The sequence below is a fragment of the Tachypleus tridentatus genome, chromosome 10 (assembly GCF_004210375.1).
Source record: "Tachypleus tridentatus isolate NWPU-2018 chromosome 10, ASM421037v1, whole genome shotgun sequence".
Classification (NCBI taxonomy): Eukaryota; Metazoa; Arthropoda; class Merostomata; order Xiphosura; family Limulidae; genus Tachypleus; species Tachypleus tridentatus.
In genome coordinates this window covers 91,582,054-91,718,555 of record NC_134834.1, presented here as the reverse complement: position 1 = coordinate 91,718,555, position 136,502 = coordinate 91,582,054, and the positions used below count along the sequence as shown (strand labels likewise).

Below are 136,502 nucleotides of genomic sequence, written 5' to 3'. Positions count from 1 at the left end.
AAAGCGGTATTGTGTGTCAAGTGATAATGCCCCAGTGGTATAAAGAACGAGCATGTCTAGTAACGTGATTTGCACCCATATATTTAAAGTCAAACACTCTAATTATCAAGCCATTCCAAGCCCAAGATTAAAGTCAATGGATTGTTAAGTGTAACATTTTAGAATCCGTAATTAGTCAATAAAAGCTTTCATAAGTAAACAGGAAAAAAATTTCAAAATTACTACAACACAGATGGATCTAATACAGACCATCACATGTTGTCTTAAGTAATTTATTTCAACTTGTTGTTTTAATATCCCTCAATACTAAGAATTGTTTGTGAAAATGTTCACACACACACATATATGTTGTTTTGTCAAGTTCATATTTCTTAGCTTTTATAAGTTTGCTGAAACTCGAAAAATTTCTTAAAGTAACGGCATCGTTTGTTTTAACAATCACAGGCAAAAATTGTACCATTCTCTTACTTTGCAATGACGTTTTAACTAACAATTACAAACCTGAACATATGTTACTACCAAGGATTTGACGAGCACACATGTGGAATAAAAAACGATAACTTGAATATCTTTATGTGCTTTTTGTGCAGTACGTGATTAGCTAATAAACACAAAGCTTTTCCCAGTAATTTTTTTACGTGGGGAACGTTTGGAAACTTGCCAAAGAAACAGATAAGTGAAATCTTGAAACTGAAGAGGCTGATATATAGTCATTTTCGTCTATGCCCAAGTAGTAAAATAAATCAGGAAAGCCAATCATGTGATTTATCTTGAATTGTCAGGTTAAAGGTTCTTATGATAGTTCGTCCTCGTTGATAAGAGTAAAAGGCGTCGTATGAAGAACATTGAAATTGAAGTTCTCTGTAAAGTTAAAGGTACGGTAAGGCGTAATATATTTTTAGTTAAGTTATTGAAATACAATTTGAAACTCGACTCTAAAATAATTATATATAAAAAAGATAGCCCGTAAAGTTTCCAAAACAATAGTCTAGATAGATAAATTTCAAACTTTTACTCTTTTTTTGCAACTAATTGTTGTAATCACGTTAGATGTTGTTATTTGTAATGAAACAGAAAAATACAAAATGGGTTATCTGTGCTTTGACAACCACGGGTGTTGAAACCTGGATTCTAACGTTATAAGTCCGCAGATTTACCGTCGTGACACTGGGAAGTCCAGCAATAGGAATCGATTATTTCTTTGCGATCAGACTTTATTACTGACATTTGTTTGTTTTCAATTTATCGTAAAGCTAAACGAGGGCTATCTGCACTAGCCGTTCCCAATTTAGCAGTGTAAGACTAGAGGGAAGGCAACTAGTCATCAACACCCACCGCCAATTATTCGGCTACTCCTTTACCAACGAATAGTGGGATTGACCGTTACTTATACACACCCACGTCTGGGAGGGCGAGCATGTTTAGCCATCCCTAATTTAACAGCAAAAGACTTGAGGGAGGACAGTTAATCATCATCCTCCATCACCTTCTCTTGGGATACTCTTTTACCAACGAATAGTGGGATCGATCGTAACTTTAAAACGCCCCACGGCTGAAATGGCAAGCATGTTTGTTGTGAAGAGAATTCGAACCTGCGACACTTAAATTGCAATTAGAGTTTCCTTACCAGTTGGCCTGAAACTTCCACACTAAACTATGCAATTTAAATAAAAGAGAAAGCGTTTCAAACATTTGCGTCAGCTATATAATAATGTATTAAGGAAACTAAATAATGTGCGTGTATGTGTTATCTGAAATCAAAACCACATCGTGCTATCTGCTGAGCCCACTAAGGGGAATCAAACCCCCTAATTTTACCCCTAATTAATAATAATTAATAATCCATAGATTTACCGCTGTACTAGCGAGGGCACTAATTTGAGTAAGGCAAGTTATATTTTTAAAAACTGGTCATTTTCTTAAAAAGTGTTCAAGAAAAATGGACAAATTCTATAACCTTATTAAAAATACGTATAGTAAATGGTTTTGATTATAAAACGGCTGTTTTTTTCTATTGAAAATCAATTTGAATAAGTTGGACAGAATATTCTTATCTTTACGCTAATCTATTATATTAAAGCTATAGGTGCTGGAATTAGGGATGCTTGTTTGTTTTCGAATGTCGCACAAAGCTGCACAATGAAAGTGAATTATGAAAATTGTGATCAAATCCTACTGTCCGATTACAGTTACGTACAAATCGGCGGTAAGTAGCGTACAGTAGCTGTCTTCCCTCTAGTCTTACACTTTTATATTAGGTTCGTACAGGTCAGTTATCCCCTGAATAGCTCAAAAAGAAATTCAAACAAAACAAACCTTAGTTTTAACTTAATATACACTGGTTATCTGGCCCACAACTAAATTAAGGCCAGGGAGATAGCGACAGATTTCCAGACTTTACGATGTTGGGGGTCAATTTTCCGCAGTGGGCAAAGTGCAGATAACACATTGTGCAGCTTAGCACTAAAAGACACCGATAACAATAACCTATTTAAAAGAAGAATCTAACTAGAAAATTATTACAAATAATAGTTAGTACTTGATATCTAATTGATATCAAATCCTGTAATCTTTTTACATCTTAATTTTAATATAAATTATACAAAATCTGGGGTAAAGTGAAAACTAATAAACTGGAAACTTTTAAATGACTAATTGTAGTTCTTTACTACTGATTATTGTACATTTTATTATATATTGACAGGTCCATGAAATACATTAATGGTTAAAGTAAGGAGTATTTCGTCTGACATCAATTCAATTTTGTATTCTTTGTGTCTCTGATTCCTCCTCGAGTATTACAGTATAATAGGGGATTGACAGATGCCGTGTTGTGAAGATGAATCATATTTGTCTCAAGTTTAACTAAGTAATCAATGAAAGACAATATACAAATATTTGAGCATACTGAAACACTTTATTTAAAGATACGATGAAAATTAATCTGAATATTACTTAGTGAACATGTAATACTTAATTTACCTGAAATAAAATGTTGACAACTGATCATTCTCATAAAAACATAAGAAAGTTTAAAACTTTGAGGTATTAGTTTACCTGTTATTTGAGGAAACTGTTCTGTAGGTTCTAAAACAAATTACAGCCATATCTCTCACGAGCAGATCTAATGCCACTGCATTAAAAGAACACAGAATAAAAGTAAGTAGAATTAAATCAACAGGTTTTCTTACTCACTTACCAGATTACTATCTAGGTTCACTTAATACAGTAATAAATTATAAGATATAAAATGCATGTTATGCTTACATACCACAATACCAACACTACGAAAGCAACTTGGTCCATCAAATGATGGGTTACAGTGGTAACATGTTGACAAGCTCATACTGAATAACCTTATTCGTTCTGGTTAGATCAAGAGTAAAATGTTGAGACCTGATAAGTCAGAGGATAGTGGAAAAACTGTTTTGTCTCTTCTAAAATTATATGATGACGAGAAAGAGAGAGATGCATCTCTTTAGCTATCTCCTGAAGGGAAGGTGTAAGCTAGTTGCCAAGATCCTGATAATAGCACTGTGATCAATGTAATTGTGATTCAATAACTAAGCAAGCATTTATGACAATCATTTGTTTTAAGATTAAATGACTGAAAGCATAAGACATTCCTAGCTCTCTGAACTATAAAGTGGTATTTCATGGTAAAATGTTTGGTTATTACAAAATGATGGTGACTTGTTATTTGCAACATTAATGGATTTAAAAGGCACTATGAATCTTACTCTCCAAGCTGTTAAAATCAGTTTCACTGAGAAACCACATAAAGAAGATTCGATAACAGTACTCGATCACTACACAGTTAAGATGGCTAGTATTAGTTAATGTAAAGTCTTGAATATCAACTGTTAGATTAAATGAGGATGAGTTCTAGTAATTCGATAAATAGGCTGAAAGGACATTGTGACCATAAGTGTCTGAGCTATTGAATGTCTTTCTGGATCATTCACGTACAACATCAAGTGAGCTATCTCTTGGAAAAGATCACTGAAAAGTACAGTATACTATGTAAATGTGGACAATAATCCTTTCCTCTGGCAAGTCAGGTGAGACCTTGAGATTACATCATCCATTGCTTTTTTATTGGATTATCCTATTGTGGCAATGACCTAGGTATCACATGAGTCACAAAAATTGTTTGTTTATTTGTAATTAAGCACAAGGCTATCCAATGGGCTATCTGTACTCTTCTCACCACAGGTTTCAAAACCTGGTTTCTAGTGTTGCAAGTCCAAGAGGATGTCCAGCCAGAATCTGAGAAGTAGTAACTGTCAGCTACAACATAAACAGTTCTGTTCTTTTATTTCAAATACTCTTTGTTTTTATAAGAAATGCAGTATTCTAATGATGAATATATTTGCTCACCATGATCAGTTGTAAAATGAACTGAAGAGTGAATTACTTTTGGTACTGTACTTTTACACAGTTTAATAATATGGTATGTACACAAAGATTTTGATAGCCAACATCTATGTATGCAATAGTAATAATATACAATTACACTGCAACCATGAGCAGGAATATCAACTTTTGGAGTCTGCTAGAACATTGTCCTTAGATTGTCACTTCCTTTGTTCATTAATGAAAATATTGCAGAAATGTTAATATTCATTTGTAGAACCATAATATCTTTTGAAAAAGGTGTTATTTTTAGCAACAGCCTATGGATATGTTATTATCTTCCTTCTTAAAGTTTTTACTCTCAGTGTTGAACAGTAATAATATCAATTAAATAATGATACTGGCATGACAGGTGATGAAGCCATGAGTACTTTCAAGAAAGTCTTGAGAAAACCTACAGATATACATTAAACTGCCTTGTTCATAACTAGACTGAAATATAAAAGTGGATAGGCAGCAAAACAAGTTTGAAGTGGAAGGGGGAAAGTGACAACTGAGGCAACTGTTTTGAGTTGTTAACCAAGACAGTTCAACTGAAAGTTGAAACAGCAGCTTTTCCTTATAAGTATATACAATTTTCTATTTCTTACTGAAAGATATGCATGCATATAGCTCTTTCCCTCTGTTGCCCACATGAGGTGTTCATTATATTATCAGTTCAACATGCATGTGTGTATGCTATAAGCTTCATACAGGAGTGCCATTCTCACTTGCTTTTTCATAACAAATATTATTTTAATGCTGAAAGCCAGTGAAGCAGTAAAACTGACGTGCTCAACAGTGCTGATAAAATCTCCAGAACTTAGGAGTTTTTTTTCTCATTCTACAAAATTACTCTATTATCAATTACAAATCAGGGGTATTTGTAAAATATCATTCATAACTTGTCATAGCCAGTGAAGTTGTTTGGTTCAATATTAGAACTCGTCAGCTAAGCCGAATTTGCAAGCATACAAAAGTGTGAAAAATGTTACATGCAGTGCAAAACATTTAATGTTACAGTTTTAGACATCAACACCTAGCAAAGAAATTAAAACAGTATGTCAAATAATAGTGATAAAGTTACACAGTTTATTTCACTGTTGTTAGACTTATTAGTTTTAGCCTATTAACCTTTTCCAATTAACAGTTCAGTAAACAAAACAAAATTAATAGGAGTCATGTCATGATTAGTTTTCACACATGACACCTTACTTTTTTAAGCCAATCAAAAACTTACCTATGATTCCTTATTGGAAGATTGTTCTCAAAATCCATATTTTATACAGCTTATTAAAGATAATATCAAAAAAATTCTTTCTGTGTTGAAAAGTGATTTCTATAATGTTATGAATAAAATACGTATGATTTTTTATCTATATGTAGTGCTGTCAAATTGTTTTGTTTAGTTGCAGATATCCATAAGTCTGACAAATAAATTTTGTTTCACCACTACCACTATTCAGGTCTCAGTATATTGTTGAAAATGCCATCAGTATCAAAAGCATCCATAGCGTTGCTAAGTATAATTAATAATCATAGGATTAATATATGTGACTGCCCACAGGACCAAAAACATTCCATTGCAATGTTAAAACAATTATTGTTGTTAACCTGAAAGACCTGGTTGTAACAATATTGAGGGAGTTATCATAAAAAAAGTTAAATTGAGTTCAGTTAAATGGCAAGAATAAATGTTTGTGTTGATTTGGATAATATCACTTGCATGACTTGTGTAAAAGCACTCTCCAGTGACTATAGATTTATTAAAGAATATTTCATTAATATTTGTTAAGAATGTTGTAATGCAGATAAGACTAGAACAAAGCTGAAGTGTTAAATAAAAGGCACATTTACAACTTTACTGTAATAATTAAACTGTTTATTTTGAAAAATTGTTGAACAATCTTGATGAAGGTTTGGCATATAAGATAAATATCTCAAAGGAAAAATCAAATAAAACTGAAAAAAATTCCACTAGTGTTCCATGTAATTACACTTCAAAATCAGGAATGGCTCATGCAGATGGCCCTCATATAGCTTTACACAATGAAAAACACCAGCTGGATGATATAATGCACAGAATGTAAAAACTGCTTTATCAGTTCACAAGTTTTTAATTGTTATTACATGGGGCAAGTTTCATGATAGAAAAGTTAAAAAAAAAAACATAAATGTGTAAACAATAAGTTAGTGGACATATTAATACAATTAGCACTCAATAACTCCCTAAAGAACAATGTCATATTCTGATATGCAGATTTCCAACATAAAAGTATTAAGTAAGTATAATACATAAATTATAGAAGTCTTAGGCAAAAAATAAATTCAATGTGGGCAACAAACAAAAAGAAGCTAACACAATAGCCTAAACATGACTTGGGATTTTTAAAATGCTGTAACTGGTTTCTAATTTCTAACTTTCTTCTTATGACTTCTAGCTGTTGCAGCTGGAAAAAATCGTAACTACAGAAAATTAAATTAAAAGCAAAAATTGTGATAATATCACTATCATTCAGAAGAACTGATCCAATTAGTTCTATGAATTGTTTAAACATACTAATTTAACTATTGTCATCATATTTCCTTACTTCTTAACACTATTGTTCTAAGGAATTTTGCATCCTCATTTGTGTCAAATAGCATGTGATGTTAGCTCAAACAATAAATAAAACTGAGTGACCCCATAAATAGTGAAGTAAGTTCAAATTTAGTGACAATTAATAAAGGAAGAGAGATTTATCATGAAAGATTATAATAATATATATTTTTAAATCTGAAAGTTTGAATACGATCAGATTATCCAGTTTTATGTATGGCAACATTGTATATGGATACTTTCTATCCCTACTTCAATTTATTAAGTTTGTTTATAGCATACTTTTGTAACTTTGTTCTTTCATGGCAGGTTCTTTAACATTCTCTGGTGAAAGTAAATCATCGTAACAACAAATTATTTTATTTCTTCCTTAATGATTTTACACTGTCAAATACTTGTAACTTGTATGCTAAGTGTACAAACGACACCAATATAAAATACATTTAATACGTTCAAAGTAACTGAATGTGTAATAATTCACACAGATCCAAATACCTCACTAAATGGCAGGTTCATTTGACCAGCTAGAAACAATTCTCTATCTATCTGATGTTTTCCGAATCCTCTATTTTAATCTCTCCTTGCTTTGCCAGATCTTAAGTCAAAATTTATAGACATTTCTTGACTCATATAATTTAACTATTCCATCTTGCCATCATCGTTATGGCCCACAGCTCCCTATAGCTAACAAATTAAAATATTTAGAAAGTAGCTCATAACATTGTTGAATATTTTTTACAAAAAGTGAATTTATCTTCTAAAATTATCAGTCAGTTTCCCGTAGTTTTCTCCAACTTTTAGTGGCCTCTCAGTGTATATCAGAAAATGTCTACATCAAACATCACTTACCATATTATAAATTTAGTAACTTTTTCTTTATTTGCAAGACACCTTTCTATCCCTTTCTACTCTGCTGAAGGTGGCTTATAATGTTTAGAGTAGTGGCGGGTTTTGAAACAGTTCAGTGTTAAAGAGCTGCATAATAAATATTTATACCTAATTTTCGAGAACGTCATAAAACAATTCTGGCCAAATATTAGGGATATGTGTTCCCTTTTCTTTTCATCAAATTTTGCCTTCAAACGTTTTGACTGATCTTTAGAGAAATGATCCTTCCAGTCACCAACAACTCCTTTTTGAATAAAAGTGTTCTCTTTCGGCTGTGGTGCCTTCACAACTTTAACATATTCCTGAAGTAACTTTATTGCTTTATGAACACGTATATTTTGATGTTTCAGTTTTTCTTCTTTGTTTTCTTTGTGACAAAACCCATTGAACTGTTCGTTGATGTGTTTTCTCATATATTCTACACTTGTTTGATATACTATTTTCTTCAACAAATTAGCGTCATTTTCAAGCATATCAAAATATTCCTGCCCTAGAAATTTGGCAATTGTTTCACTGTAACTTGATTGTCTGCTTTCATTTCTTCGTAAACAAGGAATAAAACGTTTAGAAGTTTTCGATGTTCATAAAGCGAAATTATATGATCGAAGTAGTCTCCCCAGTTATTTTCTCCATTCAGAAAAATTTCAAAATATTCATCAAATGTTCCTTCTGAGAACTGATAGTGTGGAAACGTTTTGGTATGATGATAAAATGAAAAGCAACAATTTTTTGGATTTCGAATAATTAAGATGTACTTTGCTTTAGCAGAATAAGGTTTTACGTGAAATGGGAGATGAGTTTTCACAGCCCCAGGTCGAGGCATGAGTTCAATACCTTCCTTTTCAAAAAAATCTATTATAGGACAAGAAAGGTTGTATTCTTCCAGACTTGTCAGTGGTTTTCCTTTGGGCAAGATATTGTGCGCTATATTGTATCCAAGTTGTTACAGATTTTGGAAATGTCAGTATAATAATGTCGTCATTGGATGGCTTCTTGTAAATATTTGGGAGAAAAGACTCCGACAATTCTGACATTTTTAACATTTTGATAAGCTGGCATTTTTCTAATTGTGTACATGTTGATTGAACCTTTCTTAATACAGGGTAAGAAAATAATAAGTGAAAACATTATACTGAATCAATATGGAATTTCCGCTACAAACCGACAGGTTTAAGTCATTCACAAGAACAGAAAATTTATTCACAAAATATTTACACTCAAATCATAAAAAAATGTGATCGATAAGAAATTTAGACAGTGAAAATTATTGTACTAAATGGAATTGGAACACAGAAAGAGTTCTGCAACAGATTTTACACCCACGATTTTAAGAAAAGTTAGTGCTATGTAAGAAATTATTATACACGAACTTTAGTGTAACCACCATAAAATGTATGTGGATGCATACATGCGAAGCCCAGGTGAAGTCTGTTTTGTATATCGTTATAACCAGTAATATATTAAAATAAAATTTGAGTGAACGAAATAGAAGACGTTACATTTATTGTCCTTTATATTAATAAACATATGTAGCTTTAAGAAATGTTGAATGTGGATGTCTGAGCATACATATGATAATTAGGAACTAATGGAAAAAATGTTATATTGGATCGTTTCTTGTAAGTAGCTCAAAATTAATAAAGAGAGCTGTAGCCGAACCTTCAAGAAACTAACTTGTTATTTTTGTCTACATACTGTATTTATTATACATATTTATGTCATAGAGATTGAGGACTACGCTTCCAATGTGTTTGTGTAAACCACATACAAAAACTTACTTAATCGTGTGCCAATGAATTTATATCTACAATTGGGAAAATGCTAAAAATGATAGCAACAGCTAGTTCAAGTGAAAACTCCCTTCATTGACAGGATAAACTTTCATGTAAATATACAAAGTTACATTACAAGTTCTGGCTTCGTAGAAAAAAGAAGTTGAACAGAAATGAAATCATGCATTCTACAAGAAGCTTTTCAGCCATTTGGCAATGTGCCAAGAGAATGACACAGAAAAAATACAGTAAGTGTAAGAGAAGGCATGTTGTATTATGAAGTACTACAGTTACGAAGCAAATTTCGTAAATGGTATCCTTGAGTTTTCTTGTGTTTTCTTCTTTTAGCAAAGCCATATCGGGCTATCTACTTGTAGTTAAAATCTTACATCCTAAGCTGCTTAGCGTGTAGAATGAGATTCTCCTTGTTAAACAATATTCAAATTAAACAAAGATGTACGAATCTAAACTAAAGGGATAAAAGTATATAATGATTTATTGTAAATTGTTCAATTAAGAGGGTGTGTCGATACATGAAGAAAGTAAAGTGCAGATCCAAAGAGGGTGTCACTAATAAAGAATATTGTGTGTCTTAAAAATTCATAGATAAACTGAAGTCCTCAAGTTGCTCATAACAGCCGTGGAAAAAAGGCCTTCAATCTGATGGTACCGCAAGTGCAGTTATTAAGATAAAGCGTGGTGGATTCTCAGTGATGGATCTTAACATTTCCACCTGGCTAGGAGGGTTGGGTAACGTGTAGCTCGGGAAAACGAATTAGAATTAATATTTGACAAAATGGAAAATAGTGTACTTCTGAGGAGGATATTTGCACAGGGAGGAAAAATTTATTCTGAATATCCCCCTGAATTAAACACTGTTGGTCATTAGCGTGTAAATCGATAAGCCTCGCTACTCATTGTTTTCCTCATATTTTATGTGTAGAAATAAGTGTAATATCTTTGTTATCCCAACGAGTAAAGGTCATGATTGTAATCTAAATATATATTCCTGTTTGAACTTTGTCAAGTCATAATTATTACGTGAGCAGTTAATGCCTTGACGTATTGGACCATCATTGATTATTCAACATTAGCTGTACAAATGAACTTCTGTAAGGAAAACAATAGTTCTTTCAGCATTATAACACACCACATCATACCAGCCATTATATCTCATCAGTGTTCACAGACATATAATATTTGGATTTGCCTTGATTATCTCAGATCTGAATCTGACTGACCTTTACTGGTTAGTTTTGGAATACTTCCAAAGAGTTAAAAAAAACAAAATATCTGATTACATTTGGAGATGTTATGCAAGAGAAGTGACTGTCTGTTACACCAGGAAAGCACCAAAGGTTAATAATCAAGTATCCGTTACAAAGTGTTGTCTGTAATAGATACTAGAGGTCTACTTACGCCACATGTAACGATGTACTTGTAGCAAAGCACAAAATTCTCATAATTTTGCTTTATCATAAAACATTTGAAAATACCGTGATGTCAAACTCGCGTCCCATGTTAATAAAATTCTGTTTAATAGAATAATAATTCAAGATAAAATTTGTATTTAAGTTCAAAGTTAAACTTGGTTCAGTACAATAAAAAGAACTGGTTGCTTTACTGTTATTTTACAGACTGCAGAGACCTTTGCGAGAATGTTTGTTTGTTTTCGAAATTCGCGCAATGCTATACGAGGACCAGCAGCGCTAGCTCTCCCTAACGTAGGAGTGTTGACGGAAGAAATAGAGGGAATGTGGCTAGTTATCACAATACACCTCTTGGACTACTCTTTTACCAACGAATAGTGGGGTTTCTCCCTCACATTATAACACCTCCACAACCGAAAGGGCTAGCATGTTTGGTGTGACTAGGATTTAAACTCTCGAACCTCAGATTACGTGTCGATCTACCTAACCATCTGGCCATGCCGGATATGTTTGGTAAGGAACGAAAGCGTCTCAAGCATCTTAAACGAACTTCAGCAAATAGTGAACGTATGATGTTTTTGAAGAATGTGTAAACACCAGTTTGTACGATTGGTCTCTGCAGTACACATACGATACTGTTGACTACTATTCTGTGATGTGAGCTTCCACATCTTGGATGTTACCACACATCTATTTCAAACACCATCACAGATGGTTAATAATTAAGTTTGTAAGTGCTATATCTGTAATGTCTCTTGCCACAACTAAAGGCACACGATCCTCTTTCACAGAGAACTTTCCAGTTGATGACTGGTCCACATATGAAAGAATGCTTAATACTCCCGCTTGCCCACAGTGAAAACTAGCTACATTTTTTCATTTCGGTAGAATTTGTTTTTTACGCATCTTGATATTTCCATTCTTTATTTTGTACCTTTTATATTGTATTGCTTGATACGTGAATTGAAAATCTTACTGTCTCGTCACCCTTCGTACAGATGGCAATGAGCCTTCTCTTCTGTGTGCCCTATGATATCAGCATCTTACTGAATGCACACTGCTATAGATAGTGAAAACAATTAGCTTCCCTGCTGCTTTATTGTACAAAATTACCCCGATAAACGTATTATTACTTAGGAGTTGTTGTAATTCTGTATAATACCACTCATTGCATTGGTGTTTCAATGACAGATTATCTATGATTATACTTTCAAACATATTAATATTACACATTAAGTTTTGGTGATGTTTTGGTGGTGTAAACTAAACACGATGATTTCAGTGTTGGTGTCCATACCACTTTGGAACATAGCATACAATTTCAATGACATAAATTGGAAAGCACACTTTAATATTGTAGTTAGAAATGGAACAAGATTTTCATAACACCAGGTTTAGGTTACGATGGTTGTGAGTTTGAAAATTATTCATGTTTGTATCTAGAGAAATACGATTTGAATTATGATTATCACTTATTAAATGATGTTTAGCCAATATTTTCAAAATTATATTTATTTATCAGCATCAACAATATAGATATATATTCGATTATTACATGCACTATACTTATTAGCTGTTAACACTTTGACAACGAAATTTGCCACACCAAAAATCTGTAAACTTTGTCTTTTTTTCAATTATGGCTGTTTTTTTAGAAGTGAACACTTTTATTTTCTAAGGTTTTGAACAGACTGATTGACATAAACTGTCATTTCATTTTCTTTGACTAAAATAATCAATTCTTTCGACAATATTTCAACATTAGCCAACTGATCACACTTTCAATGATATATTATAAACACTTGAAGATAATTCGCAGTTTTATGCTCTTACCCCGAATTTATTTAACATATATTACTTTTATTTGATTATAATACCTGAGACGCACATATATTAACACCTGGAACCAGTTAACAATTTAAAACCATATACATATATATATATTAATACCTGGAACCGGACCATACTTTAAAATTTTAACAGAAATCTCCAACTGTGAATAATATTGAGATCTCTTTATTTGCAAATGATCATTTACTTATACTTATGCTACCTCTATAAAGTACAACCTCAATAGTACACTTTATCAGGCTCACATCGGTGCCGTGAGATATTCGTGCGAAAGGTTGATACGAACCGAACTAAAGCGAGAGTCCGTCAAAGTATATTGTTATCAACTCCGTTAAGGTTAGAGGGATGTAAAATAACTCTCAAGACAGGGAGCAAAGTCTTCTATATCATTTATTTTTTATTGAGATTTCTTAAAATAATGTAATCTTTTGTGCTTATTAGAAAAATAAATACAGTGCGTCCTTTACCTAATTGATCACAAGATCACTGACGAGAGCAGGTGAAGACGGAGTTATATTTTTACAACTAAAAGGTAATGAGCTCTTTATGTTATGATACAGTTTCTCTGTTTGTAGATCACAAAACTTAAATTATCACTAACTTAGTAATGGATTAATTTCTTCGGAAAACTTAATTTAATATTAAAGTAAAACGTGTGTCTAATAATACCATTTATTCATTAAACGTTTCACAATATTCAAATTCTCGTCTTTAGTTTTCTAGGGTGTCAGAAATCTATGTGATGAGTTATAAATTTAACGACAAGACAGAAGCGGTACGCGCTAAATGTGGGGCTCGTATATGAGGGTTTTCGTCACACATCATTGGTCTCAATACATACATCTCCATGTGTTCCGTTTATGAGCCTCAAAATAGAGAGTCAGTATTCGATTTTCATCCATTTGTTGGCCAGCTACACTGACGCTTGACATTGTGTCGATGATCCGATAACATAGTCCCCAGATTGGCTCCCTTTGTCCTATGGACAATGTCCCTCACACAACCACACAAGGAAACGTTCACAGAAGTAGCAAAACTGGCAACAGAGAAGGCTATTTACGAAATATGGCTGACAGAGCTGAAATCGTCTATTTTGGTACAGAGACACAATCTTGGAGTGTATGGAAAAGATCCGTCAGTTTTGCTAATTACATTTTTGGAGACTGTGTTTATGTTATATGTGATTTCTCTTACTATAACGAAACAGCAGCGTTCGTTTTAATTGCTACTGTATCTGTACTTGTCGTAGTTTAGGTTTGTGATGGGTCAAATAAATTTTCGAACAGTAACAAACGAACAATAATTACATACCGTTATATACAAAACACACAGGAAAACTAACACGTGTAATGTTTAGAGTGTATTAATATATCACTAGGTGCTCTCGTTCTTAACCAATTTTCGACCATTATCGTCATAATACCTCAAGAAATTTAGTCAACTTTGAAAAAATATGTATTAGTTCTAAATGTGTATACTAAGTCAACAATGTAAAATATTATTGACAGAGAATTATATTAACAATAATGTAAAATATATTTTGTATTACACCAGTTATAATGTTTTTCATTGTTTATTTTGAAGTGCAAAGTTACAAAATTGTTTAAATGCGCTCTGGTAATGACAAGTGTCGAATACAACAACTTTTTGCGCTGTAAACAATAAAACTAGATTTCCATGGTTAGCGGTAATAAATTATATTAATCAAAAGAAATTCGAAAGAAAAATGAGACATTTCATTTTTTATAAGTTTGAACAAATAAGTTTCCAGCAGCAATCTACATAGCTCTCCCAATTTTAATCACAAGTTATTGTCTATTGATAAACCTTTATTACTTCCTTTATTGTATCTTAATATTTAGTTAAATTACATTTAACATTTAGTTGAGTTAATTGTGTTGGGTAAAGTTGTATCTTGTCAAAAATTTTATCGCGAAATATATTTTAGAAAGAAGACAAACCTACGAAGAAGGACCTGGTTCAGTATAAAAGACATTGTTTTGAAGATATCCGAATCTGCTCCAAATACTAAAACAGAGTGAATACTAAATTAAGACGGTTTCTAAGGCTCTTTAAGTCGCAAGGTCCGGTCATATTATATTTTATGGCTATGTGTTTTGACAATAGTCTTGAAGCGTAGTTTTGGTATCCAATAATCAGAATACCCGTTTTATTCATCAGCTGTTTGAGGTATGCGTTGAACTTTCAAGTTGTGACTCACGCCTATTTTTCCACACATTAGTCCTTTCATAGTTATATTGCATTCTCTTATATAGGGAACGTACTAGTACCCTTTTTGTCCATAAGTGGCCTAATTATCATATGTGTGCTCAAACATCCACATTGTGTCAACTTCTTTTTAAAGCTTTATTAATATAAAGTATAAAAATTTTACGTCTTCTAGTTCGTTCACTCAAATTTTATTTTAATATATCACTGGTTATAACGATTTACCCAACAGATCTCACCTGGTCTTCGCATGTATGCATCCAAATACATTTTATAGTGGTTACAATTCCATTTAGTACAATAATTATCACTGTCGAAATTTCTTATCTAAAAACGTGTAAACAATGTAAAAATGAAGTCTAAATATAAGTTATTGTACAGGAACTTTATATCGGCTGATTTACATGTTCTTATTATTTCCTTACTCTGTTTATAGAAAGGTTCAATCAACATGTACACAATTAGAAAAATGCCAGCTTATCAAGATGTTAACAATGTCAGACTTGGCGGAGGCTTTACCCCCAAATTTTTAGAAGAAGCCATCCAATACGAGCCAAGAGATGACGACATCATTATTCTGACATTTCCAAAATCTGGAACAACTTGGACACAATATATTGTGCACAATATCTTGACCAAAGGAAAACCATTGACAAGTCTGAAAGAATACAACCTTCGATGTCCTATAATAGATTTTTTTGGAAAGGAAGGTATTGAACTCATGCTTCGACCTGGGACTATCAAAACGCATCTTCCATTTCACGTAAAACCTTATTCTGCGAAAGCAAAATACATCTTAGTTATTCGAAATCCAAAAGATTGTTGCGTTTCATTTTACCATCACACTAAAACGTTTCCAAACTATCAGTTCTCAGAGGGAACCTTTGATGAATATTTTGAAATTTTTCTGAATGGAGAAAATGACTGGGGGAGACTACTTCGATCATCTTCTTTCACTTTATGAACATCGAAACCTTCCAAACGTTTTATTCCTTGTTTACGAAGAAATGAAAGCAAATCATGAAGCTGCAGTGCTAAATATTGCCAAGTTTCTAGGGCAGGAATATTTAGATATGCTTGAAAATGACGCTAACTTGTTGAAGAAAATACTATATCAGACAAGTGTAGAATACATGAGAAATCACGTCAACAAACATTTTAATGGGTTTTGTCACAAACAAAATAAAGAAGAAACACAAAAAGATCAAAATTTTCCTGTTCATGAAGCAATAAAGTTACTTCAGGAATATGTTGAACGTGTGAAGGCACCACAGCCGAAAGAATTCCCTTTTTATTCGAAAAGGAGTTGTGGGTGACTGGAAGAATCATTTCTCTAAAGATCAGTCAAAACGTTTGAAGGCAAAATTTGATGAAAAGACAAAGGGAACAGATATCCCTAATATTTGGCCAGAATTGTTTTATGACGTTCTGGAAAATTAAGTATAAAATATTCATTATGTAGCAGGTTACCGTAATATTATGGTATGCTATAATATTGAGTCTTCATTTTACAATTATCATATGATTACAAGATCTCATGAAATTTTAGTATGTCTCTGTTTTGAAAATGCTATTATTATCGAATGTTAGATTGTGCCAATGAAATGTAACTAGGTTTGAAAGGATCCTTAATTACATATAATGCCAATTTCATATTGCTTTTTGCTAAACTGCAGCGTAGATTTTAAATTGTGAATCAAGCATACAAAAATACATATTTTTTATAAAAATAAAAAGGAGTAATTATGTTAGTATATTTTTCTTGTCTGTTGTGTGTTTTATGTTTTTATATTTTGGTATCAATATATAAGATATATAACCTATTTAAAAGAAATCCATTGTACGTTTGTGAGGTTCTGATTGAAAAATGATGAACTCACATTCAATTAAAATTCGCTAACAATAATATGACTAAGAATTTACGTAAAAAAAGGGGACCGGCATGGCAAAGTGTGTTAAAGCGTTCAATACGTAATCCGAGGATCGCGGGTTCTAGTCCCGATCGCACCAAACTTGGTCGCTTTCCCAGCCGTGGAGGCGTTATAAAGTGACGTTGGTAAAAAAGTGAACCAAGAGTTAGCAGTTAGGTGGTGATGACTAGCTGATTTCCCACCAGCTTCTTCAAACTGATAAATTATGGGCGGCTAGCGAAAATAGCCTTCGTGTAGCTTCGCGCGAAAATCAAATTATTCTCCATTTCTTAACGTCTCTGAAGATTTTTTAACTCAAGTAACTTTTTACTGTATTGATTATTTGTTCAATTTCACGAAATTCTTTCTATAAGTTAAAATGGATGATGCTCGCTGTGAGAGATCAAAGGGTTTATTACAGTTTCAGAATTTTAAAATAGCCCTCGAGTAGTTTTGCGCTAAGTCCAAAAATAAACATCTAGAAAAAGTGATGGGAGAGGAAACGATGCACAATGTACAATACTAAAATATTTAATAACGTCTTTATTGCAGGATTTACAACAATAAACGAAGAGTAAATTAATAAACTGAATCGAATAAACACGGCTTTAATTTAGAAAAAACAATAACTTCAGAAGCAAACTTGCTTATCGGTTTGGCGAAAGAGAAACAGTAAACAACTCTTCTGATAAATTTAAGACAGAGGATAAGAAATGAAAATTTTGTTGTATATCAAATATGCTCAGTAGCCCTGATAGCAAACTGTCTCAAAACTCACAGTTAAGATAAACACCACAAAACACTTTGATAAATTTGATGATGTTTGAAACTCCTAAAACTGACACCTGTCACAAGGACTAAAAAAGCTACAGTCGTACTTTACAGGGTTACGGATAAATTCGTGATTGTAGCAATAAACGTTGGAGTAAAGTTATGACATGTTACATGTTTTTAACCTGTGATAATATTTGTAGAAATATAGTTGAAATAGAAATTTCCCATGTGCACCTCTTTATATATTTTCTTAAATATAACGTTCCATGCGTGAGTAATTCACTTGAGACCTTTTAGTAACCTTTTACTTTTCATTGCAAACCTTAGTTATTGTTGAAAAAGTAATTTAAATGGGCGGTATAATTAGTTCTTGTATTGTATTCGATAACATACAAATTTTCCTCACCAGGAGCTCGAAGCAGAATAGTTTAATCAATGACACAAAGTGATGCTGACATTTTATTACTGCCCATAATTCAGCAGTGTAAGACCAACGAATAGTGGAATTAATCGTCACTATATAACGTCCCTACGGCTGAAAGGATGAGCATGTTTGGTGCGATGGGGATATGAATCCGCTACCATCAAATTACGAGTCAAGTGCCTCAACCATCTGGCCATTCCGAACCATCTACAGTGTGTAAAGCTGTTAATTTATACAGACCAAATGACCACAAACTAGCTCATTCGAAATTATAAAAACAATAAGAACTGAAGATACTAAGGAATTAATATTGGCCTGAAATTCATGATTTCATAAATTATAATCAATATGAACCATTTCCTTTTTATTTTTTCGAAAGGGCACACAAGCATTAAATACCTAATTTTTTCCTAACACTTTAAAATGGTTTCAAAATTTCTGTTGTAAATATTTGGATTAATTAAGTAACGGCTTTATTTACTTCGATAAAAGAAGTTATTCAAGTTATAAAATTAAGCGATTTGTGTATTTTCAACATTCTCGTCTTATTTCAAGGACCTTGAGGCTTCCCATATATTAAGGCGTGCGAATCGTATTCTGAGGGTCGCAGGTTCGAATACAGGTCGCAACAAATATGCTCGCCCTTTCAGCCGTGAAAGCGTTATAATTTTATGGTCAGTCGCGCTATTCGTTGGTAAAAGAGTAGTCCAAGAGTTGGTGGTTGGTGGTGATGACTAGCTGCCTTCCCTCTAGTCTTACACTGCTAAATTAGGGACTACTAGCACAGACAGCTCTCGAGTAGCTTTGTGCGAAATTCAAAACACAAACAAACAAACTTTTCCAAAGAAAAGTGGTATTGTGTGTCAAGTGATAATGCCCCAGTGGTATAAAGAACGAGCATGTCTAGTAACGTGATTGGCACCCATATATTTAAAGTCAAACACTCTAATTATCAAGCCATTCCAAGCCCAATATTAAAGTCAATGAATTGTTAAGTGTACCATTTTAGAATCCGTAATTAGTCAATAAAAGCTTTCATAAGTAAACAGGAAAAAAAATTCAAACTACTGTAACACAGATGGATTTAATACAGACCATCACATGTTGTCTTAAGTAATTTCTTTAACTTGTGGTTTTAATATCCCTCAATACTGAGAGTTGTTTGTGAAAATGTTCACACACACACATAAATGTTGTTTTGTCAAGTTCATATATCTTAGCTTTTATAAGTTTGCTGAAACTCGAAGAATTTCTTAAAGAAACGGCATCGTTTGTTTTAACAATCACAGGCAAAAATTGTACCATTCTCTTACTTTGCAATGACGTTTTAACTAACAATTACAAACCTGAACATCAGTTGCTACCAAGGATTTGACGAGCACACATGTAGAATAAAAAACGATAACTGGAATATCTTTATGTGTTTTTTGTGCAGTACCTGATTAGCTAATAAACACAAAGCTTTTCCAAGTAAATTTTTTACGTGGGTAACGTTTGGAAACTTGCCAAAGAAACAGATAAGTGAAATCTTGAAACTGAAGAGGCTGATATATAGTCATTTTCGTCTATGCCCAAGTGGTAAAATAAATCAGGAAAGACAATCACGTGATTTATCTTGAATAAACATGCTTACAGGTTCTTATGATAGTTCGACCTCGTTGATAAGAGTAAAAGGCGTCGTATGAAGAACACTGAAATTGAAGTTCTCTGTAAAGTTAAAGGTAAGGTAAGGCCTAATATATTTTTAGTTAAGTTATTGAAATACAATTTGAAACTCGACTCTAAAATAATTATCTATAAAAAAAGATTTTGTTTGGGAATTTCGCACAAAGCTACTCGAGGGCTATCTATGCTAGCTGTCCCTAATTTAGCAGTGTAAGACTAGAGGGAAGGCAGCTAGTTATCACCACCCACCGCCAACTCTTGGGCTACTCTTTTACCAACGAATAGTGGGATTGACCGTCACTTATACACCCCCACGTCTGGGAGGGCAAGCATGTTTAGCGCGACGCGGGCGCGAACCCGCGGATTATGAGTCGCACGCTTTACGCGCTAGGCCATGCCGGGCCTATAAAAAACATAGCCCGTAAAGTTTCCAAAACACTAGTCTAGAAAAATAAATTTCAAACTTTTACTGTTTTTGTAACTAATTGTTGTAATCACGTTAGATGTTGTTATTTGTAATGAAACAGAAAAATACAAAATGGGTTATCTGTGCTTTGCCAACCACGGGTGTTGAAACCTGGATTCTAACGTTATAAGTCCGCAGATATACCGTCGTGACACTGGGAAGTCCAGCAATAGGAATCGATTATCACTTTGCGATCAGAGTTTATTATTGAAATTTGTTTGTTTTCAATTTCTCGTTAAGCTAAACGAGGGCTATCTGCACTAGCCGTTCCTAATTTAACAGTGTAAGACTAGAGGGAAGGCAGCTAGTCATCAACACCCACCGCCAATTATTTGGCTACTCTTTTACCAACAAATAGTTGGATTGACCATCACATTACATTGCCCCTACGGCTGAAAGGCCAAGCATTTTTGGTGTAATAGGAATTCGAACCCGCCACTCTCAAATTACGAATCGAGTCCCGACAGTTTGGGACTGCATGAAGCCCAAATAACGGGCATTATATAAACTGCTATGGTGCATCGTATACATGTTATCAAAAGAAGAGATGTCGACATTATTATCTGCGGCGCAAATCTCCATCAAGAGTACTCGAGGAAATATCGGGAATGGCCAGGTGATCAAGGGTTCGAGTCTTTGTCACATCAAACATGCTCACCCATTCAACCGTGAGGGTGTTATAATGTGACAGTTCGTGTAAAAGAGTAGCCAAAGTGCTAAAATAAGGACGGCTAGCGCAGATAGCCCTCGTGTCGCTTTGTGCAAATTAAAAAACAAACAAGTTCCACAGAATAATAAGTGGTTCTATCGAAAATGCATTTTGAGTTCGAAAAGTTAAAGGGCCTGCATGGTCTAGCGCGTTAAGGCGTGCGCTTCGTGATCTGAGTGTCGCGGGTTTGCGCCCGAATCGCGCCAAACATGCTCTCCCTCCCAGCCGTGAGGGCGTTATAAAGTGGCGGTCAATCCCACTATTCGTTGGTAAAAGAGTAGCCCAAGAGTTGGCGGTGGGTGGTGATAACTAGCTGCCTTCCCTCTAGTCTTACACTGCTAAATTAGGGACGGCTATAACAGATAGTCCTCGAGTAGCTTTGTGCGAAATTCCAAAAAACAAACAATCGAAAAGTTAAAGAAATAGAAACTGGACACAATATGAATCAAAATGAAGCAGCCTTTAGTCCTCTCACAAAAACAATAATAAATATCTTACTTGATTTGACCGGCGCATCTAGAAGGAAGAACTTTCCTCACTAACCTGAAGACGAACTGAACAAATGTATCATTATGTACCTAAAAATATAATGTTACTCTTGTGAAAATATCTTCGCGACCCACATTACTGAATTTCAGAAAACTTGTTTATTGTCGGATACACTGTTGTTCTTGTTTGAAATTAAGCACAAAGCTACACAATTGGCGATGTGTTCTGCACTATCACAGGTGTCGAAACTTGGAATCTAATGGTATAAGTCCGCTGGCACACCGCTGTGCCACAGGGAACTGCACATACGAAGCATAACATTTATGAACATCCCTTTATCCTCTGACTATCGGACAGTAATCCAATTATAAGTTTTACCTACCAGAATGCTTCCTTCAATTGTTTATGATCAACATCATATTGTATGGGTTTTATTTTAAAATTTGGTGTGATTACCAGTTTGCATTAAAACCGATATAACGCGCTATGAGAATTACAGTGGCAATTTTCAAATTTCGTTATTTTATAGCACAATGTTTCCATAGTAATTTTAACGCCACCTACTTACAAATTATTTATTTACCTTTTCACGTCTTTTCAAAATATCTTATGGAATCTTAATAGCATCTTTTAAGGATTAAACGGTTTTAACTCCAGTTTAACTTTGTATATGTGTTTGAATCTGTTTTTTTTCGCGCGTAAGTGTATGAGGAAGGAGGGAAGTTTGAGATTTATAATGAAACTAAATCTAAAGTAAACTTTAAACGTGATCAGTAGTCGGTATTATTATTTTAAGGTAAGTAATCTCTCGCTAACGTTAGTCCTGGAATCGAATAATTTATTATCAGCAAAGAACAACGTTGATTTCTATTATTCGAATGGTTATCAATACTAAATAACGTGGAACAAATTAATGCTTTGAGAACGAACGGTAAACGACGTCTTTGACGAGTTTATGGACTGGCAGTACTTTTTCATTGAAATTAGGGTTAAACACAAGCTTAGTGTTTACACTTAAGCCACCGTTCTCTCATAAATGAGCGTATTTTAATTATCTTTCAATTTTTCTTCTTATTTTATTATATAGCTTGGATCTGTTAAGATTTTAAATTTATCTTACTTTCTTACGATGTACGTTTTTTTTTAGTTTTTTTTAATAATACGATTGTTGTACGAGTTTACGACGTTAAAATTCTTCAGATAGATTCGTTCCGACACGGCCATGTTGTTGAGGCACTCGACTAGAAAACTGGAGGTCGCGAACAAATATGTTCGCTCTATCAGCTGTGGAGTCGTTGTAAAGTAACAATCAATACCACTATTCGTCGATGAAAAAGTAGCACAAGAGCTGGCGGTGGGTAGTGATGACTACCTACCTTCCCTGTAGTCTTGCAATTCCACACCAGTGTCGGCTTGTGGAGATAGTCCGAGTGAAGCTAGCTTCACGAGAAGTTCAAAACAAAACAGTCAAATACATGTTATTATGATATTTTTTCATTTACTCCATTTTACGGTTGTTTTTGAAATTAGAGCAAAGTTACTCGAGGGCTATCTGCGCTCATGTTTAAGTTTAACGATGAAAAAACACAATTACTTCAATTAAATATCTTCAGCTGCAAAATAATATTTGTCTTGATATTATTGTCATGTAACTGGGTCGAGAATAGAATATCTAAGGAACTGAAATAATTAAAATGCTAATATTTATATATCTTCCCCCACCGCCAGTATCACAGCGGAAAGTCATGAACTTACAACGCTAGACACCAGATTTCGATACTTCCGGCGGACAGAGCACAAATAGCCCATTGTGTTGTTTTGTTCTTAATTTCAGACAATTATGTTTCTTCATTAAGACGAAGAACAATTTTATAATCATAGAATACATACCGATTTCAAAAAAAAATGTTTTATTATATTTTTATTACAAATAATTCTGGTGGTTTTGCCTTTATTAATAAAAATACAATATGCATTCCTCAGGTTCGTTCGAAATAAAAGACAATGCCTAAGGGTCCCGACTACCAAGAAGTCGAAGGACTGATAATTCCCAAAGCGTTTTCACCAAAATGCCTTCGAGATTCTCTCCGTTATAAACCAAAGGATAATGATGTGTTTATTGTGACTTTTCCTAAATGTGGAACAACTTGGGTACAACATATTGTAATCAACATTTTAAAAAAGAGGGCTACCACCAGAGAGTTTTGAAGAGTTTCAAAGGCTAAGTCCTTTTATGGAACTTACAGGAACTGGTATTGTAGAAACAATGCCTCGACCTGGAGCTATCAAAACTCACCTTCCGTTTAATATGCAGCCTTATTCTCTTCAAGCCAAATACATCTACGTAACAAGGAATCCCTTCGACTGCTGCGTTTCTCTTTTTCACCACAGCAGAACATTGCCAATATATCAATACTCTGATGGAACATTTGAAGACTTTTTTGAGATTTTCATCAACGGCGAAACTGAATTTGGGGACTACTTCGACCATCTTCTGTCCTGGTATGAACATAGAAATGATTCTAATGTGCTCTTTCTTGTCTATGAGAAAATAAAAGCTGACACCAGAGCTGCTGTTTTAAAAATCGCTAAGTTTCTGGGTCAAGAGTACGAAGACATGTTAGTGAAGGATGAACAAATGATGGAGAACATAATTCGTCAGACTTCTGTTGAGTACATGAAGAAATCTACCAACAAACACTTTGGGAGCTTTTTTGGATCAGTACATAGTGATGAAGAGATAGATAACGAAAACATTCCAGAAGGACTAAAGCACGTTCTTAGGTACATGAAAAGCATTAACTTTAAACCACAGTCGGAATTTACCTTTGTTAGAAAAGGTATTGTCGGTGATTGGAAAAATCACTTTACCCAAAAACAAAGAGAACGACTGAAAAGAAAATGTATTGAGAAATTTAAAGGAACTGAAATTCCTGAATTCTGGCCAGACATTTTAAAATAAAAAATCGTGCGTATAATGTATTAATTTTCACAATAATAAAATTGCGTATTTTTCATATACTATACTTGATATTTAGAAATATTAATAATGATTTTGTTTTTTCTAATTTTCATTTTAAGAGCTAACGGCTTTGAAATATTTTTGTGAGCAACTATTAAAAATATATGAAAGAAATGCAAGTCTTCAGTATAATTTGCATAAGAAATTCTAAGTTAGTGTATAAAAAAGTAAAATATAGATACTGCCTCTAATAAAAGCATCTTCTCTTATTGTATTTTGAGTTTTCAGAAGATGTGTAAAATTACAGGGACTGTGCATTGAAATAATAAATTTTTATTTCTAGTTGGTATAATTTTGTTTGAATTTATTAAGACGCTTACATTTTCTGTAATTCTTATTCTGAGGGAAATATTCGACAATATTATTATTTTTACAACTTTTATCCTGTTTGTGTGGGTGCGTTGTTCGCGGTTCGTCATGGCCAAGTGAGTTAAGGCGTTCGACTCGTAATTTGAGGGTCGCGGGTTCGAATCCCGGTAGCACCAAATATGCTGGCCCTCCCAGCCATTAGGGCGTATAATATGATGGTCCATCCTACTATTCGTTGGTAAAAGAGTAATCCAAGAGTTGGCGGTGGGTGGTGATAAGTAGCTGCCTTCCCTCTAGTCTTACACTGCTAAATTAGGGACACTAGCGTAGACAGCTCTCGTGTAGCTTTGTGCGAAATTCACAATAAAAGCGTTGTTCGCTAGACAGGAAGAGATGTATAGACATCATAATCTATATATTTAAATAACTGTAACGTTTCTTAATTATTGTTACTGTATTAGAAATAGGAAATCAAAACTACAAAACAGCAACAACAACATGCGATTTCACACGGTAACCTGAAGACGAAGTAGTGGCATTGTTTGAGTCAAGAGTCGAAGAAGGTATAAAGTGAAAACCACACCTGGAATCTCAATTTATAATATCGAAATATTGAGAGAACAAGACGACAGTGTTTAATTAAAGAGGCGTATTTCTTATTGTTTAAACTAGACGTTTTATTAATTCTTGTTCAGTTTTTATCAGTAACATAAGGTTTTGTTGTTGGTTTTTTCTCGAATCCAAACTTACCCATAAAGATTATTGTTATTGAGTTACAAGTGACAAGTTTTGTTGAGCTTATTTTGAATTTCGCCAAATTCAAAGGTGATAAAGTATAGGAAAGTCAGATTTTCAACACCGATCATTGCCAACTCTTGGATCACTATTTTACCAATGAATAGTGAAATTGATGGTCACATAAACGCTCCCATAGTTACAAGGATGAATTGGTTCGTTGAAAGATTTTCGAACCAGCGACACGCAAAATTGCGTATTAAGGATCCTAAATACCAGTGACAAACTAAAGTGTTAGTGTACAAAATATTGAGGCCCGGTATGGTCAGGTGGTTAAGGCATTCGACTCCTAATTCGAGGGTCGCGAGTTCGTCTCCCAAAACGTGCGTCCTTTCAGCCATGGAGGCGTTATAATGAGAGGGTCATTCCAACTATTTGTTGGTAAAAGAGTAGTTGGTGGTGATGACTAGCTACCTTCCCTCCAGTTTTAAACTGCTAAATTATTGACGACTAGCGCAGATATTCTTCGTGTATCCTGGCGTGTATCTTTGAAGTTTTGGCTCATGTTTGAATGGTTATTTTACGCGTAAACGTTACGTAGTCTAGTACTGGCTGGATAATTAAGTAAAAATAGTTTTCAGCATGTAAAGTAGATTTCAGATGCTTCACAACAATATCATGTCAATATTATTTGTTTCCTCTTTTGATGAGTATGTAAATTTACATTTTAAAAGTTCACAAACTTCTTCAATCTGCAAACCAATTGGGAAAAGTACAATAAATTAAATTACAAATAACGTTTCAATAACTGTTTCATCAATCTAGGTTTTATTTAAAGGATTAAATAATTTTTAAACACGTCTTCTCATTCTTGGCTTTACCAGTTACTTTGAATATCATTTTGATTGGGATCACATTTAATTCAAATAGCCCTCGTGTAGTTTTGCGCGAAATTTAAAATAATTTTTAATACCTTTTAATAATTATCAGTGAACGACAACTTTGATTTTTCGGATAATTGTGAAAATTTCAAGTTTCATGGAGATGTTTATTGCCCAGTCTTGAAACTGATTTTGCTGAATTGTTCTTGACTGAAAACGGTTATCTTCGACGTGGTGAAGAAATAACATATTCACTGAAAAGGTTTGCAGTTTCAGTGGTTTGTGGTTTCTTAATTGAAAATGGTTACATTAGACGTTTTTAAAAAATAACGTATTTCATGAAAAGGTTTAAACTTTCAATGGTTTATGGTTGCTGTTATATTTTAGATGGTGTGGTTCATTTTCTGGGTTGAATCGTTATAAGTAAACTTAAATTCGAGCTAAAAGAAAATCTTGTTTGTCCATTGTTATCTAATGACGGACAGAACTGTAACAGAAGTAATAAAATGTTTCTAGTGTTACTATTTATGTTAAGTGAAAGGGATCATAATCCCTTCTTTATTTCTTTTCTTGGACTTGGTGAATATATGTACGAGATATTAATCTTTGAGAAGCGAGTTGAAGTTTAGGATTCCTTTTCAACTGTTAGTATGAGTAATATTGTTTATTTTAGAAGATATTTACACTTTCTTGATGGACAAATTTTTTACTTTTCGTCCAACACAGGGACGATGAGTTGATAGTTTGGAATACAGTGCCGGAGCTAAAATAAAGGAGAATAGTCATGACAGCTCTTTAAATAATTCTGAAATTTACAACCGTCAGATGAATGAGTGTGAGAAAAACCAAACAGTGAACACTTCAGAATAATAGACTGAAGGAAAGGTGAATGGATACTGAAAAAGGAAGCACTCCTAATTCGTAATCTACAACCTATGTTGAATATGAACTAGCTACGTCACTGCATCTCAAACTATGATCAATTTATCGTGTCTAAGATAAGCAAATAGGGAAAATTTCATCCAATAAACAGTCTACATATTGGATGTCTGTTCATTAGCTTTTTCCTAGATGTACCAGGAATTTGTTAACGAACTAGGTAAATAATATTTCAGATAACTGATGGAATTTTCTACGAAACACTCTGTTCTTCAGTTCAATGCTGAATTGTATGAACCGTCTATTAGAGTTTAGCTTCATGTCCTTTCATGAGAGTAGTTGATTAAGGGATTGTTTTACGTTCTTCACACCACATATTTATCCTGGCTATGTTGATGACATATTTATAATGTTTAAAAATGAAAATCAAGTAGTGAAATTTGTAAGATATTCGAACAACAGATATGTTAAAATTATGTTCACCTGTGGACGCCAACAGAAGCATGTTCAAACTTCTTTTGACATAAACAACAACCTCATAGTGTAGGTCGTTATTATAAGCTGAACTTCACAAAAGTGTACATCCACTTTAACAGTTTCTTCCACTTCACTTCAATGAAAACTTTGTGAAATGTATCCTGTCTTGTGCACATCGTATCGTGAGTTCCTGTGAATTCAGAATAAAATCTGTTTAAAACTTAACTCATTATCAAGAAACATTACTAAGGTGGTGATGTCATAAATTTTGAATAAAATACTAAACACCATAATCAGAGTTTGTTCCACAAGTTCACTACCATTGTGTATTCAGACCTTTCTTGAGAATTCAGAACTTCTCAACAGTCACGTGCTATCTACGAATCCTACTGACCAACACGTGAGAGCACTTTTGTCAGATTGACTGTTAGAAAAATGGAAGAACGCTTAAATTAAAGGAACATTCTATTCTTAAGTTCAAGGACATGGAAGCAGTTTTAATCTTCAGTGTATTCAAAGTAATCGATAAAGTCGAAAACGAGATTATTCTACGCGTGAATATCCTTCAAATGAAATGTACCATCCCCCCAGAGACTTAGAACGCTAGAAACCGAGTTTTGATATCAGTGGTTGACAGAGCACAGATAGCCAAATGTGTAGTTTTTGCTTAACTTGAAACAAACAAATTCAAATGAAATCTGAATTACATAATAGGCAAATAGGTACTGAATGAACGCTCACAATTTAGTTAGGCTTGTTTCGAAATTCGCGCAAAGCTACGTGATAGCTGTCTGTGCCAGCCATCCCTAATTGAACAGTAAAAGACTTGAGGGAGGGCAGTTAGTCATCATCATCCATCGCCAAATCTTGGGCTACTCTTTTACCAACGAATAGTGGGATCGATCGTAACTTTAAAACGCCCCACGGCTGAAAGGGCAAGCATGTTTGTTGTGAAGAGAATTCGAACCTGCGACACTTAAATTGCGAGTAGAGCTTCCTAACCAGTTGGCCTGAAACTTCCACACTAAACTATGTAATTTAAATAAAAAAGAAAGCGTTTCAAACATTTGCGTCAGCTATATAATAATGTATTAAAGAAACTAAATAATGTGCGTGTGTGTGTTTTCTGAAAGCAAAGCCACATCGGGCTATCTGCTGAGCCCACCAAGGAGAATCGAACCCCTTGATTTTAGCGTTGTAAATCCATAGATTTACCGCTGTTCTAGCGAGGGCAGTAATTTGAGTAAGGCATGTTATATTTTTAAAAACTGGTCATTTACTTAACAAGTGTTCAAGAAAAATGGACAGATTCCATATCCTTATTCAAAATACGTTTAGTAAATGGTTTTGATTATAAAACGGCTGTTTTTTTTCTGTTGAAAATCAATTTGAATAAGTTGGACAAAATATTCTTATCTTTACGCTAATCTATTATCTTAAAGCTTTAGGTGCTGCAATTAGGTATGCTTGTTCGTTTTCAAATGTCGCACAAAGCTGCACAATGAAATCATAATGTTTAAATTACTACAAATAGTGTCTTGTATAAACACTCGTTATATTGCGAATAAAAAATACTAAGCATACCTTTCATGATAAATGCTCTTTTGTTGTAAGGCCCAGCATGGCCCAGTGGATCCAAGATTCCATGATTCGTGCTTCACACTTTTGGGCTGTGAGTGAATTATAAAAAATTGTGATCAAATCCTACTGTCCGATTACAGTTACCTACAAATCGTCGGTAAGTAGCGTACAGTAGCTGTCTTCCCTCTCGTCTTTCACTTTTATATTAGGTCGTACAGGTCAGTTATCTGAAAAGATTTAAAATAAATTCAAACAAAACAAACCTAAGTTTTAACTTAATATATACTTGTTATCTGGCCCACAGCTAAATTAAAGTCGGGGAGTTAGGATGCTATCTATTGTCATCATATTACCTTACTTCTTAACACTAATGTTCTAAGGAATTTTGCATCCTCATTTGTGTCAAATAGCATGTGATGTTAGCTCAAACAATAACTAAACCTGAGTGACCCCATAAATAGTGAAGTAAGTTCAAATTTAGTGACAATTAATAAAGGAAGAGAGATTTATCATGAAAGATTATAATAATATTTTTTTAATCTGAAAGTTTGAATTAGATCAGATTATCCAGTTTTATGTATGGCAACATTGTATATGTATACTTTCTATCCCCACTTCAATTTGTTAAGTTTGTTTATAGCATACTTTTGTAACTTTGTTCTTTCATGGCAGGTTCTTTAACATTCTCTGGTGAAAGTAAATCATCGTAACACCAACAAATTAATGTATTTCTTCCTTAATGATTTTACACTGTTAAATACTTGTAACTTGTATTTTAAGTGTACAAACGTCACCAATATAAAATATATTTAACAGTACAAAGTAACTGTGTAATAATTAACACAGATACAAATACCTCACTAAACAGAATTGCTGGTTCATTTGACCAGCTAGAAACAATTCTCTATCTATCTGATGTTTTCCGTATCCTCTCTTTTAATCTCTCCTTGCTTTGCCAAATCTCAAGTCAAAATTTATAGACATTTCTTGACATATAATTTAACTATTCCATCTTGCCATCATCGTTATGGCCCATAGCTTTCTCTAGCTAACAAATTGAAATATTTAAAAAGTAGCTCATAACATTGTTGAATATTTAAAAAAAAAAAGTGAATTTATCTTCTGAAAGTATCAGTCACTTTCCCGTAGTTTTCTCCAACTTTCAGTAGCCTCTCAGTGTATATCAGAAAATGTCTACATCATACATCACTTACCATATTATAAATTTAGTTACTTTTTATTCATTTGCAAGACACCTTTCTATCCCTTTCTACTCTGCTGAAGGTGCCTTATAATGTTTAGAGTAGTGGCGGGTTTTGAAACAGTTCAGTGTTAAAGAGCTACATGATAAATATTTACACCTAATTTTCGAGAAAGTCATAAAACAATTCTGGCCAAATATTAGGGATATCTATTCCCGTTTTCTTTTGATCAAATTTTGCCTTTAAACGTTTTGACTGATCTTTAGAGAAATAATCCTTTCAGTCACCAACTCATTTTTGAATAAAAGTGATCTTTTTCTGCTGTTGTGCCTTCACAACTTTAACATATTCCTGAAGTAACTTTATTGCTTTATGAACACGTATATTTTGATGTTTCAGTTTTTCTTCTTTGTTTTCTTTGTGACAAAACCCATTGAACTGTTCGTTGACGTGTTTTCTCATGTATTCTACACTTGTTTGATATAGTATTTTCTTCAACAAATTAGCGTCATTTTCAAGCATATCTAAATATTCCTGCCCTAGAAACTTGGCAATAGTTAGCACCGTAGCTTCATGATCTGCTTTCATTTCTTCGTAAACAAGGAATAAAACGTTTGGAAGGTTTCGATTTTCTTAAAGCGAAATAATATGGTCGAAGAAGTCTCCCCAGTCATTTTCTCCATTCAGAAAATTTCAAAATATTCATCAAAGGTTCCTTCTGAGAACTGATAGTGTGGAAACGTTTTGGTATGATGATAAAATGAAAAGCAACAATTTTTTTTGGATTTCGAATAATTAAGATGTACTTTGCTTTAGCAGAATAAGGTTTTACGTGAAATGAGAGATGAGTTTTCACAGCCCCAGGACGAGGCATGAATTCAATACCTTTCTTTTAATAAAAAAATCTATCATAGGACAGAAAGGTTGTATTCTTCCAGACTTGTCAGTGGTTTTCCTTTGGGCAAGATATTGTGCGCTATATTGTATCCAAGTTGTTACAGATTTTGGAAATGTCAGCATAATGATGTCGTCATTGGATGGCTTCTTGTAAATATTTGGGAGTGAAGACTCCGACAATTCTGACATTGTTAACATTTTGATAAGCTGGCATTTTCCTAATTGTGTACATGTTGATTGAACCTTTCTTAATACAGGGTAAGGAAATAATAAGTGAAAACATTATACTGAATCAATATGGAATTTCCGCGACAAACAGGTTTAAGTCATTCACAAGAACAGAAAATAAATTATATTTTTTAACAATAAGGCAATGAATGAACAAGTTACTATAGCTCTGACCTTAGTTGGGGATCAACTAAACGTTGTTAATTTACAAATTAAGGTCACAACTGCAGGCAATTAGTTAAGCAGTTGGGCTCTTTACTTGAGGTTAGATAATGTTATTGTATTCAACTGGTGCTGGAGAAAAAGTGCAAGGTAGGGGGCGTACCCCACTGGAAAGGCATCACTAAATACAGAAAGTTGAATACATCATATAAAAATTATTTTGAACATGTAAATTAGCTGATATAAAATTCTTGTAAAATGACTTATATTTGAAATACATTTTTACATGGTAAGAAATGTGATACCCCGAAAATTGATTGGTTTTGGGAATGGTATGTAACAGTCCTCTCCGACACAAAATATTTACACTCAAATCATAAAAAAATGTGGTTGATAAGAAATTTTGACAGTGAAAATTATTGTACTAAATGGAATTGGAACACAGAAAGAGTTCTGCAACAGATTTTACACCCCCGATTTTAAGAAAAGTTAGTGCTATGTAAGAAATTATTATACACGAACTTTAGTGTAACCACCATAAAATGTATGTGGATGCATACATGCGAAGCCCAGGTGAGGTCTGTTGGGTAAATCGTTATAACCAGTGATATATTAAAATAAAATTTGAGAGAACGAAATAGAAGACGTTACATTTATTGTCCTTTATATTAATAAACATATGTAGCTTTAAGAAAAGTTGAAAGTGGATGTCTGAGCATACATATGATAATTAGGAACTAATGGACAAAAATGTTATATTGGGATAGTTTTTTGTAAGTATCTCAAAATTAATAAAGAGAGCTGTAGCCGAACCTTTAAGAAACTAACTTGTTATTTTTGTCTACATACTGTATTTATTATACATATTTATGTCATAGAGATTGAGGACTACGCTTCCAATGTGTGTGTAAACCACATACAAAACCTTACTTAATCGTGTGCCAATGAATTTGTGTCTACAATTGGGAAAATGCCAAAAATGATAGCAACAGCTAGTTCAAGTGAAAACTCCCTTCATTGACAGGATAAACTTTCAGGTAAATATACAAATTTACATTACAAGTTCTGGCTTCGTAGAAAAAGAAGTTGAACAGAAAAAAAATAATGCATTCTTCTAAAAGCTTTTCAGCCATTTGGGAATGTGCCAAGAGAATGACACAGCAAAAATACAGTAAGTGTAAGAGAAGGCATGTTGTATTATGAAGTACTACAGTTACGAAGCAAAATTTACTAAATGGTGTCCTTGAGTTTTCTTGTGTTTTCTTTTTTTAGCAAAGCCATATCGGGCTATCTACTTGTAGTTAAAATCTTACATCCTAAGCTGCTTAGCGTGAAGAATGAGATTCTCCTAATTAAACAGTATTCAAATTACACTAAGATGTACGAATCTAAACTAAAGGGATAAAAGTATATCATGATTTATTGTAAACTGTTCAATTAAAACGGTGTGTCGATACATGAAGAAAGTAAAGTGTAGATCCAAAGAGGGTGTCACTTATAAAGGAATTTGTGTGTCTTAAAAATTCATGGATAAACTGAAGTCCATAAGCTGCTCATAACAGCCGTGGATATAAGGCCTTCAGTCTGATGGTACCGAAAGTGCAGTTATTAAGATGAAGCGTGATGGATTCTCAGTGATGGATTTTGACATTTCCACCTGGCTAGGAGGGTTGGGTTACGTGTAGCTCGGGAAAAACGAATTAGAATTAATATTTGACAAAATGGAAAATAGTGTACTTCTGAGGAGGATATTTGCATAGGGAGGAAAAATGTCTTCTGAATATCCCCTGAATTAAACACTGTTGGTCATTATCGTGTAAATCGATAAGCCTCGCTACTCATTGTTTTCTTCATATTTTATGTGTAAAAATAAGTGTAATATCTTTGTTATCCCAACGAGGAAAGGTCATGATTGTAATCTAAAGATATATTCCTGTTTGAATTTTGTCAAGTCATAATTATTACGTGAGCAATTAATGCCATGACCTATTGGACCATCTTTGATTATTCAACATTAGTTGTATAAATGAACTTCTGAAAGGAAAACAACAGTTCTTTCAGCATTATAACACACAACATCATACCAGCCATTATATCTCATCAGTGTTCACAGACATATAATATTTGGATTTGCCTTGATTATCTCAGATCTGAATCTGACTGACCTTTACTGGTTAGTTTTGGAATACTTCCTAAGAGTTAAAAAAAAATCTGATTACATTCGGTGATGGTATGCAAGAGAAGTGACTGTTTGTTACACCAGGAATGCACTAAATGTTAGTATGAAGTATCCGTAACAAAGTGTTGTTTGTAATAGGCACTAGAGGTCTCCTCACGCCACGTGTAACGAAGTACGAGCAGCATAGCACAATATTCTCATAATTTTGTTTTATCATAAAAGATTTGAAAATACTGTGATATCTAACTCGCATCCCCTATTAATAAAATGCTGTTTAATTGAATAATAATTTAAGACGAAAATTGTATTTAAGTTCAAAGTGAAACTTGGTTCAGTACAATAAAAGGAACTGGTTGGCTTCAATGTTATTTTACACACTGCACAGAGCTTTGGCGAGGAAATTTGTTTGTTTTCGAATTTCGCGCAAATCTATACGAGGGCTATTTGCGCTAGCTATCCCTAACTAAGGAGTGTTGAGGGAAGGACCAGAGAGAAGGTGGCTAGTCATCACAATCCACCTCTTGGGCTACTCTTTTACGAGTCGATCGCGCTAACCATCTGGCCATGCCGGACCTTTTTGGTAAGGAACGAAAAAATATGAAGTATCTCAAACAAACTTCAGCGTATTGTGAGCTTATGATGTTTTTGAAGAATGTGTAAACACCAGTTTGTACGATTGGTTTCTGCAATACACTGTGATCAATGTAATTGTGATTCAATAACTAAGCAAGCATTTATGACAATCATTTGTTTTAAGATTAAATGACTGAAAGCATAAGACATTCCTAGCTCTCTGAACTATAAAGTGGTATTTCATGGTAAAATGTTTGGTTATTACAAAATGATGGTGACTTGTTATTTGCAACATTAATGGATTTAAAAGGCACTATGAATCTTACTCTCCAAGCTGTTAAAATCAGTTTCACTGAGAAACCACCTAAAGAAGATTCGATAACAGTACTCGATCACTACACAGTTAAGATGGCTAGTATTAGTTAATGTAAAGTCTTGAATATCAACTGTTAGATTAAATGAGGATGAGTTCTAGTAATTCGATAAATAGGCTGAAAGGACATTGTGACCATAAGTGTCTGAGCTATTGAATGTCTTTCTGGATCATTCACGTACGACATCAAGTAAGCTATCTCTTGGAAAAGATCACTGAAAAGTACAGTATACTATGTAAATGTGGACAATAATCCTTTCCTCTGGCAAGTCAGGTGAGACCTTGAGATTACATCATCTATTGCTTTTTTATTGGATTATCCTATTGTGGCAATGACCTAGGTATCACATGAGTCACAAGAATTGTTTGTTTATTTGTAAATAAGCACAAAGCCATCCAATGGGCTATCTGTGCTCTTGTCACCACAGGTGTGAAACCCAATTTCTTGTGTTGCAAGTCCAAGAGGATGTCCAGCCAGAATCTGAGAAGTAGTAACTGTTAGCTACAACATAAACAGTTCTGTTCTTTTATTTCAAATACTCTTTGTTTTTATAAGAAATGCAGTATTCTAATGATGAATATATTTGCTCACCATGATCAGTTGTAAAATGAACTGAAGAGTGAATTACTTTTGGTACTGTACTTTTACACATTTTAATAATATGGTATGTACACAAAGATTTTGATAGCCCACATCTGTGTATGCAATAGTATTAATATACAATTACACTGCAACCATGAGCAGGAATATCAACTTTTGGGTCTGCTAGAACATTGTCCTTAGATTGTCACTTCCTTTGTTCATTAATGAAAATATTGCAGAAATGTTAATATTCATTTGTAGAACCATAATATCTTTTGAAAAAGGTGTTATTTTTAGCAACAGCCTATGGATATGTTATTATCTTCCTTCTTAAAGTTTTTACTCTCAGTGTTGACCAGTAATAATATCAATTAAATAATGATACTGGCATGACAGGTGATGAAGCCATGAGTACTTTCAAGAAACTCTTGAGAAAACCTACAGATATACATTAAACTGCCTTGTTCATAACTAGACTGAAATATAAAAGTGGATAGGCAGCAAAACAAGTTTGAAGTGGAAGGGGGTAGTGACAACTGAGGCAACTGTTTTGAGTTGTTAACCATGACAGTTGAATTGAAGTTGAAACAGCAGCTTTTCCTCATAAGTTTATACAATTTTCTATTTCTTACTGAAAGATCTGCATGCATATAGCTCTTTCTCTCTGTTGCCTATATAAGGTGTTCATTATATTATCAGTTCAACATGCATGTGTGAATGCTATAAGCTACATACAGGAGTGCCATTCCCACTTACTTTTTCATAACAAATATTATTTTAATGCTGAAAGCCAGTGAAGCAGTAAAAACGACATGCTTAACAGTGCTGATAAAATCTCCAGAACGGAGGAGGTTTTTTTCTCATTCTTCAAAATTACTCTATTATCAATATCAAATCAGGGGTATTTGTAAAATATCATTTTAAACCTTTTTCACAACTTGTCATAGCAAGTGAAGCTGTTTGGTTCAATATTAGAACTCATCAGGCTGAACTTGCTAACATACAAAGGTGTGAAAAATGATGTTATATGCAGTGCAAAACAGTTAATGTTACAGTTTTAAACATCAACACCTAGCAAAGAAATTAAAACAGTATGTCAAATAATAGTGATAAAGTTACACAGTTTATTTCACTGTTGTTAGACTTATTAGTTTTAGCCTATTAACCTTTTCAAATTAACAGTTCAGTAAACAAAACAAAATTAATAGGAGTCAGGGCATAATTAGTTTTCACACATGACACCTTACTTTTTAAGCCAATTTAAAACTTACCTATGATTATTTATTGGAAGATTGTTCTCAAAATCCATATTTGCATAATTCTGACAAATAAATTTTGTTTTACCACTACCACTATTCAGGTCTCAGTATATTGTTGAAAATGCCATCATTATCAAAATCAGCCATAGAGTTGCTGAGTATAATTAATGATCATAGGAGTAATATATGTGTATATATGTGACTGCCCACAGGACCAAAATCATCACATTGCATTGTTAAAACAATTATTGTTGCCAACCTGAAAGGCCTGGTTGTAACAATATTGAGGGAGTTATCATAAAAAAAAAAGTTAAATTGCATGCAGTGAAATGGAAAGAATAAATGTTTGTTGTTGATATGGATAATTTCACTTGCATGACTTGTGTAAAAGTACTCGCCAGTGACTACAAATTCATTAAAGAATATTTGATTAATATTTGTTAAGAATGTTGTAATGCAGATAAGACTAGAACAAAACTGAAGTGTTAAATAAAAGGCACATTTACAACTTTACTGTAATAATTACACATGACACCTCACTTTTTTAAGCCAATTAAAAACTTACTTATGATTCCTTATTGGAAGATTGTTCTCAAAATCCATATTTTATACAGTTTATTAAAGATAATATAAAAATAATTCTCTCTGTGTTCAAATGTGATTTCTATAATGCTATAAATAAAATACGTATGCTTTTATCTATATGTAATGCTGTCAATTTTTTTTTGCTACAACTTTACTGTAATAATTAAACTGTTCATTTAATCAAATGAAACTGAAAAAAATCCACTGGTCTTCTATGTTATTAGACTTCAAAATCAGGAATGGCTCATGCAGATGGCCCTCACATAGCTTTGCACAATGAAAAACACCAGCTTGATGATCTGATGCATAGAATGTAAAAAATGCTTACACACGTCACAAGTTTTTAATTATTATTACTTGGGCAAGTTACGTAATAGAAAAGTAAAAAAAATACATAAATGTGTAAACAATAAGTTAGTGGACATATAAATACAATTAGCACTGAATAACTTCCTACAGAACAATGTCATATTCTGATAGGCAGATTTCCAACATAAAAGTATTAAGTAAGTATAATACATAAATTATAGAAGCCTTAAGCAAAAAATAAATTCAATGTGGCAACAAATAAAAAGAAGCTAACACAACAGCCTAAAGATGACGTGGGATTTTTAAAATGCTGTAACTGGTTTCTAATTTCTAACTTTCTTCTTATGACTTCTAGTTGTTGCAGCTGGAAAAAATCGAAACTACACAAGATTAAAATAAAAGTAAAAATTGTGATAATATAACTATCATTCAGAAGAACTGATCCAGTTAGTTCTATGAATTGTTTAAACATCCTAACTCAACTATTGTCATCATATTTCCTTACTTTTTAACACTAATGTTCTAAGGAATTTTGCATCATCATTTGTGTCAAATAGCATGTGATGTCAGCTCAAACAATAAATAAACCTGAGTGACCCCATAAATAGTGAAGTAAGTTCAAATTTAGTGACAATTAATAAAGGAAGAGAGATTTATCATGAAAGATTATAATAATATATATTTTTAAATCTGAAAGTTTGAATACGATCAGATTATCCAGTTTTATGTATGGCAACATTGTATATGGATACTTTCTATCCCTACTTCAATTTATTAAGTTTGTTTATAGCATACTTTTGTAACTTTGTTCTTTCATGGCAGGTTTTTTAACATTCTCTGGTGAAAGTAAATCATCGTAACAACAACAAATCATTTTATTTCTTCCTTAATGATTTTACACTGTCAAATACTTGTAACTTGTATGCTAAGTGTACAAACGACACCAATATAAAATACATTTAATACGTTCAAAGTAACTGAATGTGTAATAATTCACACAGATCCAAATACCTCACTAAACACAATGGCAGGTTCATTTGACCAGCTAGAAACAATTATCTATCTATCTGATGTTTCCCGAATCGTCTATTTTAATCTTTCCTTGCTTTGCCAGATCTTAAGTCAAAATTTATTCCATCTTGCCATCATCGTTATGGCCCACAGCTCCCTATAGCTAACAAATTAAAATATTTAGAAAGTAGCTCATAACATTGTTGAATATTTTTTACAAAAAGTGAATTTATCTTCTGAAAGTATCAGTCCCTTTCTTGTAGTTTTCTCCAACTTTTGGTGGCCTCGTAGTATATATCAGAAAATGTCTACATCATACATCACTTACCATATTATAAATTTAGTAACTTTCTCTTTATTTGCAAGACACCTTTCTATCCCTTTCTACTCTGCTGAAGGTGGCTTTTTATGTTTAGAGTTGTGGCGGGTTTTGAAACAGTTCAGTGTTAAAGAGCTGCATAATAAATATTTATACCTAATTTTCGAGAACGTCATAAAACAATTCTGGCCAAATATTAGGGATATGTGTTCCCTTTTTCTTTTCATCAAATTTTGCCTTCAAACGTTTTGACTGATCTTTAGAGAAATGATCCTTCCAGTCACCAACAACTCCTTTTTGAATAAAAGTGTTCTCTTTCGGCTGTGGTGCCTTTACAACTTTAACATATTCCTGAAGTAACTTTATTGCTTTATGAACACGTATATTTTGATGTTTCAGTTTTTCTTCTTTGTTTTCTTTGTGACAAAACCCATTGAACTGTTCGTTGATGTGTTTTCTCATATATTCTACACTTGTTTGATATAGTATTTTCTTCAACAAATTAGCGTCATTTTCAAGCATATCAAAATATTCCTGCCCTAAAATTTGGCAATTGTTTCACTGTAACTTGATTGTCTGCTTTCATTTCTTCGTAAACAAGGAATAAAACGTTTGGAAATTTTCGATGTTCATAAAGCGAAATAATATGATCGAAGTAGTCTCCCCAGTCATTTTCTCCATTCAGAAAAATTTCAAAATATTCATCAAAAGTTCCTTCTGAGAACTGATAGTGTGGAAACGTTTTGGTATGATGATAAAATGAAAAGCAACAATTTTTTGGATTTCGAATAATTATGATGTACTTTGCTTTAGCAGAATAAAGTTTTACGTGAAATGGGAGATGAGTTTTCACAGCCCCAGGTCGAGGCATGAGTTCAATACCTTCCTTTTCAAAAAAATCTATTATAGGACAAGAAAGGTTGTATTCTTCCAGACTTGTCAGTGGTTTTCCTTTGGGCAAGATATTGTGCGCTATATTGTGTCCAAGTTGTTACAGATTTTGGAAATGTCAGTATAATAATGTCGTCATTGGATGGCTTCTTTTAAATATTTGGGAGTAAAGACTCCGACAATTCTGACATTGTAAACATCTTGATAAGCTGGCATTTTCCTAATTGTGTACATGTTGATTGAACCTTTCTTAATACAGGGTAAGGAAATAATAAGTGAAAACATTATACTGAATCAATATGGAATTTCCGCGAAAAACAGGTTTAAGTCATTCACAAGAACAGAAAATTTATTCACAAAATATTTACACTCAAATCATAAAAAAATGTGATCGATAAGAAATTTAGACAGTGAAAATTATTGTACTAAATGGAATTGGAACACAGAAAGAGTTCTGCAACAGATTTTACACCCACGATTTTAAGAAAAGTTAGTGCTATGTAAGAAATTATTATACACGAACTTTAGTGTAACCACCATAAAATGTATGTGGATGCATACATGCAAAGCCCAGGTGAAGTCTGTTTTGTATATCGTTATAACCAGTAATGTATTAAAATAAAATTTGAGTGAACGAAATAGAAGACGTTACATTTATTGTCCTTTATATTAATAAACATATGTAGCTTTAAGAAAAGTTGAATGTGGATGTCTGAGCATACATATGATAATTAGGAACTAATGGAAAGAAATGTTATATTGGATCGTTTCTTGTAAGTAGCTCAAAATTAATAAAGAGAGCTGTAGCCGAACCTTCAAGAAACTAACTTGTTATTTTTGTCTACATACTGTATTTATTATACATATTTATGTCATAGAGATTGAGGACTACGCTTCCAATGTGTTTGTGTAAACCACATACAAAAACTTACTTAATCGTGTGCCAATGAATTTATATCTACAATTGGGAAAATATTAAAAATGATAGCAACAGCTAGTTCAAGTGAAAACTCCCTTCATTGACAGGATAAACTTTCATGTAAATATACAAAGTTACATTACAAGTTCTGGCTTCGAAGAAAAAGAAGTTGAACAGAAATGAAATCATGCATTCTACTAGAAGCTTTTCAGCCATTTGGCAATGTGCCAAGAGAATGACACAGAAAAAATACAGTAAGTGTAAGAGAATGCATGTTGTATTATGAAGTACTACAGTTACGAAGCAAAATTTACTATATGGTGTCCTTGAGTTTTCTTGTGTTTTCTTTTTTTAGCAAAGCCATATCGGGCTATCTACTTGTAGTTAAAATCTTACATCCTAAGCTGCTTAGCGTGTAGAATGAGATTCTCCTTGTTAAACAATATTCAAATTAAACAAAGATGTACGAATCTAAACTAAAGGGATAAAAGTATATAATGATTTATTGTAAATTGTTCAATTAAGAGGGTGTGTCGATACATGAAGAAAGTAAAGTGCAGATCCAAAGAGGGTGTCACTAATAAAGAATATTGTGTGTCTTAAAAATTCATAGATAAACTGAAGTCCTCAAGTTGCTCATAACAGCCGTGGAAAAAAAAGGCCTTCAATCTGATGGTACCGCAAGTGCAGTTATTAAGATAAAGCGTGGTGGATTCTCAGTGATGGATCTTAACATTTCCACCTGGCTAGGAGGGTTGGGTAACGTGTAGCTCGGGAAAACGAATTAGAATTAATATTTGACAAAATGGAAAATAGTGTACTTCTGAGGAGCATATTTGCACAGGGAGGAAAAATTTATTCTGAATATCCCCTGAATTAAACACTGTTGGTCATTAGCGTGTAAATCGATAAGCCTCGCTACTCATTGTTTTCCTCATATTTTATGTGTAAAAATAAGTGTAATATCTTTGCTATCCCAACGAGTAAAGGTCATGATTGTAATCTAAATATATATTCCTGTTTGAACTTTGTCAAGTCATAATTATTACGTGAGCAGTTAATGCCTTGACGTATTGGACCATCATTGATTATCCAACATTAGCTGTACAAATGAACTTCTGTAAGGAAAACAATAGTTCTTTCAGCATTATAACACACCACATCATACCAGCCATTATATCTCATCAGTGTTCACAGACATATAATATTTGGATTTGCCTTGATTATCTCAGATCTGAATCTGACTGACCTTTACTGGTTAGTTTTGGAATACTTCCAAAGAGTTAAAAAAAACAAAATATCTGATTACATTTGGAGATGTTATGCAAGAGAAGTTACTGTCTGTTACACCAGGAAAGCACCAAAGGTTAATAATCAAGTATCCGTTACAAAGTGTTGTCTGTAATAGATACTAGAGGTCTACTTACGCCACATGTAACGATGTACTTGTAGCATAGCACAAAATTCTCATAATTTTGCTTTATCATAAAACATTTGAAAATACCGTGATGTCAAACTCGCGTCCCATGTTAATAAAATTCTGTTTAATAGAATAATAATTCAAGATAAAATTTGTATTTAAGTCCAAAGTTAAACTTGGTTCAGTACAATAAAAAGAACTGGTTGCTTTACTGTTATTTTACAATCTGCAGAGACCTTTGCGAGAATGTTTGTTTGTTTTCGAAATTCGCGCAATGCTATACGAGGACCAGCAGCGCTAGCTCTCCCTAACGTAGGAGTGTTGACGGAAGAAATAGAGGGAATGTGGCTAGTTATCACAATCCACCTTTTGGACTACTCTTTTACCAACGAATAGTGGGGTTTCTCCCTCACATTATAACACCTCCACAACCGAAAGGGCTAGCATGTTTGGTGTGACTAGGATTTAAACTCTCGAACCTCAGATTACGTGTCGATCTACCTAACCATCTGGCCATGCCGGATATGTTTGGTAAGGAACGAAAAAATTGAAGCGTCTCAAGCATCTTAAACGAACTTCAGCAAATAGTGAACGTATGATGTTTTTGAAGAATGTGTAAACACCAGTTTGTACGATTGGTCTCTGCAGTACACATACGATACTGTTGACTACTATTCTGTGATGTGAGCTTCCACATCTTGGATTTTACCACACATCTATTTCAAACACCATCACAGATGGTTAATAATTAAGTTTGTAAGTGCTATATCTGTAATGTCTCTTGCCACAACTAAAGGCACACGATCCTCTTTCACAGAGAACTTTCCAGTTGATGACTGGTCCACATATGAAAGAATGCTTAATAGTCCCGCTTGCCCACAGTGAAAACTAGCTACATTTTTTCATTTCGGTAGAATTTGTTTTTACGCATCTTGATATTTCCATTCTTTATTTTGTACCTTTTATATTGTATTGCTTGATACGTGAATTGAAAATCTTACTGTCTCGTCACCCTTCGTACAGATGGCAATGAGCCTTCTCTTCTGTGTGCCCTTTGATATCAGCATCTTACTGAATGCACACTGCTATAGATAGTGAAAACAATTAGCTTCCCTGCTGCTTTATTGTACAAAATTACCCCGATAAACGTATTATTACTTAGGAGTTGTTGTAATTCTGTATAATACCACTCATTGCATTGGTGTTTCAATGACAGATTATCTATGATTATACTTTCAAACATATTAATATTACACATTAAGTTTTGGTGATGTTTTGGTGGTGTAAACTAAACACGATGATTTCAGTGTTGGTGTCCATACCACTTTGGAACATAGCATACAATTTCAATGACATAAATTGGAAAGCACACTTTAATATTGTAGTTAGAAATGGAACAAGATTTTCATAACACCAGGTTTAGGTTACGATGCTTGTGAGTTTGAAAATTATTCATGTTTGTATCTAGAGAAATACGATTTGAATTATGATTATCACTTATTAAATGATGTTTAGCCAATATTTTCAAAATTATATTTATTTATCAGCATCAACAATATAGATATATATTCGATTATTACATGCACTATACTTATTAGCTGTTAACACTTTGACAACGAAATTTGCCACACCAAAAAATCTGTAAACTTTGTCTTTTTTTCAATTATGGCTGTTTTTTTAGAAGTGAACACTTTTATTTTCTAAGGTTTTGAACAGACTGATTGACATAAACTGTCATTTCATTTTCTTTGACTAAAATAATCAATTCTTTCGACAATATTTCAACATTAGCCAACTGATCACACTTTCAATGATATATTATAAACACTTGAAGATAATTCGCAGTTTTATGCTCTTACCCCGAATTTATTTAACATATATTACTTTTATTTGATTATAATACCCGAGACGCACATATATTAACACCTAGAACCAGTTAACAATTTAAAACCATATACATATATATATATATATATATAAATACCTGGAACCGGACCATACTTTAAAATTTGAACAGAAATCTCCAACTGTGAATAATATTGAGATCTCTTTATTTGCAAATGATCATTTACTTATACTTATGCTACCTCTATAAAGTACAACCTCAATAGTACACTTTATCAGGCTCACATCGGTGCCGTGAGATATTCGTGCGAAAGGTTGATACGAGACGAACAAAAGCGAGAGTCCGTCAAAGTATATTGTTATCAACTCCCTTAAGGTTAGAGGGATGTAAAATAACTCTCAAGACAGGGAGCAAAGTCTTCTATATCACTTATTTTTTATTGAGATTTCTTAAAATAATCTAATCTTTTGTGCTTATTAGAAAAATAAATACAGTGCGTCCTTTACCTAATTGATCACAAGATCACTGACGAGAGCAGGTGAAGACGGAGTTATATTTTTTACAACTAAAAGGTAATGAGCTCTTTATGTTATGATACAGTTTCTCTGTTTGTAGATCACAAAACTTAAATTATCACTAACTTAGTAATGGATTAATTTCTTCGGAAAACTTAATTTAATATTAAAGTAAAACGTGTGTCTAATAATACGATTTATTCATTAAACGTTTCACAATATTCAAATTCTCGTCTTTAGTTATCTAGGGTGTCAGAAATCTATGTGATGAGTTATAAATTTAACGACAAGACAGAAGCGGTACGCGCTAAATGTGGTGCTCGTATATGAGAGTTTTCGTCACACATCATTGGTCTCAATACATACATCTCCATGTGTTCCGTTTGTGAGCCTCAAAATAGAGAGTCAGTATTCGATTTTCATCCATTTGTTGGCCAGCTACACTGACGCTTGACATTGTGTCGATGATCCGATAACATAGTCCCCAGATTGGCTCCCTTTGTCCTATGGACAATGTCCCTCACACAACCACACAAGGAAACGTTCACAGAAGTAGCAAAACTGGAGACAGAGAAGGCTATCTACGAAATATGGCTAACAGATCTGAAATCGTCTATTTTGGTACAGAGACACAATCTTGGAGTGTATGGAAAAGATCCGTCAGTTTTGCTAATTACATTTTGGAGACTGTGTTTATGTTATATGTGATTTCTCTTACTATAACGAAACAGCAGCGTTCGTTTTAATTGCTACTGTATCTGTACTTGTCGTAGTTTAGGTTTGTGATATGTCAAATAAATTTTCGAACAGTAACAAACGAACAATAATTACATACCGTTATATACAAAACACACAGGAAAACTAACACGTGTAATGTTTAGAGTGTATTAATATATCACTAGGTGCTCTCGTTCTTAACCAAGTTTCGACCATTATCGTCATAATACCTCAAGAAATTTAGTCAACTTTGAAAAAATATGTATTAGTTCTAAATGTGTATACTAAGTCAACAATGTAAAATATTATTGACAGAGAAATATATTAACAATAATGTAAAATATATTTTGTATTACACCAGTTATAATGTTTTTCATTGTTTATTTTGAAGTGCAAAGTTACAAAATTGTTTAAATGCGCTCTGGTAATGACAAGTGTCGAATACAACAACTTTTTGCGCTGTAAACAATAAAACTAGATTTCCATGGTTAGCGGTAATAAATTATATTAATCAAAAGAAATTCGAAAGAAAAATGAGACATTTCATTTTTTATAAGTTTGAACAAATAAGTTTCCAGCAGCAATCTACATAGCTCTCCCAATTTTAATCACAAGTTATTGTCTATTGATAAACCTTTATTACTTCCTTTATTGTATCTTAATATTTAGTTAAATTACATTTAACATTTAGTTGAGTTAATTGTGTTGGGTAAAGTTGTATCTTGTCAAAAATTTTATCGCGAAATATATTTTAGAAAGAAGACAAACCTACGAAGAAGGACCTGGTTCAGTATAAAAGACATTGTTTTGAAGATATCCGAATCTGCTCCAAATACTAAAACAGAGTGAATACTAAATTAAGACGGTTTCTAAGGCTCTTTAAGTCGCAAGGTCCGGTCATATTATATTTTATGGCTATGTGTTTTGACAATAGTCTTGAAGCGTAGTTTTGGTATCCAATAATCAGAATACCCGTTTTATTCATCAGCTGTTTGAGGTATGCGTTGAACTTTCAAGTTGTGACTCACGCCTATTTTTCCACACATTAGTCCTTTCATAGTTATATTGCATTCTCTTATATAGGGAACGTACTAGTACCCTTTTGTCCATAAGTGGCCTAATTATCATATGTGTGCTCAAACATCCACATTGTGTCAACTTCTTTTTAAAGCTTTATTAATATAAAGTATAAAAATTTTACGTCTTCTAGTTCGTTCACTCAAATTTTATTTTAATATATCACTGGTTATAACGATTTACCCAACAGATCTCACCTGGTCTTCGCATGTATGCATCCAAATACATTTTATGGTGGTTACAATTCCATTTAGTACAATAATTATCACTGTCGAAATTTCTTTTCTAAAAACGTGTAAACAATGTAAAAATGAAGTTTAAATATAAGTTATTGTACAGGAACTTCATATCGGCTGATTTACATGTTCTTATTATTTTCTTACTCTGTTTATAGAAAGGTTCAATCAACATGTACACAATTAGAAAAATGCCAGCTTATCAAGATGTTAACAATGTCAGACTTGGCGGAGGCTTTACCCCCAAATTTTTAGAAGAAGCCATCCAATACGAGCCAAGAGATGACGACATCATTATTCTGACATTTCCAAAATCTGGAACAACTTGGACACAATATATTGTGCACAATATCTTGACCAAAGGAAAACCATTGACAAGTCTGAAAGAATACAACCTTCGATGTCCTATAATAGATTTTTTTGGAAAGGAAGGTATTGAACTCATGCTTCGACCTGGGACTATCAAAACGCATCTTCCATTTCACGTAAAACCTTATTCTGCGAAAGCAAAATACATCTTAGTTATTCGAAATCCAAAAGATTGTTGCGTTTCATTTTACCATCACACTAAAACGTTTCCATACTATCAGTTCTCAGAGGGAACCTTTGATGAATATTTTGAAATTTTTCTGAATGGAGAAAATGACTGGGGAGACTACTTCGATCATCTTCTTTCACTTTATGAACATCGAAACCTTCCAAACGTTTTATTCCTTGTTTACGAAGAAATGAAAGCAGATCATGAAGCTACGGTGCTAAATATTGCCAAGTTTCTAGGGCAGGAATATTTTGATATGCTTGAAAATGACGCTAACTTGTTGAAGAAAATACTATATCAGACAAGTGTAGAATACATGAGAAATCACGTCAACAAACATTTTAATGGGTTTTGTCACAAACAAAATAAAGAAGAAACACAAAAAGATCAAAATTTTCCTGTTCATGAAGCAATAAAGTTACTTCAGGAATATGTTGAACGTGTGAAGGCACCACAGCCGAAAGAATTCCCTTTTATTCGAAAAGGAGTTGTGGGTGACTGGAAGAATCATTTCTCTAAAGATCAGTCAAAACGTTTGAAGGCAAAATTTGATGAAAAGACAAAGGGAACAGATATCCCTAATATTTGGCCAGAATTGTTTTATGACGTTCTGGAAAATTAAGTATAAAATATTCATTATGTAGCAGGTTACCGTAATATTATGGTATCCTATAATATTGAGTCTTCATTTTACAATTATCATATGATTACAAGATCTCATGAAATTTTAGTATGTCTCTGTTTTGAAAATGCTATTATTATCGAATGTTAGATTGTGCCAATGAAATGTAACTAGGTTTGAAAGGAACCTTAATTATATATAATGCCAATTTCATATTGCTTTTTGCAAAACTGCAGCGTATATTTTAAATTGTGAATCAAGCATACAAAAATACATATTTTTTATAAAAATAAAAAGGAGTAATTATGTTAGTATATTTTTCTTTTCTGTTGTGTGTTTTATGTTCTTATATTTTGGTATCAATAATAGGTAGAGAGTCATGACACCACGTCGCACTGGCTTATATAACCTCTTTAAAAGAAATCCATTGTACGTGTGTGACGTTCTGATTGAAAAATGATGAACTCACATTCAATTAAAATTCGCTAACAATAATATGACTAGGAATTTACGTAAAAAAAGGGGATCGGCATGGCAAAGTGTGTTAAAGCGTTCGACACGTAATCCGAGAATCGCGGGTTCTATTCCCGATCGCACCAAACATGGTCGCTTTCCCAGCCGTGCAGGCGTTATAAAGTGACGTTGATAAAAGAGTGAACCAAGAGTTGGTAGTTAGGTGGTGATGACTAGCTGATTTCCCACCAGCTTCTTCAAACTGATAAATTATGGGCGGCTAGCGCAAATAGCCCTCGTGTAGCTTCGCGCGAAAATGAAATTATTCTCCATTTCTTAACGTCTCTGAAGATTTTTAACTCAAGTAATTTTTATTGTATTGATTATTTGTTCAATTTCACGAAATTCTTTCTATAAGTTAAAATGGATGATGATCGCTGTGAGAGATCAAAGGATTTATTACAGTTTCAGAACTTTAAAATAGCTCTCGAGTAATTTTGCGCTAAATTCAAAAATAAACATCTAGAAAAAGTGATGGGAGAGGAAACGATGCACAATGTACAATACGAAAATATTTAATAACGTCTTTATTGCAGGATTTACAACAATAAACGAAGAGTAAATTAATAAACTGAATCGAATAAACACGGCTTTAATTTAGAAAAAGACAATAACATCAGAAGCAAACTTGCTTATCGGTTTGGCGAAAGAGAAACAGTAAACAACTCTTCTGACAAATTCAAGACAGAGGATAAGAAATGAAAATTTTGTTGTATATCAAATATGCTCAGTAGCCCTGATAGCAAACTGTCTCAAAACTCACCGTTAAGCAAAACACCACAAAACACTTTGATGATGTTTGAAACTCCTAAAACTGACACCTGTCACAAGGACTAAAAAGCTACAGTCGTACTTTACAGGGTTACGGATAAATTCGTGATTGTAGAATAAACGTTGGAGTAAAGTTATGACATGTTACATGTTTTTAACCTGTGATAATATTTTTAGAAATATAGTTGAAATAGAAATTTCCCATGTGCACCTCTTTATATATTTTCTTAAATATAACGTTCCATGCGTGAGTAATTCACTTGAGACCTTTTAGTAACCTTTTATTTTCATTGCAAATCTTAGTTATTGTTGAAAAAGTAATTTAAATGGGCGGAATAATTAGTTCTTGTATTGTATTCGATAACATACAAATTTCCCTCACCAGGAGCTCGAAGCAGAATAGTTTTACCAATGACACAAAGTGATGCTGACATTTTATTACTGCCCATAATTTAGCAGTGTAAGACCAACGAATAGTGGAATTAACCGTCACTATATAACGTCCCTACGGCTGAAAGGATGAGCATGTTTGGTGCGATGGGGATATGAATCCGCTACCATCAAATTACGAGTCAAGTGCCTCAACCATCTGGCCATTCCGAACCATCTACAGTGTGTAAAGCTGTTAATTTATACAGACCAAATGACCACAAACTAGCTCATTCGAAATTATAAAACAATAACAACTGAAGATACTAAGGAATTAATATTGGCCTGAAATTCATGATTTCATAAATTATAATCAATTTGAACAATTTCCTTTTTATTTTTTCGAAAGGGCACACAAGCATTAAATACCTAATTTTTTCCTAACACTTTAAAATGGTTTCAAAATTTCTGTTGTAAAAATTTGGATTAATTAAGTAACGGCTTTATTTACTTCGATAAAAGAAGTTATTCAAGTTATAAAATTAAGCGATTTGTGTATTTTCAACATTCTCGTCTTATTTCAAGGACCTTGAGGCTTCCCATATATTAAGGCGTGCGAATCGTATTCTGAGGGTCGCAGGTTCGAATACAGGTCGCAAAAAATATGCTCGCCCTTTCAGCCGTGAGGGCGTTATAATTTTATGGTCAGTCGCGCTATTCGTTGGTAAAAGAGTAGTCCAAGAGTTGGTGGTTGGTGGTGATGAACAGCTGCCTTCCCTCTAGTCTTACACTGCTAAATTAGGGACTACTAGCACAGACAGCTCTCGAGTAGCTTTGTGCGAAATTCAAAACACAAACAAACAAACTTTTCCAAAGAAAAGTGGTATTGTGTGTCAAGTGATAATGCCCCAGTGGTATAAAGAACGAGCATGTCTGGTAACGTGATTTGCACCCATATATTTAAAGTCAAACACTCTAATTATCAAGCCATTCCAAGCCCAATATTAAAGTCAATGGATTGTTAAGTGTACCATTTTAGAATCCGTAATTAGTCAATAAAAGCTTTCATAAGTAAACAGGAAAAAAAAAATTCAAACTACTGTAACACAGATGGATTTAATACAGACCATCACATGTTGTCTTAAGTAATTTCTTTAACTTGTGGTTTTAATATCCCTCAATACTGAGAGTTGTTTGTGAAAATGTTCACACACACACATAAATGTTGTTTTGTCAAGTTCATATTTCTTAGCTTTTATAAGTTTGCTGAAACTCGAAGAATTTCTTGAAGAAACGGCATCGTTTGTTTTAACAATCACAGGCAAAATTGTACCATTCTCTTACTTTGCAATGACGTTTTAACTAACAATTACAAACCTGAACATCAGTTGCTACCAAGTATTTTACGAGCACACAGGTAGAATAAAATGATAACTGGAATATCTTTATGTGTTTTTTTGTGCAGTACGTGATTAGCTAATAAACACAAAGCTTTTCCCAGTAATTTGTTACGTGGGGAACGTTTGGAAACTTGCCAAAGAAACAGATAAGTGAAATCTTGAAACTGAAGAGGCTGATATATAGTCATTTTCGTCTATGCCCAAGTGGTAAAATAAATCAGGAAAGACAATCACGTGATTTATCTTGAATTGTCAGGTTAAAGGTTCTTATGATAGTTCGTCCTCGTTGATAAGAGTAAAGGCGTCGTATGAAGAACACTGAAATTGAAGTTCTCTGTAAAGTTAAAGGTACGGTAAGGCGTAATATATTTTAGTTAAGTTATTGAAATACAATTTGAAACTCGACTCTAAAATAATTATATATAAAAAAGATAGCCCGTAAAGTTTCCAAAACAATAGTCTAGATAAATAAATTTCAAACTTTTACTCTTTTTGTAACTAATTGTTGTAATCACGTTAGATGTTGTTATTTGTAATGAAACAGAAAAATACAAAATGGGTTATCTGTGCTTTGCCAACCACGGGTGTTGAAACCTGGATTCTAACGTTATAAGTCCGCAGATTTACCGTCGTGACACTGGGAAGTCCAGCAATAGGAATCGATTATTTCTTTGCGATCAGACTTTATCACTGACATTTGTTTGTTTTCAATTTCTCGTAAAGCTAAACGAGGGCTATCTGCACTAGCCGTTCCCAATTTAGCAGTGTAAGACTAGAGGGAAGGCAACTAGTCATCAACACCCACCGCCAATTATTCGGCTACTCCTTTACCAACAAATAATGGGTTTGACCATCACATTACATTGCCCCTACGGCTGAAAGGCCAAGCATGTTTGGTGTGATAGGAATTCGAACCCGCCACCCTCAAATTACGAATCGAGTCCCGATAGTTTGGGTCTGCATGAAGCCCAAATAACGGGCATTATATAAACTGCTATGGCGCATCGTGTACATGTTATCAAAAAAGAGATGTCAACACTATTATCTGCGGCACAAATCTCCATTAAGAGTACTCGAGGAAGTTTCGCGCATGGCCAGGTGGTCAAGGGTTCGAGTTTTTGTCACATCAAACATGCTCACCCATTCAACTGTGAGGGTGTTATAGTGTGACAGTTCGTGTAAAAGAGTAGCCAAAGTGCTAAAATAGGGACGGCTAGCGCAGATAGCCCTCGTGTCGCTTTGTGCAAATTAAAAACAAACAAGTTCCACAGAAAGTTAAAGGGCCTGGCATGGCCTAGCGCGTTAAGGCGTGCGCTTCGTAATCTGAGGGTCGAGGGTTCGCGACCGAGTCGCGCCAAACATGCTCGCCCTCCCAGCCGTGGGGGCGTTATAATGTGACGCTCAATCCCACTATTCGTTGGTAAAGAGTAGCCCAAGAGTTGGCGGTGGGTGGTGATGACTAGCTGCCTTCCCTCTAGTCTTACACTGCTAAATTAGGGACGGCTAGCACAGATAGCCCTCGAGTATCTTTGTGCGAAATTCTAAAAAACAAACAATCGAAAAGTTAAAGAAATAGAAACTGGACACAATATGAATCAAAATGAAGCTATCACAAAAACAATAATAAATATATTACTTGATTAGATCGGCGCATCTAGAAGGAAGAACTTTCCTCACTAACCTGAAGACGAACTGAGCAAATGTAACATTATGTACTTAAAAATATAATGTTACTCTTGTGAAAATATGTTCGCTACCGACATGACCGTCTGTTATTCCCACAAAAAATTGATGGAAACTATAGCCTGGGGTGGTCACGTGACATTCCAATAGAAAGTATAACGTCTATATTTTTATGTAACGCTGAACTTTGATTTTCAGAAAACGTGTTTATTGTCGGACACACTGTTGTTGTTGTTTGAAATTAAGCACAAAGCTACACAATTGGCGATTTGTGTTCTGCACTATCACAGGTGTCGAAACTTGGTATCTAATGATATAAGTCCACTGGCACACCGCTGTGCCATAGGGAAGTGCATATACGAAGCATAACATTTTGAACATCCCTTTAACCTCTGACTATCGGACAGGAATCCAATTATAAGTTTTACCTAACAGAATGCTTCCTTTAATTGTTTATGATCAACATCATATTGTAAGGGTTTTATTTTAAAACTTGGTGTGATTACCAGTTTTGCATTGAAACCGATATAACGCGCTGTGAGAATTGCAGTGGCAATTTTAAAATTTCGTCATTTTATAGCACAATGTTTCTATAGTAATGTTAACATTACTGTTGGCTACTGTTGGCGGCCAACATGTTAACATTAAGTTCACCTGTGGACGCCAACAGTAGCATGTTCAAACTTCTTTTGACATAAACAACAACCTCATAGTGTAGGTCGTTATCATAAGCTGAACTTCACAAGAGTGTACATCCACTTTAAAAATTTCTTTCACTTCACTTCAATGAAAACTTTGTGAAATGTATCCTGTCTTGTGCACATCGTATCGTGAGTTCCTGTGAATTCAGAATAAAATCTGTTTAAAACTTAACTCATTATCAAGAAACATTACTAAGGTGGTGATGTCATAAATTTTGAATAAAATACTAAACACCATAATCAAAGTTTTTTCCACAAGTTCACTACCAGTGTGTGTTCAGGCCTTTCTTGAGAATTCAGACCTTCTTAAAGGTCACGTGCTATCTACGAATCCTACTGACCATCACGAGAGGACGCTTTTGCCAGATTGACTGTCAGAAAAATGGAAGAACGCTTAAATTAAAGGAACGTTCTATTCTTAAGTTCAAGGACTGAGAAACAGTTTTAATCTTCAGTGTATTCAAAGTAATCGATAAAGTCGAAAACGAGATTATTCTACGCGTGCATATCTTTCAAATGAAATGCCCACTCCCCCTAGAGACTGACTTAAAACCCTAGAAACCGAGTTTTGATATCAGTGGTTGGCAGAGCACAGATAGCCCAATGTGTAGTTCTGTGCTTAACTTGAAACAAACAAATTCAAATAAAACCTGAATTAAATAATTTTGCAAATAGCGACTGAATGAACACTCGCAATTTAGTTAGGTTTGTTTCGAAATTCGCGCAAAGCTACATGAGAGCTGTCTGTGCCAGTAATCCTTAATTGAGCGGTAAAAGACTCGAGGGAGGGTAGTTAGTCATCATCATCCATCGCCAACTCTTGGGCTACTCTTTTACCAACGAATAGTGGGACCGACCGACATTTAAAACGCCCTACGGCTGAAATGGCAAGCATGATTGTTGTGAAGAGAATTCGAACCTGCGACACTTAAATTGCGAGTAGAATTTCCTTACCAGTTGGCCTGAAACTTCCACACTAAACTATGTAATTTAAATAAAAAAGAAAGCGTTTCAAACATTTGCGTCAGCTATATAATAATGTATTAAAGAAACTAAATAATGTGCGTGAGTGTGTTTTCTTATAGTAAGGCCTCATCGGGCTAGCTGCTAAGCACACCAAGGGGAATCGAACCCCTTGATTTTAGCGTTGTAAATCCATAGATTTACCGCTGTACTAGCGAGGGCACTAATTTGAGTAAGGCATGTTATATTTTTGAAAACTGGTCATTTTCTACTACATCTTAATTTTAATATAAATTATGCAAGTGTCAAGAAAATGACCAAATTCCATATCTTTATTCAAAATACGTTTAGTAAATGGTTTTGATTATAAAACGGTTGTTTTTTTCTATTGAAAATCAATTTGAATAAGTTGCACATAATATTCTTATTTTTACGCTAATCTATTATCTCAAAGCTTTAGGTGCTGGAATAAGATATGTTTGTTTGTTTTTGAATGTCGCACAAAGCTGCACAATGAATTAATAATATTTAAATTACTAAAAATAGTGTTTTGTATAAACACTCGTTCTATTGCGAATAAAAAATATTAAGCATACCTTTCATGATAAATGCTCTTTTGTTGTAAGGCCCAACGTGGCCCAGTGGATCCAAGATTCCATGATTCGTGCTTCACACTTTTGGGCTGTGAGTGAATTATGAAAATTGTGATCAAATCCCACTATCCCATTACAGTCACCTACGAATCGGCGGTAGGTAGCGCACAGTAGCTGTCTTCCCTCTCGTCTTTCACTTTTATATTAGGTTCGTACAGGTCAGTTATCCCTGAATTGCTCAAAAGAAATTCAAACAAAACAAACCTCAGTTTTAACTTAATATACATTGGTTATCTGGCCCACAACTAAATTAAGGCCAGGGAGATAGCGACAGATTTCCAGACTTTACGATGTTGGGGTTCAATTTTCCGCAGTGGGCAAAGTGCAGATAACACATTGTGCAGCTTAGCACTAAAAGACACCGATAACAATAACCTATTTAAAGGACGAATCTAACTAGAAAATTATTACAAATAATAGTTAGTACTTGATATCTAATTGATATCAAATCCTGTAATCTTTTTACATCTTAATTTTGATATAAATTATGCAAAATCTGGGGTAAAGTGAAAACTAATAAACTGGAAACTTTTAAATGACTAATTGTAGTTCTTCACTACTGATTATTGTACATTTTATTATATATTGACAGGTCCATGAAATACATTAATGGTTAAAGTAAGAAGTATTTGGTCTGACATCAATTCAATTTTGTATTCTTTGTGTCTCTAATTCCTGCTTGAGTATTACAGTATAATAGGGGATCAATAGATGCCGTGTTGTGAAGATGAATCATATTTGCCTCCAGTTTAATTAAGTAATCAACGAAAGACAATATACAAAGATTTGAGCATACTGAAACACTTTATTTCACGATACGATGAAAATTAATCTGAATATTACTTTGTGAACATGTAATACTTAATTTACCTGAAATAAAATGTTGACAACTGATCATTCTCATAAAACATAAGAAAGTTTAAAACTTTGAGGTATTAGTTTACCTGTTATTTGAGGAAACTGTTCTGTAGGTTCTAAAACAAATTACAGCCATATCTCTCACGAGCAGATCTAATGCCACTGCATTAAAAGAACACAGAATAAAAGTAAGTAGAATTAAATCAACAGTTTTCTTACTCACTTACCAGATTACTATCTAGGTTCACTTAATACAGTAATAAATTAGAAGATATAAAATGCATGTTATGCTTACATACCACATTACCAACACTATGAAAGCAACTTGGTCCATCAAATGATGGGTTACAGTAGTAACATGTTGACAAGCTCATACTGAATAACCTTATTCGTTCTGGTTAGATCAAGAGTAAAATGTTGAGACCTGATAAGTCAGGATAGTGGAAAAACTGTTTTGTCTCTTCTAAAATTATATAATGACGAGAAAGACAGAGACGCATCTCTTTAGCTATCTCCTGAAAGGAAGGTGTAAGCTAGTTGCCAAGATCCTGATAATAGCACTGTGATCAATGTAATTGTGATTCAATAACTAAGCAAGCATTTATGACGATCATTTGTTTTAAGATTAAATGACTGAAAGCATAAGACATTCTAGCTCTCTGAACTATAAAGTGGTATTTCATGGTGAAATGCTTGCTTATTACAAAATGAGGATGACTTGTTATTTACAACGTTAATGGATTTGAAAAGGCACAATGAATCTTACTCTCCAAGCTGTTAAACTCAATTTTTACTGACAAACCACCTAAAGAAGATTCGATAACAGTACTCGATTACTACACAGTTAAGATGGCTAGTATTAGTTAATGTAAAGTCTTGAATATCAACTGTTAGATTAAATGAGGATGAGTTCTAGTAATTCGATAAATAGGCTGAAAGGACATTGTGACCATAAGTGTCTGAGCTACTGAATGACTTTCTGGATCATTCACGTACGACATCAAGTAAGCTATCTCTTGGAAAAGATCACTGAAAAGTACAGTATACTATGTAAATGTGGACAATAATCCTTTCCACTGGCAAGTCAGGTGAGACCTTGAGATTACATCATCCATTGATTTTTTATTGGATTATCCTATTGTGGCAATGACCCAGGTATCACATGAGTCACAAGAATTGTTTGTTTATTTGTAAATAAGCACAAAGCCATCCAATGGCTCTGTGCTCTTGTCACCACAGGTGAGAAACCCAGTTTCTTGTGTTGCAAGTCCAAGAGGATGTCCAGCCAGAATCTGAGAAGTAGTAACTGTCAGCTACAACATAAACAGTTCTGTTCTTTTATTTCAAATACTCTTTGTTTTTATAAGAAATGCAGTATTCTAATGATGAATATATTTGCTCACCATGATCAGTTGTAAAATGAACTGAAGAGTGAATTACTTTTGGTACTGTACTTTTACACAGTTTAATAATATGGTATGTACACAAAGATGTTGATCGCCAAATTCTATGTATACAATAGTAATAATATACAATTACACTTCAACCATGAGCAGGAATATCAACTTTTGGAGTCTGCTAGAACATTGTCCTTAGATTGTCACTTCCTTTGTTCATTAATGAAAATATTGCAGAAATGTTAATATTCATTTGTAGAACCATAATATCTTTTGAAAAATGTGTTATTTTTAGCAACAGCCTATGGATATGTTATTATCTTCCTTCTTAAAGTTTTTACTCTCAGTGTTGAACAGTAATAATATCAATTAAATAATGATACTGGCATGACAGGTGATGAAGCCATGAGTACTTTCAAGAAACTCTTGAGAAAACCTACAGATATACATTAAACTGCCTTGTTCATAACTAGACTGAAATATAAAAGTGGATAGGCAGCAAAACAAGTTTGAAGTGGAAGGGGGTAGTGACAACTGAGGCAACTGTTTTGAGTTGTTAACCATGACAGTTGAATTGAAGTTGAAACAGCAGCTTTTCCTCATAAGTTTATACAATTTTCTATTTCTTACTGAAAGATCTGCATGCATATAGCTCTTTCTCTCTGTTGCCTATATAAGGTGTTCATTATATTATCAGTTCAACATGCATGTGTGAATGCTATAAGCTACATACAGGAGTGCCATTCCCACTTACTTTTTCATAACAAATATTATTTTAATGCTGAAAGCCAGTGAAGCAGTAAAAACGACATGCTTAACAGTGTTGATAAAATCTCCAGAACGGAGGAGGTTTTTTTCTCATTCTTCAAAATTACTCTATTATCAATATCAAATCAGGGGTATTTGTAAAATATCATTTTAAACCTTTTCACAACTTGTCATAGCAAGTGAAGCTGTTTGGTTCAATATTAGAACTCATCAGGCTGAACTTGCTAACATACAAAGGTGTGAAAAATGATGTTACATGCAGTGCAAAACAGTTAATGTTACAGTTTTAAACATCAACACCTAGCAAAGAAATTAAAACAGTATGTCAAATAATAGTGATAAAGTTACACAGTTTATTTCACTGTTGTTAGACTTATTAGTTTTAGCCTATTAACCTTTTCAAATTAACAGTTCAGTAAACAAAACAAAATTAATAGGAGTCAGGGCATAATTAGTTTTCACACATGACACCTTACTTTTAAGCCAATTTAAAACTTACCTATGATTATTTATTGGAAGATTGTTCTCAAAATCCATATTTGCATAATTCTGACAAATAAATTTTGTTTTACCACTACCACTATTCAGGTCTCAGTATATTGTTGAAAATGCCATCATTATCAAAATCAGCCATAGAGTTGCTGAGTATAATTAATGATCATAGGAGTAATATATGTGTATATATGTGACTGCCCACAGGACCAAAATCATCACATTGCATTGTTAAAACAATTATTGTTGCCAACCTGAAAGGCCTGGTTGTAACAATATTGAGGGAGTTATCATAAAAAAAAAAAAGTTAAATTGCATGCAGTGAAATGGAAAGAATAAATGTTTGTTGTTGATATGGATAATTTCACTTGCATGACTTGTGTAAAAGTACTCGCCAGTGACTACAAATTCATTAGAGGATATTTCATTAATATTTTTAAGAATGTTGTAATGCAGATTAGACTGGAACAAAGCTGAAGTGTTAATAAAAGACACATTTACAACTTTACTGTAATATTTACAAATGACACCTTACTTTTTAAGCCAATTAAAATTTTGCCTATGATTTCTTACTGGAAGATTGTTCTCAAAATCCATATTTTACACAGTTTATTAAAGATAATATAAAATAATTCTTTCTGTATTGAAAAGTGATTTCTATAATGCTATGAATAAAGTAATGTATGATTTTATCTTTATGTAGTGCTGTCAAATTGTGTTGTTAAAACTTTACTGTGGTAATTAAACTGTTCATTTTGAAAAATTGTTGAATAACCTTGATGAAAGTCTGGCATATTAGATAAATTCCTCAAAGGAAAATCGAATAAAATTGAAAAAAATTCCATGAGTCTTCCATGTAATTACACTTCAAAATCAGGAATGGCTCTTCTATTTCTAACATTCTTCTTGTGACTTCTAGCTGTTGCAGCTCGAAAAAAATCGTTTCTACACAAGATTAAAATAAAAGCAAAAATTGTGATAATATCACTATCATTCAGAAGAACTGATCCAATTAGTTCTTTGAATTGTTTAAACATCCTAACTCAACTATTGTCATCATATTTCCTTACTGCTTAACATTAATGTTCTAAGGAATTTTGCATCCTCATTTGTGTCAAATAGCATGTGAAGTTAGCTAAAAGAAGAAATAAAACTGAGTGACCCCATAAATGTTGAAGCGAGTTCAAATAAAGTGACAATTAATAAAGGAAGAGAGATTTGTTTTGAAAGATTATAATAATATATTTTTTTTTAATCTGAAAGTTTGAATTAGATCAGATTATCCAGTTTTATGTATGGCAACATTGTATATGTATACTTTCTATTCCTACTTCAATTTATTAAGTTTGTTTATTGCATACTTTTGTAACTTTGTTCTTTCATGGCAGGTTCTTTCACATTCTCTGGTGAAAATAAATCATATAATCGTAACAACAACAAATTTATTTATTTCTTCCTTAATGATTTTGGACTGTTAAATACTTGTAACTTTTTTTATCCTAAGTGCGCAAACGACACCAATAGAAAATACATTAAATAGTACAAAGTAACCGTGTAATAATTAACACAGATCCAAATACCTCACTACATACAATGGCTGGTTCACCAAGCTAGAAACAATTCTCTATCTATCAGATGTTTTTCCGAATCTGCTATTTCAATCTGTCCTTGCTTTGCCAGATCTTAAGTCAAAATTTATAGACATTTCTTGACTTATATAATTTAACTATTCCATCTTGGCATCATCTTTATGGCCCACAGCTCTCTAGCGTGCAAATTAAAATATTTAAAAGTTGCTTTTCACATTGTTGAATATTTTTTTACAAAAAGTGAATTTATCTTCTGAAAGTATCAGTCACTTTCTTGTAGTTTTCTCCAACTTTTAGTGGCCTCGTAGTGTATATCAGAAAATGTCTACATCATACATCACTTACCATATTATAAATTTAGTAACTTTTTCTTTATTTGCAAGACACCTTTCTATCCCTTTCTACTCTGCTGAAGGTGGCTTATAATGTTCAGAGTTGTGGCGGGTTTTGAAACAGTTCAGTGTTAAAAACCCCTGTGGATATTTGTTAAAGATATAGTGCAAGTTGTCAGACTTAATTTTGTCAACAAATTTTTCTTGTGTTTTCTTTTGCCAACTTGATAAGCATTTTAGTTTCTGAAGTTATTGTTCTTTTCAATTAAAATCTGTTTCACTTTATTTTTGTTCAATTCAATGCAATTTACTTTTCGTTTATTATTGTAAATCATGCAGTAAAAGCCTAATTATATCCTTTCATACTGTGCACTCTGAGTCACCTTCTTTTCACTCCAATATTTTTTTCAAAATTACTCCTAGATTTTACTAGCACATACTTCGTGATGCATGTGACCCTATACGTGTTTTTGATACTAAAGCATGAGAACCAACAACACACGACAAACAAAGAAGATATATTAATATTATTACTCGTTTTTTATTTTGATGTACAATATATATATTTGTACACTTGATTTACAGTTTAAAATGTACGATGTAGTTTAGCAAAAAACAATATGAAATTAGCATTGTATGTAATTAAGATTCCTTTTAAACCTAGTTACATACCATTAGTTGTGGTGCCTTCATTAACTTCAACATATTCCTGAAGTAACTTTATTGCTTCATGAACACGTATATTTTGATGTTTCAGTTTTTCTGCTTTATTTTATTTGTGACAAAACTGTTCGTTGATGTGTTTTCTCATGTATTCTACACTTGTTTCATATAATATTTTCTTCAACACGTAAGTGTCATTTTCAAGCATATCTAAATTTTCCTGACCTAGAAACTTGGCAATATTTAGCACTGCAGCTAGAGGGAAGGCAGCTATATAACGTCACTTTATAACGTCTCTACGGCTGAAAGGGCGATCATGTTTGGTGCGATGGGGATTTGAATCCACCATCCTCAAAGTACGAGTCGAGTGCCTTAACCACCTGGCCATGTCGAACCATCTAAAGTGTGTAAAGCTGTTAATTTATACAGAACAAATATTATTTGTAGATATTAAGAAATTCATATTGGCCTGAAATTCACAATTCCATAAATTATGATCAATTTGAACAATTTCCTTCTTATTTTTTTGAAAGTGCACACAAGCATTAAATATTTAATTTTTTCTAACACTTTCAAATGGTTTCAAAATTTCTGTCGTAAAAATTTGCATTAATTAAGTAACGGCTTAATTTACCTCGATAAAAGAAGAAGTTATTCAAGTTATAAAATTAAGCGATTTGTGTCTTTTCAATATTCTCGTTTTATTTCAAGGACCTTGAGGCTTCCCATATGTTAAGACGTGCGAATCGTAATCTGAGGGTCGCAGGTTGGAATCCAGGTCGCACCAAACATGCTCGCCCTTTCAGCCGTGAGAACGTTATAATTTTACGGCCAGTCGCACAATTCGCTGGTAAAGGGTAAAAGAGTAGTCCAAGAGTTGGCGGTGGGTGATGATAACTAGCTACCTTCCCTCTTGTCTTACACTGTTAAATTAGGGACGGTTAGCATAGATTGTTCTTGAGTAGCTTTATGTGAAATTCAAAAACAAACAAACAAACTTTTCAAAAGAAAAATGATATTTTGTGTCAAGTGATAATGCCCCACTGGTTTAAAGAACGAGCGTGTCTGGTGACGTGGAAATGGTCAATAAAAGCTTTCATAAGTAAACAGGAAAAACATTTTCAAACTACTGTAACACAGACGGCTTTAATACAGACCATCACATGTTGACTTAAGTAATTTCTTTAATGGAAGAACTTGTGGTTTCAATATCCCTAAATACTGAGAGTTGTTTGGAAAAATGTTCACACACACATATATGTTGTTTCGTCAAGTTCACATATCTTAGCTTTTATAAGTTTGCTGAAACTCGAAGAATTTCTCAAAGAAACGGCATCGTTTGTTTTAACAATCACAGGCAGAAATTTTACGTTTCTCTTACTTTGCAATGACGTTTTAACTAACAATTACAAACTTGAACATCAGTTGCAACCAAGGATTTGACGAGTGCATACGTAAAATTAAAACCATAATTGGAATATCTTTATGTGTTTTTCTTTGCTGTACGTGATTAACTAATAAACAAAAAAGCTTCTCCCAGCAATTTGTCACGTGGGGAACGTTTGGAAACTTGCCAAAGAAACAGATAAGTGAAATCTTGAAACTGAAGAGGCTGATATATAGCATTTTCGCCTACGCCCAAGTAGTAAAATAAATCAGGAAAGCCAATCATGTGATTTATCTTGAATAAATATGCTTACAGGTTCTTATGATAGTTCGACCTCGTTGATAAGAGTAAAAGGCGTCGTATGAAGAACACTGAAATTGAAGTTCTCTGTAAAGTTAAAGGTAAGGTAAGGCCTAATATATTTTTAGTTAAGTTATTGAAATACAGTCTGAAACTCGACTCTAAAATAATTATGTATAAACAAGATAGTCCGTAAAGTTTCCCAAACAATAGCCTAGATTAATAAATTTCAAACTTTTTTGTCTGTTCTAATTAATTGTTGTAATCACGTTAGATGTTGTTTGTAATTAAACACAAAAATGCAAAATGGGTTATCTGTGCTTTGCCAACCACGGGTGTTGAAACCCGGATTCTAATGTTGAAAGTCCGCAGATATATCGCAGTGAAACTGGGAATTCCAGCAATAGGAATCAATTATTTCTTTGCGATCAGATTTTATTGCTGGCGTTTGTTTGTTTTCAAATTTCTCGTAAAACTAAACCAGGGCTATCTGCGTTAGCCGTCCTAATTTAGCAGTGTAAGACTAGATGGAAGACAGCTAGTCATCAACACCCACCGCCAATTTACCAATGAATAGTGGGATTGACCATCAAATTACAATGCCCCTACGGCTGAAAGGCCAAGCAAGTTTGGTGTGTTAGGGACTCGAACCCGCCACCCTCAAATTACGAATCGAGTCCCAACAGTTTGGGACTGCATAAAGCCCAAATAACGGGCATTATATAAACTGCTATGGTACATCGTATATACATTATCAAAAGAAGAGATGTCAGCATTATTCTTTGATGCACAAATCTCCATTAAGAGTAATCGAGTAAGTTTCACAGATGGCCAGGTAGTCAAGGGTTCGAATCCTTGTCACATCAATCATGCTCACCCATTCAAACATGAGGGTGTTATAATGTGACAGTTCGTGTAAAAGAGTAGCCAAAGAGTTGGCGGTGGGTGGTGATAACTAGCTATTTGTCCTCCCTGCTCACACACTGCTAAAATATTGACGGCTAGCGCAGATAGCTCTCGTGTAGCTTTGTGCAAGCTAAAAAACAAACAAGTTCCACAGAATAATAAGTGGTTCAACAGAAAATGCATTTTGAGTTCGAAAATTAAATAGCTTCAGCTGCAAAATAATATTTGTCTTGATATTATTGTTATGTAAATGGGTCGAAAATTGAACATGTAAGGCGTGGAAATAATTAAAATACTAATGTTTAAAAATCTTCCCCCTACCCCCACCGCCAGTATCACAGCAGAAAGTCACGAACTTACAACGCTAGGCACCAGATTTCGATACTTCCGGCGGACAGAGCACAAATAACCCATTGTGTTGTTTTGTTCTTAATTTCAGACAATTATGTTTCTTCATTAAAACGAAGAACAATTTTATAATCCTAGAATACATACCGATTTCAAAAATGTTTTATTATATTTTTATCAGAAAAAATTCTGATCGTTTTGCCTTTATTAATAAAAATACAATATGCATTCCTCAGGTTCGTTCGAAATAAAAGACAATGCCTAAGGGTCCCGACTACCAAGAAATCGAAGGACTGATAATTCCCAAAGCGTTTTCACCAAAATGCCTTCGAGATTCTCTCCGTTATAAACCAAAGGATAATGATGTGTTTATTGTGACTTTTCCTAAATGTGGAACAACTTGGGTACAACATATTGTAATCAACATTTTAAAAAGAGGGCTACCACCAGAGAGTTTTGAAGAGTTTCAAAGGCTAAGTCCTTTTATGGAACTTACAGGAACTGGTATTGTAGAAACAATGCCTCGACCTGGAGCTATCAAAACTCACCTTCCGTTTAATATGCAGCCTTATTCTCTTCAAGCCAAATACATCTACGTAACAAGGAATCCCTTCGACTGCTGCGTTTCTCTTTTTCACCACAGCAGAACATTGCCAGTATATCAATACTCTGATGGAACATTTGAAGACTTTTTTGAGATTTTCATCAACGGCGAAACTGAATTTGGGGACTACTTCGACCATCTTCTGTCCTGGTATGAACACAGAAATGATCCTAATGTGCTCTTTCTTGTCTATGAGAAAATAAAAGCTGACACCAGAGCTGCTGTTTTAAAAATCGCTAAGTTTCTGGGTCAAGAGTACGAAGACATGTTAGTGAAGGATGAACAAATGATGGAGAACATAATTCGTCAGACTTCTGTTGAGTACATGAAGAAATCTACCAACAAACACTTTGGGAGCTTCTTTGGATCAGTACATAGTGATGAAGAAATAGATAACGAAAACATTCCAGAAGGACTAAAGCACGTTCTTAAGTACATGAAAAGCATTAACTTTAAACCACAGTCGGAATTTACCTTTGTTAGAAAAGGTATTGTCGGTGATTGGAAAAACCACTTTACCCAAAAACAAAGAGAACGACTGAAAAGAAAATGTATTGAGAAATTTAAAGGAACTGAAATTCCTGAATTCTGGCCAGACATTTTAAAATAAAAAATCGTGCGTATAATTTATTAATTTTCACAATAATAAAATTGCGTATTTTTCATATACTACACTTGATATTTAGAAATATTAATAATGATTTTGTTTTTTCTAATTTTCATTTTAAGCGCTAATGGCATTGAAATATTTTTGTGAGCAACTATTAAAAATATATGAAAGAAATGCAAATCTTCAGTATAATTTGCATAAGAAATTCTAAGTAAGTGTACAATAAAGTAAAATATAGATACTACCTCTTATAAAAGCATCTTCTCTTATTGTATTTTGAGTTTTCAGAAGATGTGTAAAATTACAGGGACTGTGCATTGAAGTAATAAATTTTTATTTCTAGTTGGTATAATTTTGTTTGAATTTATTAAGACGCTTACCTTTTCAGGAATTCTTATTCTGGGGGAAATATTCGACAATATTATTACTTTTACAACTTTTATCTGGTTTGTGTGGGTTCGTTTTTCGCGGCCCGGCATGGCTAAGTGTGTTAAGGCGTTCGACTCGTAATCCGAGGGTTGCGGGTTCGAATCCCGGTCGCACCAAACATGCTCGCCGTTCTAGCCGTTAGAGCGTATAATGTGACGGTCCATCCCAATATTTGTTGGTAAAAGAGTAGTCCAAGAGTTGGCGGTGGGTGGTGATGAGTAGCTGCCTTCCAGTCTTACACTGCTAAATTAGGGACGGCTAGTGCAGATAGCTCTCGAAAAGCTTTGTGCGAAAGTAAAAACAAAAGCGTTGTGCGCGAGACAGGAAGTGACGTATAGACATCATAATCTAAATGTTGAAATAACTGTAACTCACGGTTCTTAATTATTGTTACTATGTTAGAAATTAGAAATCAAAACTACACTAAAACAACAACAACATGCGATTTTACCCGGTAACCTAAAGCCGAAGTTGTGGCATTGTTCAAGTCAAGTGTCGAAGGAGGTATAAAGTAATAACCACACCTGGAATACACAATTTATAATATTGAGAGAGCAAGATGACAGTGTTTAATTAAACAGGCGTATTTCTTATTGTTTAAACTAGAAGTTTTCTTAATTCTTGTTTATTTTTTATCAGTAACATAAGGTTTTGTTGTTGGTTTTTTCACGAATCCAAACTTACCCATAAAGATTATTGTTATTGAGTTACAAGTGACAAGTTTTGTTGAGCTTATTTTGAATTTCGCCTAATTTAAAGGTGATAAAGTATAGGAAAGTCAGATTTTCAACACCGATCATTGCCAACTCTTGGCTTTACCAGTTACTTTGAATATACTTTGATTGGGACCACATTTAATTCAAATAGCCCTCGTATAGCTTTGCGCTAAACTTAAAATGAGCCAAACTTTCAATAATTATTGTTATCTCATTACAGACAGAACTGTAACAGAAGTAATAAAACGTTTCAAGTGTAAATATTTATGTTAAGTGAAAAGGGATCATAATCCCTCCCCTATTTCTTTTTCTTAATCTTTGAGAAGCGAGTTGAAGTCTAGGATTCCTTTGGAACTGTTAGTATGATTAATGTTTTCTATTTTAGAAGATATTGACACTTTCTTGATGGACAGATTTTTTACTTTTCGTCCAACACAGGGACGATGAGTTGATAGTTTGGAATACAGTGCCGGAGTAAAATAAAGGAGCATAGTCATGACAACTCTTTAAATAATTCTAAAATTTACAACCGTCTGATGAATGAGTGTGAGAAAAACTAAACAGTGAACACTTCACAATAATAGACTGAAGGAAAGGTGAATGGATACTGAAAAAGGAAGCACTCCTAATTCGTAATCTACAACCTATGTTGAATATGAACTAGCTACGTCACTGCATCTCAAACTATGATCAATTTATCGTGTCTAAGATAAGCAAATAGTGAAAATTTCATCCAATAAACAGTCTACATATTGGATGTCTGTTCATTAGCTTTTTCCTAGATGTACCAGGAATTTGTTAACGAACTACGTAAATAATATTTCAGATAACTGATGGATTTTTCTACGAAACACTCAGTTTTTCAGTACAATGCTGAATATTATGAACCGTCTATTAGAGTTTAGTATCATGTCCTTTCATGAGAATAGTTGGTCGAGGGATTGTTTTACTGACATCACACTATTTACTGACTTCACACAATTTATTGACTTCACACTATTTACTGACTTCACACTATTTACGGACCTCACACCACATATTCACCCTGTCTATGTTGATGACATATTTATAATATTTAAAAATGAAAATCAAGTAGTGAAATTTGTAAAATATTCGAACAACAAACATGTTAACATTAAGTTCACCTGTAAACGCCAACACTAGCATGTTCTAACTTCTTTTGACATGAACAACAACCATATAGTGTAGGTCGTTATCATAAGCTAATCTTCACCAGAGTGTACATCCACTTTAACAATTTCTTCCACTTCACTTCAATGAAAACTTTGTGAAATGTATCCTGTCATGTGCACATCGTATCGTGAGTTCCTGTGAATTCAGAATAAAATCTGTTTAAAACTTAACTCATTATCAAGAAACATTACTAAGGTGGTGATGTCATAAATTTTGAATAAAATACTAAACACCATAATCAAAGTTTTTTTTCCACAAGTTCACTACCAATATGTGTTTAGACCTTTCTTGAGAATTCAGAACTTCTCAACAGTCACATGCTATCTATGAATCCTACTGACCAACACGTGAGGGCGCTTTTGCCAGATTGACTGTCAGAAAAATGGAAGAACGCTTAAATTAAAAGAACGTTCTATTCTTAAGATCAAGGCCTGAGAAACAGTTTTAATGTTCAGTGTGTTCAAAGTAATCGATAAAGTCGAAAACGAGACTATTCTACACGTGAATATCCTTCATATGAAATGCCCCCTTCCCCCAAAGACTTAGAAAACTAGAAACCGAGTTTTGATATCAGTTGTTGGCATTGCGCAGATAGCCTAATGTGTAATTTTGTGCTTAACTTGAAACAAACAAATTCAAATGAAACCTGAATTAAATAATTTTGCAAATAGCGACTGAATGAACACTCGCAATTTAGTTAGGTTTGTTTCGAATTTTGCGCAATGCTACATGAGAGCTGTCTGCGCCAGCCATTCCTAATTGAGCAGTAAAAGACTTGAGGGAGGGCAGTTAGTCATCATCATCCAACGCCAACTCTTGGGCTACTCTTTTACCAACGAATAGTGGGGTCGACCGAAACATTAAAACGCCAAGCGTAAAAGGGCAAGCATGTTTGGTGTGAAGAGGATTCGAACCTGCGACCCTTAAATTGCGAGTAGAGCTTCCTAACCAGTTGGTCTCAAACTTCCACACTAAACTATGCAATTTAAATAAAAAAGAAATCGTTTCAAACATTTGCTTCAGCTATATAATAATGTATTAAAGAAACTAAATAATGTGCGTGTGTGTGTTTTCTTATAGTAAGGCCTCATCGGGCTATCTGCTAAGCACACCAAGGGGAATCGAACCCCCTTGATTTTAGCGTTGTAAATCCATAGATTTACCGCTGTACTAGCGAGGGCACTAATTTGAGTAAGTCATGTTATATTTTTAAAAACTGGTCATTTTCTTAACAAGTGTTCAAGAAAAATGGACAAATTCCATATCCTTATTCAAAATACGTATAGTAAATGGTTTTGATTTTTAAGCGACTTTTTTTTCTGTTAAAAATCAATTTGAATAAGTTGGACAGAATAATCTTGTCTTTACGCCTATCTGTTATCTTAAAGCTTTAAGTGTTGAAATAAGATATGCTTGTTTGTTTTTTGAATGTCGCACAAAGCTGCACAATGAATTAATAATGTTTAAATTACTAAAAATAGTGTCTTATATAAACACTCGTTATATTGCGAATAAAAAATACTAAGCATACCTTTAACGTAGCTTTCATAATAAAAGCTCTTTAGTTGTAAGGCCCAACGTGGCCCAGTGGATCCAAGATTCCATGATTTGTGCTTCACACTTTTAGGCTGTGTGTGAATTATAACAATTGTGATCAAATCCAACTATCCGATTACAGTCACCTATGTTTAGGCAGTAGGTAGCGTACAGTAGCTGTCTTCCCTCTCGTCTTTCACTTTTAAATTTGGGTCGTATAGGTCAGTTATCCTCTGAATAGCTTTAAAAGAAATTCAAAGAAAACACACCTTAGTTTTAACTTAATATATACATGTTATCTGGCCCAAAACTAAATTAAGGCCGGGGAGTTAGCGACGAATTTCCAGACTTACGATGCTGGGGTTCAATTTTCCGCAGTGGACAAAGTGCAGATAACCCATTGTGTGGCTTAGCACTAAAAGCCACCGATAACAATAACCTATTTAAAGAAAGAATCTCACTAGAAAATTATTACAAATAATCATTAGTACTTGATATCTAATTAATATCAAATCCTGTAATCTTTTTACATCTTAATTTTAATATAAATTATGCAAAATCTCAGGTTGACTGAAAACTGATAAACTGGAAACTTTTAAATGACCAATTGTAGTTCTTCACCACTGATTATTGTACATTTTAATATATAAAGACAGGTGCATGAAATACATTTATGGTTAAAGTAAGAAGTATTTTGTCTGACATCAATTCAATTTTGTATTCTTTGTGTCTCTAATTCCTCCTTGAGTATTACAGTATAATAGGGGATCAATAGATGCCGTGTTGTGAAGATGAATCAGGTTTGTCTCAAGTTTGTGACTAAGTAATCAACGAAAGACATTATACAAAGCTTTAAGCATACTGAAACAGTCATTATTTCACGATATGATGAAAATTAATCTGAATATTACTTAGTTATTATGTAATACTGAGTTTACCTTAAATCAAGTGGTGACAACTGATCATTCTCATTAAAACATAAGAGAGTTTAAAACTTTGAGGTGTTAGTTTACTTATTATTTGAGGAAACTGTTCTCTAGGTTTTAAAACAAATTACAGACATATCTCTCACGAGCAGATCAGATACCACTGCATTAAAAGAACACAGAATAATAGTAAGTAGAATGAAATCAACTTAACAGTTTTCTTAGCCACATCTCATGTGAAACTACACATACCAGAATACTATCTAGGTTCACATAATACAGTATTAAGAAGAAGATATAAAATGCAACACTGTGAAAGCAACTTGGTCCATCAAATAATGGGTTACGGTATTAACATGTTGACAAGCTAAGACTGAATAACCTTTTTTGTTCTGCTTAGATCTAGAGTAAAATATTGAGACCTGATAAGTCAGAGGATAGTGGAAGAACTGTTTTGTCTCCTCTAAAATTATATGATGACGAAAAGAGAGAGACGCATCTGTTCAGCTATCTCCTGAAGGGAAGGTGTAAGATAGCTGCCAAGATGCAGATAATAGCATCGTGATCAATATAATTGTGATTCAATTACTGGACGAGCATTTATGACGATCATTTGTTTTAAGATTAAATGACTGAAAGTAAAAGACATTCCTTGCTCTCTGGACAATAAAGTGGTATTTCATGGTAAAATGTTTGGTTATTACAAAATGATGGTGACTTGTTATTTGCAACGTTAATGGATTTAAAAGGCACTGTGAATCTTACTCTCCAAGCTGTTAAAATCAGTTTCACTGAGAAACCACCTAAAGAAGATTCGATAAAATACTCGATTACTACACAGTTCAGATGGCTGGTATTAGTCAATGTAAAGTCTAGAATATCAACTTTTAGATTAAATGAGAATGAGTGCTAGTAATTCGATAAATCGGTTTTAAGGACATTGTGACCATTAGTGTCTGAGCTATTGAATGACTTTTTGGATCATTCACGTACGATATCAAGTGAGCTTTCTCTTGGAAAAAATTACTGAAAAGTACAGTATATTATGTAAATATGGACAAAGAGTTACAGTAACAGTGAAACCTTGAGATTACATCATCCTTTGCTTTTTATTGGAATAACTAATTGTGGCAATGGCCTATGTATCACATGAGTCACAAGTATTGTTTGTTTATTTGTAATTAAGCACAAGGCAATCTAATGGGCTATCTGTGCTCTGCTCACCCCAGGTATAAAAAACCCGGTTTCTGGTGTTGCAAGTCCTGATGATCCATTGGCGGTGATCATGAGAGAAATAACATCATGGTAATGTATTTATTATAATCTCTTATACTGATATGGATATTTCCAAGATATTCCATAATAGCACTTTCTTCTATTAACACACTTGCTGTTTTGTATTGTATAAAAAATACTTCATTGCTCTAGTTTCAATTGTGCTCACTTTATTTTTTTGCTTAAATTTCTGCCAAAATCCAGAGAATTGAGTTTAATTGAATCTCCTGTTATTTTGTGGGCCATAGTGGGTTATACCTATTTCATGGAAAAGTCAGTGAAATGTAGAATACCAGAAATATGTTATCACACTTCATAGTAACTCTTTAATATGACGAATAATTTAAATATTATTTTATAAAATTATGATATTCAGACTCATAATAATGCCATCATTATGGAAAATGAATGTACGTAAATCATATCCACCACAGAATAAACGTTTCTTTCTGAGATATCATTACTTGAAACTTACTTTTATGATATACACAGTAAATGATTTGAAAGACATATATATTAGTTTCCAAAGTTGTGGAAAGCTTTACGAAAGAAAGCCAATTTTTAACAATCAATCATAAACGTAATTTGTTTTTGACACTGATATATCTCAACCTAAATGTCCATAAATAATTATAACTGGTTAAGATTCTCTGTGCAATACATATGTCTTTTACGTGACATCTTCTGTCAAAAACAAATTACTAATAATCTGAATACTTACGTCTAATTCACCTTCGTTATATATATATTAACACGACACTAATTGAATTGTATATTTTAACCACTAGAATGAAAGAATAATACAGTAAGTTATATAATTTTTCTAAACTGAAAATGACTAGAAATAGATAAAAAAATCCACTAGCATCACACACATAAGAAATGAGAACGGATAATTTGGATACAAAGGATTGTGGTTGAAAGTGGAGCTCTACGACCATCTAGAATCAGAACCAATCAATATACCAGATATGATAACAGAGTTGTCGCAATTTGCAACAGGTGAGACTCAGAGAAAACAAACAGTAGTGGTAAAAGTTGTCTATCTATGTGACCCAGGCAACAGTTCACAACAGTACGAAAAAGCAACAAAAGTCTGCTATAGAAAAACTGCTTCCACGACATACGGGTTCATACATCATATATTGACTATGTTATATCAAAATTAATTTCAATTTGCAAAGCAACACAACTGGAACAATTACTTCCAATATAAAACTGTAGTAGTGGTGGGTCTGTGTGAAAAACTACATTTTAACCTTGTTTGGTGTTCGTGGGTAGTGTGATACCTCCAAATACTGATCACTTTTAAAATGGTATGTAACAGGGCTTTCTGACGAAAAGTATTCAAAACTCAGACTATAAAGATATGTTAAAATATAAATTTAGAATTATTGGATGGAGATATCAGATCGGGTAGCACTGAAACCTCAACTCTCGTTGACGATAGTATAATAGAACTGAAAGGACTAATCTAACAGTAAGTTACATATAATATAGAAAATAAATCACAAGACAAAAAGTGTTTCAAATAAAACTTGAAAGGACATTTTGCTAGGATCTCATATTATAGCTCGTAGGGAATAATGATGCTTTCCAAATGTTTGCTGTAAAACGGAATTGTTATAATTATGGAAAATGTGGCCATTACAGCCGAGACTATAAAAATCAACATTCAGTAATGAAACAAGAAAATAAAACCCTAAGAATCAGTCTTTAAGTCCAGTCAGATCAAACAAACAACTAATAGTTGATCAGACATTGGAAAATTAGGAATTAACTGACATTATAAAGCAAACCTCGACTAAGAATACTCCACTTGCCTCAAATAAGATAAGAAGTTTATCATTTAAAGAAATCAGTCATCTAGTCCATGTGCTTATTAGCAGGAAACTTTACAGTATGTTTATTAGCATTGACTTACAGCTATAATAAATAAACTGAATGTAGTAATGAAAAGTGGAAAATTGTTTCAAGCAATGATAAAAAAGATGAATTAATTTGGAAAGCAAACAGAGAGAATTTTTCAGAAAAAGTACTTGACAATGAAGAAGACTACGTATTGATATCTAACTTCATGTAAAGACACGAATATGAGGCTAGGCTTCCTTCGAGTAGCTTTACTTTATATGACCAAATTACTGTGTACTACTTGACGATCACTCCACCAGAGATTACACTTCCAAGAAAAGTAGACACTGTACCATCATGAAGTAAAGTGTTCATACCATGATGTAATAGCAATAAACTTATATTTAGTGATTGAGCTGTGTTAGGACCAATACTGTAAAATGTCTTCTGAGATTAATGATTAGAAGAACTCTCGTGGGTCTGAAGAATAAAAAATGTCATCACAACATATAATACAATTCCAGTCTAGATGGAACATTGCACGATATGGAGCTGTACAGGTAGTACTTCCACATCAAAGAACTTAAGAAATAATTACCTCAGAAGCAAGATGTAGAACGTTGATGTAAGGTTCTCACACAAGGGCAGCTCACTATCTCACTTACAAGTGTTGTATAACTGGAGCTGCGGAGTTCTGTGTTAATCAGTTCCATAGATTACATCACTTGTTCACAAACACTTTCTCTAGTTGACCAATTATACAAGATATTTTGTAAGCACCTTACTGAAGATGCGTTCCAGTATGCTAATTGGTCAGACAATTTCCATTTTCAAAACAGGTTGAGGTTTTTATAGAAATAGAAGCCATGCAAAAACAAAACAAGGTGTACTAGTACATGGACATCACTTACTATTCGTACTAAGAATAGGTAGATTCACAAGGTTCTGTATGGACTATCTCCAGGTGAATAAAGTCGCAAAGAAGGTCTGCTGACTGCCATGGATTGACTCTACTTTAGGTACTTTATCTGGATCAAAATGGTTCTAAACAATGGATCTTAAGAATGTTATCAACTGTGAATCGGTAAAGCAAGTAGAAAAAAGACCATCTTTAATTCAAGAAATATATTGGGATAATTTGTTGTGTTATTATTAGGATTATGCAATGCAACTGCTATAATTCAATGGCTACCACAGGGGTCTCTGTGTAAATTACCCTGGAACACCATTTTAATCTACTTGAATTATGTAGCTGAACTCGAGAAGACCTTTAACAATGTTAATTACTTAATGTTATCTTTACTGAATTGATCTAAAGGAAGCTCCTAGATTATTTCAGTAAAGATAACATAAAACTGAATCCAAAAAATGGGAACTACTTCGTCAGCTTATGACTTTCCTAGCCATATATACAATAGGAATGGAAGGTCTATATGATTGACTATGCCCAATAATGACCAACATCAAAGAATCCAGATGAAGTATGGGGAATTCTTATGCTGTGTTTTTATTATTATTGTTTTGTAAAATAATTGTGTTCATCCTCCACACAACTTTAAAAAACAAATACAATTTATTAGAATGCTGATTATTTATAAACGTTCAATAAACCAAAAGGAGATTTAACTACTGATCTTGCATTAATATTCCCATCTTTCGAAGAGCAAGTTATATACTGTACAATACAAAAAGAACTACTAACTATTTTTCGAACCCGACGTAATTTTCATCATTATCCATAGGGATTTTACATTTTGGATAGAATATGTAGCATTGAAATGGTTGGGGAATTTTCACAACCCAGATACTCAGATAACAAGATTGTTCCAAAATCTCGAGTACTATCATTTCAATATTGTACATCACTCTTAATGCAACCATAAAAGCGTTGAAACATAATCCAGTGAACCATACGTTAATTGAAGAACATAAAATATTGTGAAAAAATGGAAGGGAAAGCAAAAGCTAGTAAATATAAATAACTATAAGCGGTGCTTGATTATTTATATGATCAACACACGAACTGAAATATACTCAGACAAAATATGCTATTTTGAAACCAGTGTTCAAAAATGATGCAGAAAATTCCTTACGGCAAACATGGGATTGATCGTAACATTATAACGTCTCCACGGCTGGAAGGGCGAGCATATTTGGTGCAACGAGAATTCGAACCTGCGACCATTCGATTACGAGTCGAGTACCTTAACTTCCTAGCTATGCCGGGCCGTAAAGTGTGAGAGATTTAACTTTTATTTACAGACTTTGTACTTAGAAGTAATTTAACAATTTAATTTACGAACAGGAGCAGAAATAAATGTTAAAGGTCTCGACATATTATATATTTCTTAATAGAAAATAATTAAAAATAATAATTAAAATATGCGTATATTTATAACTAGCTATTATTATAGAAAAATTCTGGAAAACTAAGAAAAATATTGTCTCCTAAAATCTGTTCTCCAAAGATATAATAGAGACATACTTGAACGAACAGCATGATAAATGTTGTATGACTAAGTAAATTATACAGAATCTTCAGTATGTTATATTAACAAGATTTTAAGTATGTAAGTCGATAGGTTAAATGGCAACCACAGCTGATAGAAAGTTACTGTGGAACATTAATTGTAAAGACTGGTTTGTCTTGATTTTCTGGCGACTCTACGAAAAGCTAATTCAAAAGTGACAAATTAGAATGTCTACTGTACAATATACACATATATATGTATATATACATTATTACAATTTAATAAGATGAGTGAAAATACCTAATATAGCTATAACACTCCGATAGGCGGCTTGTACTGTCATGTTCACGTGATTTTAAAGGTAACCAGTGCACTGACTTTTGTTAATTAAGAATTTTTCTTTAAACAGCGATAATACTGTTCTTTTCCAATCGCTACAAGAATAACAATACCAATTTATTAAAAGTAAAGTATTATTATTAGGTTATAAATCTAAATTTCAGATATTTTTTTGTTTTGGTAGAGTTACGAAGATTTCGTCAACTTATATAAAATATAACTACTTATATTAGTGATGATAGTACTATGTATGAAGCTATTACAGCTAAAAGTGATATGACTAGGAATGAAACACTTCACACCCCTACAAAAATTGAAAGTTTAGTAATTATCGCATTTTGCACGTTGAATATTAAGTAGTTATTACACATCTTGAGTAATTGAGATAAATCTCATGAATTGGAGCTTGTTTTTCTGATAAGCGATATAATTGTATCTATAAGTTACAATTTAGATTTTAATGATGATGCAAACACATTACATTTTACAGTATATATATATATTAAACTAGATATTGCTTGTACTTGTAGGATTGAATCCCATAACATTTCCATACTTGAACTAAAGCAGAAGCTAGGACAGGTATTATGTGAAATATTATATCCCTTTTATATTTTTTGAGGCTGTTAGGTTTAAATATCATAACTTGAATAAATGTTGATACTCAGACAAAATAAGAATTTAACATTATATTTTTAAGGTGTTTATCAAGAAATATAGAAGTTCTAGGACATGAAATAACATAGTTTACTAGTGAAGGAGGTGTATTCAATCTGTACAGCAATCTGTAGAAAGGTTTGTATGTGTGTGTGTGTGTGTGTATATTCAATTTAGTTCAGCAACTAGGGCTGGTGTTAAGTGGGACTTACTAAATTTAGTCTTATGGATTAGAAAAAAGGAAAAAAAACTGGATATTTTGTATCAATACTATTGAAAATAGTAAATGTTCATCAGGAACAGCTGCCAGTTTATTTGACATATTACACAGTATTATGTACATATAGCAATGAGAGATAGCACTTTAAACATTAAGTTGTCTCAACACACATTTGGCTTTAATGTATACAGAAGTTTTGTTATTTTTTGGCTGTATACAAAAAGTTTAGAACTATAATTTTCTCATATTTTTCAATGGATATTAAATGTGTAGATTTTCTTAAACATCTTAGGGTTTTTCATCATACTAATTGAACTGCAGTTTCTAATACTAGTGTGTTTTAAGAGTTAGGCAGTTGCGTTTTGCAAAAATTTAGATAAAGTAATGTGGCATGAATAAATTTTGTCCATTGAGTCTACTTTTGAATACGAAACAACCAATTAAAACTTCAAAGTTAATGATATTTATTTGTTTTTATCTATATATTTACCCAACGAATGTTTAGAAATGCACTTAAACTAAGAGTGTAGAATAATAAGGTGACAAAAGGTTTTTGATGTTACCCCTCATTCCACAAAATAAACTTCAAAATTGCATGAAATTTTCAATCTGGGTTCCTAAATTTTAAACTTATCTTTTCACTTCATATTTTAAGTTTTCAAGCTATTCATTACATCACTGAAACTGGTTAAAATAGACTATCTAATTTAATAGCAATTTTTTAACATTTTGAACCAAACCACCACTTGTTTATATGTCCTTAATATATAATAAACAACAAGTCAAAATATTTCTTAATCACTGCTTTATTTTTATTGTGACTGATAGCCTAATTGGCACTGGATGTGTTAGATTTAATTTAGTTTATATATATTATATTGTCATACATTTTTCTTCACTTTCACTTAGAATTTGTATGTGTACCTCATAGGTCATAAACTGAGATTTGACTGCAGTGAATGGTTACTGCATTCCTGAATTTTCAGATTTAAGGCAAAGTATAAGGTAGTATTTGAGAAAAACAACTGAAAACTAAATCATCAAATGTTTGTTGCACCGTGAACAACATATTACCAGATGTGTTAAAATATATGTGTTTGAGTAATTTTCAAATTTCTCAGTTTCATTAGGTACCAAAGATGCCTATATTATATTCTGTTGTATCCAGAGGCACAACTATTTTAGTAAAGTATGCCAGCTGTGCTGGAAATTTTTTGGAAGTTACAGAACAGATTTTATCAAAGATATCACCAGATACACCAAAACTTACTTATTCCCATGGGAGGTAAGTACATGTATTAAAGTAATATATTCAGTATTTTTCATTGATCTAATTTCATCCACTTTTTAATATCTTCTTGAGCATAATTATGAGCACTTCAGAATGACCCTGATAAATAAGTTACTTTACTTAATCAACATAATGAATATGTCTTATGGAATTGTTACATATCATGTATGCAGTTACAAATTATAGGTTTGTAATCAGATTAAAGGGGGTGTATTTAAATTTGTTTGCTGTTTAAAATTTGTGTTTGGTGTGATAAAATATTGGCATAATTAATACTTTGTAGCAAAAGCACAGTAGAAAAATGCAATGCTGTCTACATTTGTGGTGGTGTTTTTATTAAGTGTTTAAGAACTTCCTGTTAAAAATAACTTTCACGATAAAAAATAGTGCTTAAAGAAAAGTGCACTCGTCCCTTGGTAACATTGTGAGAAGAGTCCTTACAAATTCTTCCAAGCAAATGGCTAATTTTCTCTTGGGAAATTTTTTTACAGTAAGAGTAATGTGCATGTATTGAATTAGAGCACAATGTAATATACCACATCATTTAATAGACACAAATATTGATTTTTTATTGGTTGTAGATGATATATAATTAAAGGAAGTGAGTACATGACAGGTTAGTGTGGCTGGAGGAATCTCATTTTCTATTTGATATTTGTAATCAAACAGAATTGAAGGCTATAAAAATTATGGTTCATCTGAGCAATGAGGATTTTCTAGGAATTTTTTTTTGGGGGAGAGGGTAAAATAGAGAGTAGAATAACCTTGAGAAAATAGGTTGTTTGTCACAGTGTGGGAATTTCAGAATATTTTAAAATATTACCTTATAAAATTAAGAACTTAAAATGTATCTACTATCAAAATATGTATATATTAACTTAGATATTATACTAATTGTTATAACATCAACAAAATGTGATTTAACAGAATTTTGAATGTAAGTCACTAAAATCTTGTGTCATGTGCAGAAAGGATACCTGAGGCATTAGGGACGTAACTGGGTATGAGTTGCTGAGCAGTGACAGAATTTCACATGGTATTCAAGCAGTTTTTTTCCTCAGTTGAGCTTTAGTTGGTGCACTGTCCATTGTTCATTATTCATTGCTGTGTATTTTGCCTTATCTATGATTTATCATGTTCCATGTGTTATTCATCCCTTATAAAGAAGGCATCTAGAAGTTATAGAATTGGATTATTGAAGTTAAAATTCCTTAAGCTTGAAGAAAATATGAAAGTTTCTGTGAGGGTGGATGCAGGTGTATAATGTGTGTGAGGAATTTATCATCAAAACAAGCACATTTTGAGATACTAAGAAATCAGGCTCAAGATTAAGGCACATGCATTAAGTTTGGATGTTCCAAACAGTTCAAATAAGACCTAAGAGAGGATAAAGCCTCAAGTGGTAGAAGCAAGAGCTTGCTTCTGGTATTAACATTTGAAGTGTGGACAATCAAAATGCCTGGCACAGCATCTAAACAATGAAGGCTTTACAGCAAGTAGTGGCTGGCTGCTTAGCTTTTGGGCTCATCATTGCTTAGTGGATTGAGAAGTTGCAGGGGAGTCGGCAAGTGCAGATAATGACAGTATTTAGCCCTTTATAAAGTGGCTCGAGAAGACTGTGAGAGATTTGTAACTCCTCATCACCCAGATGTGCAACAGATTATGAAACAGGCTTCTTCTGGCAAGCTGTACCTACCAACACCTAGGCTGTTAGGCATGAGTTTTACTTAGCTTGGTAGAAAACTAGCAAAAGATCCAGTCTCCATTATCTGCTATGTGAATGAGAACATCACACACCAACTGCAACCAATGATTGTGGATAAGGCAATAAAACCAAGGGTACTCAAGAACATTATGAGCAGCTTACCAGTGTATAAAAGCCTCAGCGTATCAACCCTCAGTAATGTGTGGAATAAACTTTTCAAAGACACTGAGATGAAGGTAGACTTTGTTAGGTTTGGGACTGAGGACTTTATGAACTGAGGTGGCAAGACAGAGGTGTCAGAGGACAACACTGTAGAGAGATAGTGAAAATCAAGGTTTTTGTTATGATAAAGAGATACTAGTGTCTCTCAGAAAGGCATGGAAGAGCCAAACAATGACAATGAAGATCCCATTCCTCAGCTCAAGTTACCAGATCTGTAGCTATACTTGTACAAGGCCTTGGAGTCATCTGAGCATTTGCCTAATGTGGAACAACATTATATAACTTTTAGAGATATTAGGGCAGATATAATCAAGTGTCAGTACAGCAATTACAAATAGGGAAAATGTCTGACTTTTTTGCCCCTGTCAAAAAGACCCAGATGAATCTTTCTTCTACCAGTAGTGAAGCCTCCATAGGCCTGTCTGAAGCATCTGGATACTCTTCTTCAGACATCAATTCCAGCAATACCAGCTTCCCTTGCCTTATCCCAGAATCTCAGTGACAGCTGATGTCTTCAGACAGTGAATAATTTAATTACAAAATAATCTTTAATTTTTAAGTGAATAATTTATTGTTTAAGTGACCATTCAAAATGTTTTTCATTGATAAAGTAATGTTTAAGTAGTGTACAGTATTTACCACAGTGCATTAAGCCCTCCTACAATCACCTTTGTCACTTACCACATCCTTCAAGGTTGCAGTGCTGTTAATTTTATTTTAAATTTAATTTAGGCTGACATGATCAGGTGGTTAGGACACTTGTAATCTGAGGGTTGTGGGTTCAAATCTCTATCACACCAAACATGCTCTCTGTTTCAGCTGTGGTGGCATTATAATGAAATGTTCAATCCCCCTATTTATTAGTAGAGTGGATCAAGAGTTGGTGGTAGGTAGTGATGACTATCTACCTTCTCTCTAGTTCTTTCCTCTACACTCCTAAATTAGAGATACATGGTGCAGATAGCCCTTGTGTAGCTCTGGATGAAATTGAAAAAAACAATTCAAACAACAGTAATCTTTCTATGTATTTAGATCAGCAATGTTGTGATTTAGGGGCAGGAGGAAATTACTTCAATAACTAATCTTTTGATAACTTGGAATGGCATTAGCCCCATTTGTTCCTAGATATCAATGGATTACTGTAATTTTGAAAGCATCTTTGTATTTATCTTTTTTCCTTTTTTAATGGTCAGTGTTTAAGGATTGTCGTGTTGAGCATTTTGAGTAGTTGATATCATGAAGTTTTATTTTGGAAAATAATTTTTATTTTTTAAAGTCAAGTTGTAGAACAGTGTGGAAATAATTCCTGGGAACCCTATGCTGTTCCAAAACATTGTTATATATTTTTTAATGGCAACATTATTTGTTAATTTAACTAAAACATTTTTTTAATTAATTTCATGTGCACAGGCAGAGATGCAAGTGCTCATTTCGTGGTTGTTTACTGAGTGCCAGTCAACATGATATTATATATTTTATGCCATAGTTATCAATCATTCAGTTGACACTGTAATTTAGTGATATTTTATGATAGAGTTGGGAGATACTGGGTGCAGTATACAGAGATACTGATAAGAACTATCAGTATGTATTTTGGATGATCTAAAGGTGTTGTAAATGTAAAACACAAACTGCACAATGGACAAAAGTATTTTTATTCTTAACATGAAATTACCTTTCTGTCTGACTTCTCAGAACATCTTGAAAACAAATACCTTTTTAATGTATTTGGTTTTCTGTGTACAACAGACTTGTACTTTTTACTAAATGCATGCCACATTTCATGAAGAAACAGTTACTAATTTTGATATGATAGGCAGTGTTACTTCTCCAATACATGCTTTGTTGGACAAGCCTCATGCACATTTGGTTAAATATTGAGAAAAAGTGTACATTATATAATTCTTATATTCATGTTTAATTGTGTAAAAGAAGTGAACTTCATAGAAAACTTATTACACAGATCTAGAGGTAATGAAACGTATCTTGTGTACAGTTAGCAGAATGTATGTACATTTCATGTTGTGGTATAATTATTTTTAGGCAACAGTTAATGAGATAAGTTTTAAAAAAACAATATTAATATTTTTTGGCCACTCCAATCTATATATACAAACATAGTTTATAAAACTTAAGTAATGTAAATGTGTGATATATAATTCAAATTCGAAATGTTGTTTGCTCTTCTATGTAAAATATTTTCTCAACCCAAACGAGCCATTTTTGCATATAAATTTTTCATATAAATATTATTTTTAGTAGCAATGCTCTAGTCCTATTTCTTAGCATGGTCTTTAGACAAACTGAAGAGCATATAGAATAAAGAATTAAAAAACTAATTCAGAACCTAACAATGTGTAATTTGACATTGTATCAGAACAGTGTAAGCTAAATAGTTGATGCATGGATTATGTAGGAAATATGAAGGTGTATGAAAAAAATGAAAACGTAAGTAACAGTAAATTATGTATTTAATTTTGTATATACGTATTAGCTTAGGTGAATGTTAAATGCATGGCTCTAAAAGTACATATCAAGTGTTAGCAATTGGCAAAGTAATTATTCATCACTTATGAGTAGACACGTTCACATAGACTCTTGTCAGATGTTACATCCAGTATTCAGGTTTGTCCATCTTTTTTATTTCACTGCTAAATATGATGTGAAGTTATTGTTTCGAAAGTACTGAAATGAGGACTTGGAATGTTACGAGATACCACTTTGAATATATTTCCTTGTAAAAAATATGTTTTGTTTCTATCAATGGATAATTACCAAAATATATACACAATTCTGGCTGAAACATTTTTTTACTGTTTAATTTTTCCTTTTTCAGCTACTTGTTTCATTACATTTTGGACGATTCACTAACCTATCTGTGTATAACAGATGATGTAAGTAAACATTTTCTATATTGTAACATTTTCAGTATGTTTTGATCATGTGGACTTGCATCTGATATGCCAAAACATTGTTTTGTTGAGTTCACTCATGTGTCCTCAGGAACTGTATGGATTATAGTTCTTAATGTCCTTGATAAATTGTAAAGCATGTGCTACCTACCCATAATTCTCTGCTCTCCCATTTTCCACCATTATTTCACATGCATCAATAGATCTTACATGAAAAACTAAAATGTATTCTGATAGGACTTTCCTGTCAAAGATGTCCCCTGTAGGTGTGATGACTTATAATGCTAAAAATCAGGTTTCAGTACTAATGGTGATCTTAATACAACCCTTGTATAGCTTTGTACTCAACAACAAACAAAGTCAAACCTACTTGGCAAGTTTTATTACCAAATATTGGTACTCTCCAAAGTACCACGACTATAGTAACCAATGTTTCTAGCCAGTTGTGTTACCAACTCTAATTGACCCATATTTTTATTTAGAATATTGTTTTCTGTGTCTTACCAAGGATATTCATTGTTGTATTGTAATAGCAGAATCTCACAGAGGGGCATGAAATAGGTTGTCTGTACCATATGATGAATTTTGCTCCATGGATCTTGAAACCATTTACATTAATAAATTGGCTGAAGTTACTGATCCACGTATAAACATTTTCCCAGCATAACTAACCCCTTTCTTGTGTGATCTCTCTGAATGTCCTTAGGTTCAGTCTGTGTGTAGTGCTGGCCTGATCTGCTTGTTTTCCTTTTAATCAGTTTCATGAATTTTTTTGGTTCTCAGTTGTCAAACAGCTTAGCTTAAACACATTTTTAGCATGATCTAGGTTATTACCTTCATTTTTTATAGCACATATGTGTTTGTATCATCTTAACTCTTCCCAGTTTACATCTCTGCAAGTGTGAATATTCAGTTTTTCCATATTTCAAATATAAATCTAATTTTTAAACTTTTAGAATAAAATTTAATTTCAAACAGTTACTTATCTCTGAAAATTTACCACCTAACTCTCCAGAACTGCCTGATATGTAGTTTTTCTAACATGACTGTAGCTTCGAAATCTGGTTTATGCTGTGAAGCAGGGCTCACGTGAGATCTCCCGATGCATGTTCAGTAAGGTGTGAAAGGTGGTAAAGTGGAGGAATATTGGTTGCATGTATTTTGCATGCATCAAAGTTATCCGTAATTTTGAATCAGATGGATGTTTACATAATGAATGCAAACTCGACGACTAAAGGCTGTCAGTTTTTCAGTATCTGTGTGAAATCAGTTTCACTCGTAAAAAATGTTAAATTGTTTTGTATTTGTGTGTAAAAATTTGACATATTTGTATCAAAATGTGTGACTTATGTTACTTAACTATGGATTTATTTAAGGTTATCATTATTAATTGTGTTTTATAGCTTGATGTGCAAAGGGGATTGACACACTTCCCTGATTTGCTTTCAGTAGCATTTTTATTGTCCTGTACTTACAATATAGCCTTAAGTTAAAAAATCTCAACCACAATAATTTTATGCAAAAACAGTTCTGACCAGGTCACAGGCATCCTACTTCATGATCTCACAACAGTTTAGGTCACGAGGGTAAGGGACATTGATATATTATGGGTAATTTTAAGTATGATTTTCAAGAAATTAATTACAAGTTATATAGGGTTATTAATTGCATTTATGGGATTTAATAAGATTCATCAAACATTTCATTGTCAATAACATTACAGTTAGTAATATTGGCAATATAACTGACAAAAGTACTTGTAATTTTTTAATGTGTGTTTCTTCTTTTGCTAATTTGTCACTAGTATGTTTTAGCTAAAAACTTATTCTGATCTAATACATTTTTAGAATAACCAGAAAACCTTTTCAAAGTATTATCATTGTATTGTACTTATCTTTAACCTTTTTGTAAAAATTGTGTATACTTCATATTGTGACTTGTTAAAAATGTTTGTAGTGTTGTGCTATATATGTAGATAAATTACTCTATTGGAAGAATTATTTATAATACATACTACCCAGTAATGAGAAATAGTATTTATATAAATATTTTTAGCCTCCAAAAACCATTTGTTCTTATTAACATTTAGCTGTGGATATAACCTTTTTATTTCATTTCGATACTTGATGATATTTATTTTTGTTAATAGGAATTTGAAAGGTCAAGAGCATTTGCCTTTCTCAATGAGATCAGACAAAGGTACAGTAGTTTAAGGTTCTACTTTACCAATAATCTATAAAAGCATGTCTGTTCATTATAAAGACACTTGACATATCTTTAAATCATGACATATTTATCTTTATATGTGGTTACATATTTTAAGGATTGAAGTTTGAATGTGAATAGTAACTTTAATTTGTGAACAATAAATAATGCTGTGACAGAAAGTGTAAACTGAATAGCGGGAACGTAAATAATAGTATTTGTAAAATTCTTTATTATGTCTCGAGAAGAGTATTTGACTTGTTTTAAAAGTGTTTTTGAAAAACTCGTAGTACACTTTTAATAAAATTCAAGAGAAACTAGCTGTATGATTTATGTAGACATAGTTCCATCATCATAGTTTTTGCACATAGATACCTGTTTCAAGGTTCTTATATTTTTGCTTTTATGTATGTTGATCTTTCTGTTATTTTCATGTATGTATAAAACAAAAATAACATGCAACAAAATTCATGTAAAGAAAATCTTTAATTCTTTTTTTTTCTCATTGCTAAACATCAGTAGTTTTGTTTGAAACCTGTTTGTCTTAATATTATTTATGTTAACTTCTCTTATGATTCCAGTGTGCAGGTGTTATTAAAATTAAGCTTGCGGAATTCTCAGGTAAAAACTGGTTTCTTGACAAGTGTCAGATATTTAGATCTTCTAATAAAAGCAGATTTGATCAGGAAGTAAGAAGAGTAATTCTGAAACTGATAACTAAATCAGTGTTTGTGGAATAAAGAGTCTGGGCAAATTTATGGAAATGAAATAAAATCTTTATTACAAAACACAAAAATAAAATGCAGCATAGTTAGTTATACAGACAGAATCATTGTTACCTCTAGTTGATTGTACTTAGCTCTACAGCATTATTTTTCTCAGGAAATACTTCCATCAAATTAAATGCAATGATTTTAAAATAATCCTTTGTTTATCGAACTTCGGATAGAACCAAAATAAGAAAGTGTGTGTCAATTTAACACACAAAGTTGATTTCTTTGTTCAGTTGACAGCATCCTATCATGATTTTTGTTTTATGAAAGCATTGGTTAGATGTTACATTTAGACTAAGTCAGCTTGGTCAACATAGAGTAGTACAGTGCTAATCATGTTTATCCAAATGCTGTAATAATGCATTATCCTCTTGGCAGAATAAACATTATCTACTGTAGAGAAAAAAGTCACAAAGCAACTAAAACAATGCAATTTAATGGCATTTTAATCCATTTATTTATACTAAAATTACATGCAAACAAAATAAATGAATGATTTTAAAGACTTGTAAATAGTGTGTAAAAACGTGCTTGCATATCATAATCATTACTTCATACTACATATACTGTATCTTGATTGATGTGGCTTAATCTCATTTGCAAGTATTTATAAGTCGTAGATTACTTACTTGAGCAAATGTTTAGAAAATTTGTCTGCTTTTCAAATATATTTCAAAACTCCATCTGTTAAGGATTAAAAACCTATTCATCCTTGTATTCACATTATTTCTGTCTCCTAAGTACATGGAATGAAGCAAATAGCAGTCATATTCTGGAGTTCTAGATTTTTTGCAAATACACAAATGCTTGTTTGTATATTTGTAAGTGAGGAGTCCATTGTGTGCTTAAAGGCTTAAGAGTTCATTTTTTATTTGAAGATATGTTGCATCCATTCTAAGAATAAGTTCATGCTTTAGTATTAGTAGTTTTAAAATATAAACTAATTTAACTGTGTTTGTTTGTGTTATTAAGCACAGTTACACAATGAATTATCTTAGCAGTTCTAAACAGCAAGATTCTACACTTGTGGTTGGAACAGCTAATTCATTGTGTAACTGTGTTTGTTTGTGTTATTAAGTACAGTTGCACAATGAATTATCTCAGCTGTTCCTACCACAAGTATAGAATCTTGCAGTTTAGAATCATGAGCCCTTAGACTTAGTGCTGAGCTTGTAAAAGGGCATAACAAAACATGAAAGAAAATATAGTTGGAAGATTTAACCCCAGTAAAAGTATAACAATGTGAAATGACTTTTTTTCCCCTTCACAAAGGTTTAAGACAACATATGGAGCTCGGGCACAAACAGCCCTTCCTTATGCCATGAATAGCGAGTTTTCTCGGGCTCTTGCTAATCAAATGGTAGGTTGTAAGACTTCAAATGTGAAGGTTTTCTAATATTACTGCATCAACTGTATAAATTAATAAAGATTTAAGTATTACTGTTTTAGTTTTTTATGTACCAGATAAATTCTTTTTTAAGTGATATTTGTATCTGTTTTAGCTTGTAAAAATGTTTGTAAGAAACTGCAGTTTTGTGCAACAGACAGACATTCTTCAGGAAGAGGTGAAAGGTTAGCCTTCATAAATAAAACTAAGAGAAAACATAGATCATAAAAAACAAATTATGTGAGCCTATCTCATCTCATTGTAGTAGTTGTAATTGCACTTTTATTTTTCTTAATTAAAATCACTGTACTTGTATTAAGAAAATGTTTTTTATGAGAAATATAACATTCAATTTTAGTTTAATTCATAACAGAAATATTATTCAGACAGCAGAGATGTGGATACAGTTTCTAAAGTGCAGGGTGAACTGGATGATTTAAAAAATATCATGATAAAAAATATTGGTAAGTTTGTAATGTCTATTATTGTATTTTTTAATAATTGTTTCATGTTCATAACCAAGGCTCATTATGTGTTTTTATCTTCTGAAATTATGTATCAAAATTTTAGGAACATATGTTTCTTTGTTTAGAGTGAAACATTAGTCTTTAATAAAATATAGAAAGAAAGAAGTATGTAATCAGTCTGGGTGAAACTGTGGTGAATGTAAGAATGTAAAACAAAGCATTATTTAAAAAGAAATGACATTTTGAAATTCTGAATATTAGATTTGATTTATAATGATAGTTTCTTTACTTCATCGTCATTTATTAAACTAGTTTATTTTTAATTTGAATCTGTTTCTTTCCACATACTTTCAGTTTTATTTCTTAGAAGATAATTTTCAAGGACTGCCCAATATTGAATAGAAAAACAGACTTGATAATATTACATTTCTTTTTCTAAATAGTTATTAAGTCTTAACCATTTCTTAATTACTAGAATATATAATTCAAAAGAATTAGGTAGAACTTATATTGTTATTTTATGTCTACAGTAAATACAAGATTTCCCCTCTGTGAGGATTCCTGAAAGTGGTGAAGGAACCTCCCAGGGAAGGTTCTGTTCTTTCAATTTACCTCCTCTGGGATCTAAACATACACCCACAGGTTTGCCGTGCATAGTGAACTGTGAAAGGGAGGAGAGGATCCTGGTGGTTGAAGGGTCCAATGCTAACACACAACTTTGACCTTGAATTCGTGTAGATGGGTAGCCATGAGGTGGTCCCACCCTTGGGCCAATCGGATGGTCCACTTGGGCTTGGGTCAACCAAGTACCAGTGTTGGATGTTCTCAACAGATGTTGTGGACATTGTAGTGCATTCCCTTGTAGGGCTTCATGGTGGGTGAGGTCAGTGGGCACCAAAATTATCCTTTCTTCATTATGGATACTTCGAATAAAAATCTTTATAAAGTAGTGAAAAAACAGGCTATAGGTAAATGACCATGTCTTGAAGATTCTGAGCAGCAATCCTCACCATCTATACCACCTGTTGTACCTCACTTTCTTATATTGCATTAATTTTTAGACAAACCTTTAGGGCAAATGTCTCTCTTATTCATTCAGAATGGACTAGAAGGATGTGCTGGCTCTCCAATGTCGGTAAAGAAGCTTCGATCTGGTGATGTATTGGAGGCAACATACACATCTCAATACAGTGAACTCCTCTTGCATTCATAGGCAATTGGGGATATACCTATTGAGATTACACCTCATGCTATTTTGAATTCATCACAAGAAGTTATAGTTGAGAGGGATTTGAAGAACATCCTGAGTCAGAGATTCTTGCTGGTTTCTCCACCCAAGGAGTTTCTACAGTGAGGCATATGTCTACTTGCAAAGATGGAATTATGATGCTGACCAGTGGCTTTGTTCTGACTTTTACATCACCACATCCACTTGCCACCATCGAGGCAGGTTATCTTAATTGCAGAGTACAGCCACCCATTCCAAACCCTCTCCAGTGTTTCCAGTGTAAGTGGTTTGGTCACCCGAAGACATCATGTCATTGTTCCTTGACGTGTACTCGTTGTGGTGGCAAGGACAGTGATGCCAAAAAGTGTGAAACAGATCCTCATTGTGTCCATTGCAATGGCTCTCACTCATTCTACTTTTGTTCTTGCCCTAACTGGTTGGAAGAAAAAGAGGTGCAACTTTTGAAAATGATTCATAACATTACTTATCTTGAGGCTTGCAAGTTGCTGTCCACCACTCCATCTTGGACATATGTTGCTGCACTTCATTCTACTACTATAGTGGGAGTGCAGATGAATCTCTCTTTGTCTCCAAAAAAAGCATTCACAAAATGAATCAAAAGTCTTTTGACCTCCATGATTAAAAAGGTTGATAAATCAACTTCAACACCCATCTCAGTCCCTTTCATACATTCCAACAAATCCCAAGATCTTCCCCCTTTGGTTTTGGGTACAGGCATTTCCTTGGATATATCTTCTTCCACCCCATGATGCAAAATGATCATTCGTTCACATCCTCAGTCCCTGGAATCCTCTTCCATCAACAAAGACCTGCCCAATCAACCTGACAGTAAATTGGTTGGACCTGATGATGTACACTATGAAATGCTGTGCCATCTATCTCCTGCTTCTCTTACTGTTCTTTTGCTAGTTTTTAACTGGATCTGGCAGGAGAATGTTTTTCTTGATGCCTGGCACCAGGTGATTGTCCTACCTTTCTCTAAGCCTGGGAAGGATCCCACGATTCCTTCAAACTACCCTCCAATTGCATTGACAAGTTTTTTCTGTAAGACCTTAGAGAGGGTGGTTAATGCTTGTCTCATTTAGTTCTTCAAATCAAACAGCTTCCTCTCATCCATACAGTGAGGGTTCTGACGACAGCACTCCACTGTGGACTACCTGATTCGACTTCAAACACCCATCAAAGAAGCTTTTCTCAAATAACATCTTGTATCAGTATTCTTTGACATTGAGAAGGCTTATGATACAACTGTATCATGGTATGGAATTTTGTGAGACCTCCATAGTGTCACACTTTTCAATATAAGGATTACTGTCTTCAATGAACAACTCTTTCTTACCGTTGCAAACAGGCTCTGTGTCGATGACTTTCACATCTCATGTCAGTCGTTAAACATGAGATATATTGAGCGGCAACTGCAAACTGCCCTCGATCATGTACTAAACTGGACGACGGTAAATGGTTTTAATCTCTCTCTCTCTCCAAAACCATTTGCATGCACTTTTTCTGCCAACGGAGTATTCACCCTGATCCTGAACTCTGTATCGGTGAAGTTTCGCTGCCTGTGGTCCCTGAGATCAAGTTCTTGGGGTTACCTTTGACTGTAAGCCGACCTTTATACCACACATTAAGCAGTGATGGGTCAAATGCACAAGAGCACTGAACATCCTCCATGTCCTCTCTACTAACAGTTGGGGAGCAGATCAATGTTCTATGTTAAATATATATTGTGCTCTTATTCAATCGAAACTCGACTGTGGATCACCAGTCTATGGCTCTGCCAGACCCTCGACCTTAAGGATGCTGGACCGTATTCATCATCAAGAATTTCGTCTCTGCACTTGGGCTTTTTGCACCTCCCTAGTTCAGAGCTTATACGTAGAATCTCATGAACCTTTTTTGCACTTTTGCCATTTGCAACTGTCTTTACAATATTCTTCGAAACTTCGTTCCTTTCCAAAGCATCCCACCTGGGGTTATGTTTTCCTTCCTCAGTGGGCCATACTTCTTCAGAACAGACGAGTTGCCATTCCTCCATTTGGCCTTCGCGTGCATGCGCAATTGGATGTATTGGGTCTGTCTTTGGATTACATTGCAGTATCCACTGGTCAGCCCATCCCAGCATGGCTTATTACAGTCCCCAAATGTGACATTTCTTTAAGCCATCTGAGAAAAGCAGATACTCCTGATTGGAAATACCATCTTTTATATACTGAACATCTTTCGAACAATCTTTCCATTCTAATTTATACAGATGGTTTCAGATGACTCTGTGGGCTCTGCCATGGTTTGTTGCAGTTTGGTGGTTGCACGTAGAATCCCCACTGCAGCTTCTGTGTTCACAGCTGAACTGTACGCCATTTCTCTTGCCCTGGATCATATTGAAGCTAAGCAGTACTCCAAATGCACTATTTATACTGACTTGCTTAGTTCTCTACTGGCCCTGGAATCACTTCACGTTGGTTCACACCCTGTTCTCGCTGATATTCAAAACTGACTGGCCCATTTATCATTAACATCTACTTCTATCCAGTTTTTCTGGATACTAGGCCATGTTGGTATTCGTGGGAAAGAGCGTGCAGACACGGCAGCTAAATCTATCTGCTCTCGCACTATCATCACTGACCCTATTCCATACATGGACTATGGTCCTGTATTCAAGGCTTGGCTCCGTGCCAGCTGGCAGTCCACTTGGAGTGAGCAACATGACAACAAGCTTTTTCAAATAAAACCTTATATTGGACTTTAGCCGTCTTGCTTTCATAAGGATTGGAATGAGGAAGTTGTTCTAACTAGACTATGCATTGGTCAGTTTTTTAACTCATCGTTTTCTTTTATATGGAACTGATGCACCAGTGTGTTGTTTGTGTAACACTCAGATCACTGTAAGCCACATTTTACTTTCTTGCCATTGTTACGACTCTCAACGACACCATTTTAATACTGTTCAGTCCCAAGGTTTGTCCGTAACATTAGTCAGTGTCATTGGTGATGGTGACACTGTCCACTTTGATAAAGTTTTTAGTTTTGTAAAGGCCATTAATCTTTTTATTGTTGTTTAAGTGTTTTACATTTACACATTAAACCTTTCTTAATGTGGTTCCCTTTTAAGAATCACAATCTCTCTAGTTCAATTTGAAAAGCAGAAAATGGCCGTAACATTAATTAACTGGACACTAAGACTGGAAAGGCCAACTTCAGGTGACTAATGCTGCTGTTTGAACTATCCCTTTGAAATACCCTTGAGTCATCCTGGCGAGTTATTATTACAATTTTGCTGCATGTCTTTTAAAACTTTTATTACTTTACTTTTTGAAAATGGCCATTATGACACATAACCCAGAACCAGGACTGGAAAGACCAACTTCAGGTGATTGACAGTGGTTCTTGCACTTACCTGTTAGTCTTCCTGGTGGATTGTGATAATTACCATTATGCTACAGAAAGTCCTTTACAACTTTTCTTACTGTAGTTTCTCTTTTAACATTATAGACTGGATGTCAGCATTGGTTTTATGCTAATTATGTTTTTAAATGCTGTTTTGTTTTACCTTCATTTCCTTTTATGAATTTTACTACATTTACTTTATTTTTACATTTTTACCGGACGTTTGTTACAAATAGCCTAGCTGCTTTGTGCCATAAAACACTAAATCAACCAACCAAAACATGGCAGAACATGAAGGGAGCACATTCATGTTGGAAGGGATAGTTGAGTAATGAGGTGTTAAAGAGAAAGTTGAATCATTCAATCCCATGATGTATAGTTGACAAGAGTGTAACAGACAGTCTTGAGTAATTAAAATACATTCAGAACCTCATTGGGTACTGATATCTTTGTGGTGGTAGGATGAAGATCATACCATCTTCACCTCAAGTCTCAGAGTCAAGAAGAAACCTAACGTTTGACTCCAGAAACCCACAAGATAGCCTAATTCCAGGATCCAGGAATGTGTCATGCAGAAACCAAGGGAAGTCCATTGCAAACACACAACCTTCACAACTGTAAAATCAGCCTGAAACAACAGAAAGAGGTTGTGTAAACCTTCTGCAACCCATAACATAGAAGACAAGTCAGCAGAGGAAGATGGACAACAGAAAACATATGTGAGAAAATACAATACAAGAAAAAGAAAATACATCCTCTTTCTCCTCTCTGCAACAAATAGAATGTTTTTTTATAGGGCCAAGCTATTACGTGACTACTATTGTTTGTTTTCTTTTGCCCACCTAAGCATTGGTCTCACCTCTTTTCACTTGCTCCAGTCTTTTATTCCCCATTCAATTGCCCCTGGCAATATCTGTCTCATGACACTCTCGACTTACATCAGTACACCTTTTATTCTGGTACTGTATCTAAACATCCTGAGATAATATTGTCATTTTTCCATGACATAGTGTTCTCTAAAGAGTTTTTTGTAGCATGACCATCGGAGATACTTTGAGCATTTTTCATCTTACTTATTTGACTTCCCTATTTAAAAAAAATAAAAAAAATTGTTTTTCACTCTGATATATGGCAAAAGTTCCCAGATTACTGTGTTTAATACAGAGGCAAATCAAATCTGTCCTATCCCACCTTTGATATATAGCATGATATAAAGGGACAGCTGTGCTGTGACCATCACATTTGTCATAATAATATGCTTTGGCCTACTATACTACCAAGTGGAAGTATATCAACACTTTCAGAGAATAAACCTGCTCCTGAAAAAGTGGGGTTTTGGAACAGAGTCTGTGTTCAGCTGGAACAGATACCAAGTTTCTAGGATTTTTCTGACCCTAACTATGGTTCTGGGATATTTATCATTCCTACAACTTTTTTTGAAAGCCTCAGTGATCATCACATCAATTTGATGATGAGTTAGGACCATTTTTAGCATCAGCCTTGATTTGGTTGTCCATTCTGTAGTTTCCCTTTGTCTTGGCTGGTATGTTAGTGGGATTTATTTGGTAGAGGTGCATTGTTTTTGTAGTGGATTTGTCTACCTGCTGCCACCTTCCATGAGTTACGTAAGGCTCCCCTTTCCTTGACTTTTGTGGGCATTCCATAGTCATTGGAATCAAGGGTTCATGATGCTCATCTGCATCTTTTATCTTTAGCTTCTTGAGTTTCCTCTGCTCCTAGAAGTGGTTATAGTTCTGTCCCTGTTCAAATATCCTGATTCCCAACATCAGCACCTATTAGCGTTTTTCACCAGGACTGTAAATGATGAAGTTCCATGTTGCTAATACCTATCTACATATTTTCATAGTGGAATAATCTTGCCATTACTTACATATTGTGTGCAAGTGTCAGATGCTGCAGTTCAAGGATTAGCATCAATATCATGTGTTCTGCTCAATCATATAAGCCTTTTCTCAGCATCTCTTTTTCCTGGGTCTGTGCACACAGCATTGCATGGATGGCTGGCTACTGTTGGCACCATCTACTCAGTTGGCAAAATTTCATTCCCAGTTACTGCTTTCCAAAGCAACCAACCAGATCCCATTATTAGAGCCAAGAAATCTTTGCTTACTTCAAAACAACTTGTCTTCGATCTGGGTATTTTTTTTCAACATGTATCTTAGTCAGCCTCATCCATCTCCTATCAAGCCCCATGCTAGAGAATAAACTGTCCAACTTCTACTCGAGTATCCTTCTCCTGTTACATGGATGGTTCTTTCTCTTTTGGGCTGAGACCAGTAAATCATGAACATCTATCCACTGGATTCCATAGTCTCCTTTTTCAGAATAAACATCTTCATTCTTATGTAGTGACAATACTGTGATAGGTCTTCCTCTGCCACTACCTTGTCCAGAGATCCATTTTTCATTGTTGCTTCACTTGAGGAGTGAGGTGCATTTCTCAGTGGTCAGAAATTCCAGAGCCTAGGGATGGATGACAAGGCTACTATACTTCATATTCACAATTCCATGGTTGTGTTTTACATTTCTTGTCAAGGAAGCATTCATTCCAAGACCTTTTTGCATTTAGTTCTTGGATTTTCTGTATTGAACCACTCTCTTCATATTATCCTACTAACTTGCATTTTAGGGGCAATGAAGTTGTTGGTGGATTGTCTTGGCACAACTGGATTCTTCTAACAGAATGGATGCTTCATCGATGGATTTTCTGTTAGATTTACTCTTGGTTCAAGACATCAAAGATTGATGTATTTGACACTCATTATCATTTTGGTCTTTAATATCTCATCCTCAGGCTTTAGCAACATATCTATTCAATCATAACTGGATAGGATTGCATTTATATGCTTACCCACTGGTTCATTTGTTATCCAACATCCTAGCTATGATTCTTGCAATCTCTTGTGTTCTTTTGATAACATCAGACTAGCTGGCTCAACCATGGTTTCTGCTCTTATGGTACCTTTAGGAGTGCCCACCTCTTCCATTTCATTTTTGGCTATCTCTGTTGAATTAGCCACAATCTCATATTTTACACACATATATCCCACATATAAGTTGTGTGGTTCTTCCCACAGTATTAGTATCTAACTTTTAAGGTTGCCATGCACCTGTTTGAGTCTCTGCATCATCCCACAATGGATGGTTATTAACAGAAATAGTACACTTATTCACAATAGTGTATTGTGAGGAAGTTGAACCCACTTTCTTCAGACATTTTTTTATCTGTTTCTCCAACAAGGGTTTGACATTTTACACAGTTGTCCTCATCAGCTACCTTTCAATACTTAAAGAGAAGGAAAGGAAATTCTTTAAATCCTTAGTGCTCTCCAGCCTCCTTAACTTTTTTTGGGTCATTTTGTTTTCCTAAAATGACTGTTTCTGTTGCTGAACTTGGATATAAAGGCAGCATTACATTCTCTGTCTCAACGTCAGTTTGAATCCATAGTTTCCAGTATCAACTTTTTCATAGGTTTATTTTTTTTATTGCTCCTTACCTTCAGCCATCAGTGGTCTGGCTTGTTTGTACTACATGTGCAGAAGATGCTTTATCATTCTACTCGCACCCTTTTGTACTCAGACAATCCTGCTTACTTAATACACTGGTAGCCACTGAAACAGGTAAGTTCTTTTTACTGATTCATGTGACACCTATTTCTCACCTCAATGACTGATCAGATCCTGATCTTTTGTTATATTTAGTAAGGGCCTTGAAGTGTCATGTTACTTGCACTGAAGCTTTTGGAGATGCTAAATGGCTGCCTTCTATTCATTGGGATCCTTCAGTTTCTTGGGATTTATCCCCAGCTACCTTGATGGGGCAGGCACTAAAATTGATCCATATTGTTTATTTTGTGCTTTTGTTGCAGGTAGAAGACATCTGCAAGTCACATTTTATCATAATCATCACATTTGTATGCCCTTAGCAACCCATTTCAATTGCCAGCTGGTGGACACTGTGCAGGCTGGTATGTTATCCCTCCAGAGTATTTGAGATCGAGATTTTGGTGGGAGTGGCTCTAGCTTATGGGGCAGCCTACTCATAATACCACTTAAGATTTTACACTTGATTGTCTGGTTGGATTGAGAGTGAACCTTCTTTTTTCTTTTGATCAGTATTGGCTCGATCATGGAAGAGTGTCCATTGTCTCCCCATAATTCTGAACTCAGAGTGACCCCATTCTGAGTACTTGGTTGAACAGTTTGTTCCATGTCCTCCCCGTAATTATAGGGAAAAGTGGAATTTACCTTACCCACATGGTTGAGGAGTGAGGATGACTGCATACTTTTAAACCAAAGAAGTTCTATTTCTTCATGTTGAGTATGCCATACAGGATCCCATCATTCCAAGTTCTGGGTGTTTTGTACTTCAGTTTGAGCAGGAGGTTTGTCCACTTCAGTATTGCTTACCTTCTTGTCGCAATTCAGGTGGCTCAAAACACATAAGTCTATAGCTACAGATTGGAATATTTTTACAAGTATATCTATTGCAGTCCAAACACCCTTGCCACCAATGTGGGATTTATAGCCCTATATTTCTAACCACGAGTAGTGAGACCTTGTCTACTTTGTTTGGACCTGGTAAATGGTAATGAAAGATCCCATCCAGTTCCATTCACAGTTCATGATTTAGGCTCCAAGTGAAGTGTATACTTGTTCTGGATGTTGTGCAGTTCTCCCATAGCCCACAACCAGTGCAGATTCATTGTGTCTGGTAATACTTTCATTGGCCCCTTCACCTTATCATTGGGTAATTCTAGCTGTAATGAGACTGAAGGTATGTTTTGGTTAGCATTTGTTTAAGTTGAAAATGTATTTCCAATAATATTCACCTCCTATTACACTCTACTGCCCTTCCTCCCTACTAAGAACCAGTGTTAGAGACTGTAAAATGGGTCAACCGAGAAAAAGCGACAATATCGTCTAAAGAGATGTTTACATACAATACCAGGATAGAGGGTGCATCAGTGTATAGAATGTCATAAGACAAGTACTGCCAAGAGCTATTAAGTGGGGACTAAGACTGGAACAAGTAAGAAGAGGTCAGATCAAAACTCGGATGAGGTGGGCAAAGGAAAAGAAACTCTAGCAGTCAAGTGATAGCTGTAACGTGAGAAGAGATTATAACTGGAAACACATTTTCAATTTAATAAAATGCTAACTTACAGCTAAATGTTGAAATCAAATTATAAAGACCAAAACATCAACCAAATAGGGTCAGGTGTTGAACCAACAATGAAAAAGTTTTCCAAAAGTAAACCATAAGATTCTTATGAATTAATTTATGAAGAACATTGAAAAGTCTTCAGAATTTTCTTTGCTTTACCTTTAAAGTATTTAACTGTACTACTGAAGGAACATTTCTCTTCCAAAATGTTTTAACATCCACTTGGCCATAAGTTCTCAAAGCAACATGAAATTATTGAATAGGCAGGAATCCAATCTGATCTAAAATAAACCTGTTACCCTTGCCACCGTAACTTGTATCTGTGGAAACATTTTGTCCTAAAATATTATGTTTGTTCTTTATTTCTTTTCTTCATAGACACAGTTGCAAGCAGAGGAGAAAGATTAGAGCTCTTGGTGGATAAAACGGAAAATCTGAATGCCACAGTAAGTTTTTTTTTCAGTTAGCTATGCACAGATGTATAAAACTATTTATTTCTAACCACTTTTGGTTTTGAATAATAAAGGAAAATTTAATGTTGCTCATTTTATTTATAAATTTTATGTATGCACCTCAGTTTTATAGCATTCTAATGTAGAAAGTATGGTATTCACTTTCAAATCAAGTAAAATTAACTGTGTAACACTGTAAATATTATTCACTTTGAACCCAGACTGCCAAAAACACGTCACTCTACGTATCTGAATGCCCTTCAAACACTGCAGAATATGCATCATTTATCCATAATTCTTCATTCTCACACCTTTCATGTTCTTCACTGCTTAAGAGTCAGAAAATCTCACATAAACTGCTTTCCTGACCATAACTTAGATATTTTGTTGTTGATTGTTGTGCTGTTAATATTAACGTTTTTGGTAATATTTTTTAAATGAGATTTATTTATCCCTTTTGGAAATTTTATAATTTAGTTGGAGACCTTATAGTGAAATGAAGAATATATCCTTGTTTGTGGATTTTAAGTAAAAGATAGATGTGTGGATGGTACTGTGGTATACTGTTAGATCTACCAATTTCCTTTGGCCAGGCATAACTAGGTGATTAGGATGCTTGACTCAGTTTGTGTGTCATGGGCTTGTATCACCATCACCAAACATGCTCACTGTTTTAGTCATAGGAGCATTATAATATTATGGTCAATCCCCCTATTTGTTAGTAAAATAGTAGCTCAAGAAACTGGAGATGGATGTTGTTAACTAGCTACTCTCCCTCTATCATTTTACAACTAGGGAGTGCTAGTGCAGAAAGTCCTTGATTAGCTCTGTGCAAAATTAAGCAAACAAATAGTTGTTTCATTAATTATTTAGAAATATATCAAATGTGGGTTCAACAGTCTGTATTTCCTATTCAGCTAAACCATCAGGCTAAGTATTAAATGGTGAAACGTAATTTGTCATCAAACTTAATACTTGGCTGCTGAATTCAATTATCTTTTTCAGGTATTTCAAACTGTGTTATCTATTTTTCGTCCTATACATCAACAATGTACTGTATTGAAATATCGACTACTAACTGAGCTTCAGTTCCAAATCGAAGTAATTAATAATGACCAGTACATACTGATTAACTTCCTAATTTGTAGGTGGAGTTCCAGCTCTGTCCAGGTCTGTTTCTCCACTAAGAATAACATTTAACCTTTTGTCAGAGTATTCCAAGAGATGAATAGTTGTTTAGTTTTTCCTTTGGTCAACACATATGTTGCAGTGTTAACACCATTTTTCAGCATCTTTAACTCTCTCACTGTGACCTTAATCTTATGCACCAAACTGAAAACCATCTTGTTGTGGTTATAGTTTTCATATTACAACTTTCAATACAAGATAACTATCCTCCTGAACTTCAGTGAGTGAGGTAGTTGTATGTAAGCAAGTATTTTCAAAAATGGAAGACCTAGGTGGGGTCATCTAGGTTGATTCACTAAATATCTCAGAAAATAGAAAAGATGGGATGTTCTTATTTGTATATTTTAGTTTGCAAATATCAGGAATTTGAGTTTCTAATTCATAAAAATCTCTAGACTTTGTATTTGGACATAAATGTCTAATTTGAACCAAAGCTGCTTTCAGCATATTATGTGACACAAAAAAATTAATATTTACCTTTAAGAAATTAAGTAATATGTAATACTAAAATTGGAATTATACTCTACAATTTGACACCAAACTTATTGGCATACATTCATAAAATAGTAGTTCAATAAATTTTAGAATATAAGCCTATAAATATAATAATATGCCTTTTGACCTCTGATTATTGGGAGACTCATCAGGATATGGATTAACAGTGTGGTCATGCATGTGTACAATGGTGTATGATATCTCCTGGTTTCCTCTAGTCATTGGTTCATTATTGGGAGACTCATCAGGATATGGATTAGCAGTGTGGTCAAGCATGTGTACAATGGTGTATGATATCTCCTGGTTTCCTCTAGTCATTGGTTCATTATTGGGAGACTCATCAGGATATGGATTAGCAGTGTGGTCATACATGTGTGTTATGGTGTATGATATCTCCTGGTTTCCTCTAGTCGTTGGTTCATAAAATCAATATCACACACCACTGTGCACTCCTCACTGACTGAACAATTTCCATATATCTTGTAGACCACTACCTAGCTATATTGCCAACAGCATTCAAACTGACTCTCTGGACTTGACCTCAGAAGTTTCTTATCAGTTAATTGTGGTGTCTATTCAATTGCAGAAGTGTTGATGCTGTTGTAATGGCTTTGACCACTGTGTAGTGTCCAGAATCCAGACATTCAACAAACTAGCATGTATTCTCCGATTGCCAAGATGATCCACTAGCATTTTCATGCTGCTGATGTAAACAATCTGTACTGGTGCAGTATCATTATCTAATTTTTAATCATACTTTCTACAGTTACTTCAATAACATATGATCTATGCATTTAGTGAATGTTTAACAAATATTGTAGTTCCTTTATCATGTGTCATCTTTCACAAGCTGTTATTGTATAAGCAGGTGAATGACTCAGAATATCCTTTATCTGTGATTATACTATTTCAAAATCACCTCTGGTGGTTAAGCAGTGTTAGAGTTTATAATGCTAAAAATTGGGTTTCCTTTGAAGGATCATTGAACATTCTATACCTTCCAACCATGTGGCCCAGAAACTCCACATCCATGCATATCAGTACACACTTTTTTAGTTTAAATCTTAATTTTATATCTTTTGGTGTACTGAAATACTATTTCAGTATTTTCACTAATGGCCTGAAAAGTGTAGTCAGATGTTAAAATTTAATCAACATAGATGAGGCTTATCCTTATTTCTGCCTCTTGAAGTATAAATTCCATTAACTTCATGAAAGTGACATATGAATGATATGACAAGGAATTTATACTGCTTTTACCAAATGCTGAAAGTGTTTTTAAGTCTATTTTACTTGCCTGGTTTGACTGACAGTAAACCAAAAGCCAAATCTGGCATCTTAAAACAACATGATCCTTCCAACTTGTTCAGACATCTCCATGAATCTTGGAGTTCCCATTACCTTCCTTACAATACTTAAGATGATTATTCTGTGTTATTCAAGCCTTTATCACCTACTTGATGTCAATACTCACAACATTTTTGGTATTCAAAGTATTTTTTATTGTGTTAGATGTGCATCACCTGTGTCTGTGTAGTGTATTAATGTTGTCCTTCCTAATAAATGGCCATATGATTCTATGAATATATTACCAATTTCAATGAATAATTTATTTAGTTTATATATATTTTACTGATTACAAATACATAATCAAATCCTTATATAATTACTTCAGATGTTTGGGAAGCCATACATGTGCTTTTGAACATGGTTGGTCAACATAATTTCAGCTTCCATTGTTATGCCAATGACCATTTCAACTAGAAGCTGTAAAAGTGAAAGTTCATAATTATAGACCTACACTTGAGCTGTTTTCATCCCTCAGACAGATAACTGTTTGAATAATTACAGCTTAATTTCTCAATGTGAAATTGTGTTCCTTCTGCCAATTCTTTACTGAAGCAAATGACATCAATATACGAGGCTGCATGCATATCACACTATTTGCATATTCAGAAGCACTACAACCTGTTTATCAGTTTAGTCACTTGAAGTTTTCTGTTTACATGTCTACTCTGACTGGCTTTGGGTAGTTTTGTGTATATTTGGAGTTTACTTGTCACACAAGAGAAACTAGTTGAGGATGTCTGCATCAGGTCCTTCCCTAATGCCTAATTAAGAGTGGAGACAATGATTTTTATTCATTGTGACACACTGCCAATCCAAAATCAATAAAGCACCTCTCAACTTGCATTTAGTTTATTACTATTTACCAAAATGAAACTGTTTTCACTGGGATAGCAGTGTTCTCTCTCTGAGACTGCTTGAAACACAACAAGGTAAGGAAAAGTCCAAATTGCTCCAGTGTCTACTCTACACTTAGTCTCATCTCTTTGTATCATTAACTGTCTGGTTCCATGTATCCTTTACTGCACATGACACAAAATGTAAGTGACTTACATTCAAAATTTTATTAAACTACATTTTGTTTGTGTTATACCAGTTAGTATAGCATAAACTCTTACCTAATAAACCATGTTTTAATAGTGTATAAGTGTATGTTCTTAACTCTACAAGGCAATATTTAAAAAAAAACAACCTAAATTTCCTCTAGTGTGACACACATGACACATTTTATCTTAGTATTTCACCAATCCTATTTTATTCACCACCCCTTGAAAAGGTACAAAATTACATATAAATCACCATCTATAAAATCGTCACTACTCAGACAAACCATAATTTTTATAACATTCAATTTTATTTGGTTGTAGAGCTATCAAATAGAAAATTACACCCCTCCTGCTATACCCACCTGTCACATCCCCTCTCCCCTCTTTGAGAATTTGTTAACAGTTTTCCTGTACATTTAATGCTATATTAGATATAATCAATAAAAAGCTATGGTTTTTGTCTATCAAATGACATATAATGTCATTCCCTGAACAGATAATTGTCAGTTTCTCTTTTAGTATGAGTTTCATTCACATAGCAAAAAAAAAATGAATATGTAATGTGAAATTACAAAGCCAGAAAAATTGTGGCTTTTAGAAGAAATTGTCTGCATTTTGCATGTTATTAGTCTATGTTCTTTGATGCATTATTTATAAATAAAATTTTAGTGCATTACTACTATTAGTGTAAAAAAAATAGGCATAAGTATCTTTGATAATCAACAGCAAGAAAAAAGAAAATTGGATATTTTATTTTTTGTTTTTCATTTTTATACTTTTATTATAAATCTAGATAGGTTAGTTAAAATTAGATTAGTATAAATAAATAAATGTTTCAGGAGACATGCAAGCTTGTAGTAACTCATGAGTAATGTGATATGATAGCATAATATGAGCTGCAAATGCCCTGAGTGATTCACAACTTATGATGGCACAGACAATAATTCGATGAGGTTCAAAGTGCAATAAAACAATAATATTTAATTATAAATATATGTATACTGTTATGAGCCTAAAGCTACATAGAATAAATGAATATAGTTTTGTGTATGATTTAAAGTCATTCTAGAAAGAAAATAAGGGTTATTTAGATTTTTTATTTTTTCTATTTTGAAATAGGGCAGAAGATAATAGGTAATTATATAAATTTTTTACTGAAAAAACATTTGAAATGTACTAAGGAGGTTTTGAGATTTACACAAAGGAAATCTGAGATGAGAAAAGGTATTAATCTTAACATGAAAATTATTTTTCATACAAACTATTTAAAACAAATACTAAGTATGTTCATGTACAAAATCTTTATTTTAATTTATTAAAGAATACTTCACAAAAACTATAACATTTGTATGTGAAAGACAATGTTAACTGAAAGTGCCAAATTTTGGAAAGATATGCATGCTATATTGAAAGTCAGAAGTGTTATACCTACAAAGAGTTTACATGGTTGGTCATATTTATTGAACCTGTGTTGAGAGAGATAAAGACACCTAGCATTTGATGTCAAATATGTTGTTTGATCTAATCACCACACTTCTCATTGCAAGCTTGTGACCATGTGTTTCAATCCAGAAACAAAGTAGTTGGAGTAGCTGCATTTATAACTCACTGTTGACCTTCCTGAATGTGCTGTGTTGTTTGCTAGATGGAATATCCATTCATTCCACTTGCTGACAGCTCTTCATTCACAGCTAGAACAAGGGATTCTTGCCATTATGTTCTAGGTGTCTGTAGGTGCCACTTTCACTTAATATTTATTATAGCCATGACAACTAAACCTGGGATGACTGTCATCCCAAAGGAAACCATGACAGCTTTGTCATGACATCTCATAGTGTCTGTTCTAAGAAACCCATAGTAGCCATCCCAGATGGTCTCAGGACATCTAGATTGATTGATTGTTGTGACCATGATTCATCTTTGCTATCATATCTCCCACATAAGAAATATAACTACAAGTGGAGATGGAACAGCAACTGAGGTTATCTGTAGCTACCACTTGATCTCTTTGTCCTAGCAGGCAGTTGTTCGTCTAAGAGAGAGCCTTTCCTAGTTTTTGCCACACTTGATTTTATATTTTCACCTCAATTGCAGTTTCCTTCTGTCCACTACAAAACATAGTATTCTCAACTAAAAAAATAAGCAAAAACAGAAGTTTTTTTAAAAAGTGAATTAAATTTGTAATCTTCAGGGACATTTACATGTTTCCTCTTTTTCATTTAACTGTAAAAATACTAGTAATAACTTACATTTATACAAATGCACAATTTAATAGTTTAAAGTAATGAAAAACAGTCTTGTTATTTATTTAATACACTTTTGTGTGTAATATGCATGATTGATCAAATACCTTTTTGGATTTCAGTTTACTCTTTGAAATATTTGGATCAGTTAAACATTTCATTTTTTTGTGTCCTCATAACATTTATGGGGAAAAACAGTTTGGTGATTGTGTAAAGCAAGAGTTGTGTTTCAGTTTTAGAAAATATTTTTTTAAGTTTCATATCGCTGAAGCATTACCAAAACTAATTTATTTTAGTGCTTAAGTGTGTATTTGACATTACTCCTGCTCTGGAAGAATACAAGAAAAAAAGTAATTAAAGTTTTGTCTTTGTATAATAAATTAAAATAACTATGATTTTACTGGTAATCAAGAGTTTCATGTGTGCATGCATGGGAAATTTTTTTTTCAAGCTTTGTTAAACTGTAATAATGAAGTTAGGAGTATGGAAATATGGAAGACATCACTGTATTTACATGAAAAACTTTTTAAATATTATTAATGTATGCAAAAATGAAATTCTGAGTAAGGAAATACAAACAACATCAAACACACAAGGGAGGGGTGGATGTAGATAGTACTGTTGATTGTACAGAGAAAGATATTCAGGAAATGGACCTTTCATCCCTCTGACCCCCATTTTAGACAGCCATGTTGTGTTATGGTTTTGTGTGTGAATTTCTTCATTTGTTAGTATGATCTTAGAGTTATCTTGTTAAGTTTTAAAGGTTGCTCCTAATATCCAGTTTTTGAAAGCATTGCTATGTCTTACTAGATAACATGTTCAGTTTGTCATATTTAATCAATCTGGCTCAAAGTATCTTTTGTACGAAAGATATTTGGTGGGCATCGTATGTGGAAAACTTTTAACCCACCGAGATTTAATTTCACAGTCACTGAGATAACCTGCAAAGCTTCCAGGTTCATTCAGACATTCACATGCTTCACCTCATATATGAGGAGTATAGGTAGCTATTTAAATATTTGAATTACTTTAAATACACAACACTACCTTAACAATTTACAATTGTTGTGCATTCAGTTACAAAATACCACAACAAGAAAATGTTTCCTACAACAAGCACAAATATTCCCTCTAACCTTTAAATTAACCATGAAAGTAAAGTTTACTTTTAGACTTAATCTTTTTAATAATTTTATTTCATATCTGTTCTATTTATGTGTTGTATGTATAAGTGTGGGTGGGTGGGTGTATATTCAGATTTATTTGATAAGTTTGTTGTTTGATTGCCTTCTTTTCTCCAAGTTGATCATATTTCATGATGATAACAGTGGTATTAACATTTTTTCTTCAGTTTAACTTGTATTTTGTGATTTAGTTTCAGTTAAAATCAGTAGTTTTTTGTTACTATGTTATTTTTTGTTTTTATTTTTTCTAGTCTGTCTCATTTCGAAAATCCAGTAGAGGTCTTGCTCGTTCAATGCTGCTGAAAAATATAAAGTTGACAATAATCATTATTGTAATTATCATTGTAAGTACAGTTATTGTGCTTAACTTTTTTTTTATTATTTTATTTAGTGTAACTCAACTAAGTTTTATCTGAAGTGTCAATAGTTACCTTTTTATCAAATGTAGGTTTTCTCTGAAATAAATTTGTAAGAGTATTTCATAACCCACAGTAAAGTACTTAATGCAAATAGATTATCCTCTATCCTGAACACTTTGTCCAAATGTCATTTATCAGTGTTGAGAATCCTTGGCAAAAAATAGAGAATTCTTTATTTCCCAAGTATTCTCATTGAAACTAGAAATAAAAATGTGCATTGGTATTATAACTATAACAAGTTTAATGTTTTTGGTAAAATACTTTGCTCATAAATTAGAAAACTTCTGAGTTTATTTGAATTAGCAATATATGTTCTAAACTCTTTATTTTATTTTTTTTACACATACATACACACACAAAGCACACACTTTATATTCCAAAGTTAACAATTTATTTTTGATGGTTTGTTGAACAGGACCACAAAAAGAGCTTAGAGATTGTTTTCTTGTTTTTTTAAAACTTTCCAACAAAAAACAGTTAGTCACATTGCTTTAAAATTGTTAACTGGGTATATTTATATCATTAGTGGGTATTGTTAAAGCAAACAAACAATATTTCACATGCGTATGACATAACATAACAAGCTAATGTTTATGAATTGCAAGGTATCTGTTGGTTATTTTAGCTTTTCACATTGTTTAAACTAAACTAAAGCTATAAAATAAATACAAACCCTACTATATATATAGTAGTTATAAAATTCATTAAGTTAATAAAATTAAATATATATGTAATATAGGGACGACTTGAAATATGCTTCAGTTAAACTACTTACTTGAAATTCCAGTCATTTGTAATGTTTATTCATTTCATATATTTTTTTTTGTTATACAACTATTTTCTTTCCTGTATTTGATATTATGATTGTTGGACATAATTTCTTTTTTCTTTGGTACAATTTTATGCTAGCTCCCATCATGTAACACAATTATTAATTACCAGTAAAGAATGTTTCAAGATAAAAGCTATCAGATATTATTCTTTAGCTGAATTACATCCTCATTTTGAGCATACATTTACTGCACTTTTGTTTTGTCAAAAAGAGAAAAATTGTTACTATTATGTATTTTCATCTTGTGAATTTTAAGTAAATTTCAACAAAATAAATGCAAAAGATCTGTTTTCTTTCATAATCTTCAGTGTGTAATTTAACTTGATGTTTAAGAAAAAACAATCTATTTTGGCAATTATGTTGTGTGTTTGATTGCTGAAAACTAAAATTCCTAAACAAATACCTCCTTCTTTCCTCTGATATCAATAATGAAATCAAATGAAGTTGTACGACCAGGTTCTTTGTGATTTATGAAGTAAATAATTCAGACAAGAACAAATTATTTTTATATGAATTTAAAAATAACAAATTTTCTTATTGTTTTTTAGTTGACTAAACACATAACCTGTACAGTTAGTGACAAAAATGAAATTAATAAGCTAACAAAACATATGTTTATATCAAATCTGTAATAAGTCAAATGAATTCTTATGACAGAGTCCAGTTTATAATTCAAAACCTCACATATAAGCAGCCCAGCCTACATCCATTTGACAAAGGAGCTTCTTATCCATTGCTTCTTAGAATTGAAAATATCATTACCTTTTATTATATCCAATACATTTCATTATACAATAAGAGGTTTGTAAGCAGCCAGCTTTGTGAAAATTCCCATCTAATCTCACTTGATTGAGTTTATTATATTCAATATAAATTTGCATTTTAGCATGAATACTTCTAATGCTGATGTGAATGAAGAACCCTCTCACACAGAACAAACTACTGCCATTCCCATTGGAAGTACCTTATTTGTGGGAGATGTGACAACTGTCTTCCCTTGTGTAATGGGATCCATTATGCTACCAAAATTTTCTGCTCCTGTCTGTTCCACTCATCCATTCCCATTATTTTGAGCCTCAAACCATTTATGAAACTACTCTACTTAATGATCCTTATACTTCCTTAACTTTCATCACCTTATTGGTGTGTACAATTCTTCTTCTACTCCATTGTCCTTTGACACTTTCTGTTGGCTTTTGCATAAACCTTCTACTTCTGATTTCTTTGTATTTTTTCATCTCTCCTCCTTGAGTTCATCTTTGCTAACATGGTTTTATGTCTCATTTTCATATCCCTCGGTGTGGATTCTTGTACGTGGTGAGGGGACCTCCCAAGGAAGGTTCTATTCTTTCACTTTACCTCCTCTGGGCTCTAAACATCCACCCACGTGTTTGCCGTGCGTAGCAACCCGTGAAGGGGAGGAGAGGATCCTGGTGGCTGAGGGGCCCAACTCTAACGCACCACTTTGGCCTTGAATTCCTGTAGATGGGCAGCCTTTGGGTGGCCCCTCCTTGGGTCAATCGGCTGGTCCACTTGGGCTAGAGTCAACCCTGGCGTTGTTGCAATGTCCTTGCATGACATTGTAGTGCATCCTCTCGTAGGGCTCCATGGTGGGTAGGGTCAGTTGGTACCGAAATTTTCCTTTTTCCTATGGATTCTCCTTCAAAAAATTTAAATAAAATAGTGAAAAAACAGTTAATAGGTAAACGACCACGTCTTGAAGACTGAGCAGGAGTATTCAACATCTGTAACACACATGCCTCATTTTCTTATATTACATTCTCTTTCATAAAAACCATTAGGGCAAATGTCCCCCTTTTATATTCAGAAGGGACTAGAGGGTCTTGCTGGCTCTCCAAAGTCCGTAAAGAAGCTTCGATCTGGAGACATATTGGTTGAAACATCCACAACCCAACACAGTGAACTCCTCTTGAATTCAAAGGCAATTGGGGATATACCTTTTGAGGTTACCCCTCATGCTACCTTGAATTCGTCACGAGGAGTTATTGTTGAGAGGGATTTGAAGAACATCCCCGAGTCAGAGATTCTCGCTGGTCTCTCCGCTCAAGGAGTTTTTGCAGTGAGGCGCATCTCCACTCGCAAAGATGAAGTTACACTGCCGACAAATAACCTCATTTTGACATTTACATCACCACTTGCACCTGCCACCATCAAGGCAGGTTATCTAATTTGCAGGCTACGGCTGTACATTCCAAATCCTCTCCGATGTTTCCAATGTCAGATGTTCGGCCACTCTAAGACGTCATGTCGTGGTTCCCTGACATGTGCTCATTGTGGTGGCAAGGACCATGATGCCTGTGAATGTGACATGGACCCACATTGTGTCAAATGCAATGGTTCTCACCCTTCCTACTTTCGTTCTTGCCCAAAATGGTTGGAGGAAAAAGAGGTGCAGCGTTTGAAAACAACACATAACATTAGTTATCCTGAGGCTCGGGAATTGCTGTCCGCCACTCCATCTCAGACATATGCTGCTGCACTTTGTTCCACAACTACAGTGGGAGTGCAGACAGATCTCTCTGTGCCTCCAAGAGAATCGTTTTCAAAACAAATGAAAAGCCTTTTGACCTCTGTAGTTAAAAAGGTCGATGAATCGACTTCCACACCCATCTCTGTTCTTCCCATACATTCCAACAAACCTTAAGATCCATATCCTTCAGTTTCCAATACAGGCATTTCTTCTTATACATCTTTTTCTCCCACCCTAAGATGCAAAACAATCATTCGTTTGCATCCTCAGTCACTGGAATCTCCTTCCAATAACAAAGACCTGCCCAATTGACCCAGGGCAGGATCCATGGAGGTCGATAGACCTCTTCCAACTAAGGACAGTAAGGAAAAAAAGACGTGGTTGTAAACAGAAGGATTCTCCAGCCACTTCGCCTACTCATCGTTAAAAATGACCACATTGATACAATGGAACTGTTGAGGTTTACATTTTAATCTGGATGATATCAAAACTCTGATTGCTTCCTACCATTGTGTATGTCTTTTCTTACAAGAAACATTTCTGAAACCTGCTGATACAGTCACCATTCAGCAGTTTTCTCTGTACAGAAATGACAGGCTGTGTGATGGACGAGTACATGGAGGGGTGGCACTCTTGGTTGATCAGCATGTGCCCACCCTGTCTTTGTCACTTAACACACCCTTGGAGGCTGTAGCCATCCGTGTTTCCTTGGGTCATACCATCACTGTTTGTTCTCTCTACCTGCCCCCTGGAGAAACATATGATCAATCAGACCTTGATGCTCTCGTTGAACAGTTGCCGTTTCCATTTCTAATCCTGGGGCACTTTAATGGACATCATCCCCTCTGGGCAAGTGCTGTTATTGATAGAAGGGGTCACTCTGTAGAGCGTATGCTCTCAGATCACAATCTTTCTCTTTTCAATACTGGTTCTTCAACTTATTTTCATGCACCTAGTCAGTCCTTTACTGCTATTGATCTCTCGGTTTGCTCCCCTTCATTATTTACCCATTTTCCATGGAGTGTTGACACTAATCCACTAAGCAGTGATCATTTTTCTATACTTTTGAGAGAGACTGGCGTGGTCAATGTCACCCTACCCGCGTGCCCCAGTTGAAGCTGGATCAGGCAGACTGGTCCACTTTCACTGCTTTCGCAGAACTTGATCCTGCCATCAATAGACGACTGTGTGTCAGCAGTAAACGACTGTATTATACAAGCAGCTGCTCAGTGTATTCCTAAAACCTCCACACGTTTTCCACGATATCCTCATTTGTGGTGGAATCCTGCTTGTCACTTGGCACGGAAGGCTCAAAAACGGGCCTGGGATACTTTCCGTAGATATCCCACACTTTCGAACTGCATCGCTTTCCAAAGGGCCTGTGCACAAGCTAGGTGGGTAAGATGCCAAAGCCAGAAGGAATCTTGGATTAAGTTCACACCTGGCATATCTCATGTCCAGAGCATCGCCGATACTCTAGGTGAAAGCTTTTGCCGGGTATCTAGCACTTCTGCTTGTTCCTCCACCTTCTTGGCCATCAAGACTCAGGCAGAACATTCATTTCTTTCCTTTTGAACTGACTGTCTTTTTGACTATAATTGTCCCTTTACACTGGTGGAACTGAAAATGGCCCTTCATCGGTCAGGCAGTACATCTGATGGACCTGATGATGCACACTATGACATGCTGCACTATCTCTCTCCTGCTTCTCTTGATATTCTTCTAATTGTTTTTAACCGGATCTGGCAGGAGAATGTTTTTCCTGATGCTTGGTGCCAGGCTATTATCTTACCTTTTTCTAAACCTGAGAAAGATCCCAAGATTCCTTCACACTACCGTCCAATTGCTTTGACAAGCTGTATCTGTAAGACCTTAGAGAGGATGGTTAATGCTCATCTTATTTGGTTCCTCAAATCAAACAACCTTCTCTCGCCCACTTAGTGTGGGTTCTGACAACAGCACTTCACCACAGACCACCTAATTGAACTTGAAACATCAATCAGAAAAGCCTTTCTCAAATGCCAATGTCTTGTTTCAATATTCTTTGACATTGAGAAGGCTTATGACACAACATGGAGGTATGGCATTTTGCGAGACCTCCATATATATGGGTTACGTGGCCATTTACCCATGTTTATTAAAAAAATTTTTAATGGACAGGAGATTCCAAGTTTGTGTGGGTTTGACACTTTCCCATTCTTTTGTACAGGAACTTAGGGTCCCTCAGGGCTGTGTTTTGAGTGTCACACTGCCATCACTGAACAACTCCCTCTCACAGTTGCAAACGGGCTCTGTGTTGACGACTTTCACATCTCGTGTCAGTCGTTGAACATGAGATATATTGAGGAGCAACTGCAAATTGCCCTCAAACATGTACTGAAGTGGACTACTGCAAACAACTTTAATATTTCTCTCTCTAAAACTGTTTTCATGCACTTTTGCTGCCAACGGGGTATCCACCCTGATCCTGAATTCCATATCGGTGACGTTTCGCTGCCAGTGGTCCCTGAGACCAAGTTCTTGGGGCTTATCTTTGACTGTAAGCTGACCTTTATACCACACCTATAGCAGCTACGAGTCAAATGCACAAGAGCACTGAACATCCTCCATGTCCTCTCTACTGCCAGTTGGGGAGCAGATCGATGTTCTATGTTAAAGATATATCGTGCTCTTATTCGTTCAAAACTTGACTATGGATCAATGGTCTATGGCTCTGCCAGACCCTTGGCCTTAAAGATGCTGAACCCCATTCATCATCAAGGACTTCGACTCTACACTGGGGCTTTCCGCACCTCCCCAGTTCAGAGCTTATACGTGGAATCTCATGAACATTCTCTGCACCTTTGTCGTTTGCAACTGTCTTTACTGTATTCTTCGAAACTTCGCTCCTTACCAAAGCATCCCACTTGGGGATGTGTTTTCTTTCCTCAGTGGGCCTTACTTTTTCAAAACAGAAATCTACCATTGCTCCTTATGGCCTTTGCATCCAGGTGCAATTGGATGAATTGGGTCTGTCCTTGGAAAACATTGCAGAATCCACTGGTCAGCCCATTCCCCCATGGCTTATTACAGCTCCCAAATGTGACCTTTCTTTAAGTCATCTGAAAAAGGCAGATACTCCCAATTGGAAGTACCATCTTTTATTTACTGAACATCTTTTGAACAACCTTTCTATTCCAATTGATACGGATGGTTCAAAATCAGGTGACTGTGGGCTCTGCCATGGTTTGTTGTGGTTCAGTGGTTGCGTGCAGAATCCCCTCTACCCCTTCTGTGTTCACTGCTGAACTGTATGCCATATCTCTTGCCCTGGATCATATTGAAGCTGAGCAGTTCTCTGACTGCACTATTTATACTGACTCCCTTAGTTCTCTGCTGGCCTTGGAATCACTTCACGTTGGCTTACACCCTGTTCTCACTGATATTCGAAACTGACTGGCCCATTTCTCATTAACATCTACTTTTATCCAGTTCTTCTGGATACCAGGCCATGTTGGTATTCGTGGGAATGAGCTTGCAGACATGGCAGCTAAATCTATCTGCTCTGGTACTATCACCACTGTGCCTATTCCATACATGGACTATGGTCCTGTATTCAAGGCTTGGCTCCGTGCCAGCTGGCAGTCCACTTGGAGTGAGCAACATTACAACAAGCTTTTTCAAATAAAACCTTATATTGGACTTTAGCCGTCTTGCTTCCATAAGGATTGGAAGGAGGAAGTTGTTCTAACTAGACTACGCATTGGTCAGTTTTTTAACTCATCGTTTTCTTTTATCTGTAACTGATACACTAGTGTGTAGTTTGTGTAACATTCAAATCACTGTAAGCCATATTTTACTTTCTTGCCATTGTTATGACTCTCAACGATGGCACTATTTTAAACATGTTCTGTCCCAGTGTTTGTCTGTAACATTGGACAGTGTTCTTGGTGATGGTAACACTGTCCACCTTGATAAAGTTTTTAGTTTTTTAATGGCCATTAATCTTTTTAACCTCATTTAAGTGTTTGATATTTATTCATTACATCTTTTTAATTGTGTTTCCCTTTTCAGAGTCTCTATCTCTCTAGTTCAGTTTGACATAAAATGGCCAGAACATTAAATAACTCGACACCAGGACTGGAAAGGTCAAATTCAGGTGACTAACGCTGCTGTTTGAACTACCCGTTAGTCATCCTGGTGAGTTGTTATTACACTTTTACTGCATGTCTTTTAACACTTTTCTTACTTTATTTTTTGGTACTGGCCATAATGACACATAACCCAGAACCAGGACTGGAAAGACCAACTTCAGGTGACTGAGGATGGATCTTGTACTTACCTGTTAGTCTTCCTGGCAGGTTATGATAATTACCATTCTGCTACAGAAGGCCCTTTACAACTTTGTAGACTGGATGTCAACATTGGTTTTATGCCAGTTTCTATTTTTAATTTCTGTTTTGTTTATACCTTTGTTTCCTTTTACGAATTTTACTACATTTACTTTACTTTTACCTTTTAACCGGACATTTGATTAATCGTAATTACGATTTTGCTATATGTCTTTTAACACTTTTCTTATTTTACCTTTTGATAATGGCTGTTATGACAACATAACCTGGAATCAGGACTGGAAAGGCCAACTTCAGGTGACTGATGGTGGTTTTTGTACTTACCTGTTAGTCTTCCTGGCAGGTTATGATCATTAACATTTTGCTAGAGAAAGTCCTTTACAACTTCTCTTACTCTGCTTTCTCTCTTAACATTGTCTGTTTTTCAATGATGTTTTGTTTAACCTTCATTTCCTTTTATGTATTTCACTACATCTAATTTATTTTTACCTTTTTACTGGACATTTGGCACATATAGCCTAGCTGCTTTGTGCCATAAAACACTAAATCAATCAATCTCATTTTCTTACACTAACTTCCTCCAGTGTTCTACCCTTTAAGTCAGATTTTCAATCTTTGCAGTCACCTTTGCCAATTTGTGAGCCATGTTTGTTAAATTATTATCTTGTACTTCCCTTTCTAATGTTTACTTTTCCTGTATGCATGAATTTCTTCCACATTTCTTCAATATCTCTCCTCTATTCACTTCTTACTGATAGCTCTTCTCGATTCTTCTGATCTCCTTCCTCGGAATCTATACCTCACCTTTTTTGCTACCATGGCCCATTCCATCTCTTTTGTTATTGGAACATTTTTGAAAAGGCTAATTTTTGATCTCACGCCTGTCTGCCTTCCACCTTTCTCCAGAACCTTAATTTTGCCCCATTTATTTATGATATTAAAGCTTCAGCTGTCAACTACCAATCTCTTTTCACATTTTTTTTTTCTGCATTGTCTCAACTTCAAATCAACAGCTTTACACCTTGTCCTGGTCCTTATCTCATTCCCTATCCTGTTACTGTGTCCTTTTCTTTCTGTACTTTTCATCCCACTTCCATCCTATGTCTTACTAGCCTTATCGTTAAAGACCATCATGTCTTTTTTTGTCCCCTTCATTTCCAACATCTCTCCTTCATCTCTCACTTGATCCTACACATCTTCAGTACTTTGAGATGGAAATTTCAAAATTACAAGCCATTAAGAGGGTTCACCTGTCTGTATTTTTACTCCCACCTTTCTGTTGTCAGACCTGACATGCATTGTATATTGGCACTAGTCACACAATCTGAGGGCCAGTGGTTCTTATCTTTGTGACACCAAACATGCTTACTCTTTCATTGGTAAAAAGAGTGGCCCAAAAGCTGATGGTGGGTAGTGTTGACTATCTGCCTTCCCTGTAGTGTATCACTGCTAAATTCGAAGATGGCTGTAGCAGATAGACCTCATGCAGTTTGCACAAAATTCAAAGAGTGTCATTCAATTTTCATCCTCTCTTTTGTTTTGTGGTTATCACATAATTTTCTTGGGTGAATTTATTTTTTTCTCTCTTTCTTTATTAGTCATTTTAGCTTGTCCTGTGGATGTCTAAGATAAGTGCTTTGGATGCATTTCTCCACATCCCAATTGTCCCCTCCTCTTTGTGTTTTTTCCTATTCATTCTCCAGGATTGCATTTCTAGTTCCATACTCTTCCATTTCGTATAACACTTGCAACCCTGTATTATTTGCTTTTTGTTTCTCTTCTCATGTGTCTTCTTTATGTTCTTGAGAATGCATTTTATCTTGGTAACAGGCTTCTCCTTGTCCGTTCCTAGCCATAAACCTCCCAACAAACCTGCGGAAGGCTACTCAGTTTTCCTGTTCCTTCTTCACCCTAACCCTATTTCTTATACACTTGGAATTCTCTTCATCTCATATTGGCTGTGCTCAACTTTCTCTCATTTCCTTACTGGATTTTGAATGTCTAGTTCCATATTTGCACCTTGCATTCACTTTCTGCACTAGGAATTATTTCTTCTTTGTGGTCTGTGGCTTCTCTGAATCCTTTTCATCTACTTGGCCATATATATGTGTCTGCTACAGTAGATGTTTCATAACTAATGGAACCTATGGTAATTTTTAAATTGTGAGTGTACAAGTACTTTCTTAATTCACAATTACCATAGGATCTCACTTTTAGAATATGCTTGCCCAAAATCTGCATTGAGCCAGGATAACTGAAATTGCTCATACCATCAACCTTGGCCTTACAAGTTTCTACTATGAGATGTTTTATTATGCAAGACCATTTGAGGTTTACTCAAACTGTTTATATACACACACATACCTACCTACCTACCTTTATATTCTCGATGCAGAAGTTATTCTTCTGGAAACAAAACCAGCACCAGGGTGGCGTTTCTACTCACTTCTTTGGCTAGTATGTGCTGTCTTTCAAACGTAAGGTAATGATCTGGACACATTCTTTGTGTTTTCCCTACAATAATTTCTTTCCCCTGTCAAGTGTAGGGAGGGGAAACCTTCATAGAGAATCCTGACAGACTAGGGCCCAACCACTGGGGTAGAATAAAAGGTCCCTCAGTAGTGAGAAGTGAGGTTGAGGTTATACCAGAGCTTAGTATGTGTGTGTCACCCCATACATGTAACTATGATATGTTACAATCTTCAAATAGACTGATGGTACAACTCACTAAACCAGTCCTTTTATACATATCTTATTAATTCTATATTCAAAGTTTGTTCAGTAGGGTTTAGATGAACACAATTAAAATAAGTGATGTATCACTCTTCTATCTTGTTCTCACAGCAGGCAAGGATACCTTAGTGATTGATGGTTGAGTAGAAAGTTATATTAATATCTATACAGACATATCTCACACTACTCTCCTCCTGCAGTTGGCATGAGGCTTGTAGTGACTGATAGTAGAGGAGATAAACATGGATACCCTGCAGTTGGCATGAGGCTTGTAGTGACTGATAGTAGAGGAGATAAACATGGATACCCTGCAGTTGGCATGAGGCTTGTGGTGACTGATAGTAGAGGAGATAAACATGGATACCCTGCAGTTGGCATGAGGCTTGTAGTGACTGATAGTAGAGGAGATAAACATGGATACCCTGCAGTTGGCATGAGGCTTGTAGTGACTGATAGTAGAGGAGATAAACATGGATACCCTGCAGTTGTCATGAGGCTTGTAGTGACTGATAGTAGAGGAGATAAACATGGATACCCTGCAGTTGTCATGAGGCTTGTAGTGACTGATAGTAGAGGAGATAAACATGGATACCCTGCAGTTGTCATGAGGCTTGTAGTGACTGATAGTAGAGGAGATAAACATGGATACCCTGCAGTTGTCATGAGGCTTGTAGTGACTGATAGTAGAGGAGATAAACATGGATACCCTGCAGTTGGCATGAGGCTTGTAGTGACTGATAGTAGAGGAGATAAACATGGATACCCAGTGGCATGAGGCTTGTAGTGACTGATAGTAGAGGAGATAAACATGGATACCCTGCAGTCGGCATGAGGCTTGTAGTGACTGATAGTAGAGGAGATAAACATGGATACCCTGCAGTTGTCATGAGGCTTGTAATGACTGATGGTAGAGGAGATAAACATGGATACCCTGCAGTTGTCATGAGGCTTGTAGTGACTGATAGTAGAGGAGATAAACATGGATACCCTGCAGTTGTCATGAGGCTTGTAGTGACTGATAGTAGAGGAGATAAACATGGATACCCTGCAGTTGGCATGAGGCTTGTAGTGACTGATAGTAGAGGAGATAAACATGGATACCCTGCAGTTGGCATGAGGCTTGTAGTGACTGATAGTAGAGGAGATAAACATGGATACCCTGCAGTTGGCATGAGGCTTGTAGTGACTGATAGTAGAGGAGATAAACATGGATACCCTGCAGTTGGCATGAGGCTTGTAGTGACTGATAGTAGAGGAAATAAATATGGATACCCTGCAGTTGGCATGAGGCTTGTAGTGACTGATAGTAGAGGAGATAAACATGGATACCCTGCAGTTGGCATGAGGCTTGTAGTGACTGATAGTAGAGGAGATAAACATGGATACCCTGCAGTTGGCATGAGGCTTGTAGTGACTGATAGTAGAGGAGATAAACATGGATACCCTGCAGTTGGCATGAGGCTTGTAGTGACTGATAGTAGAGGAGATAAACATGGATAGAGGAGATACTTATCATCAGTTCCCTTCTTTCACAATTGGTCTTTGGCTCATTAAGTCTAATGGTAAAGGAGATTAGCACACAAGATACATTCTGAACAAATACCAACCTCACTATAGATATTGGCTGTCCAACAGCACTTGTGTCTGAACACTCAGATTGTCATCAACCTATTCCACCCATCCTTGCAATATATTTATAATTTGTCTCTTCTATTCTCCTATATGGATGAAAAGTATATCCTGAACAAGATGAGATGGGGTATCCCACAGGTATGCATCTATAGATCCTCAGCCTTGGGGTGCTTTCTGAATATAGCTCACCTAGGTAATCTTTACATGGACCCTTCACCATCTTAATGTGAGATTTCAGCTAGCTATTCTTTGTGAAGCAGTGAGTATTCATTTAGTGAATCCACATTTTCCTTATCTAAAAGTGTATTTGCAATAGATACTCCCCTCTTCACACCCATCCTTCCCACTTTTCTGATGTGTATTTTTTTTCATTGTCTCATCAAAGAATGAGGATACATGTTTGTAAATATAGGATTCACTGTGTATGGTGGAGGGTTACACTTTATGGTGATATCATTCTTCAGTGGTACAAATGCACGTGGTTTCACATGAGATTAGATGAGAGTTTTCACAAGGCTGGTGGCTCACAAACCTCTTTGACAGAACATGCAAATTCAAGAGGAAAATGCTAATGTTAGCCAAGTATTAGGTGATGACTGTATGGGATATTTTGAACAGCAGCTAAATATACTATACATGCATTATGTTGCTGTTTTTGTTTGTGAAAGGCAGTTATGTTAAGCTTCTACTAAAGTTGTGTTTGTTTCTAACATAACTTGTTTTTTACAATGTATTTTTATTCCTTTTCAGATTGTTTTGTATATTATTATATCAGCATCTTGTGGAGGACTATCATGGCCAAACTGTGTATGAGCACAGTCTTTATTTTATGAAAAATATATTACATAAAAACACTTTTCTCTTCTATCATCTTTGGAGCCTTAGTATAAATAGCTTTGTATGCTATCACTTTTGAGAGTTCTGTTTAAAATTGTTACTGTGGATATATAATGTTCTATCAAACCATTTCAAAACCCTTAACTAGTTCTGTAATTATATAAATATCAGTACAGTAAAAGTGTTGGCTTTATCTATTAAACAAGTTGTAAAAAAATTAAAATATTGATTTTGAAAAAAATAATATTGTTTATTTGTATTTACTTTCTTGTTCTCTTATTTAACATCAATAATAAATGTACAATTTTGAAAAAAAAAGATTTAATGTGTTCTTAATGATGTATGGCTTAAATGGGATGAAATTGACTATGTGACATAAGAAAGTATTAAATATATTCAACACTTTACTTTGCAACGTACTAATTCTCAGGTTCAACTGATAGCATGAGGTGTAGACTGATTTTAAAAAATTTGAACATTCCAAGCCATTCTGTATGTTCCTAATCATTACTTGTTTACTGTCTTATCAAAAACACATGCTTGCTTCCCTTCTGAAAATGTAAATAACATAATAAACAAGATTTACCATAATTATTAGAAATAAAAAAACATTGCTTCTTACCTGTTAAAATTTATATGTAAAGCATTCATGAATATACCCTTTTCTGAAAATATTCTTGCAATAAACACAAAGTATGCCAATGGAGAGTTTGGAGAAGGTTTTTATTAACTAACAGGTATGGCCCCAAAGTAACATACAGAGTATGGCATAGATTATCCTCATGTTGAACTAACTGTATTTTATCTGTATGTGTATGTAAGTTATTTATTGTGTTGTAAATCTGAAACTAAAAATAATTGGTATGCACCATTTTGGTTAGTGTTAATCATTGTATGTTTGTAAAAACACGTGTCCTGTTTAATAAAACTTTAAATATTACAGCAAAAATTCAAAGGTGTTTGACATGTTATTATATACTTTCATTCAGCAATTCTTATTGGTAATATATTGCACATACATGATCACACTGGAACTATATTAAAAATACTGATTTTGTAAATCCATTTTAATGGCTAGCTGCATCAGTTAAGAATTTGCATAATGTGCTCCTGAAAAAAAAATGTAAATTGATAGAAAGAGTAAAGTTAATATTAATTTTAGGTCTCATGTTTTCACACTATTTATTGTTATTAATATTTCTGGTAATGCAACAAAAGTTCAGCAATATACAGTGTAGTTCTGAGGTATTCTCTGTATGGTTTTATTGGTTTCAGTTTTAATGTTTAGACATACTTGATGTAAATTATAAGAATTCACTAATCGTGTATATCAGGAATTTGTATTTCAAATTTTTATTGATAAATGGTTTTATTTTACAAATAATCTAGCTTTGAAACTGGGATTTTATTATGATCTAATAGTAATGAATAGTTATGTTCATAAATAGCCATTACAACTGTAACATAAAAGTTAAATTTCTTACACAAAAACTGGATTGTTGGAAGAGTTCCTTAATGTATCTCTGTGAATAGTTAGCCAGTAATTTGAAGTATGCAAAAAATAAAAAAAAATCATTGGGACATGTGTATCAGATGCACATGTTTTGTTGTCTGAAAGTTGTAAGTTGTTTCTTTAACTAGATTGTAATAGATATTTCTTTCTTATCATAACTTCTGGTCAGGATGCTATAAAGAATTGATTCACTTGACTGTTGACTTACTTCATAAACTACACATTTTTTCTGCTTCAAGATTTCACATCACCTATCTCAACAACCTGTTTATTACCAGAATTTAGACCAATTAGTTTTCCTGTATCTTGCACATCTTGATGGTCAGTGGCCAGAGATCACATAATTAAAGGATAATACATATCACAGATTGTTCAAATGTGATTGACATTTTTATTATTTGTTGTTTAGCTACTTTAGTCTGTGTAATTGTTTAACATAAAAATTATATTTCAATGAGTGATGTAATAACCAATTTTTTTAGTTCTAATTAAATAAATTGCTTAATATACCTACATTATAGTGATACAATATCTTAAAAATAATATAACACATATGATATGTTATGGTAAACCACTAATGTTTTCATAAAGTATATATGGAGAGTGGAATGAAGTAAAGTGAAATAATAATATTAATGTACAATATCTGTCTTTTATGAGATACATATTGTTGTACACATTTTGATTAACAATCTTGTTATTATTTAAAACAGTTAGTACTTGGACAAAAGATGGATTACTTTAATTTTCTTGTAAGCAGTAACTACGATGAGCTTGAAATTACTGTGTTAAAAGTTAATTGAAACACTGGCTAATTATGCAATGCTGTAATTTTATTAACAAACAAGTAGTTGATTGAGTTTCATACTTTAACAGAGATAAGATATTTGACCTTGTTTACTTTTCTTAAGGTATGAGCAGCCTTGAGAGTCAGTTCAAATTTTATTTCTGCTCATTTTGGTGCTTGTACAGTAGCATAACACTCAACTTCTGTCTTATTTGAAAAGAAGTATTTGAGAGGATCTGATTTAGGTGTTTAAGATTATGAAGGAATTGAGAGTGTTGATGTATTATATTTTTGTGGGATGGGAACCATCTTCAGCTAAGACAGTTTTATTTTTTTAACAGGGTGGTTGGTCTTTGGATGGTGTTAAACCATGATTCCATTGCATTTCTGTCAGTTTTAACATGTATATATATATATATAATTGGCATATAGTAAAAATTTACTGGTTACAAATTCTAGTAATTTCTGAAAAAAATCATAGAAAAATTTATATTTTATTATAAAGTGTCTCTTAAATGAACTATTAGTGTACAAAGATTTTATATTGTAACTTGCACAGTAAACATTACATGAACTGTAAATGTTTCATTTCATTAGAAACTGTATTCGTTATAAGTATAATACTGCAAACATTTAAGCAAAATAAAATCATCTAATCCATGATTATGTGCATCTACATTAAAAGCTATAGGATCTAATTTACCTACCTTATTTATGTATAGTAGTAATTCCTTAGATGATTACTTGATATCCTTATGTTTGAATATTATTCTTTTTGTGTTAATTTTTTTAATTTTTCAGGGTTATTGGTATTAGAATTATCTGTCTTATTCATAAAAAAAATTTACACTATATTTCTGTAATTTTGGTGTAACTATTATATCATTTTTATCCAGATTTATAATAGATGTTTAATAGAACTATCATCTCTTCAATCTTTTGTTAATCCATTAAGTTTCAATGTATACCATTGCCTAACATAAAGTTTATTATTTTTCATGTTAATTAGTTCAATAATATTATATAACCTATGGAATTATGTTTTTAGATATAAAGAACCTCATCAGGCTGTTTGTTTTTTTAGTTGTACTTAATTAACATTTCTGTATTATTTTGAAATTTAATTTATGTTTGTTAATATGGTGATATTATCTAGATTCATGAACATTTTTATTTCTGGTTTGAAATAAATTTAGTTATAATTTTATTACACAGTTGCTTAAGAAATTTTAATATAATTAATTTTTGTTTTAAGTGGAATCTATCTGTTTTAATAAAATATAAGAGAATGATATTAACATTATTTCTCTTACAGCAGTTGACTCATAATCAAGAAATCTAAATACAATTATAACCCTTGTAATGAGATAAGATACCACATTTAACTTACAAAATAATTTTGAGTTAGTTTAATTTTTATATAAACCTTAATAAACTCAATTTAAACCCAAAATTATAAGTTCTATACTAAAATTAGTTTTATAAATATAGTATTGGGCAAATAAGGATGCCAAATGGTCCACCTCAATTAAAATACACAAGTAATAGAAGAAAGGAAATTTCTATGTAATATAACCTATATTTAAACTTCAGAAATTCACACACTGTATATGCCAAAGTAATACAATATAATGTTATCACACATGAAACATTAGTACATTTATACATCTTAATGCCAAAAATAAAACTTATATAATGTTGTTAAAACTTCCACCTCCAAAATATCAAACTTAATTTAGTTAACCCTATGATGTATAATTAAATTCCTATTCCATGTATCAGTGTGTGAGCATGTTCTCTGAAGTATGGTTTTCAAGCACTGAATAATTATAATGTACTTGTATCTTACTAAAATAAATGTATATATGATCCTTAAGACAATAGCAGGATATGTCATCAGAAAAATTCAAGATATGATATTTCTAATATTGTTACTCACTCAAGCAAAATTTTTATATGATTAGCAATATTCTTGCTGCTAATAAGCAGAATGTTTAATGTACATGTATGACAAGATCACATTTGTCAAGCATGTGATCATATGTGTATTTGATTTCTTCTTCTGCCACGATATGAAAACATGCAAGTTTATTATAACAGCAAAAATTCTGTGTTTAGTATTAAATACCAATATGTAATAAAATCAGTTTTATCTTGCCCATTTCATGACATACTATGCATGATTTTATTCCTTCCAAGTTTACAGTATATAATTATTTTAGAACATAGCTTCTTTATCTGTGTGTTAATAAGTTTCAGTTTTCAGTGACTGTTGAATGCATAATTCTAATTATTATCCACAAAGCAACTTATCAAGTTATTTTATAACTTGCTTCATTCTTCTCCATAAATTTCTGTTTTCTCTTGTTTTTGTGGAAATCATCTAAAAGTACTGAAGACATTCTTGAGTGATCTTTATAACGGAGTTTTTATGTGTTTGTTTGATAGCATTCCATGATAGAAAATAGCCATTTTACTGTCTTTTGGTTGTTAATATGATTACAGTGAGCTTAACAGGTTTACTGTATATCAAACTTTGTAAATAATGATGGGCGGTGATTATTACTTTAGATGTGATAATAAACACCATGTGATCTGAAAGTGCTTATCTACACAGTGAATAGTATACAAAGTACCTAAATGATAGGGTATATATAGTGGGTCTTCCAATATTTCTTAAAACAAGGCACTATTTATACAAACATTCTCATGGTGGGATGTATTAATAGTAAGTACTGTGAAAATAAATGAGACATAATTTACTCATGAATTCATTTAGTCATAAACACAATTGTACAACTTTCTTTATTCTGCATACTTATAAAGTAACAACATGTACACCATTTATTGGTGAGAAAGAAAAAATACATAGGAAGGAATAATGATTTTGTATTTTACAGTAACTTTGTTATGTATTTAAAAAACTGTGTGTGTGTGTGTGTATATATATATATTTCTGAAAAGTGATGCTTTTGGGTGTAATCAGATAATTACATGTTCTGATGATATGTCGTACACTTTACTACCTGCATTAGATATATAATTTCCTTTGCTGGCTGAATTGACATTAATTATATGTAACAGCCAACCAGTCAGGTGAGAGAACAAGGACTGTGAAGTAATACTATCAACTAGACAAAGAAAGTGAGTTTACTGGAGAATTTAGGCATTTTGTTTCTGCCAGTTCTACTTGGATAATGTTAAGTGAAGACTTGCTTTAAAATCATCCTGTTTAATTTTCCATAAATGTTTATTCCAAGACAAAGAAAGCTATGGAACTCAATACACTTTACTAGAACTGACTGTGATTATATCTGTGCAGATACGTATGCTGTGCTTTCTGTTTGTTTGTTGTAATAAAGAGTTTGTTCAATTATTTACATCTATTCTGTCTTATTATTTCACACTTCAAGGCACTCAGTAAAGTTGCCAAACATGGAACACTTCCGTTATTTCTCTTTCATTTGCAAGTTAACCTACCTGATACTTCTTGGGAAGTTGACTTTACAAATACTACAGAGGTCAAAAGGTATATTAGTTACATTAATTGTTACTTGTTACTGTACCCCACCATACAAACATACACAGTCACATAGTAGTAAGTCTAAAGGCTTACAATGTTAAAAACCAGACAATCCGTCCTGCAGCCTTGAGTTTAACTACAAACAAACATATGTTAAGTATACATTTTCAGGCCATGTCTTATTGAAATAAAAAGAACCATAGCCTTGGAATTTTATTGCTTCAATCCTAAAATTATTTATACAGCTTTCCTTTTTAGTTTTTCTATTCTTATTGGTCTTATTTAAAACAAATGTATAAAACTGTGGAAATTATTATTACAAGTCAAACTTTTAATAATAATTAATACTATGATTTCTTGTTGTAAGTAGTAGTACAAGAAATTTAATTTGTATGATGAGTGTACATATTGAATGTTTTGGAATGTAGATGATATGTCTCTTAGTTTTATAATTGTACTGAAACTAACAATGACATAAACAATAAATCCCTATGAAATTGTTATATTAGGCCCTCTTATAACCTCCAGCTTGGATGCAACATGCTTTAGATTGTTGAACAGGATAATTCATGTTTTCAATTATAAAGAAATAATTGTAAATGAGAAGTGAAATTCTAAGAACATTTTGTTTTTAGGCCATAACCTTAGTAACGCGTCTTTTATTTATTTTTAGGATCTTAGGTTTATCCATGGTTTCTAGTTGAAAAACAACTACATTTTTTTAAAAAAGACCAATAAGCAGTAATTTTAAGATGCTAGGTTGAATATCTTTTGATTACTAATATATTCAACTTAGCATCAGTGCCAAAAAACAGTAGAGCACTTCATGTCTAAAAATTTCATAGAAAGGTTAAATTCATTTGGTATATTATTCAACAATCTTACAGAAATGTCTGTAGCCAAAGAACGAATATGAATATAACCAATTATTTTGCCCCTGCCACTTTGTGAAGAAATGCAAAGCACACTGGTTTGACCTTGCCTGTTTGTTGCAAACTTTTGGACATGTAACATAACATTAGATGAATGTATTCTGACCGAGCTTATATACAACTTACAAATTTTGATAATATATGAGAAGAAACTATTACAGTGGTGTGGTAGGCAAACATTTTAAAAGCAACAACAATGCTAAACAGCTACGTGAATTTGTTGTATTTGTCTGGGTGTGTAGTTTGTATTAATGGATCATAAAGCATCTTTCGTATGATCATCATACACAATATTCATGAAGTCAACGTTACTATTACTATTGCTTCACAATCTTTAGCTCAATCCTTAACTATTAGCAGTCAGATGCTTCTGCTATGTTGCCTAGGTGAATATCTGTCTTAGCTGCCAGCTTTTATTTATGTTCAACAATATTCTTGAAGTTAACACCGTGTTTCTCCGATAATAAGACCTACCCATAAAATAAGACCTAGTGTGATTTTTGGGGATAGTTTTAATATAAACCCTACCCTTAAAATAAGCCCTAGTTAAGAGTGGCAGGAAGAGGAAAGAAATAAAAAAAATTAATTTATTAATTAGTTTAATAGGTAGTTAATTAGTTTGTTTAAGTATTAATCAGTTAGTTTAATAGTTTAATAATAGTTTATTTTAAATGGTTAGTTTAATAGTTTTACTTTGTAACTTCATTTTTTTAATATATCAAAATAAGACATCCCCCGAAAATAAGCCCTAGTGTCATATTTTGGAGTGAAAATTAATATAAGCCCTGTCTTATTTTCAGAGAAACACGGTAATTGCACTGCTTCTGCATGATCTTTAACTAAATCCTTGCTTATTATTAGGCAGTTGTTTCTGCTATGTTACCCAGATTAATCGTTGTCTTGACTACCCCCTCTATCCGATATAGGCTGAACTATAATTCACTATGATAACACAAAAACTGAAAAGTATCTTGTTCAGGAATCGCTCATTGTTTGAGAGGTATGAACTATGGCTGATTCACAAAAGTTAAGCACAAAGTTACACCAGTAATCCTTAATCTGATAGAGATTCCATAATTATATAAGCCAATTAAGTCACTATTGTGCTTTGTGAATTATAATTTAAAGAAAATTAGTATAAGAGCTTGACACATTTTAAGATAAATCATGTTCATCATATTGGAAAAACAACATTTTGGAATAGATATGATCAACAACAACATTCATGGATATTTTTTTTTATTTAAGCAAGTAAAATGAACCAGCCATTATAACATTCCCCCACCATTACTAAGTCTATGAATTCTGAGTATTGAAATGCTGCTTCTAAACCTATGCCTACTTACCCATAAAGGCAAAAGGTGTGTAGCACAAGCTCGTCTTTACTTTTCACCACAATCTTTAAATATCCACTGATATTTCAATGCTCAGAAATATTTATTAATTTCAAAAAGAAATAAGTCGACGTTTTGAATGCTACACTATCTTAGTATTTTGTATTTGGTTAGAATATTTTCTTATTTTTAATGATTACGTTTATAAGGATAATCCCTCAGACAATATCAAAGAAAGATGATACATTGAAGTATACGAGGGCTGTTCAAAAAATACGCGGACTGTTTGAATTGCGCGGCTCCAGTTGGTTCCAGGGGAATCCGCTTGGTGTCGCTAGGTTCGCACAGATCAGCTGATTACGACGCCATTTCCCGATTGCAGATATCTTCATTTGTGTATTAGCTACGCGGTTTTAAGTGAAGTGCGATTTTTTCGTTTGGCGGATTTCAGAATGAATGATCTGAAGGAGCAACGACTTGCTGTGAAATTTTGTGTTAAACTTGGAAACTCTGCGACTGAAACTTTTGCTATGCTTAACACGGCTTACGGTGATGTTGCTATGAAGCGTACGGCACGCTTCAAGTAGCATGAACGTTTTAAGGATGGTCGACAGTCCATTGAAGATGATGAGCGTCCTGGACGTCCTTCCACGTCAACTGACGACCAACACGTCGACAAAATCAACACCCTGGTGCGGGCAAATCGACGTCTGACTGTCAGGGATGTGGGATATCAGTTGGATCTTGTTACGAGATTTTGACCGCAAAATTGAAGATGCACCGCGTTGCTGCAAAATTTGTGCCTTAGAACTCGTGAGTTTTTGGCCAAACACTCGATCACTGTTCTTCCCCCTACTCATCTGACCTTGCTCCTTGCGATATTTTCTTGTTCCTCAAACTCAAAAGACCCTTGAAAGGAAGAAGATTTGAGACGATTCCCGAGATTAAGGCAAATGCGACGAAGGAGCTGTAGGACATTACAAAAGAAGCGTACCAGGACTGTTTCAACAAGTGGAAACACCGTTGGGATAAGTGTGTGCGTTGGGGAGGAGAGTACTTTGAAGGGGTCCAAGACCTGTAACTTCTAAATAAAGTACATTTTGTTTTATGACGTCAGTCCGCGTATTTTTGAACAGCCCTCGTATATATAATATTAGCTACCCCATTTGAAACTCTAGCCTTCAAATAATATCAAAAAAGTTATATTATTATCTATTTTATTTGGAACTGTTTGACTTCTACACTGTTCTAGTGAATCAATAAATAAGCAACTTTAATTATTTGCAAAATAACAGGAAATAGTCTGAACAATATAAGAACGAACTAGTCATTTTGTGAAGAATATTTATGTATAAATGATTTAATAACAAATTTGCTTTCAAATGTATGATTTTTATTGGAAAAGAATGATTATTAATGCAAATTACTTAAAACGTTATTCTTAATATCAGATTGACGTCTAGATCGTTCAGTGTCAAAAATCAATCGTTTTTAAAACAAAAATGCAGTACATGTATTAGGTTTTCACCACAATCTTAACTTAAGAACATAAGGCTGTAAAATATAATATATGAATTTTATGCCATATTATAAAAAAGGAAAACAACTTTTGGTTTGTTTTGAATTTCGCGCAAAGCTACTCGAGGGCTATCTGCGCTACCCGTCCCTAATTTAGCAGTGTAAGACTAGAGGGAAGGCAAATAGTCATGACCACCTAACGCCAAGTGTTGGGCTACTTTTTATCAACGAATAGTGGGATTGATCGTCACATTATAACGTAACCACTGCAGAAAGGGCGAGCATGTTTGGTTGTTGTTGATCACATAGCGGACTATCTAAAGCTTGGTGTTTAAAAAAATCTTAGCTTTCATTATTATAATTATTTAAATTAATAATGCTACTTTTATGACTATTTTACAATAGAGTAACTTTTAAGATTGAAAATTCTGGTTCTATTTGTTTTGCTAGTGAGGAAGCCAATAATGTAGAGAACTTGTTTTTCAAGTAAAGTCGAGACGACTTATTGTGTTATTTGCTTATTAGCCGGATAAAGTAATATATCCACTTCCATCCCTTCCTTGCTGGATATTTTTCATACATATATAGGTCCACTATATTTTTAAGTAAGATATCAGAAAGATATTTTCTCTACAGTAACATTTAATCAGCGCGTTTTTTAAAGGATAGAACATCAAAATGGTGTTTAAACAGTAATTCATGACAATATACGCTCTATATTGGGATCTCTTCTCAATGAACTCGTTTCGAGCCACAAAAACGCCGTAGCACTACTAGGACTGGAAGCGAACTAGTATGCTTTTAAGAAAAAATCCAAAAGTTCTTGGTTATCATGGTCCGTTGCAGCAAATACGAGATATGTACTGTTAATTTTATATTCTTTCAATCCGTATTTGACGCTATAGCATGATGTAGCCCTGTCATGTTTTAATACTTGTTCATGTTCATAACTTTTTTGAAAATTGTTATGGGTTTTTTCATTATGTATCATTACTACCTCCTTTAACGCAAATCATTTTTGTCAAGTATTGTTTTTTAGTGAAAAGTAAAATATTAGTACTAAAGATAACCATTAGATGGCAGATACGCTTACTAGTTTGAAAATACATACTAAAAGTTATTTACGATAAAAAAAAAAAATCAGTTCTGGTGCAAAAAATGGCCACAAGACGATAAATCTGATTTTACATTTTTTTTGCCTAAAAATTAGTAATAAATGAAACACGTGTTGCTAACTTTATTCCATAAGAAAATGAAGTTATAAATATATATTTATACGTTTCAGAGATTTACTCCCTCTTTAGTTTTGAAATGATATAATAGAGAGAACAAAGATAAATTAGACAACAACATCCACCAATAGTGTTGAAATACTATAGTCAAATTGTGGGACTTGATCGTTTCTCTTTCAATTCGGCCACCAGTTGCACAGTGGTATGTCTCAGGCTTTCAACGTAAGAAACTTGTAATGAGCAGAGCATACACAGTCCATGCTTAATAACAAACAACCTGTTACAATTCTTTCACCACCCTAATGTGTAGTGCAGAATTTCTCTTTTTACGGGACTTGAATTATGAACCCTAGGTTCTATCCTACGAATGTGTTAATCACTTGCCCACACCTGTCTCAGCTTTCTTTAAATAGCGTGATTACAGTCATGATCGTTCACTAAATGTATTGCTTCTAAGCGGCATACTGGCGCTTATATTGATTTAAAGTGAAAACTACTTTTGTAAATCTCTAGAGATGTCAAAGTTCACACATAATAGCAACATGTCACATGACTCGTTAAAGGGTATAAGGCTAATTTTTGTTGAAGTTCACGTATCATTAATAATTCCTACGTGTTTTCTCTGATTGAAAATGAAACTTTTCTTTATTTGAAAGATATGATACTATTGAAGATTCAAACTGTGGTTACGACGTAAAACTAATATGGAAATATATTCAAAAATTAAGTAAGTATCCTTTTAAAACCTAAATTAGTCATATTAGTAATTTAAAGGAAACGTAAATCTGCCATCTTACACATTTTCACTGTAAATTTTCAACGGGTGCGTTATAAGAGTGACATTTAAATCTGATTTAGTCTAACAAGAACAGCCTAAAAGTTGGTGATAGATAATGTTTTCACCAGCTTCTAGTCTATCATTTTAGATAACCCTCGCGTAGCTCTGCGCAAAATCTAACAAACAAAATTATCGATAATTCAGTCTTTCACCATGTCAAGCACGTTTATTAACAGAAGGTAGACCAAGTTCAAGGTTATCCTCATTAACAGTAATGTAAAAGTTAAAACTAAAATCAGTATCTGCCAAGGTCACGTTTCACTGATGTTAATTAAGCTAATGAAATATATTAATGCGGGTTTCTATAAACACATACGTTACACCATTGTAAATGCCAGTAACTTTTCCAACGAATAATAATGTTTATCATTAGTAGTTTTTAATTTTTAGGAAAGATGAGGTAATAGATCCGTAATGATCTGTGCGAGAGGAGTGGAGGTGGGGTGATTCTTACAATAGAACACTTTATTTGCTGTGAGAGCTATCAGTTAGAAAGGAACTGAAAGAACTTGTTAACTACATCGACTAAATAAGAAATAATAATACAGTGGAAGCGGTCTTAAGATTAATTAAACTGTTTTTGCCTTTAGATTAAAAATAAATAGGTAAATAGGAATATAATCTTTGATACAGTTTGATTTGGATTGTTTTGAATTTCGCGCAAAGCTACACGAGGGCTATCTGCACTAGCCGTCCCTAATTTAACAGTGTAAGACGAAAGCGAAGGCAGCTGGTCATAACCACCCACCGCCAACTCTTAGGCTACTCTTTTACCAACGAATAGTGAGATTGACCATCACATTATAACGCCTTCAAAGTTGAAAGGGTGAACATGTTTGGTGAGAAGAAGTTTTGAATCCGCGACCCTCGGATTACGAGTCGAGTGCTTTAATCACCTGACCATGCCGGGCCCTTAGACACAGAAAAAGTAAGCACCGGTCGTTGTTTTCTTAAATGATGTAAAGTTGTAAAAGTTAACAGTGGGTAGCCCGATTTATAACATGGGAGATAAGACGTCCTCAACCTGTTTAAAATTACATAATATGTTCGGCATGAAAAAATGAACAGACACCTAAAAATGAATTGATAAGACAATTTCAGATGAAGAATGCTTTGGAACCGTTACGTATTTTATCCCGAGTGAACCAAATTATCAAGCTAAAGATGATTTTACGTTTCTTTTTATCAAAACAAAAAGTCAAAATCGGTTGTAACAAACTGCACGTTTTGAGATTTTACAGATTCTGAATCGAAAAAAAATGACATAAACTATTTATGCACCTTATTCATGATCTATGTAGAATGATAAATGATTATTTCCTAGTTCGGGAGAAAAAAACTGTTCTCTAAGCCTCTCAGAGACGTGTGGTTAGCACGCTTTCTAACCAAATATTTATCTCATTCGGACAGACACAAGGTTATAGAGGTCTCCTATATAGTGAGTAGAATAGATTGTTTTTTGTTTTGTTTGTTTGGGAATTTCGCACAAAGCTACTCGAGGGCTATCTGTGCTAGCCGTCCCTAATTTAGCAGTGTAAGATTAGAGGGAAGGCAGCTAGTCATCACCACCCACCGCCAACTCTTGGGCTACTCTTTACCAACGAATAGTGGGATTGACCGTCACATTATACACCCCCACGGCTGGGAGGGCGAGCATGTTTAGCGCGACGCGGGGAGTAGAATAAAAGTTAACGGTTTTGGATTAGATGGTTATCAGAAATGCATATCCGGATATATGTTATCCTGTATAAATTAAAACATCGGAATGCTTCAACATAGAAAGTATGGCGTAAGTTACACAGAACCGTTGACGAAATAATTAACTTCGTAACTAAAGCAATAAATACTAGTTACGGTTTATAGAATTCACAGTATCTGTTTTAAGGTTTCGCAAACTACTAAGATTAATACAGTCATTATATCACTGTTTTCTAGCCTAATCATATTTTTAAATATGGATTGAATTTTTCATTTCTGAGTAAGTGTGATTTTTTTTCTATTAGTGTATGTCTGTTCGTCGTCTCTAACAACACTGTGGTGCTAGATATCTCAAATTAATTTGTTTTGCTTTGGTTTGTTTTGAATTTTGCGCAAAGCTACACGAGGGCTATCTGCGTTAGCCGTCCCTAATTTAGCAGTGTAAGACTAGACGGAAGGCAGCTAGTCATCACCACCCACCGCCAACTCTTAGGCTACTATTTTACCAACGAATAATGGGATTGAGCGAAACATTATAACACCCCCACGGCTGATAAAGCGAGCATGTTTAGTGTGACGGGGATTCGAACCCGCAACCCTCGGTTTGTTTGTTTGTTTGTTTTGAATTTCGTACACGCGAATTACGAATTTGTTCTAAACCATACTTTGTTTGTTTTCATATTCTAAAATAATGCAACTATACTTAATGTTGATTCGTTAAAATCTGAGGGTAGTTTCAATGGAGAACAATAGAAGTTCTTTTTCAGGCGTAGTTTGGCCTCCTCTGAGATACACAAAACAAAAGTCTCTTTCTCTAGGTGTTTGGGTATATAAATTTGTATACCCAAGAGGGTCAGGTACACTAGACCTCTTCCTCCTTCCTTTACATTGTTTGAGTGGACCTAATAATATATTTAAAGTAAATACAGAGGGCCAGAGTGATAAGCATAGCTCAACTCAGGCCCTTTTCAGGGCAATGTTCATGTATATTGTTCATTCAGTTTTTTTTATAATCTAGAACATAGGTGGCCTCTTTTATTTTAGCACTAGTTTTTTATTTATTATTTTTTGTTATATTTTTATTTTTTATTTTTATTTCTTTCTTCCTTTATTTTTTATTAACTTAATTTTAGCTTAATGATCTAATGTATAAGTTTATCGGGGAGAGGTGTTTAGGTCTTTCTTCTTCATACATGCAATACCTGTCTAGTTCGCATAACAACTCATTTTTTCTCCAACTTTTATCAAAATATTTTATTGTAATACGTAGAAGTCTATCTGGTATTGTTTGTGCATTATTGTATTTGTGCACGAACTTTGAGGAAGTGGTTTTGGGTATTCTTTATGCTGTTGTAATTAATGTATTTTGTAATGATTGTAGTTTGGTTTGCAGTTGTTTTTCACTTACGTTAATCCATGCATGAGCTGCATGGTCTACTACTAGTCTTATATATGTTTTGTATATTTTAATGATGTTTTCAGGTGTTGTTCTATAATTTTTATCATTTAGACTCCTAGCATAGTTTATTCTTCGCAAAATTTTAGTTTTTATGTTATTTACATGTTTTGTTCAGGTAAGTTTAGAATCATATGTTAGCCCTAAACATTTTGCAGATGTAGCAGTCTGGAGAAGCGCTCCGTTCATGTAAATCTGGAGTTATGCTTTTGATGTTTCGTTGATTTTGAAAATATCACTAATTGTGTCTTTGCTGTGTTTATTTTAATTCTATATTTTTGACAGTATTCACTTATTATGTTTAGTTGAGGTTGTATGTTAGTGACTGCAATTTCTGGTGTATGGGCACTTTTCCAAATTGCTACATCATCAGCGAACTGTGACGAGTATTCATGGTTTGGGTCTTTAAATGGCATATTATTCACATACATGATGAAGAGAATAGGACTAACCACCCCTCCTTGAGGGACACCAGCTTCTGGAGTAAAGAACTCCGAGAAAGTTCCCTCTACGTTTACTCTGCATTTTCTATGTTCCAAAAGGTTAGATAACCAGCGAATAATTCCACATGGTAGTCCCATTTTATACATACGGAACCGAAGACCATTGTGCCATACAGTGTTGAATGATTTCTCGACATTGAGAATACAAGCGACAGTACATTCTTTTCTATTAAAGCTATTTATTATCGTTTCAGTTCATCTAATTAAATGATCCGTTGTTTGTCGATATTTTCTAAATCCGTTTTGTTCCACTGGTAATTTTGAAGTAATCTCCAAAAATGTGGAGAATCTATTACTTATTAATCTTTCGAGAATTTTACTTACACAGCTGGTTAGGCTGATCGGTCGACAACTATATGGCTTATTGGCTGGTTTACCTTCTTTGTGGAACATTAATATATTAACTTGCTTCCAAGAAACTGGGATGTATCCTAAGTAGAAAAATAAATTAATAGGTGGTCAAATAATTTTGGAGTTCCTTTTTTGAGGAGAATTGTTTATATGCCATCATTTCCTGGTGATTTGTTTTTGGAATTCTTGATTGCATGTTTGAGTTCAGTAAGTGTGATTTTTTATGTTAGCAAGAGAGTATTATAGTCATAAGTATTATTAGTGTTATTGTTAATAATATTGATTGAAAAGTATGGTTTGTACAATTGTATGTTATTTGTCACATGATTGTTTACTTTGTTGTAGAAATAAGTGTTCATGTCTATATCATTATGTGTTTTGTAATTGATGTCTGAAGGCTTCTGCTTTTTCTTTGTTGGTTTGCGCTAAGGTGTTGTTATGTTCCAATGTTAGGTATTTTCTTGTAGTGGATTCATTTGTGAATCTTTTTTTGGTGTAACCAGATATTTCTAGGATAGGTTTGTTCATTTAGTTGGGAGCAGAAGTTGTCCCATTTTTCTTGTTTTAGCTGTTTAATTTCTGCTCTACTTTTATTTCTAATGTTGTTAATTTGTGTTTTTATTTCTTGTTCTCTTGTTGCCATGAACTGTCTTCTTAATTGTCTTTGTTGTTTTATCATTGTTAATAGTTGTTTGGTTGGTTTCCATGCGTTAAAACAAAAGCCAGTTAGATGAAAAACAAACATTAAAATACCCGCCCTCCGCTGCAGGATTGAGAAACCTCCACCCATGATTCACAGAAACTCCAACTTACTAATTAAGTTCTTCCCGTACTCGAAAACAGAACTTAACACCCCAGCAAGCGCGCCATTTTTGGCCCCGGTAGCTAGTGAGTGGTCGTATGAATACAGTTTTAAACATGGGACCCAAGAAAGACACGTGTGTGTGTGTTGTGCAGAAACAAAATCTGATGCCAGTTTCAGCGATCCTAAAAACCTACTTTCAATCCTCATTATATTTGGTTCTGCCGATTTCAAAACTATGGAAGGAGTTCGCAGACGAACAAACACGTAACATGAATCAAAACAAAATATTTGAATAAATACATTGTATATTTTAAAACAACAGAGTATTTTTGAGGGGTTTTACTAATATTTCAAGATCCGTTCACCGGTTTATTTTTCAGCACAAGAAGTGTCTTCACCTTCAATTTAAAATAGAACACTTTACAACATATTTCCACTTGTCTAAATGTAATTACATTAGTTTTCTTGATTATGACAACGGTGTAGTCTTCGTTTTATGTCATTTTGTGCAAATCAGAAGTAAAATCAAAATAATATTTCTCGCACCGGTGTTAGTAAATTGAAGCAAAGAGAAACGTTCTGTTGATATATTTTGTTGTTTGTCAGTTTTGTTACGTAGCAAGAACCACTTACTAATTTCATGTACTCTCACACATATCTGGTTAATACTAGAATTTCTTAAGGACGACATAGAACTCCACGAGGCATGCATCAGTAAGTCATATATCTTATCATGCTTACGTAGTTGGATGGGGAAGATAGATAAAGAAAGAGAGGCGTAGGGTAGCTAAAAATCGCCAAGTTGTAAAGTGTTGAATGTGTAATTAAGTCCAAGGGTTGTTATTGGTTCGGTAAGAACAGCATTGATCGGTTATTGGTTCGGTAAGTACAGCATTGATCGGTTATTGGTTCGGTAAGAACAACATTGATCGGCCATTGGTTCGGTAAGAACAACATTGATCGGTTATTGGTTCGGTAAGAACAGCATTGATCGGTTCATACGTCAGTTTTCGTTGTTGTTTTCACTAATTTTTCATTTATTCGGAGCACTTGGGGCCCAAGTGTCTCAGCGGTGTGACTGAAAGCTTATAATGGTAAAATTCAGGCATCGATACCAGTGATGGGC

At 33.9% G+C, this 136,502-nt stretch overlaps 3 protein-coding genes and 1 pseudogene across 10 annotated transcripts; all 4 read left to right on the top strand.

Moving 5' to 3' along the window:
- Nucleotides 1–13,376: 13,376 nt before the first annotated feature.
- Nucleotides 13,377–24,915, top strand: LOC143228400 (uncharacterized; annotated as a pseudogene). The gene is made up of 4 exons (XR_013015326.1): nucleotides 13,377–13,467; nucleotides 15,601–16,472; nucleotides 16,630–16,646; nucleotides 23,603–24,915. The product of XR_013015326.1 is annotated as an uncharacterized LOC143228400 (transcript).
- On the top strand, nucleotides 19,889–48,262 carry LOC143229854 (sulfotransferase 1C2A-like). Of its 2 annotated transcripts, none has more exons than XM_076462692.1 (2): nucleotides 19,889–19,993; nucleotides 46,945–48,262. In XM_076462692.1, exon 2 carries the CDS (start codon nucleotides 46,960–46,962, stop codon nucleotides 47,944–47,946), a length of 987 nt encoding a protein of 328 aa, XP_076318807.1. In that variant the 5' UTR covers nucleotides 19,889–19,993; nucleotides 46,945–46,959; the 3' UTR covers nucleotides 47,947–48,262. The 2 variants fall into 2 exon arrangements, with proteins under 2 accessions (XP_076318807.1, XP_076318808.1); XM_076462693.1 differs by lacking the exon at nucleotides 19,889–19,993 and adding an exon at nucleotides 44,632–44,813.
- Nucleotides 48,263–51,283: 3,021 nt separating this feature from the next.
- Nucleotides 51,284–65,605, top strand: LOC143229855 (sulfotransferase ssu-1-like). Of its 3 annotated transcripts, none has more exons than XM_076462695.1 (3): nucleotides 51,284–51,347; nucleotides 62,801–62,886; nucleotides 64,276–65,605. In XM_076462695.1, exon 3 carries the CDS (start codon nucleotides 64,297–64,299, stop codon nucleotides 65,251–65,253), a length of 957 nt encoding a protein of 318 aa, XP_076318810.1. In that variant the 5' UTR covers nucleotides 51,284–51,347; nucleotides 62,801–62,886; nucleotides 64,276–64,296; the 3' UTR covers nucleotides 65,254–65,605. The 3 variants fall into 3 exon arrangements, with proteins under 3 accessions (XP_076318810.1, XP_076318811.1, XP_076318809.1); XM_076462696.1 differs by having other exon boundaries at nucleotides 51,288–51,347; nucleotides 62,801–62,891; XM_076462694.1 differs by lacking the exon at nucleotides 51,284–51,347 and having other exon boundaries at nucleotides 62,713–62,886.
- A 10,340-nt stretch (nucleotides 65,606–75,945) lies between these two features.
- On the top strand, nucleotides 75,946–124,565 carry LOC143229852 (vesicle-associated membrane protein 7-like). Of its 4 annotated transcripts, none has more exons than XM_076462688.1 (10): nucleotides 76,059–76,116; nucleotides 76,691–76,785; nucleotides 77,989–78,152; nucleotides 82,922–82,979; nucleotides 85,147–85,196; nucleotides 87,248–87,335; nucleotides 87,736–87,826; nucleotides 98,032–98,099; nucleotides 105,863–105,955; nucleotides 118,800–124,565. In XM_076462688.1, exons 3-10 carry the CDS (start codon nucleotides 78,007–78,009, stop codon nucleotides 118,860–118,862), a joined length of 657 nt encoding a protein of 218 aa, XP_076318803.1. In that variant the 5' UTR covers nucleotides 76,059–76,116; nucleotides 76,691–76,785; nucleotides 77,989–78,006; the 3' UTR covers nucleotides 118,863–124,565. The 4 variants fall into 4 exon arrangements, with proteins under 4 accessions (XP_076318805.1, XP_076318802.1, XP_076318803.1 ...); XM_076462689.1 differs by lacking the exon at nucleotides 76,691–76,785 and adding an exon at nucleotides 76,521–76,572 and having other exon boundaries at nucleotides 76,100–76,116; XM_076462690.1 differs by lacking the exons at nucleotides 76,059–76,116; nucleotides 76,691–76,785 and adding an exon at nucleotides 75,946–76,012.
- The last annotated feature ends 11,937 nt before the right edge of the window (nucleotides 124,566–136,502 follow it).

Coding starts and splice junctions, on each gene's coding strand:
- LOC143229854 (XM_076462692.1), top strand. CDS start 46,960: ATGTACACAATTAGAAAAATGCCAGCTTATCAAGATGTTAACAATGTC.
- LOC143229855 (XM_076462695.1), top strand. CDS start 64,297: ATGCCTAAGGGTCCCGACTACCAAGAAATCGAAGGACTGATAATTCCC.
- LOC143229852 (XM_076462690.1), top strand. CDS start 78,007: ATGCCTATATTATATTCTGTTGTATCCAGAGGCACAACTATTTTAGTA. Junction 82,980..85,146: donor ATCTGTGTATAACAGATGAT/GTAAGTAAACAT, acceptor TTTTGTTAATAG/GAATTTGAAAGGTCAAGAGC. Junction 98,100..105,862: donor CGGAAAATCTGAATGCCACA/GTAAGTTTTTTT, acceptor TATTTTTTCTAG/TCTGTCTCATTTCGAAAATC.